Genomic DNA, 144,179 nt, shown 5'->3' with positions numbered 1-144,179 from the left:
TTTCTGCAATATCTTTTATTTTCTGCAATTTTATTTTTCAACAGACATCAGTTTTTGTTCGTTATATATTACAAATATCCACACTCGTATTTTAATTTTACAGAAATACTGTATAAGTGTAATAAAAAAGAAGAGGAAAGTTTGGTGCAATTGGCCACACAGGACGAATGGTCACAATCTCATTATTTCGTGTTCAATAAATATGAACTTAAAGAATGACTTATTGTAGCTTGTAGATAGAGTAGACAAACAATCTTTAACGGGACTTCAAATTGGAAGTTATTGCTTGCCGATGAATGAATATCATCATTTACATTATTTATCTTTTTTGTTATTCAGAAAACAATCTTACGAGTTACAAAATTAAGAAGGAAACATATAAGCCAAAACCTAATAAAATTGAAATAACAATATGCACGTTGATACATTAGTTGAATTAGTTTGTTTATTTAATATTGGTAATGTTGAGCTCAACAATCAGGGTGGGTTTCGTCACGAAAATTCTTCATCAAGCGGACAAGGATTTATGAAATAAAGCTTGTAAATTGCAGAAAAGTATAATGACGGAAATTGAATGTCTCAAAGTAGAATATTGAAATTTTTTTAATTGATTACCAATTATAAAATATTCCACATAGATTAATGATATGTTACATACTTGATGCGAGCACCATCCGTGACCACCACGCTAATTTAAGGCATGTTTAGTGTCGTTTGTTTTGTTTTATACATCTAGTTTGATATAAGTACATTAAAAATTATATTGACACTTTTAATTTACAATTTTTATAAAAATCAAAACTCTATTTATTTGTTTTCTCAATGATGTCTAATAAATGAAAAATTATAAAATTAAAAGTGTTAATAATAATTTTTAGTTATTAATCTCAAACTAATATATAAAACAAAACAAACTACGTCAAACATGTCTTAAACGAGTGTGGTGCTCACAGATAGTGCATAAGTAGTGCATCATTCCTCACTCCACACATCTATACATATATAAAAGACGAGTTTTGGCCATAGTTTAGAATATTTATGAATTTTTGGGTATAAAATTGAAATGTTCACAAGTTTTGGACTAATTTAAGTATTTGCTTAGTACGGCGGTTAGTTACCTCATGAATTAAGCAATAAACTAATTCATATTACCGTTCACTACACCAATATGATACATAGATGACGATATGGAACCTATGGAAATTTTCAAAATAATAAATGATTTTAATACGGCAGTTACCTTTCATTGCATGAGTTTTTTACGATTAGAATTCCATCGTAGCAATTTGATATAATAACTTTAATGCAATTGCAATCACTAATAATAATGGTCGGTTAAACTTTGCGCATTAAACTTGCGGTTACAAAAGGTCAATGAATTTCTAGCCCTTTCTACTTCCCACACATTCATCTCATTAATTTTCTATATTGCTTGCAACATTTTCTCTATAAGTATAGTTCAATCATCATACATTCTCAAACCATTCTGCTCTAATAAATAAAATATCGATAGAAAAACACTACGACTTTCTCAACTAAGTGATCGTTGTGTTAGCGTACTCCATCAAACTCGAGCCTCGCAGCGCATATCATAGTGGCGATGAAAATTTTTTGCGAAGATTTAATTTATGATTTAAGGCTACCTTGCTTGAATCGGTGAGATTTAAAAGGACGGTCGTTGGTACCCTAAAAGACCATCCAATTCTTATCTTGTGTCGGCGTGCCATTGTGGAATGCCAGTGGAAGCGTCATTCCATGATTTAGGTTGGGAGGTGGTGTTGCAATGGGCATATAGGGAAACCCTTAATGTTTCAACTTTGTTAAATATTTGTAATTGATTAGTAAAAGATTTGTGATTGATTAATTTTCATGCTAATGAAATTCTTCTGAATTCTGTTCTTATTTGATTTGATTTTCCAGAATAATCGCTTGGCCACATGTTATGTTCTATATACTGACTACTGAGGCTATTTATATTTAGCAACAATTGAATTTATGAATTAATTATTCTCCATTAGTAAATTCTGTTTGTTTAAAATTTAAAAAGGTAGTTGTATTTTATTTTCTGAAAAAGTTTGTTTTTAAAACTATACTTTAATTGTTAATTTTATTAAATTAATTTTGAGCCTATTTTGAACTTATTTAGTTGTTTTTAAAATAACAAAAAAAATTAGGGTGGATAATATATTATTCTGAAATCATTATGTAGTAATATAAGTTATTTTTTATCGCTATATTTGTGTTATGTTTTTATTTAAATAATGAAAGGCTATCAGTGGTTTCTTGATTTGTTCATTTATTTGTATTTGTAAATTGCTATGTTTTCACGCACGTAAGTATTAAAGTTAACAAATACGTTTGTACTTTTTTTTATTAAAATGTGAAAAGTACTAAAAATCAACCTATGTTGAAATTATATTTTACGTTTTAAGCGCCAACTTTTATATAATAATGTTCACTTTTTTTTAACAAAAAATTTTAATATTTTAAAACTCATAATATAGTGAACCGTATTTTATTTATTAAACATTAAAGTTGATCATTATATATGGTTTTGTCGTTGATCATTATTTGGTAGAGATCGAAAGTTTTCTCAATGATGTGTGTTTTGTGTACAGTTTTAGTTTCACAACATATATGATTATATACGTTTTTATTTGTATAATAATTACTCTATTGTTATCAATTATACATTTCTGAGTTTATAAATTGATACAATGATACTCCATATTTATTATTCTCATTTCATAAATGTGAGCTCAAAACTCAAATTAGTCGAACAGAAAGTTAACATGTCGTGCATCGCACGGGTGTGACACTAGTATATATAATATTAAAAAAAAAAGATGATATCCTAAATCAAATCTTAACAACTAACTAAGTAAATAAATTATGTAAATACTTTGAAATTGATAGCATTTCCGACCGTCCATATCTGAGATACCATAGGCCACCAAACCGACCCGCCTCAAAAATCCAATTTCTTATTTTCCCTTTCATTAATTTAGGTTGAATTCGTATTACCCCTTTTCTTTCCGACTCCATTTTCTCCCGCAACCATGAAGATGAGAAACAAAGGCAAGGTCCACCCCTTCACTTCCTCTCCCACCAACACAGAAGACAGCTTCCCTCTCCTCAAACTCCTCCCCGCCGCCATTCTCACTCTAGTATCCATTCTCTCTCTAGAAGAGCGAGAGGTCCTGGCCTACATGCTCACCAGATCCCTCCAATCAACCAACAACTCCAAGAAGCACCCTCACCCTCCCCTCTTCGACTGCGACTGCTTCCACTGCTACACCGCCTTCTGGTTCCGCTGGGACTCCTCCCCCAACCGCGAGCTCATCCACCAAGCCATCGAAGCCTTCGAGGACCACTTGAACTCCGGCGAATCTCTCCCCAAGACCAAGCGCAGGGACAAATTCGCCCGCCGCAACAAACCCCCAATTTCCTCTCCGCCGCCAAATCAACAAATTCCCATCTCCTCCGCCGCGCCACCACCGCCGCCGCTCGATGTTGATGAATTAGCCCCGGGAGTGAGTGGGGAGAAGGAGACGGAGATGGAGGACGACTGTGTGGCAGCGCCGGCGGCGAGGACGCACAAAGGTTTGGCTAGGAAAGTGTTGCCGGACGTCATGGGTATATTCAGCTCGCGTTTATGGAGTCTTTGGAGTCCGAATGTGTGAGTAAAAAATAAAATAAAATAAATTGAAATGGGAATTAGAATTTCAAGGGGGGAAAATATAGTTTTATCTTCTTTTTATTTTTATTTTCTGGTGGTAGGTTATATTCGAACTCGAATATGCAGCTCTTTTAAAATGTTTCGTGGCCCATCTCTCTCCTCTGAATTATTGCAATTTGTTTATTTTTCTTATATGTTTCCACTTTCGAATCTACTTTGTCTATTATGTATATCAGCCAGCCATTATAAATGGCATTTTCCGGTGATGAACAATTCCTCCTCTTTTTATTTATCTGCTAAAATAGAGTAATCGCATGATGATTGTTGGGTGCATTAACTTTGAAAGTGATGTGAGTTCATTATTGCTTTATAAAGTGTTAATTAATTTTTTTTTTGCTTAGTGAGTGGCTAACGATGATGAGTTGGTGAGATATTTTGTCACAGACTTATATCAATATCTAATGCATATAGTAGTTTTTTATTTGCGAATGCGATACTTTAGGATGAATGTGCCAATTGTGACCAAGACAAATTGAGTGCAGGAAAAAAAAAATAATGAATCGGATTCTTGTTGTATGTTGTAATAGTAGTAATACTAATATGTTCGATGGTGATGTGCTAAAGATGTTTAATGAATAATGCACTTGAAGTTGCTATATGGATTACATATATATGCACAATAGAGATACCGTGATGAAATTTCTGATAATATAATGTAGTACTAACAATTTAAGAGGAAAAACTAAAGTAGCTTTTATTATATACTATTAAAATGGATTAGTTTGAGTAGGTGTTGAATTATTGGTATTTTAGCTTGCCGATTGTCAAGTTTATGCGACTTTTTTCTATGCTTTGTTCGGATTCCTGTCTGCTTGGAATCACTTTGGCCAATCTTATTCCTTTTTCTTATAATTAAATAACGATCCTTAATAATAAATGATTCTATCAGTTATTTGAGTATATAAATATTTTTACTATCTGATTTAATTAAAAAGTACTCCACTAGTATTTTGAAGTCGAACTATCTATTTTTCGAGTTGGATGATAGTGGGTTGAAATTTCCTGGTAGTCTCTTGTTTTTAAAGCATATTTGTTAGGGTTCATAATTTATCTAATAATGAAATTTTATGAATAAAAATTTTCTATCTCTAGATGAGTTATCTATATTTTATTAAATATGCGCTAAAGAATATTAATACGAATTGTGATATTTATAAGTATAGGTTGTTTTTATTTGAGCATTTCATTTCATCGACTAAGATTTTTCTTAGGATCTACATTTGAGTAGAATTAATTTTTTTTAAAAAAACAATTCTTTTAGTAATCTTGTGAATTTAGTGTATGCGAATCTTATGAAGTAGTGTACTATGAAGTATGACTACCTTTTACATTCTTCATCTGATACAATTTATTCTACCTCGTCATTGCTTAACTTTTATCTGTATTTTCGGATTTGTTTTCTTGTTTAAATACTAAAACTATATGAACCAGAAGTTCTTAATATAACAATAACCATAAGTTTTATATGGTATTCGTTTTTCCTTTATTCGTTTTGATCATATAAAATTAGTTATAATTAAAACACTCCCTAACTATCAACATTTTTAAAAAAAACCAATCCAATTAAAATATACCAATAATTGATAAAATAATGTGATTTGTGGTTGTGGTGTGACCGTCTATTGGGCTGGACAAATTTTTATGGCTGTGAAAGTGTTTTTGTGGCTGTGGCGTGATTGTTGTCCACTACTGTGGACACTCTTAGTCTCTTATATCTTTTCAAAATAGTTTGCAAAATTATTATCAATGACACAGCTTAGAGCATCCCCAACGCAAGGGGCCGGGCCGCAAATCGCGAGTCCCGGCCCGGGCCATGCGTTAGACGGAGGAGAGTCACGGCCTGGGCCGGTCCTGGGGCCGCAGTTGCGTCCTGGGCCGCTTCCGGGGTCCGGCCCGGCTCAGGGTTATGCGCATCGGGACGGGCTGCAAACCCCCAAATTTTTCTTTTCATTTTTTTTTGCCTATTTATACCCATTTCTTCAACATTCTTCCACCAATTTCTCCATTTCTATCCTCTAAATTATTTCAATATTTTTTCTAGGACTTGTAATTTTTATTTTCTAGGTCTTAATAATTTTTTTTCTAGGATTTGTAATTTTCTTTTTTCGACTAAACAATGATTTGTAAAAAAAATTTCTAGGATTTGTAATTTTCTTTTTTCGACCGAACAATGAATTTTTCCGGTTTTAATTGTTCGGCGTTTTTTATTTCACGCGTAAAATAGCTTGAAGTTGTGAATAGTGCAATTTAATAGTTGTGGCCCGAGTTATGACCTGCAGGATTAGAGGAGTTGTGACATGAGACTCAAATTTAGGCGAGTGGAGGGGACTTAAACCTGGATTTGGGATGGGGTTGGGAATGCCTATTTACAACAATTAATTCAAAGAAAAGGGAATTCACATATTGACATAGCAATTAAAATCTCGAAAAGTGAAAGCCTCCAAAATAATGTGTTTCTGATTCAAATGAATGGGCAGCAGATAAAATGAAATGGTCCCATCACTTCTGCAACCAAATTTACATTATGGTTGCAACAATAATTTTATACACAGTGTAACTGTGCTTTTTAAGCCTTTAATTTGTTATGTTTGTACTTTCTGGGCGCCAATCATTATTAAGTATTTCATGCTTATCTATCCATCGATCCTTAGACTTATTTGCAATTAAATTTTTATATTTTACTTAGAACTACTCTAGACTGGGTGATGGGAGTAATAACTATAGTATAGTAAAAAGGGGACACTTTATCATAAAATATAATTAAACCGTCAGGGAAAAATTCATGTGTGAAGAGTGAAGACTGAATGCAGATGAATAGTGATCAATGAAAATACAAATTGGTCGTTACAATTAAATAAATTATCAAATATTAGTACTGTATATTCTTTTTATCTGCACAGATTATGATTGTTTGAATAATTTTTTGTGGTAGTTAAAGATTTTTGTCAAAACTATTAGTTTGAAATTTTTTATTTAAACTCGATTTTGGTCAACTCTTCATAATTGAAGATTAGGACTAATTCAGAAAAGTAAACCAACAACGATTTAGCTAGTTGTAATTAAGGGGGTATGATTTAATTAATAAACTAACATAAAAAGGGAATGTTTATGCATGCAAGAAACTGCAGGATTGATTAACCACTTTTTGAACATTACTCCATTAGGTGAAATGAAATTGTAATTCTAGCTCCAAAAATCAGCATCACAACAACAACAAAAAAGGAGCTCAAGAAACACGTAAATTTGTCGCAATATATTTAGCTATCACAAGAGAACGTTGAAGTAACTTAATACTATTTATTAGAGTTTATAAATGTAATACGATATTTACCTCATGTTATGGAGAAATGATTGAAATCTTGATTTGATGTAATATTAATTGCGTTATCAAATTAGTTTCTCTAATCTTAGTTAGTTCCAATTTTCTGTACACATGTTTTAATTGGGGTTTCACTCGATAGGTGGCCAATATTTGACATTAATTCTTAGGATAGCGTATGCCAATCAAAATAAGAAAAATGTATGAATCTACAGAATTGCATCTTCATATCAAACCATTTATATGTGTTGAGGAAATAAATAACAAACTCACATACGTCATACGTGTTTATTGGTTACAATCCCTGGTTTTTAATAATATTAAAGCACTAAACCCTATGTGTGTCTCCATTTGCTCTATAAATCTTGCTAACCAAATATAGTTTCTCAAATAAAGTTTATTTACTACTCCATTCTCCTCTATATAGGCTCCTTTAAAACTTCAGTACATCTTGCTATTCAGTATTCATTCAGGTAACATACAAAAGAAATAGGAAAAAAAAGTGGGCCAAAATGGTAAATTTAAGTTTCTCATCCATGCTTGTACATTTTTTTTTCCTTTTCTTTCTCTTTTGTTTAAGAAAAAGGAGATGGTAGAGAAAATTATGCTAGCTGGACTCAATTTATTGTCAATTAAAAAAGAAAGATAAAAGATGATTGGTTGGTGTTGAAATGTGGAATGAAGATTACTAGCTAAACAGAGATTATTAGCTAAACAAATGCTCTGTAGTTTTACTTCTCGAGGATGGCAACATAAATTGTTTACTTCAATTAATGATGTTGTTTTCTGTAAAGATTATGCTAATGGCACCGCCTGTCCCCTAAATCCATATGGTCACACTTTAGTGTAACGACTATAATGAATCATGGTTTGAAAAAAATATAATACTACTAATACTTGACAAATGCTTCAATTGATATACTATTAAATACCCCAAGTTTTCTTACGGAGTACTCCCTTCGTCCCTAAAAAGATGATCCTTCCTTAGACAGCACGGAAATTTATACACTTTTATTTTGTGTGTTAGGTAAAGAGAATAAAATAAGAGAGACGGAATAAAGTAGATATAAATGAGTTTCTATTTTGAGTAATAGGTCATCTTGGATGAGACAAATTAAAAAGGAAAGTGTGTCATCTTTGGTGGGACGGAAGAAGTAGTATAGTAGATTTCAAATTTGTATACTGATAGAAACCGCGAGTGTAATGTTATATGTACCTTGAAAAAAAAGTTATTATGAATTTTATGATTTATCAATCAAATTTTTAAAAACTTGGGATATATCAGAATTTGAACAAATTTTGTGATTTTATTGAACTACAATTAAAATACTAACGTATTGTGTTTTTAATCATAAACTATGACAAAAATTGTGTGCATCTAAAAGTAGGGGTTGTTATATAAATGGTTAATCGGTTATTGATTAACAAATAATTGATCTATATGGCTCGATTACTTTATATAAATTCACTCATGTAGCTTAATAGATAGGGCATTTACCTTTTAAATCAAAAGTCATGTGTTCAAATCCTATCATTTTATAGGTGTAGGATTTGGTGCATTTAGAATGAGCTTTTAGCATGTAGTAACAATATTAATATATGATTGTCAAGAATTATTCCATATTGATCGAAGAGATGAAGAATAGAGAGAGTATGGTGTAATAAAAATTGGGCAATCCTAATTTGAACATAGTTGATTCTCCGAGTCTATAGCTCATGTATGATTCAAAATGGCCCATTTTAAGAATGAAAAATAGTTTTCAAATTTTATTGAGGTTAATTTCAATCAATTAATAGGCTAACTGATTGGCTAATGGTGCGATTACTGTTATGATTTTTAGTTGAGGGGTGGGGCAGACCTAGTGGAGACAGTTGAGTCCCTTAATACCATTTATTGACCCACAAATTAATACGTATACATAGCTAATTTATTGGGCCTGATTTAAAACAATTCAATTTTTCAAATACAAAACTATAACCAGTTGCTATTTTGGGACCAAGAGATGACTCAGGAATCTAACTCATTACTACTTTATCTACCTTATCCAATAATCCAATAAACAGAAAACAAAACTTAATAGTACTATTTAATTCCACCCGTGACGGTAAGGACACAGACTATCGGATAAGCCTTATGCAACGAACATATTATGTTAGCAATGTTAAATGTAAATTATTATGAAACCGTTTCAATCTTTAGTTTTCACCGACCTTCTTCATTTTTAATTGCATGAAAGCATCTTTCCAAGATAAATTATAATGAAGGCGTTTACTTTGAGCCATAAATTATCTAGTATTAACAAGTCCAAGTATTTGAAACATTACATAATCAAAATTGAATTTGTTAAAATATTAAATTTATGATATTTCAACGTACTCAAACCCAAAATAAAAATTACTTCCTCCGTCTCACTTAAATGACACGTTTTTCATTTTAATTTGTTCGAAATAAGATGAGACAGTTCTTTTTTTAGAGACTTTCTCTCTTTAATTAATACACGCAATCACTTTTTAAATCTATTTAAGGTAACGTAAACAAAAGCAAAGTCAATTTGACATGACCCAAATGTATCCAGCTTCATTTCATAATCACCAGTAACGCTTGTTTTTGACACCTAATTACCTTAGGTGCTGTTCGTTTGGTTGAAGAGAGGTGAGAATGATTAATTATCACATAATTATCCCTCTGATGTTAAGTTTTGAAATTTAATCTCATAAACCAAACATAATATACAGATATAATCGTACAAGCTGAATAATCCATTAATAAATGGAATACCAAAGAAAGAAATCACACATTAGCATGGACAGGTGGTTATTTCAGACCACAAAATAGAACAGTTTGGACATGCAAGAAAATGTGAATGGTTGCAGTTTTTAAGAAGAATGAAGATAGAAATTAGAGGAGAAATTTCACAAAGAGAAAGCCCATATACAAATATTCGATTGTTGGAGGCCCATTAGTTCATAACTGCCTTAGGGCCCAGTCCACTACAAGTAACCACTTCATATCTGCCTTTAGCAGAAAATGAAGAGATTGAAAACCTCGTGTAAACTGTAAATACCGTAATCACCGCCGATTGATTTTAATACATATCGGGAGACTTGGGGTTATCTTATTGAATACTACTAGTATTATAATATTGTAAGAACAAAATTCGTCGTCGCATATGGAATACGTAATATTATCGACGAAAGTAAAATTTTTGGAAGATGATGGATTTTAGTCCATTCAACAAAGAAATTAAGATGGACATTTTACACACGCAACCGTATTTTGCATTTCTTGACATTAAATTATGATATGCTATTCATTAATATGCATACTTAAGTATTAACTTTGTTGATTTTCTGACATTTCGGTCAATTAGTGAATGATGACATGCAGCTAAAAGTCTTACTAATTAAAAAGTCTATGCATATAATTTATTAAAAGCATACCTTCCTTTCATCTATTCAGATATCTACTACTCTTATTATTAATGCATTACATTCGGACCAGAAAAGTGTGAACGTATAATTTATTAGCAAGTAGATATCGTGCAAGTTGTAACTATAAATTCGTTAAATAATTACAAGTACGGCTGTGGTTTTTCTAATGTACTCTAACTAATCCATCATCGAAGTGACTCTGCACATTATCATATCTATCAGATCATGATAACTTTACTACCACTACTTACTATATCCATCTCGTGATTTATTTCTCTTTCGACATGATATTTTACGTAATATGGGTTAAAATTAAAGATAATAAAGTACGAATAAAAAGAGTACTATATTTTTACTTTTATAAATATAACATCAAAATGAAACATTCCAAAAAAAATGTTATTAACATTGGTTATATATTTAAAATTCAATTTAAGACGGTGGAAAGTTTCTCCATTAATGACCTTTAGAGCATCAACAATGGCGGCCGTCCCGAGTGCGGACGTCGGATCTGTGTGCCGACAGCCGCGCAAGACTTCCGCCATTAGGCGAGTGCAACGCGGATGCGGACGTCGCTTGCGGACACCACAGATCCGCTGCTTTCCGACAACGTGATGCACTATTTTTTAGCACTAAATATACCTACAAGTATACAGAGTATCTATAGTATAGCTAAAGGTCAGTACCGGGATATCGAACACGGGGAAGAAGAACACAAAGTGTCTATCCTCTACTAAAACTCAATTACTATCTGGAGAATCGAGAGATTTTGAAAACCTTTGAAAACTGAAAACAATTGAAAGCAAATAACAACTAGATGTAAATAAAACACAGAAATAAAATATAGAGATAAGGAAAATTCCAGGGATGTGCGTTCACAGTTATGGTTATACATATTCCAAACTACAATACCCTAGCACAGTTAATAATTTGATAGAACGAGTCACCTAGCTTATGCTCATGCGATACAAACGTTGATTACAATATTAGGGTTGTCAATCCTAACACGTAACTCCAAAAAGCTCCTAAGACCCTTGAAAAGTCATCTCTCTCAATTAACAGTGTCGTTTTAAGAGAAGCTAACTGTAGCGTCTACTAAGTGGACCTAACTCGCTAGAACTCTCCCACAGTTATGAAGCAAGTTATATTAAATCATAAATAATTGTGTCACTCAATCATGTAGCATCACGAATACTTAGGGAAGAAACAAAGTAAAAACAAAACGGATATTAAATAGAAAACTGGAATTGTATAACCAAAGTCATTACTAACACATCCCTTGAATCCTATGAGTTTAGTTACACATAATGGAATAAGTTAAACACATACATTGAAGGGAAGACAATTTGAACAAAAAACTAAAGCAAATAGAACCCGTAGGTTGAATCCTTGTCGTTCTTGATGTTCTTGAAATCCTTCTTCAACTCCTTGCACAATGACGTACTCTAGCTTTTAATCTCTGAGATTTTATGTTGCAAAAAGAAGCTCTCTTTTGTTGAAGCTTGAGGTCCTATTTATAGGGGAATATCAATCCTCATTGTAGAAGGAAAAGATCATTAAAATATGTTAAATCTTGGAGCAGATCTAGGGCAATTCGGATTCGCCGCCTTTCTCCGGCGGGCCGCCGCGCCTTGGCCGGCTGTCGCCGCGTAGCAGTCCAGAGTCTCGGTACCTTCGGCGGCGGGCCGCTACACATCACTGACCGCCGGCGCCGGCGATCGCCGTACAATTTGTGGCGGTTGTCGGTCACCGTCCGAACTCCAGATTTCCAGACTTTGCGTTTTGACTCCCTTTTTCGGCTCAAATATGCACATTTCTCACAAAACACGTCAAAATACCAATCTGTATATAATATGTGATTATTGGACATGTAGAGTGACTTTGACATAAAAAACGGACCAAATAATGGTCCTAAAACAGTGCAAAATCCGAGCGTATCACAACGTCCGTCGGGACGTCCGCTATTGCGGTGTCCCCGACGGACGTCCCGATTTTATAATTATTTTAAAAAAAACTCTATATATACGGCTGGTTGAATTTTATTTCATTTCATTTCATAATTTCGCAAATTGTTTAATTTGGTGAATTTGTGAATTTTTGTTATTGTGGATGCCGGCGGGATGTCCTTGCCAGTGGGATGTCCTTATGACGTGGCAGTGCAGTGAGAGGTCCTTATGACGTGGCAGGAGGTGTTTTTGGGAAGTCCGTCGGGATATCCACCGGGACATCCGTCCCACTGTGGATGCTCTTAAGATTGGGGTATTTCTTTTTTGCTTCTAGACTAAAACTTACATTCCATAACCGTACTGGAATTTTTTTAAATTCCGACTTTAGGAGAGACGCATTAAGGTCATGCGTCTCCTTTTAATGAAACGCACGAGCGTCATGCGTTTTAGGGTAAGACGCATATAGCTCATGCGTGTTTGAAATTTTATTTTATTTTATTTAAAGACGCATGACAGTCATGCGTCTTAGGGTAAGACGCATAAGACAAATGCGTCTCTTGATCGAATTAAACAGACGCGAGCAGAGGCAGAGAAGCTCATTTTGCGCGAGAGAGAAAAAGAGAGAAAGGGGCAGACGATATTTTGGCGATTTCCCGTCATATTCCGATATATTTCGGTAAGTGTTCTTCAATCTTTCGATATTTATCTCTTATTTGGTGTTTATTGCATAATTTGTGTAGGTTTCTCCAATTTTGTAAATTAGGGTTTATAACAAATTGTTCAATTTTGACCGATGTTTTGTTGTTTTGTTAATTGTAATGGATTTTATTGGTGAAATTCATTCTATTGTATAGTTTTTGATATGTTTGAGATGCTTGGTGTTGTAATTTTGATTGTTATTGGAGAAGAGACTAGGGGTTGAAATGTTTGCAATGACAATTTAATTTTGGGTAATTTTTGCAATGACTATTTAATTTGATTATGATAATAATTTACAAGTTATATATACATTGAAGTGGAATGAAGCGTGAATTTCTAATTTAGGAGTTTAATGTAAATTAGGCCTTATAAATCATGAATTGTGATGAATTAAAGTTTCTAATATATAGTATATGATTGGATATCAATGGATTAGGAGTGAATCATTTGGTTTATAATATTTTGTTGTTTTGATGATGAATTTGAATATATATGTTATTTATATTTTAAATATGAGTCTGTAATTTTTGTTTTGTGAATATGTATTAGATTAGATGGCAACTTCAAGTTCTAGCGAACCGTTATTATATGGACCCGAAGATCCGTCAGTGTTATTTCTTCAGAAAAAACACATTTCAAATAAACTACTGAGTGATGGCACAACACATCTTTTCAAAGCTCGACGAACGGAAAGTAAGATTTGGGATGTGGATATTCATGACAATGTGATGCATTGGCTTGACAGATTTGGTTTCAAAGGCGTGATGGATTGTGAGAAGTCGATGAAGGTCGACAATGAGCTTATCACGGCTTTGATTGAGCGTTGGAGGCCGGAAACGTACACTTTCCATCTACCGATTGGAGAGGCGACGGTGACTTTAGAAGATATGCAAGCCATTTGGGGCTTGAGAGCGGACGGTCACGTTTTCACAGGCCGTGACTATCATGTCAGATATCCCGATTGGCCTAGCAAGTGCCGAGCTTTGCTGGGATGGCTACCAGATACAGGGTCAGAGACAAAGCAAGGCGGTTTGCTGATGACCGCTCTCATCAATCAAACGAGGATACCTTTGGGTGATGACCTACCTACATATGTATATATCCAAAGGGCACGTATCCATGCCCCAATCCTGTTAGGAGGACTCATTCTACCAGACACCACGGGGTGTAAGGTTCCTTATATGTGGCTGAATGCATTGGAGGATCCAGACGAAGTGCAAAATAGTAGTTGGGGTAGTGCGGCTTTGTCGTACCTGTATCATTATCTGTGTGGGGATTCCATAGATCAGAGGAAAGAGTTGGGTGGACCTATGGTGCTTCTGCAGCTATGGGCATGGGAAAGAATGCCAACATTGAGGTCGTCGTTCATAGGAGCGCTCGTGCACGAGCCATATACCCCAAGTGGCTCCAGGTATGTATTTAAACATTTATTTGGTTATGTATCTTGGGTCTTTGGCTTTTTACATCAATTTTATTTATAGGTGGAAAGGAACTACGCACATAAGAAATGCCCCTAGATTTTTGGTTGAGCATTACCGTGATCAAATATCTTTGATTAAACCTGGGCAGGTGAATGTCTTTTTTTTACTTAATTTATGAATTTATTATGAAATTAATTTGGCTTTTACATTGTTGGTTTTGCAGTTTCTGTGGACGTCATATGCAAATTGCATACTGCCTGACTACTGTAGGGATGTGACTGGATGCTCCCATTGTGACACTTATTTGGTATGTTGGGCATATGTCGAGGCGCACGAGGCTGGACGAGTGCGCAGACAATTTAATCAGTACCAGGAGATTCCTCAATTCGTAGATAGGATGCTGAAACAAGCCGATCATTTGGAAAAAAATGATCGGCATGGTAAGAAAGGAACTAATTGGGAAGAAACGCGCCAGTTCTTTATTGGAGAGTGGGACATGAGATATGAAAGGTTCGTGATACATGGCGTGGTATAACAGGATTCATCTAGGAATAAAATCCATATAAATCCATTAAATAAGGAAAGAATCTATTTAATCCATGATTTAATTCATAATTAAATCTCATATAATATAAAATCCATAAAAGATATATTCAAATATTATTTCCAAATAATCTTGAATTATTTCCAAAATTGAATCAAGGATTTGAAAATCCTAATCAAAATTTGGAAAGGGGAATCATGGAATGAGGCATAGGAAAACCCCTAATCTAGCTCTCCGCCGGACTCCCACTGCTGCGCTGCAGCGTGCCGTCGCCTCACGAGTCCGGGAATCTGCCGGCGGGCTCCCACTCGAGCTGACGGCGCTGCTGCGTAGCTGCTTCTCCACATCAGGCCCATCATCGCTGCTGCTGGACACCTTCGACGCTGCTACGTCGATGTCCCACCGCCGGGGTCGCTGTCGCTGCATCGCTGCGTACCGGTTAGCGCCGAACAAAACCGCCCAGCAACGTCACAGCCGCTGTTGCGGTGTCTTCAAATCCAGAGCCGATCTCCGAGCAGCGCAGCCAACGAACAAAATTCGTGAAGAAAATGTATTTGATTTGATTTAAGGCCAATCAAATCTTGAAGTCAACGCTATGATTAATTAACTTTTATAATCAATTCACATGATCAATTCTCACGTTAACAATATTACACATTGCCGAGACTTGCAAGCTCGGCCACGTGCAACCCCTGGCTCTAGCGCCGGCTGCACATGCTTGCTGAGTATGCTCTCGTCGTCTTAAAACATTCTTCGTAATTCGTTCATTCAAAACACAAACACGCAACGAAGAAAAATCATGCATTCAAGCAATTCACATAACATGAAATTAATCCACATAATAAGAGCCAAAAATTGGCTCTGATACCAATTGATGGGGTTTGGGGCCCCTTGCACAGCGGAAGACTTGTACAAACAAATAAATCAGATACGGATCTATTTGACCGATTATGCGATTAATCAATTCACATGTTAAACAGATAATTGCATGCTAGAACGCAAATAATTCATGCTTAGAAAATATAAATCCTAAACATGCTTTCTACGGTTTAGGATTACCGATTTGATTCTCCAAAGAATCGTCGATTGCTCACGCCTTCTCCACGTGATGATCTTCAATACTAGACCACGGATCTTCTGACTGGTTCCCGAACTGTATCTCGATATCAGGGTGGGCTGATCTTATCAAAATACTAGGACTCAAATAAAGAAGACAGAAAAATCTCACGGAGGAGAGCTGAGAGAATTTTCGAGCTCCTCTAAAAACAGAGGGGGACGAAAATTTCTCCTACTAATTAATTAATTTTGTCTCTCCTTTATTCTCCTATTTATATTAAGTTCTCATTGGGCCCAGTCAGGGATCTATGGAAAGTTTTGGATATGGGCTCCTCCAATTAGCTTTTTACTAATTAAATTGAACCCACAATTTAATACAAGCTTATATTGAAATATTACGAGCAGCCACTACAGAAGTAATATTGCACTCCCCATCCAAATCGAAAATTACAAGTAATCCGGGTTTCCATTATTTATATTATTTATTTCCCGCGCTTAAGATATAAATGTCCATTAATTAATTAATGTCTGCTATGGACTTAATTAATTAACATCTTATTAATTCCAAGAGTGGACTCAGCAAGAAACACTTATTTATTATTCATAGAGTAATAAAATGTTAGAGTTTGTATACTAGAAATCACGTTTCGAGTGATTGAATACTGTAAAACTCTTATTTTATTTTCCAATAAATAAAACAGATTATTTTTGTCATAATGTTGTTATGTTTTACATTTAATGGATGTTAATGCATGTTTAAATGTATAAGTTAACTTAACAAAGTCTAAGTCTTTGTTTTAGTAGACCGGTTGTGGGCGTCGTCCACTTTAAGGTAATACGGTCAGTTCTAAACAAAGAAAAAGATGAATTTCACAACCTAGATGGAATTTGACTATCCATCGAGAAAGGTTGCAATGTCAGTCCGCATATTTCTAAGCCTTACTGAAAGAAGATGACATTAGTGTGGTATAGCACTGAACGGATCTAACAGCAAGACTTGCCTTAGGCTATCTACTGAAAGGCGAGGTCTTGATAAATATTTGTTTCTTAATCAATGTAGGTTAGCATTGAGCATACGGTATTGATTATGCACTGCTTTGACTTATCAAATGGTGCGGATTTTTCGTAACCCAATTATCCTGATATATTGGGTAGTGGTGATCGATATCTAGCGGTGCTAGGATTGCTATTATATTGAATCGTGCGCGAGCTGAGTCTCGTTTGATAATGTCCTCCAGAGGAGCGCGAAACAAGGTTTTATTATTCGGAACCTAGCTAGTTAGAGTTTGATTACTCTATGAATAATAAATAAGCGTTTCATGCTAAGTCCACTCTTGGAATTAATAAGAAGTTAATTAATTAAGTCAATAGCAGACAATAATTAATTAATGGACATTTTAATCTTAAGCGCGGGAAATGAAAGTTAAACGGAAACCCGGATTACTTGTAATTTCGGATTTGGATGGGGAGAGTTCAATATTACTTCTGTAGTGGCTGCTCGTAATATTCCAATTATAACTTATATTAAATTGTGGGTTCAATTTAATTAGTAAAAAGTAAATTGGATGTTCCCATATCCAAAACCTTCCATAGATCCCTGTCTGGGCCCAAAAGGAACTTAATATAAATAGGAGAATAAAGGAGACAGAAATATATAATTTTATTTGTTAAAATTTTTGAAAATATCAGCTCTCACAAGCTGTAGGAATTTTCGAATTCCTCTCCTATTCCAAAAAGGATTTCTTCTGTCTTATTTATTTAAGTCCTAGTATTCTAGTAAGATCAGCCCACACTGATATTGGGATACAGTTCGGGAACCAGAGAGAAGATTTGTGGTCTAGTACTCAAAGCATCACGTGGAGAAGAAGCTAGCCATCTTCAATTCTTTGGAGAATTAATTAGGTATTTTTCTGCTCCGTTGAAAAGCATGTTTTAGGTTTCAATATTCTTAAAGCATGATTGATTTAAGTTATGAGCATGATGCATGTGATAATTGCGCGAATAGGTTTTGTCTAAATAATCTGCTAAATAGATCTGATTATTATGTGATTGATTTATTGTTTTAAATGCGCACCGCTTCCGCTGCCAGTTCCAACATAAAACTCCAACTGGCCAGTTTCCCGAATAATAAAACCTTGTTCAAGCTCCTCTTGAGGACATTATCAAACGAGACTCACCTCGCGCACGATTCAACATAATAGCAATCCTAGCATCGCTAGATATTAATCACCACTACCCAATATATCAGGATTATTGGGTTGCGAAAAACCCGCACCATTTGATAAGTCAAAGTAGTGCATAATCAATACTGTATGTTCAATGCTAACGTATGTAGATTAAGAAATAGTTTTTTATCAAGACCTAGTCTTTCAGTAGATAGCATAAAGACACGTCTTGCTGTTAGATCCATTCAGTGCTATACCACGCCAACGTCATCTTATTTCAGTAAGGCTTAGAAATAATCAGACTGACATTGCAACCTTTCACGATAGGTAGTCTAAGTCTATCTGGGTTGTGAAATTCTTCTTTTTCTTTTGCAAAACATTGCATATAACCGACCGTGTTACCTTAAAGTGGACGACGCCCACAACCAGTCTACTAAGCAAAAGACTTAGACTTTGTTTGCTTCTTATACATTTAAATGCTTATAAAACATCTTATAAATGCACAAGCAAACACAATGTAATGATATACTGATTCTATTCGTGCGAAACTGCTCGAATAATACTGAATCGGGTTAAAAGTGGATTATAGAGTTTAAGTATACAAGCAAGATTCTATTCAAGCGAAACCTCCTCCGAACATGCTTTTCAGTATACCAAACCTAACACATCAGTCGATTCATACTTCCAAAATTATCAGTTTGTGGCTCCTCAACGAGTTGAAGAAGATGATGCCGAAGGAGAAGAAGAAAATGAAGTGGAAGAAGAAAATGGTGAGAGAGAAGAGGAAAATGAGGAATCAGTGGTTCAGAACACTCATGTACAACCTCGACCAGTTGCGGAGGGTTCATCACGCACCGGGGTTGGGAAGTATGTGAGCAAAGTGATGAAGAGATTTTCAACTAGGAAGAATAAGGGGGTTGAACCGTCGAAATACACTCCATCGACGTATAAGTAGCTCATTGTGGAATGATGTAATGTTATGTATGTTTTGTTTACTTGAACTTGTTTTCATTATATATTGATGTTTTGGTACTTGATTAACAGGTTTATGGTGTCATACTTTAAGATAAATTCTTGCCAATTTTTTTAAAAAAATACACAACTTTCAACTGTCATCCGTTAAGTGTGACCAAAGAAAAATACGATTCTTTAGATCGAAAAAGTATGTGTGAAAAATAATATAAATCAAAAGATTTATACGAAACTATAAGTTTTTGTTAACTTTAAAAAATAATTTAAATTCTCATATTGAAGGCTCAAAGCTCAATTACTCAACCAATCCATCCCAAAATGAGAAAACCATTACATAAAAAAGGTCCAACAAGATAAAGGTAGCAACTTGCTTTTTTTCCAACCGCGGTACAAACACTGTCTTCACCAACAAGTCCTGTTACAGCAGAAAGAATATGATTTCCCATAACAAGATCCAACATGCGCTGGTAAATTAAATTAAGGAAAACTAAAATTTAGAATAAAAAATACTTGCGCAACAAGAAGTGGGAGGATCCTTCTGCAAATGTCAACAACTTCTACATAACACGATCGACTGTGCAATTTCTTCGGTCATGCCCCTCTACGCTGCAATTCCTACACTTGCGGGGAGCTCTCGGTTCATCTTCCTCGCGAACATCCATTTGATTAGGAATCCTCCTTCTTCTGCCTAGTCCGCGCTTTCGACGAAGCAACTGCTCGGGGGTGATACGCAATTTCCATCCGGGTTTATCCCAATAGTCTGCGTGTCTTGGTTCTTGAAATGGGCCACCAAAGTACTGTGTTTCCCATGTAGCTTTGTGGTTGTGTTTATCAATGAGTTCAAACATAGCGTTACCTCTATCTCTAGCAACAGTGCAAGCATGTGAACAAGGAACTCTCCACATCTGCCACTTCCCACAAGTGCAATTTGAAGCAAAAAACTTGACCTCTTGTCTGTTGTTTCCCTTTGGCTGTCCATTTTCCATTTGTGGACGACTTAGAATTTGGTAATGGCCTAGTTCTCGGTCAAGTACAGAACAATAATGTTTTTGCCCCTTGCATAATTTGCAGCAAGTTTATCCGTCTCCCACGGGGTTAACCGACCTTCGATGTGTTGTATTTCTGTTTTTCTATCTGCCCACCATTGCACTGTTCTCCAAAATGTCAGATCAACTAAAGTTCTAATCGGCAACTCTCTAACACCTTTCAACACTTTGTTGTAGCTCTCTGACATGTTTGTTGAGGTCACCCCCCCCCCCTCATCTTAGTTCATCATCGTAACAAAGAGACCAATTTTCTTTTTTGGCTTTATTGAGCTCTTGTATCGCAACAATACTTTCCTCTCGTAGTGCACGTCGCCTTCAGATGTATTTACGTACTTGAGTTGTGACACCCAATCCCCATCTCTTGCCTTTCACATTAGTGCCCTTACATTTGGTCAAGATATTTTTCCTCAAATGGATCAAACACCATTTGTGGTGACATATCGGCGACTTTTTCCATTCATCAGAATGCATAGTCTTAATGATTCTTTTATGCCTATCCGATATGATGCACACCTCCCTTTGGTATTTCACCACATGAATTCTTACATGATCCAAAAACCACTGCCAACTGTTTCTTCATCAACAACAACATATGCAATCGACAGAGTCTTCTTGTTAGCATCAACACCACAAGCAACAAGCAACTTGTGACATCCCTATCCTACAATATGTCATTAGTGTGATTTTTTAATATTTTTCTAAAATTGATAGATTGAATGGTATTATAAGTGATATTAAATAAATGATGAAGAATATAGCTAAAATATATATATATAGAGAGGGAAAGAAATGTGGATGGAGATGTGTAGATATATGGAATAAACAAAGAAAAGGAGTAAAATAATAAAAATAGTACGTGTGAGGTGTGTAGTGATTCTAATATTTTTGTTATAATATTTGCACTAGTAAATTTACTACTAATAAAGTGAAAGATAATTTGGTTTTGGAGTTGTGTCATGTATACTCTGATGTTAATCAACAAAAATATAAAATATAACTAAAATTCTAATAAGATAAGTTAGTACATTAAAAGATGCAAGGCACATGTAATTAGTAGAATAAGTGCATGAATTTGCTATGGGTACGTGTGATATGATTTAGACAAATTAGAAATATTAATTTGGTTGACAGTCTCTACTATAAAAGTTGTCCAAAAGAAGGATAAGTGAAGATGAAAATAGGTTGGTTACTTAGCTGACTTAAGATGACTTATAGATAATATCTTCAAAGTGGAATTCAAAGAGAATAGAATGGGGGAAACAGAAGGAAATTATGGAAGTAGAGTTCTGGATGTTGCGGACAGAATATCAGTTGAAGGAATCAAGACATTTGATAAAATTATCTATCTTAATCAGGTGTGTATAAATCACACTTTTAATTTTACATGTTTTATGTGCTTCTTTGCAAAGTATTTATATAAAGTGAGTAATTAGATTATATGATGTGATAATAATATGATATGTGTTTAGTGGTGATGATGGAGATATATGCTTGGTGCAATAAATATGTTAATAGTATATTATATTGGAATTATGTAGTGGAATATGATATGGATATGTGATTGGTGCAATAGATATGTTTTGCATATGGTATTGGAATTACATGAATCATTTGATTAAAAAGGATCTGTGATAGTCTTGTCCTGGATCTGAAATCACAGTGGACATATTGGACCTTTGGGTCAATCATATTGGGACCTTCGGGTCAATCACAGTAGGACCTTCGGGTCAAATCATATTGGCATATTGGAAATCCCGGGCAGATACCAAGCTTGAACTATCACAGAATAATAAACTGAACAGAGTGGCATATGCATATGTACATGAAATTGTTTCTAAAGAATATGTTTGATTGTTGGACTGTAGAATTAAATGTAAGGTTTATATACACTGAGTTGTGGCTCATATAAACCACTAATATTTTTCAGAAATAAGATATCAGTGAATATTTTTGGTTGACGTGAGTCATAGGAACTTCACATGTTATCAGGGTCGACGGCTGACGCATTTTGGCAACCTTCTCCTCCTCATCATTTTTGCATATAGATAAATATATTGTATAAAGAGTGGTGAGAGGGTTCCACTACTGTTTAGAATGTTTTTAAATATGTACTTGATATATGTTTGATTTTTGAGCTTATAAAATATATGTGTTTTTGTATTTGACGTGTGGATTATTTCTTTTAACATCTTGAATTTATTTAAGTAAGTTCATAAGTCATAAGGGTTGGGGTGTGACACAACTTACCTTTAAATCTTCCTCGAAGGTGAGTCCCGTCTATTGTTAAAACTGGTTGACACTCTTGGAAAGCATGTATAGCAGGCCCAAGTGCCCAGAAAACGTAATAGAAGACTTTATTATGTTCCTGGCTCAACAACTCATTGTGCTTCCACTCAACAATTTTGCCTGGATTCCTTGATTGCAGTTCAAGCATGTAGCTTGACAACTGTCTAAATGACTCCTCCCACCCACTAAATACAATCTCTATAGCCCTTCTCCGTGCATACCATGCCTTCTTATAACTGATTACCACATGAAATTTGTCATGAACAAAATTTCTTATGGCTGCGGCTTTGTACTCAGCATTTTTTAGCAATTGATGGTGAATACACAAAGCAATCATTGATGATGAAAAGTTAGCATGTCCTCTATCATTACGATGGCCTTCACAACTATGGCATTCCACCCACTTCCTAATTTCCCACATATCATCATGGGCCCGTTGTATCACGGAAATTTCCCACGAACATTCATTCGCTTTTTCAGCGTCGGTCTCGCTGATAATAGCTACCCCATCTTCTGTCCTCTCTGCTGGATATTTGCATACGGCATGCCACCTTCTTAATTTTCTCTCCACCACCCTAAATTGTCGATGTTGCCTCAAACTCCACAAAGTGATAGCACTCTTCACATGCAGCTTGCTATCAAATTTTGTTCCCGCAGTAATCCGATACGGATGTTCCTCATCCCAGTACATAGTGTTGTATTTATTACCAACATCAGGTACCCCAGAAGGACCACTCGGTAATCTGCGAAAATATTTCAACCCACTGTGAACGTATTCTGGAAGTGGTTGCTCACCTTGCACGACGGGTTTATATATTACTGGAAACATCAGCTTGAGAATCATCACTTAAAATAGTGTCAGATGATGATGACGACAATGGTGGATCAAGGTCTCTTCATACAACATCAACATCAACATTATCTTGAACATTCACTTGATTATTCATTCCAACATCAGTAGCATCAGCAACATCTGCTTGCTCATTCATACCACAATCAAAGCTCATATATTCAACCCTCGTAGATGATCCAACACCGTAATCAACAATTGGTGGGATTTCTAAATTTCATAAAGGTGAATACTCCAGAAATAATTCAATATGACGAGTAGAATTTTGAGCCTCATTGAACATAAACATCACACTTTCATCACTGTCAACCCCAGTACATATGTAACTCATATCGGTACCAAAGAGATAATGCCTCCATGATATTTCAATGGAATGTTGATTCATATCTATTCTTATCTTAGCACATATCATTGCACTAATTCAGAGAATGAAACACACGAATTCAACACGATGGAGCCTCTCGCACGAGGTGGATCATAACCAATACCCACTTGAGGAAGTTGAACTATTCTGCCACCCCAATACAAACTCACAAATACTGGCATCATTTCTGCATAAAACAATATACTCCCTCCGTCCCGGAGTATTAGACTCACTTCTTTTGGGCACATGATTTAAGGAATTGATATTTAAATAGTTAAAGTGGAGAGAGTAAAGTATGAGAGAGGAAAAAAGTAGGGAAGAGAAGAGAGAAAAAAGTAGGTGGAGAATAAAATAAGATAAATGCTTTTTGCTAAAAAAAGAAATGAGTCTAATATGTTGGGACATCCCAAAAAGGAAAGTTGGTCTAATACCTTGGGACGGAGGGAGTACAAAATAACAACAATTAGAGACCATTTTTTTCTATAAACCCTAATTTAGTAAATTTGACAACTTTGGCATTAGAAACCCTAATGTTATGCAATAGACAACGAATAAAACTTACCGAAAGATAAGAGGAAATGGCCGAAAATCGGCTAGAATCACCGGAAATCGCCCAACAAATCGCCTGCTCCTTTTCTTTCTTTCTCTCAAGCTGAACTGAGCTTCTGCCTTTGCCTTGCTTCTGTTTTAAGTTCGAAGAAGAGACGCATGACGCTTATGCGTCTTACCCTAAGACGCATGACTGTCATGCGTCTTTAAATAAAATAAAATAAAAATTAAAAGATGCATGAGCTCTATGCGTCTTACCCTAAGACGCATGATGCTCGTGTGTTTCATTAAAAGGAGACGCATGACCTTAATGCGTCTCTCCCAAAATCGGATTTTAAAAAATGTCCAGTATAGTTATGGAATGCAAGTTTTAGTCTAGAAGGAAAAAAGAAATACCCCTCTTAAGATGAGATAATATTACCTAATTTAGGCATACCATGATATCAATATGAGATGGTATGCCCCACCAATACACCAATACTTTTTTGACACGTGGAACGCAAAATTGACCCACATTTTGCATATATTTTCCAAATTTGATGTAAACAAATGTATATTGTTCTAATAGTATTATCATGTTCCATCTTGTTGTGTTTAAGTCTTTTTCTAATAAATTATTCAATTGGTATTTAATCTTACAGTAATTTTATAATTACGTTAATAAATTAAATAAGATGATTTTAATGTTTTATGAATTTAATATGCAATATTTTATTAATATAATAATCATGTCTCTCAATTGATATTAGTATCATTGTTTTCCTTTATTTTTTTCCCTCAACTTTTCTTGTCTTAATAATTATCATTTATTTTAATTATCATTAAAATTTAATTGAATCATATCCCAATTTCGTCGAATATTTAATTGTATGGAGATCGTCAAACTCATTTATGGGGTTCTTTAATTGAAAGATGGAATTAGGATATGATTCAATTAAATATTAATTAATTATTAATTTTCATTAAAAATACTAGTAATATATGATACTCCACATGTCCCATAAAAATACGTGCATTTTTCATTTTCATCCGTCCCATAAAATATGTGCATTCTATTTTTTAAAAATTATTATCAATTTAATAGTGTAGGTCTCACTATCCACTAACACTACTTTAACTACAATTCTTTTTCTCTTTCTTAATTTACCATATCATTCTCTTTCTCTCTCTTACTTTACCAATTTTGTTTTAATTCTCATGACATCTTAATTGCCCATATTTTTATAGGACGGGGGAATAGTGATTATTATAACAAGAAAAGTGAGGAGAGATAAAAAGAAAAATATGATACTGATATAATATCAAGACATGATTATGATTTTAATAAAACATTGTATATTAAATTTGTAAAACATGAAACATCATCTAATTTGATTCATGGACGTCATTATAAAATTATTGTAAGATCGAATACCAATTTTATAATTTATTAACTATTAAAATATTAGTATTAGAAAGAGACTTAAACATGTTAATATTAGAAATATTAGTAGCAGTTTACTAATTTAAATCTAATTTGAAAAGTTTCCATATGCATAATGTGGGTCAATTTTGAATTCCAGGTGGCAAAGAAGTATTGGTGGGGCATATTACTCATATAGCCACCATGATATACTTAGTGGCAAAGAAGTATTGGTGGGGCATATTACTCATATAGCCATCATGATATACTTAGACTAGAGAATATTTTCGATATAAGAGCTTGTTTGGTAGACTATTCATGTTACAAACTTGTTAGGATATTAATCATGATATACATGTTTTTATTATATAGCTATATTTTTAAGTGATATGTTTTGTAGTTCAGTTGAAATATACAACCATTTTTAATATATTTTTTTGGAAAAAAAGTAGATATCATGTTAATATATATACAAAAATTAAGAGTGTAAAAGATGGAGGACAACTAGTAATTTTATTAAACTATCTTAGTTCAATTTCTAAACTTCCCAAATTTGTGGGTTAATTTTCTAGTGTGAGCTTTAAGATGAACTTTCTAGATCATAATACATGAGCTATTCCCTTCCGTGCTGTCCCCTATTAGTTTGCAACGTTTAACTTGATATGCGCGGGTTTGAAAATATATAGTGAGGGGGGAGGAAGCTAGGGGAACGCATGTCATATTTTTATAGTATTAATTTTATTATAAAATATGAGTATAATAAATTAGTGAAATGTAGAGTTCATTACTAAAATAATAGTACTATCGATTAATTGGGGATGAAAAAAAAAATAATACTATCAATTAATGGGAAAGCATTCATTAAGACCAATGTAAGTATCAAATACGCGATTAACTAATGTTGAATAATAATTTGGTGTTGAATAAGAAGTTGTAACTTGCTCTACATAGCTATTAAATGTCTCTAAATGTTTTTAACAAAAAAAAAGCATAAAAATAACATTTAGAAAAATAAAAAGTACGTAATCTATAAATATATAAAGCCAGAGTACATGGCAAGGAAATTTTCCCGCCCACTTTCATAAAATATTGATAACTATATTATAAAATTATATTAGCATATAATATACATTATTAATATATGACTGATTTGATATAGAGAATAAAAGATGTCAATGTGTCAAATCACGCTCTTTTTGTCCATTGGATAAAGCAAGATCAAGTGGTCTCTCTCTCAGTTTTTTTTATTGACCAATGGGATTATGCCATTTGTTATAATCTCATTAGTCAATAAATATTTTATTTATTATTCAAATATCTTTTATATATTAAATTAAATATATATAAAAATTATACCAAAATTCATATTTTTTCATTCTCTACAAATTGAGATCACATTTGCTATAGTTCTATTAAAAAATATATCTATTTTTCTCTATGTATAATCTTTCTTCTATATTATAATTTCTCTTTTTTTCAAAGAATTTATTCACCATGGATGATGAGAATGAAATGTTCTCTAATTCCCAAAATTTAAATTATTCCAAGATTATTTGTATTTTATATTGCAACTTATGACTTTTATTTATTTATTTTAATTTATTTTGTCATTTCTTTATAATAATTCCCTGTCTATACATACATAAAAGCGAAATACCAAACAATCCATTTTCCCACTCAGTTTCATGAATTTTTTTTTGACTATATTATATAAGTCTTTTAGTATATATTATAGAAATTTATTATAAGATGTATGATATAATAGAAGCATGTGGAGGGTGTGATTGACATGAGTAATAAGATGTTACTCCATAAAATCAATGATCAATGAATAAATCAATGTAATAAATTACACAATCTCATTGGTTGATAAATATTTTTTTAAAATTTATATATCTTCTCTATATTATATTAAAAAATTATAAAAGTTATACTAAAATTCATAATATTTCATCCTCTATATAGAGACCACATTTGTTATAGTTTTGATAAAAAAAAATATCTTTTTTTTCTTCTCATATAATCCTTCTTATTTGGTAGTATAATTTTTTTGTCTTCTTTGTTGTTCGATATGAATAATTATGGAATATAATCAATACAATCTATATCTACATCTTTACTACCATAAAAGCAAGGATTTTTTAGTGGGAAACAACAAGAGTTTCCGCCAAAGTGGCTGAAGAGATTTATCTATTTTAATTTATTTATTTTAAAAATTACATGCTTCAAACCAAAGGTTAATAAATAACCTCCAAGAATTGTTTCTTTTACCTGCTGAATCCAGTAGCTAATGGCATGAACTCTGAAAAAAAAAGCAAAGTTGATTAGCCTCTATACTAACAATCAATCAAATCGTTCTTACATAAAGAAACTCTCTCATGTTGAGCTTTGGTGGGAATTCTCAAATTGGGATCCTCTCCAATGCAAGGTTTTTTGAGAGCCAAAACCATTTTTTGAGATAAAAAAAGTTGAAAATAAACTCCCATGTTTTTCTATATATAAACAACTTGCATAGACACAGATTCATACGCAATCATTTTTCTTCTCTTTCATCTTTTTTCTACCGATTATTTCCTTCTCTCTAAATCTTCTTTCTTTTTATTATTGAGCTAATGAACGATTATATTTTTGTAAATATTGCAAGTGAATTTATCAGCATAAGAGGTTAGCGTTAATTTTCTTCTCTCTAAACCATCTTTATTTCTATTGTTGATCTACTGTACTTTTTTGGGCATATATTGCAGGTGAATTCATCACCTAAAGAGGTTAGCGTCATCTTTCTTATCTCTAAATATCTTTTTGTTTATGGTTGATCTACTGATCGTATTTATGTTTGATTATTTTGCAGTGGAATTGATCGCCATGAGAAATGAAAAGCTCTGTAAACTGGTTTTGCAATCATGAATCTTCTACTATCTACTTTTGCTTCCGATTTATAAAACTAATCATTTTTATGCTTTTGCAGGTATTGTAGGTTAAATGATACGAATGACAGGAAAAGCAATATGAACTGGTTTGTTTACTTAAATCTCATATTATCTAAATTTCTTCTGTTTTATTTTGTGTTTTATTTTTTGTTTGATTATTCTATTATTAGTTAATTTATTTATTGTCTTGCTTTTACTTTTTTTTTCCTATCTATTACTCCATTTACATATTTCATCCTACCTACAGTATAAAAATGATATTATATCCTATACTAACAATTTATATTCTTCAGAGTTTTCCAGGTAGTTTGTTCTCACAGAAAGCTTCTTGGTATCATTACATGATCGTAAAGAAGAGCATCATATACACAGTTGTCTTTAAGCCAGCAGTCTGTAGAAGAAAATTATGATTTATTCAATGAGTAGCATAATCTGCTGCTAGCCTGCTATGAAATTCTATTTCAGAATTTGTATATACTATATCACAACTGAATGAACTAATCATATTATATCCACTTACCCGTGTTGAGATTTATATATTGAGTAGATTGAGAAGAAAATTAAGTGTTTTGTGCCATCAATTGCATTAATTACTGATTGACTTATTTTTCAACTTTTCATTGATAAAATAAATTATACTATATGGAATGGAATATTTATTTAGCTTTATTGAAAGATGATTTGATTTGAGAGCAGGAACATTAATTAGTGAATGATGTTTTTGCAAAGTGTAATTACTTATCAATCCCCAAATGCATTTAATGCTGATTGACAAGTTTTTGGGAAAAAAAATATTATTTTAGTAAATGACACAAGTTAGTCACATTTTCTATTGTCAAAATTTCTATTCATAAATTCGGATATATTTATTTTAATATTCATAAATTTAGTTTTATATAATGTTTATTAATTTGAATTAAGCATGTGTATTGAAAACTTACTTTGCATTTGCTGTTACTCATTAATAAATTTTATAGTCTCAAATTTAATATGTTTGCATGTATCGATCAATACAAATATAGATTTTGCATGATGCATGCAATCATATCATATTTATTTTCCCAAAAGTTACTCAATGATGTGATTGCATTAGTAATCATGAATTTGTTGCATAAGTACTCCAGAATAAAATATATATTTCTAAAATATTAGCATGCACTATATATCAATTTACCATAAATCATTCAGTACATGAAAATATAAGCATATACTCCTCGTTCTCAAAATAATATGTGTTTTTTATTCTGAAATCCCAGAATGATGAATCAAGAGCTGATGTAATCTATACATCTATCTATACATATACATATATAAAAGTCAAAGTTGTGAGAATTTTTATTTTCCTACTCAGTTTTAGGAATTTTTTTGAGTAAATTGTACTTATAAATCTTTTATTTAGCATGTATTATAGAAATTTAATTTAAGATGCATGACATGATAGGTTGTTATTGAACAATACACATACAAAATATGAAGATGTGTTATTGATGTGATTAACAAGATGCTACTCCATAGACCAATAGTCAATAAATAAATCAATAAATCAATATAACAAATGGCACAATCTCATTGGTTGGTAAATACTTTTTTAAATTTCCATTTATCTTTTATTTATTATATTAAACAATAATAAAAATTACACCAAAATTCATAATTTTTCATCCTCTATAAATAGAGACCGCATTTGCTATATTTTTTTTATTAAAAAAAATACTCCTCTATTCTCCCCATATAATCCTTCTTCTTTGGTTGTAGTTTTATTTGTTGTTCACAATTACTATTACTAATTTTCATACTATGTTTTGAGGACCAATAATGTATTTTTAATTTCGCATTTCAATTATTATGTTGTTTATTATTTATTTTATAATTTTTAGTTTATTATTTATGGTACTTTTTTTTTTATCAATTCAATGATAAATATTTCATGTAATAATAATATTATAAAAAAATAATAAAAATAAATATAAAATGGTGTGGTTGAATAGTCACTAATAAATCATAAAAAAGGTATAGTTGAGTTGGATGAACATTAAGCATATCATAAAATATTATAATCATTCTTTAGGATTCTCTTATACATATATGATGCAAAAATATAAATTGTCCATTATACGAAATAAAAGCTTGATTGATTGAATGATTTACAATCAATCAAAGATAATAAAAAAGTCCAAAAGTTACATTAATTATATAGCTTCTTTAAGAAGTTTTGCACAAAACCTAAATAAAAGGCAAATGTATACATTGAGCCAATCTTTATAGATTTTTTAACATGTGAGATAGAAATAAACCATTGGTTAATGAAAGGATTAAAACTAGGGATGTCAATGTAGCCCGCAACCCGTGGGCCGGCCCGAATAGCCCGCCAAATTTTCAGGGTTAGGGCTGAAAATTTCTAGCCCGATAAAATTACAGCCCGATTAGCCCGCACCCGATTAACCCGCAACCCGTTAGGGCCAGACCCGAAAACCCGATGGGCTGGCCCGAAAACCCGATAAAATTTCTATCGTTCTATTTGTTTGACTCTAATTCGACACTTCATTGGATATTTTATAATATAGATTACTAAAAAATAACTTTTATTTTTATATATTAAATATATAAATTATATGTTAAATTTTTATTAACATAATAATAGATATATAAATTAGAAACTTCAAATTCACAAAAAAATATATTTAAATTTCTAAAACATGCTTTAAAATTTCTTGATGTTTATGTTTTATTGTACATAAATCTCAAATATTAGTATTTGATCATGTTTATGTTTGAGTTTAAGCATATATATCAAATTTATCATAATTAAATATTTTACATTCTATAAATATAACTAATTTTCACTATTATTTATAGGATTGAACGCATGTTAATTTTATCGGTAGCAACCCGATTAGCCCGCTGGGCTAGCCCGAAACCCGAGCTTTTAGGGTTAGGGTTGAACTTTTGTAACCCGAAAAAATCACAGCCCGATTAGCCCGCACCCGATTGACCGCAACCCGAATAGGGTTGGCCCGAAACCCGGTGGGCTGGCCCGATTGACATCCCTAATTAAAACACATGGTTCAATACATTTTTGCATAATTTTCAATTCTACATACTTCATATTAATGGTTTAAAGAAATATAAATGCAGTTTTGAAAATACAATTCAAAAAAAAGCATACAATTCTTTTTGCAAATTGGCGGAAAGTCTTTTTGATTTCCTCCCAAAACTTTCTCCGAAAATAACTGTTGCTTTATATGTTCATAGATTATAGATTATAAATTATAGATCACAGATAGATATATTATAAATTATAGATTATAGATTAGCAAGAAACTTATAATTATTTTTTTAATTGTTTTTTCAAAATTGCATTTATATTTCTTAAACCATTAGTCAATAAAATTATTTTAAAGAAACTACATTTATATATATAGCTCATAAAAAAATATGAATGATGATGATAAATGGATGTCAACCAATGGAGTACATAAAGCTGCAAATCAATTTATAGAAAGTGATGCAAAGTATGTTATAGATGCAAAGTGTGATCAAATACACAAATAAAAAAAATAGAGATAGATTTGGCATCCAATAATTTAGATAAAGAGCTTCTCTGCATCTCGAATTGTGAAATCTGAATCAGGCAATTAGATGTAAGATCATCTCATTCTTGAGCCATGTGCTCTGAAAAGAGATTCAGAGATAGAGTGTGCATTCCATCGATAAAGCCACAATTTTCTTTTCTCACGCATTGTAAGTGGGGTTGAAAGAAAGGCTTGTATCTGATGTGTATTACCTGCCATGGAAAAAAATAGCTAATCCTCCAAGAAAGAGCCAAAATCTTTAAGCATTCTCCCAAACAACAAATTAAAAAAAAATGTAATTTCAAAGGCTCTTAAGAATAGAGAGGCCACGTAGCAATCGATCAGTTGTGTTAGCGAGACCATGCAACAATCGAGGGCGAGATGGAGCTAGAGATGGCAGTCGGAGAAGTATGTCGCAGTGAGATCGAGCGTGAGGCAGAGACAATTAATGGGGTCGACCGAAAGAGGCCAAGCCCGTGCTGTGTAAGGTGAAAGCGACAACCGCTTGCTCAACATCGCCACTTTTACCATATATTTTGGTGTATATGCTAAGTTTTTTATAATGGGCTAGGCTTAATATGTATTTGTTGCGATAATATATAGTTGTCCGCTAATCATTAATAGTTATAAATCTGTTTTCATATATTTAACTCTATAAAATTTGAGAGGTGTATAAATTGGTGCAATTTAAGCATAAAGTTTGATATAAATTGAATACAAAATGCAATATCTTGGTGAAAAAGGCCATTAAATCGTCTTACTTTCAACGATGTATTCCTACTATAATTAATGTGTTTCAAAGTAATGTACTCCATTCGTCTTAAGATAAGCGAATCATATTCTCTTTTTGGGCGGGATGTCCCACTATAAATGAGTCATTTTCCTCTTTAGTAAATCTATCTCTTATTTTATTCTCCACCTACTTTATATGGAATTAAAGAACTTTTTTCAGTTAAAAATACTTATATATACATGGAACCGCGCATCGGCGCGGGTGGAAAACTAGTTGATTATAAGTATAAACTAGTAAATCCCCAGCGCGTTGCGCTGCTGACGACATTCCGTGCCAAATCTTTTGTATACAACGTCCAAATATGTATTCATAATTTGGTACTAAATTAGTCGAAACAAAGGGAGTACAATATTTGAGAATACAATATTTATGAATAGATATTTTCTTATAATAAATCAATAAGAAAAACAAAATCCCTCTACAAATACAACATTCACTCTTTATAATAATGACAAATATTTATTTCTAAGAAAAGTAATATAAACCTTAAATTATTCACAATCTTCAGTACTCTAAAACAAAATATATATAGAAATACTAAAAATTAATCATACCAACAATGTCAATAGAAAAACACGCGATATTCATATGATTTTATACAATAATTTATATTTATACATACTGTACTTCATATTAATACTACCAGTTATAATATTAAAAATACAAAATCATATTATTATATAATTTGCAAACATAAACTACAATTTTTTCTATGTTAATTGATAAAGAATATTTTAAAAAGAGATTATTATATAATTTAAAAATATAAAAAGATATTGCAGAATGTTGCAAAATCTTGAACAACATGTCAATCAACAATAAAAGAATCCACCTCAAAAATAGTGATTTAAATAATCTATGCAAAATCTTGACAATATCAACTTTCTAAGCAAAGATAATTATTACAAATTTAACCAATACATATAAACTAATGGATGCATATACACATCTAAACATTCTATCATAAATTTTAAATTAAGCAAAATCTTGAAAAACACGTCAATTAACAATAAATGAAACCACCTCAAAAACAGTGATTTAGATTATCTATGAATTAATACTGCATTAAATAATCAAAATTACTGTATTATAAATCTTGACGAAGCAGTATAATCAATCAAAAGAGTACTGTAATAAATTATAAAAAATACTACTATATGCTAACCGTATGCATTAGTAAACCCTATGGATATAGATATATCACGATTACCTAATGAACACCATGATATGATTACAACTATGAATAGTAGGTACTACACCCTACACCCATGCAACACTAAACCCTAGAGTTTTGAATGTATTAACAAACAAAAAATATAATTCGCACATGTCAATGTTCTCTGCATACATACAAACTTAAATAACACGTCGATCAACGATAAATGGAACACCTCAACAACTAATTTATCAATTATTAAAATTAAATAAATGAACTTACAAAAACAAACAACACACATGTAAGCATATATCTGTAAAAATATTCAGTGGTACACCATAAAATATAACAAAAATTCGACATAAGTTAGTATTCACAAATAAATTGATGACTAATTTCATTACATAAATAAGCTCAAAAAACCATACAGTATTGTGGGAATTAAACTTTAATACATACAAATACATCTAACTAATTAACATTAAACGCTATGAAAACATCGACACGAAAATCTAATAACTACAACCAAAATAAATTTTTATAACATATGAATTATAAGTATTAGTTAATGTAGTATTTTATGCATAAAATTACATACAAAAAAATAATGTATAAAACTGTAAACAACATTATCTAATTAGGTGCTAGACCCTAGCCCTATGGATTACTAAACCCTTAGGGGAAGGATTTAACTTCGATCAATTAGTGAACACTATCATAAGGTTATAACTCATACCAATAAGGTACAACATAAAAAATTACAAAAATCCAACATAACTTATCATTCACAAATAACTTGATGACTAATTTCATTACATAAATAAGCTCAAAAAACCATACAGCTTTGTGGGAATTTAAATTTAATACATACAAATACCTCTAAATGATCAACATTAAACACTATAAAAACATCGATGCAAAAACCTAATAACTACAATCAAAATAAAGTTTGATAACATTTGAATTATAAGTATTAGTTAATGTAGTATTTTATGCATAAAATTACATACAAAAAAATAATGTATAAAACTGTAAACAAAATTCGCTAATTAGGTGATAGACCCTAGCCCTATGGATTACTAAACCCTTAGGGGAAGGATTTAACTCCGATCAATTAGTGAACACTATCCTAAGATAGTAACTCATACCAATAAGTAGATGCTACACACTACCATCCAAGACTACTAAACCTCAGAGTTTTGTGTGTATTAACAAACACAAATATGCATAACAAAGTCAATGTTACTCGAATATTATTATTTGAACGTCCACTGATTATTCAACATTCCACATATTATACAAATGTTTTATTACACAAAGACACAGATACTAATCACTTAATAATAAATAAAATAATATGCATGACAAAAACAATGTTATTTTATTATCTGAACTTCAAATAATAATTATTTAACATTCCAAAAGCTGTACAACTGTTACTCACTATTCCACTATCTATCTGCCCTATATATACAGGGTAACAAATTTACACAGTTAATCAACTATCAGAGCCATCTTCCCAACTCAAACTACGTTTTCGGAATGTTCAACCATCTCCATCTTCAACCATCTCCACCTTCACTCTTCAAACTGTCTCTCCATAAAAATCGTTCTCAGCTCTTCATACAAAAACCAGACTGAAAAATAGCGAACAACTGCCTAAAACTCGAAGACGATTACTGCAGAAGAAGTGAAGATATTGTTAAAACAATAAAATAAAATTTTAAAAAAAACAAAGAAAAACGAAGAGGAAACAATAATAAAATACAAACAATGGAACAACAAAGATCTCAACTTTATAATCTGCAAAATAAAATATCATCAGCGTAAAATGAACTAATCAAAATACTAAAACACAAACGATGAAACAACAAAGATTTCACCTTTACAATCTGCAAAATAAGAAACCATCAGAAATTAATGAACTAATGAAAAAAAATAAAAACGAAACAATACTAAAACAGAAACAAATATATTGCAGAATGTTGTTAAATTGTAAACTATGTTACTAAGTCGGTACTACAACCTAACCCTATGGATTACTAAACCCTTTGGAGATGGATTTAACTTCGATCACATAGCGAACGCTATTTTATTGAGTTGGTACTATACCCTAACCTCATGTACTACTAAACCCTTGGATTGTTGGATTTACACTTGCTCCCCGGCGCGATGCGCAACTGACGATATTTTTAGTAATTAAATAAGTACATAATCATGTATTATTGATACATGTGAACTTTAGATTCGAATCATTATATGCTCCATCCATCTAATGAAATATTGTCCAAATATTCAATACCAGGACGATGCACTATTTTATTAATTGAATAAGTATATATTTAAGTATTGTTAATAATGTTACATTTTGATATCACTATATATTATTAAGATTAATTTTTTATCCACAAAAATAAACAATTAATGATTTAAATGAATAGAGAAAAAGAGCTCGATATTTTAATTGGAATGAGAAACATGGTTAAGTGTATTAGTTGAATAAAGAACGTTTTCAGAAAAGATAAAAGTATCATCTTATTTGGGGCAAACTAAAAAGAAAAATGTGTCATCTTAAGTATGTGATAAAATTTACTAAAACTAATACTCCTACATGGCCATAATTAAAATTTTAAAACTAATACACCTACGTGGCCATAATTAAAACTTTAAAACTAATACCTTTAATTACTAAGACTAATATTCCTACATGACTATAATTAACATTTACTAAGACTAATACCTTCAATTTACTAAAACTAATACTTCTACACGGCCACAAATTAAATTTAAAATCATCATTTATTAATTCAAGTGGGGTTTAGTTAATCCTTAATTATTTTTGGCCCAAAACATGTTAGTCTAGCCCAAATACACTTTTAGGGTTGCATTATTCACTATATAAGTCCAACAACACTATTCAATTCCTCCCAACGACACTTTTCAATTCCTCCAAGTTGTGCCTTTATTTCTTAGTTATTACTACCTCTTTCACGCCACAAATTTTACTCCAGATTTCTTGAATTTGTTTTGTTTACTAAGAATATGGAATGCATATGATGTGGAATGTTACTCAATGTTATAAAAAATAAACGAATATGGAATGCATATTATAAAAAGTAAATTGTCCATTGTACAAAACAAAAGTTTGATTGATTAACTGATTACAATCAATCAAAGACAATAAAAAAGTCCAAAAGTTACATCTATTATATAGCTCTTTAAAAAGATTTGAATAAAACCTAAATAAAATGCAAATGTATACATTGAGCCAAATTGATTAAATTTATATTACATTAGTATGTGGAACGATTTTTAATTTACATGACCATACCTGATATAAAGTACATAGCATTACACATAGCTTACAAATTTTTACTTGTTTTCTTAATTAATTTTTGACAAAATTTAATAAACTATTTAAACGATTAAAATCTAAGAAATAGTTTGATTAATACCATCATTATTATCTAATTAATGTATTTTTTTGGAGTATTTGATAATGCCATCAATATTAATTACCTAATAATCTTATGTTTAACCGATTAATGTACACTAAACAATAATAAAATTATTAATGAAGGAGTGAGATGGTAGGTCAGACCAACAACATATATAACAGTATGGGTCTCATCCCAAGAATCCAATCTCCCTTACCTTTATCCCAAAAAAAAGTCCAAAAGTTACATCAATTATACAGCTTCTTTAAGAAGCTTTGCATAAAACCTAAATAAAATGCAAATCTATACATTGAACCAAATTGATTAATTGGTAACAAATTATGCATTGAGAATAGAGAAAACTTTTTGGAATATGCAAATGTATACAATGTGAATTGGGAATAGGAAAATATGCATTAAGAATATTACTTGCTAATCATATAAGCATTACTACATATATTTTGGAAACACTCTTATCTCTATTTTATTCTCTCTTACTTTACTCTCTTCACTTCACATACAAAATAAAATTATATAAAATTATCAATTTTAATTATTCAATAATAAATATTTCATGTATTATTATTATTATTATTATTATTATTATTATTATTATTATTATTATAAAAATTAATAAAAATAAATATATATAATGGTGAGAAATAAAATGCAAACATGCATTGAGCCAATCCATCATTTGTCATTATAGCCTCTGCAACGTGAATTGGGAATAGGAAAATGCATTGAGAATAGAGAAAACTTTTTGGAATATGCATTATTGATATACGTGTGATTACTATTAGGAATATGACATTAATTGAGTAGACAACACTAAAAATGGAAACACTCTTATCTCTATTTTATTTTTTCTCTCTTATTTTACTCTCTTAACTTCACACACAAAATAAAATTACATAAAAATATCAATTTTTATTATGCAATAATAAATATTTCACGTAATATTATTATTATAAAAATTTAATCAAAATAAATATATAATGGTGAGAAATAAAATGCAAATGAATTCATTGAGCCAATCCATCATTGGCCATTATAGCCTCTGCAATGTGAATTGGAAATAGGAAAATACATTGAGAATAGAGAAAACTTTTTGGAATAGATTTGTTGTTTGGAATATGCATCATTGATATATGTGTTATTTGCATTAATTTTGTAGACTTTTTTATACTCATCATTAATATTTGTTGACATACAAGGAAAAAATATTTAGATAATTCTGAAATATAATAATATTAAATTTTTAACATTTGTTTGAAAACCATTCTTGTCTTCCTAACCACAGTCGGCCATTTTTACTCTATAATTTATATTTTCTTGATTCAATTCAGCCTTTTTTAACTTTCAAATTTTGATCATTTAATCCCTCTACAACATTAGATTAAATTTCAGATTTTAATTTTTTTTTGCTCTAAAGTGAACACATTTCCCCCCTCCTTTTTTTCTTCAAGAAATCCCTCTATTTTAGATTCCTATTCTCAATATCATTAATTTATCACTGTCCAACAAACTAATTCTTTTTAATAATTTAGTAAAAAGAATAACTTTTTAAATTAAATATCTGCTGCAAATTTTTTAAAAAAAAATAGATTTAATATAAATATTTGTAATCAAACTCAAAATCTAAATCTTTTATAAAATTTTCATATCATTTCGTGCATTCTTATGTTTATAAAATACTATGGTTAAATATAAAAATAATTTATGTTATTCAAATCTAATTCAGTTCAAAGTTTAAATACATTATAAACGTAATTTATATATGTTCATCTTTATTTTTTTTTTAATAATTTACTATATGATTCGTCGTAAGATGCACAATGCTTTATCATATAAAAGTTGTTTAGTGTGAGTTTGTGCTGCACTTTTATAAAAAAAGGAGAGTAATAAATTTTTATTGCATCAAATAGATTAAATTTTATAAAGAAAGGAGAGTTATAAATTAGTTCATTGCATCAAATAGATTAAATGATTTGCGACGAAAATAAGAAATAAAGTTGAGGAGGAAAAGAAAAAAAAGGAGAAAAGACATATTACCGAAATGAGGGATAAACTAATTAAACAAAAAAATGTGTATTTTAAATTAAATAAATGAAAGTTTTGATTATTTAAATATTAAAAATATATATATCTAATGGAAACTTGAATATAAATGAATTTGTTATTTTTGAATTTATTTTATGAACCGCCACTGATCTAGGTCCTAATTATTTTTTGTGTAGTACATTTTGACTTAATTTTTAAATTCATAAAAATATTCACTATCCTTGATTTTAGGATTAAGAAATGTTTGTTGTTGGAATGAATATTTATAGGGCAACTTCTAGTTGAGTTTTGGCTCTTAAAATTCAAATTTTATATTTTTAGCTCTGAAAAATGATAAAAGTTTTCTCACATTGTTTGGGAGGGAAAATCTGCTCTTTTTTTAGGAGGGAAATTCCTCCCATTATTTTGGGGGGAAAAATTTGCTCTTTTTTTAGAGAGAAAACCTGCTCTTTTTTTAGGAGGGAAATACTTGTTATATTAGAAGTCACGCTCATTTTTTTGGGGAAAAAACCTTGTTATGTATAATTTGTTGTCTCTATATTTAAAAGTTGATATTTAGCAATAGTTATGAGGAATAGGTGAATGAAAATGCATGATGGTACTTCTATTTGTCTTTTTTGTCACATCAACTTTTACTCTTTTCTTACACATGTCAACTTTATGTCTTTTTTTTTTTAGTAATGATAAACAACCAAATTTTGTACAACCAAAATAAAGTTATATTAATAATTTGATGTATTAATTATATATTAAAATTATAAATATAGTAAGTGGATAAGTTAAAAAGACTTATTAGCCTTTAACCTCATTTTTTATATTTATATTTAAATTTTCTTTCTATTATTTTTAAAATTTGAATTAAAGTAGGCACTAGTTACATATATAATTCTCAAAAAATAAAAGAATTATAAAAAATCATAAATATATAACCACAATATTATGCACTTTGCATGTACTATATATGTATCTAATATTTTAATTAAATTCATAAATAAACCTATTTTTTTGTCAAATAAACAAGAATTTGGTTGTACAAAATTTGGTCACATAGATTTATTGTTTTTTTTTTACATATGTCAACTTTTTGTCATTTTATCATACACTTCAACTCTCTTTACGTAGTAATCAACTATTATTGCCATACTCTTAAACAAAATAAATACTCCACGTGATAACATAACATGATACATATATGATTAATTAATTAGCCTATCACAAGTCTAAAAACAAATACGTATATTAGTATTTAATTAGCCCATCCCACTAACTATATTCTACTACTAATTTAAACCTAAATTTCTCTCTCTGCAACGCTGCTATCTTCTTTCCCTTCTCTGTTTTTTTTCGTTTTCTTCTATGGCTTTGCATCTCAAAATTTTCTTCCTAAGTTCTTCAACCATCAACAACTCTCCAGATATGTCCTTGCTTCTATTTGGAGGTGAATTCTACCCCAATGATGAGTTTTGCATCATTATTGGAGATGCCCTCCGTTTCAATGAACAATAAATTAGACAGAAGAAATTGTAGTGAGATAAAAAAAAAAGTCCCTCTAAGAATATAGAGAGAAATAAGAACCTGGGATTGAAAAATGTTTGTTATTTTCCCTATAAATTGTATTTATATGGCAAATTGTATTAGAAAGTAAAAGATAATAGTATCATCCTAAGATTGTGCAATCAACCAAAGAACCAGGGCAATACTACTTTTTATAAACAATTAAATGTGAAAATTTTATTATATATATATATATATATATATTTAAAATTAAACACATTTATTTTGTGAGACTATTTTCTTTTTTATTGATATATACATAAATTAAATTTTGTTTGTATTGCACACAACAAATTAACTATGTAAATTATTATTTTAGCATTGCATTATGTAAAGGTAGTTAATAATAATAAGACGGTCTAGTGGAATTTCTACATTAGAAAAAAAAGTATAAAATTCAGTATGAAATTAAATAAACTAAAATATATTAAAATACTTTATAAGGGGATTCAAATTAAGGATTACAGTCTTATTTTTATACAGTTAAAATGAGATTATGTTAATAAATCAAGAAGACAAAATTTGGTGGACATAATTATGCAGTCTTTTATAGTTAATTAATTTTAAAAAGGAACATTATGTAAAAAATCAATGAAAATAACTTAAATATACATAAATATTTAATGAATTAACTTATGTATCATATTTACATGTATAAAAGAAGATTAAATTGATACTTTAGATTCTAAAAAATTATTATGTGGTGAAGTATAAGATGAGTAAATATGTACAACTAAAGCATAACAATGAAAGGAGCTTACCATCAAATCTCAATCTCAATGGCAGTAACTTACGATTTAAATTCAATGGTAGTAACTTACGATTTTTTTAAATGATGTGAAAAATATTGATGAATCAAATACATAGAAAATTATGGACCCTGCCATATATATATGAGTGAATTAGTGAATATATGGTAACGTATATTATATGTGGATGTGTAAAATTTTCATAAAATATATTATAGTGGGGCAATCATGTATGCTTTAGCTAGAGGTGGGTCCCTTTTGTATTTCTTGTTGTTTTTTCTTATCAATGATATGCTCATCACCCTTATTTATAGGAGTAATGATAAACAACCAAATTTTGTACAACCAAAACAAGATCATATTAGTAATTTTGATGTGTTAATTAAATATTAAAATACTAAATATAGTTGATTAACAAATTAAAAACACTTTATTAGTTTTTGGCCTCATTTTCAATTTTTTATTTTTATATTTGAATTATTTCTCTATTATTTTTCAAATTTGAATTAAAATATGCATTAATTATATTTTATGATTTAAAATTTTTTTAAAAATTATACACAAATACCATAATATTATGAACGTTCCCTATACTATATGTATGTCTATACTTTTTAATTAAATGCATAAATAAATTATATTTTTTCTTAAATAAATCAATTTTTGGTTGTACAAAATTTGGTTGCATAGCTTTATTGTATTTATAGGGATGTTTGAGACTTTCAACTACAACAATAAAGAAATTTGGAACTTTACATTCTAGGAACTCTTCAAATAATTAATGTATCCTAGGAACTCCACTATAATCAATAGTGGGGGACGATTTATTTCTTCAGTTTCCAACAAATACTTTTACAGAAAGATGAAAGGATGAAGGGGGGAGAAAAGGAAGAGAAATAGAAAGTAATAATGACAATTGAATTTACAGCTCTGTGGGGTCCTCAACTATTCATTTACTTGTACTTTAACCTGTTTTTGGACATTTTATATACTCCTACAACTATAAATACATGTTTGGAGATGGCAGAAGTATTTGAGAATTGTAGATAGTACAATGAATTAATGATATAATAAGTTTGAATTTTTTTTATACGTTGTATAATGCTAATTTTCTTGCATTTAATTATACTATAATATGATTTTTACGTAACAAATTATTTTACACATCTCCATAATGTTACAATTTTATGTGTATCCATGTTAATATATGGAGTAAAATGTTACTCAAAATTAATCTAGTTAATTTATTTAAACATAAAATATAAAATCATGATTTTAAAGTAGAGTCGTAGAGAGAGGAAAACTATAAGATGGTAAAGAGAGATTATATTAATAGATCATTTGTATATGTAGGTTGTCTATTTATGTTCTCCCATTTTTAAAAATATATAAAGAAAATTCAGAACCTGCAAATTGATTTGATTTCTTTGAATAATTGATAACTACTATTAATTATTAATTGGTAAAAAGACATAAAAGCAATTTTTTGGAAGTAATTTTTGTAACCATTGGTTAACAGATTAGTTGGATGTGAAGTATTAAAATTTTGGGAAATAAAGAACATGTCATTCTCATCATGCATGGTGCATAAATTTTTTAAAAAATGAGAAATAATAAAATTGAAGAAATATTACATGTAGAGAGCTATAGATATTTTTTTTTTTGAATAGAACTATAGCAAATATGATCTCAAATTGTAGAGGATAAAAAAATATGAATTTCGGTATAAATTTTTTTTATTTATTTCATTTAATATATAAAGATATTTGAATAATAAATAAAATATTTATTGGCCTATGAAATTATAATAGATGGCATAATCTCACTGCTCAGTAAAATAAATGGAGAGAGAGAACACTTAATCTTATTTATATCCGATGGTTAAAAAAGTGTGATCTGAAGTATTAAAATTTTGAAAAATAAAGAACATGTCATTCTCATAATCCATGGTGAATATGAGTGAAATGAAAAAAAGAACATGCATTCTCATCACCCAACCTTCTCAATTCTGAAAATGAAATGTATATCTTCTATTAATCTATTATATTTGATACACGTTAATGTATATGTAATTCAGTACCTTCAAAACTAATTAATACTATATGGTTAGACGACTACATGGAGTATAAACAGAGACAAATAGATAAAAAAAAAAAGTTTAAAAAATAGATACAAACATTCTAGAAACTAATTAAGTTTTAAAAAATTTATTAATTGAGTACATTGTTAGACGGCTATATAAGTAGAATCAAAATGTTTTCAATTAAATTTCAGTGAATTACTAATTCCAGCTCTTAATACTTATTATATTTCTAAAAAAATTTAATACATAGTATAATATATTAATTCAAACTAACGTATTATGGTTTAGATTTTAAGAATTCCATAATTTTTATTTTAATTATTTACTTATCAAAAGATTATTTTTAAAATTTTTAAAATTTTGAAGATTTAATAAACCTATATAGTTAACACTCAACAAAGAAAAAAAAAATCTATTATTTTCACTTGGGTTTATAATTAGTCACATCAAATATCCGAACATTAATCATAATATTCATGTTGTTAAATAAATATAGATATAATTATGTAAATAGAGTAGAAGGAAAGGAAAAATAATTAAAATTTGTTGCTATATGCTATTATCAACAAAACTTGCGATATATAAGAATATTAACTTGCGATATATAAGAATATTTGATCTGATATGATTTGATTTTTCTAATTGATTTTGTCATTGTCTTGTGCGAGATAATAAGTCCTAATTGGATCAAATTAAGTATTGATTTTGTTATTGGTTGAGTTCAGTCCTAAGTATTATTTGATAAATTTTTTATTTTATTATTAGTAAATCTTGAAATTGTAAATACATTTTTGTTTATATAACTTTTTTTCTCTCTATTCTTGATTATTTGCATTTCCTGTAATGAGTCGTGTCCCTCGATGTTTATACATCTGGATTCAAGTTTCTGTATTTGGAAGCTCGTCTATTGATGTTTATGCATCTTACTTTGTGGTTACTGGTCTATTACTTCAGTTTTGATAATGATATATGACTATGTTTCAGAACTGTGATTGAATTAGTTGAGTCACATCATTTTACTAAGTGTTTAATGCTATTGTCTTTTTTATTTTTCACAAAGCATAGAAGGTATTGTACTTACATTCCCATTTTGCCTCTTCAGCTTGATGTGTGTATTTATTATATCTCTTTTTTGCACCTAACCTGATTGTTGTGATTGATTTAACATATATGTCAGTTTTTAATTATCAGGATTAAAGTAATATACTGTTGGGTAATTTGATGAAGCCTTTCCACCAAAAAAAATATATTTTTCTTACTTCCGATGCTTTCTCTGTGATGCAGAAACTACACCATTGGAATAGAGAAGAAGTTGAAGTTCATGTCATAGATCAAGTTTCATTCAAGAAATGGTAATCTTCATAGATTAAAAAATCATGAATAAAACCTAAATAAAATGCAAATGTATACATTAAGTGTAATGAGACGTCACTTAATAAAGGACCTCTTAACTTAAACTAACATATTAATTAAATGCATTAATTCTAACTTAAACTATAAATAACGTAAGGAGTTTGTGACGTGCCGAAAAGTAAAAGTGCAAGTAACATGGGATGCAGGGAGTATTATATTAGTATGTGGAACGATTTTTAATTTACATGACCATACTTGATATAAAGTACATAGCATTACACATAGTTTACAAATTTTTACTTGTTTTCTTAATTAATTTTTGACAAAATTTAATAAACTATTTAAACGATTAAAATCTAAAAAATAGTTTGATTAATACCATCATTATGATCTAATTAATGTATATTTTTTGGAGTATTTGATAATGCCATCAGTATTAATTACCTAATAATCTTATGTTTAATCGATTAATGTACACTGAACAATAATAAAATTATTAATGAAGGAGTGAGTCAGGCCAACAACATATATAACAGTATGGGTCTCATCCCAAGAATCCAATCTCCCTTACTTTTATCCCAAAAAAAGTCCAAAAGTTACATTAATTATACAACTTCTTTAAGAAGCTTTGCATAAAACCTAAATAAAATGCTAATCTATACATTGTACCAAATTGATTAATTGGTGACAAATTATGCATTAAGAATAGAGAAAACTTTTTGGAATATGCAAATGTATACAATGTGAATTGGGAATAGGAAAATATGCATTAAGAATATTACTTGCTAATCATATAAGCATTACTACATATATTTTGGAAACACTCTTATCTCTATTTTATTCTCTCTTACTTTACTCTCTTCACTTCACATACAAAATAAAATTATATAAAATTATCAATTTTAATTATGCAATAATAAATATTTCATGTAACATTATTATTATTATTATTATTATTATTATTATTATTATTATTATTAAAAATAAATATATATAATGGTGAGAAATAAAATGCAAACATGCATTGAGCCAATCCATCATTTGTCATTATAGCCTTTGCAATATGAATTGGGAATAGGAAAATGCATTGAGAATAGAGAAAACTTTTTGAAATATGCATTATTGATATACGTGTGATTTGCTATTAGGAATATGGCATTAATTGAGTAGACAACACTAAAAATGGAAACACTCTTATCTCTATTTTATTCTTTCTCTTTTATTTTATTTTCTTAACTTCACACACAAAATAAAATTACATAAAAATATCAATTTTTATTATGCAATAATAAATATTTCACGTAATATTATTATCATACAAACTTAATCAAAATAAATATATAATGGTGAGAAATAAAATGCAAATGAATACATTGAGCCAATCCATCATTGGCCATATATATGTGAGTGAATTAGTGAATATATGGTAATGCATATTATATGTGGGTGTGTAAAATTTTCATAAAATATATTATAGTGGGCAATCATGTATGCTTTAGCTAGAGGTGGGTCCCTTTTGTATTTCCATTTAGCAAAATAATGTTGGTGGGACACATCACATCATATCATATTTCTATGGTGGTATCAATACGATAGCTATGAATTAATGCTACTTGTTTCAAGTTTAAATCCTATAAAATGAGCTCATTAGGTTGGACAGAAAATGTATATATTAGTAGTACCTATTAATATTATACTGCATTAATTATTAATTGCTGATTTTTTTTTAAAAAATTTATTTACTTTACAAAAGTATAGAATTTTAAATTACGTAACCTGTTAAATGCATTAATTATTAATGGCTGAATTTGACTTTAAAGAACTGCATCTGAATTACTTTTAATATTGCAGTCTACTCAAATTAAAAAAAATGGGAAGCAACTTGCACTCTTTGCACAATCCTCAATGTATAAATGAAGGTTTTCAATCTTTTCAGTCTTTTCATCTTTTACAAAGTAAAATGAAACAAAATAAATTTGCATGGTGGAAATCATTTGATGAATTAGAATTTTGGGATATTTAAATCCCTAAAAAATCTCCTACCTTTTATAAGCAGTACAACTGTAAATTTTGGTGGAAATATTTTTGGAATAAGAAAGATATAAAATAAAATCTATCAAAAATATATTAAGTAGGAAGAGAAAATAATATATCAAAAGCATAATTAAATTGTGGAGTAATAAGAAATAGTACTAAATTTCCAACCCCTCTGACCCCCTCTGATTCTTTTAATCTCACCTCCACATCCTTGTTCTACTTTCTCTCTCTCGAGATATATATGAGCATACATATATAATATTAGCATTTATATAAAGTGTCCAGTTGGTCATCAATATTGTCCACCAATGAAGTACATTGGAACTTGCAATTACAAATTATGACAATATATATATATATATATATTGGCTTCAACTAAAAATGGGTATCATTGCTCTTAATTAATGAAGTTTAAAATCTATTGCTTCACAATAATCATATGGCTACTAAACTTAATCTCAACTCTTTGTGCCACCTATTTCTAATTGTATCTCTCATTCTCTCTCTTCCTTGCAATATACCTTACGAAACCAATGGTGAAGAAATAGAGGATTCTATTTTATGTCTTAAAGTATATTAAAATAGAAAATATATTATATTAAGACAAAAGAAAGAAATGGCATTGATTTATTGATCAATAAAAATATATAATCATTTACATAGAGTATTGTTCAATAAAAGAAAAAAATGACATTGTAGATGTTGTTTATTTTAGATAAGTTGATTTATTGATCTGTAAAAAAATGTACTCCATTTAATACTATTTGAAATTATTTGATTAGAATATATATTTAATGGACTTATGAGAATTAATACAAATAAATAGAGAAATAAAACTCAAAACCCATTTTACAGTTGAAAACTAAGATATTTAATCCTTTATAATTATATAGTACTATATTATATTACAAACTCATATTTTATGGACAATGAAATGCATTCCATTCTATTTTCTGTGCAATTATTGTTCCACAATGTGTATACATTTATTGCCTATTAATCGAAACAATTCCATTCTATTTTCTGTGCAATTATTGTTCCACAATGTATATACATTTATTGCCTATTAATCGAAACAATGGAAGAGAAAAACCTCTTCATCATTTTTTCTCTTCCCTTCCTTGTCTTTGGACTAATCATCTTACACAAAATATATATAAAAAAAAAAGAAGAAGTGCATCTGACACTCAAACGTACAAAATGATAAAAAAAAATATTACTACTAAAAACAAAAAGAAGTGCATCTGACACTCAAATGTACAAAATTATAAAAAATATATTACTACTCCCTAGGAAATTACTCTCTCTCCTCTGCTCCTTTTACCCCTCTCTATCTCTCACTCCTTTCATCTCTATATCCCTCCTTTTTCAGCTATTCAGTTTCACTTCCTCTGTATAAATGGTTGGACAGCTCCGGCAAGCCATGGCCTATGCTGATTTCGTTAGTGCCTTCATCTGTTCTTGGTTTTATGCTTTTTCTCTGCTGGATGTGTACTTCTCTTATCATTCTCTAATTTACTCTTATTTTGATATTCAATGCTTGTTAATATCTGCAAAAACCCAGAAAATGTTGTGAGATATTAGATTTAATAGGACAAATAATGGTGAGTATTAATAGAAGTTAATGCTATTGTGGTTTAAAGAGTTAACCTATGTAAAAAAAGAAAAATGTTAAATAATATTCACATACCTTAAATATCTGCAAAATATAAATGGTTAAGATAAGCAACAAAACATTAAAATAAAAAATATATAAAGATGAAGATGAAGATGAAGAAAGATATGAAAGTAAACGTAGAGAGAGAGAAGAACCTGTAACTTATGTAAAAAAAGAAAAATGTTAGATAAAATTCACATACCTTAAATATCTGCAAAATATAAATGGTCAAGATAAGCAATAAAATATTGAAATAAAAAAAATATAAAGATGAAGAAAGATATGAAAGTAAATCGTAGAGAGAGAGAAGAACCTGTAATTTATGAATGTGTGTTGTTGCAACTGATATTTATAGAACAACTTTCTAAATAATCTTGGGTTTTAAATTTCAAATTTCAAATTTTTTTTGCTCTAGAATGAACAGATTTCCCCCCTTTTTTAGCTCCAAAAAACCCCTTCATTTTGGAGGGGGGAAAACCCACATTATTTTTGGGAGGGAAAACCCACGTTTTCTTTTGGAGGCAAAACCTACTTTTTGTTTGGGTGGGAAAACCTTGTTATGCTATGTGTTTCGTATGCATACAAAATGTATTTGTATATATATAAATGATATGATATTTAGTCAGCTTTACAATTAAAAATAATGCTATTATCTGATGGTTTTAATGTATAAAGGTGGTGGGGTCATTTTAACTATTGGTCAAAGCTTGAAAGTGTGAGTTGGCAGATGGCATTTGCAAAATTCCCTCCAAATCGCAAATTTGAAAAAGGGGGGAATTCTCTTTGATTTCCCCCCAGAATGAACTGAACTTTTATTGATAGTATAGATTCAAAGGTCCAAATGAGGAACACGTGCAGCTGTTTATGGCATCCTTGATTTGACTATAGTTTTTGGTCATTATATGCAACCAAGTTTGACCCTCGCCACCGTCTCCTTCTACCAACCATTTATTTAATTAATTCATTAATTTATTACTTTATTCGTCCATAAAAAATAGAGTAATTGGTGTATGACACAAATTTTAATGTAGAATTGTTGTATACAGTGTTGCGTATTACTGGCCGTATTTTTTACCCTTTTTTTTGCCACATGGAAGCTTATTATTCGTCTACATGTACAAATGATTGGCTAGGAATGGTGGTATGGTGTTATTTTAAGAGGTGATGGCACCCTAACACTCCCCAGGTTAAAATGACAACATCTCTTAAAGTGACACCGTGACACCACATATCCAGCAATGTTATAAACGCTACACAACAATATTATCAACGCTACACAACAATCTATAGATTACTGTATATCATGTTGGATATTGCTGGCCGAGAAAAAATTGTTGTATACAGTGTTGTATATTGTCGGCCGAGATTTTTACACTTGAGCATTTTTTTTGGTTGCCACATGACAGCTTATTGTTCATTCACGTGTACAAATGATTGGCTAGGAATGGTGGTATGATGTTATTTTAAGAGATGTTGTCATTTTAACGTACCCCTATAATAACTAAAAGAACAAAAGTCCCAATAAATTTCATCCAAATTTTTATTATATGAAACAATTGAGAAATATATAAAAATATGATTTAATCAGCTACTTTTAATTAAAGTATAAAATTGAGTTAATTGAACAAAAATTTTGACTTAAAAAGTAGTAAGTGTCTTTTTATTAAATAATTTAAATCACTAAAAGTTATATTATCGCATTGATTTTGAAAAATTACATAAGTCATAGTATTAAAAAAAAATTCTTCATCCACAGGCCACTGCAAATTTATCAAATAAATAGTAATAATATAAAAAATCATGTCTATCTCGTTATCATCAGCATGCACTATTACCGTATTATTAATAAAGCAAAATCTGTATTAAAAATATGAACTTGATACTGAAACTAAATAAAATCATCTTTCTCAATTTCTTTTTTAAGCCATAATAACCTGTATCGAGAATATGAACTTGATACGGTAACAAAAAAAATCATCTCCTCAATTTTATTTATAAGCCAAATTTCATTTAAATTTTAAGCAATATGATGGTCTACATTTATTTCATTATACTCTTATACGACAAGGGTGTTTGTGTTTACAATATGTATGTCTCATTCTATCATTGTATATACTTCACGTATATCTATATTGTGTTGGAATATGGAGTAAGAGATAGGTGGAATAATTAATATAGTTTGGTGGAAATATTTTGATTATAATGAGGATGATGAGATTTGGTGATTTTGGCAAATTAAAAAATGCTTTAGTTTTCAACTTTTGAACTTATGTATATAGAATTGGGGAGTGTTAGGGTGCCACCACCTCTTAAAATACCACAATTCCTAGCCAATACTTTGTACATGTGGACACGTGGATGAATAATAAGCTGCCATGTGGCAAAAAAAAAAAAAAAACCTAAAAAACACGGCCAGCAATATATTATACACTATACAACAATTTTTCTCGGCAACAATATCCAACACGCTATACAACAATCTATAGATTGCTGTGTAGCGTTTATAATATTGCTGTATATGTGGTGTCACGGTGTTACTTTAAGAGGTGTTGTCATTACACAAACCTATAGATACTTCTCACATACTCCTATTATTTTAAAAATCTGAATATTTTATTAAGATAATATCGATATCTAGATAATTATATTAAACGTATCCATATATCTATAAAGGGATGTAATCAATTGCTAACTAATTACCAATTCCAAATTGAGACCAATTTTCAACCATTAGATTAGAAGATCTTGTGGTTAATATGATGCCAAGTGTAATATATTTTAAATTTAAATAATTATTAATTAAATTAAAAGGGTATTAATGTCAAATCCTATATGTAGTAATTATAACTAACTACTTTCTCTCTCCTCAAAATCATCTCAAATCTTTAAATTTACGTAACTCTCTCAATTTAAATTATTTTTTCGCAAAAAATATATCAAATTAAAGATAATTTAATAAGGATTCCAACGAGATCTCAATTGCATATGTTCCGACGATGTTCGGGTGATGAAATTTGATAAATTATATTTCAATTTTCGTACATGTTGATAAGCAGCTATTTTCAACAAATGCAACAAAAAATCTCAATATATTGTAGGCAAAATCTCAATATTATGCATGTCCAATCTCAATAAAAATGTGTTGATATTCCAATGTCATATTGTTGATATTTGTAATACACAATGTTGATATAAAAAAACACTCACGAAAATTATCATATGATAACATAATGACGATATTACCCTTTTGTTGATATTTTGTCTACTATTTATTGAGATTTTGTGAGCTTTAATCTCATCCACTCATTTTAAAATCTAAGGGTGGAGATTTAGTCTTGATTTTGGATTAGGGTGCTAAAAGCATTAGAATAGGACCCTATCTATAAATATATAAAAGGGGAGTTTTGGAGATATTTACAAAACTGCCACTATGAATATTATACTAAAATAAAATGAAATAAAAACTTTATAATCATAAATAATAAATTATAACCGCTGCGTAGTTGGTTTAGTGGAGTAGTGGAGTACATGGAATTTTTCCATTATTACATTCCGACTCTCTTCTCTCTTTCTCTTTCACGCTCCGGCCACGGTACATCTCTGGCTTTCTTCCCTTTTTCTGATTCCGTATTCTAATTTTAGAATTTCAGGTTTTTTTAGTTGAATTGAAAGCTGATTCGCTGAAATAAAATAGCTTAACTGGCTGTAGTTGTTTCCAATCAGATTTTGGGTGACACTCCTGCTTTATTTCTCAAATTTGTTATCTATTGAAGCATTTCTATATTTTATGGAATTTCTTTTTTCTTGCTATGATTTTTCTATGATCTGACTGAACCTATAATTTGATAACAAAAATAGAAATGTTTCAGAATTGGGTGGATTTTCCACTGATATTACTCAAAATTTATGGTATAAGTGTCAGAAATTCGTTTTAATATAGAATGCTACACTCCCAAGTCTTTTTTTTTTTTTTTTTTTTTGTTAAACACCTTCACGGTGGAGGGTTAAGTAGGACCCTCATCCCATATATATCATGCAAACAAGGCGGTACAATCAGTCGATCCCAAAAGTGAACCGACTCAAAACAACGAGAGGTGTTACAATCAATCACCCCTTATACGTAACAAAACACAAAACCAAAAACAAAAACTATCTGCCAAAACTAAAACTAGGCATGCCAATCTTGTCAAGGTGAGCAAGAGCTTTCACACGCGCCGGTGATGAGTCTGCCGTATATCTAAATCTCTCCCAACTATTTTCTCCAATGGATGCCAAAGCATCCGCTGCTTTGTTTCCTTCTCTCCGGATATGAGAAATTTTCCAAGTGAAATTCCGGAGTGCCACTCTAAGTCTTGTCATTATGTGCCTTGTTTTTGCAGGACCAAGCTGTCCCCCCCAGGTAAGAACACAACAGTTCTGCGTCTGTTTCAATCCATAGGTTTCGACAGTGGCATTTTGCCATTTCGATTCCCTCTAGGAGAGCCCTCATCTCAGCTTCCCATGCAGATTCAACCTTCAGCGGTGCACTGAACGCCTCAACTATTTCTCCAAGGTTATTGCGAATCAGACCGCCACCCCCGGCTCTGTTTCTGTCTCCATCAAAAGCTCCGTCTGTGTTCAGCTTTAGCCAACCCTGCTCAGGGGGTCTCCATTGAACCTTTTCAACCCTTCTTTTCTTGCTGTAATGAAGATTAGAACCCATGCCTTCCATTCTTGGTTCACATCCACTCCACTGCCTCGCCCCTAGCAGACCTGCCAGAACCAAGTTCCTTAGATGCCTTATGATTCGGTGACAGACATTGTCTACCTTGAAAGTTTCCTCCGCATGGACAACACCATTTCTCTCTGTCCAGATATACCATAATATCAAACAGGGAATTAACACACACACATGCTGCTTGTCTCTCTTTCCCAAATGTGTCTGCCACCATCTCAGCCTGACTTCTATATTGTTACCTGGCCAAACAAAGTCTGGCGCTTGGGGGAACCACTGCGCAAAGTAGTTCCATATTTCTCTTGCTGCTGCTCCATTTGTGAACAGATGCAGCCTTGATTCAATGTCAGGATTTGTGCAGCATCTACACTTAGAGGCCAAGGAGATCCCCCTCCATTGAATCTTCACATCCACTGGAATACGGTTGGCTAAAAGCCTCCAAAGGAAAACAGATATCGTGGGATAAATACCTTTGTTCCAGATTATGTTATAAACTTCCATGTTTTCTCCTCTATGTCGCACCATCTCCCAGGCTGAGGCCACCGTGAAATTACCGTGAGGGGTCAGACTCCAACGAGCTTTATCCTCCCCATTTGTGTCAAACGGAACATCCATAATTTCCTCCATCACCACCTCTGGAACTCCCCATTCATTTAACATGTTGCTGAGAGCTTCTCTATCCCACTCTGAACCTCTCCATAGGTCCTTCACCCTTGCAAAATCTGGTCTCCCCTGTCTCATACAAAAGTTCGCAACCGGTTGGTCCATTAGCCATGTATCCTCCCAGAAGTTTATCTCTCCTTTCCCCATCATCCAGCTGATTAAGTTATTGCATTCTATACCTGCTTTAAATATTCTTCTCCAGGTAGGGCTGAACCTATTGGAATTGAAAATAAGGAGTGAGGAAGAGATTGACCAATACTTCCTGTGCATGTATTCAGCCCACAACGACTTTTTCTCTCTGAATCTCCACCAGAGTTTGAGACTATAGGCTGCAACAGTGTCTGTCATACGCCGCAGCCCCAGTCCTCCTTCCTCCTTAGGTCTGCATACATCCAGCCACTTTATCCAATGTGTCTTGGAAGTAGAGTTACATGATCCCCAAAAGAATCTGGCAAGGACTTGTTCCATCATCTTTAGAGCCCCTTTTGTGGGTTCAAGCACCTGAAAAATATGTATAGGTATGGTTTCAAGGATACTTTTGATCAAAGTTAGTCTTCCCCCGAAGGAGAGGTGTCTATGACACCAACTGTGAACTTTTTCAGAGATTTTGTCTCTAATGAACAAGAATAAATTAGATTTCTTTCAACCACGGTAAATGGGAACCCCTAGATAAGTGCATGGAAAAGTCCCTTGTTGAAACCCTCCCGCCGTGATAACACCTGCTGCCCACTCTTCATGTTTATTATCTAAGTAAAAGCAGCTTTTCTCCACATTTATCAGCTGCCCAGAAACTTCCATGTAATGCGTAAGACATTTCTTAAGCTTCCTTATGGTCGCTCTTCTTGCTTGGGTAAATATAAGAATGTCATCTGCGTACGCAAGGTGTGACACTCCCATCGTATGTCGTGCAGTACAGAATCTCATTTCTTTTTTTCCTAGGATTAAACGATCCAGAAGCCTTGAGAGGTAATCAGCTGCCAGAATAAAAAGGGATGGGGAGAGGGGGTCTCCTTGTCTTAGCCCGCGAGAAGATTTAAAAAAACCAGTCGGAGATCCATTAATGAGAATAGAAAACCAACACGGATTTACACACCTCTCAATCATCCCAAGCCACCTCTCCGAGAAGCCCATCTTCTTCAAAACTTTTAGCAAGAAAGGCCATTGAACTCGGTCATAAGCCTTCGCCATATCTAATTTAATAGCCAAATTTGGAGAAGGGTTGCATTTCCAGATTTCATAAAAGATTTCCTTCGCTAGTAGCACATTATCGCTGAGCAATCTTCCCTTGATGAAACCGCTTTGATTTGGAGCAGTTATCATCGGCAACAGAGGAGCCATTCTTGAAGCAATCAGCTTGGAGATAATTTTATTTGAGACGTTGCACAAACTTATCGGTCTGTACTCACCCCATGTTGTAGGATTTTTCTTCTTAGGAATCAAAATAATCATTGTTGCTGCGGTTCCCCTTGGCATTTGCGATCCCTGAAAGAAGTCAGACACAGCTTCAAGAACATCCAAGCGAACAATATTCCAGCATGTTTGGTAAAAAAGAGCAGAGAAACCATCAGGGCCTGAGGCACTTTCTGCATTAATGCTGAAAACCACATTTTTAACTTCTTGTTCCGTTGGCATTCCTTCAAGATCCTCCATGTTAATCTCACTGGGGAGTGAAGTCAGGATATCCAAGTCTGGCTCCTGCAAAATCTCCCCATCAGAGGATAATAGTTTTTGAAAAAAGTTAACAGCCGAGCTTCTGATTTCCCCATCCTCAGAAATGGTTTGGCCACCATCTTCAATAGAGTGGATCTTAGTTTTGGCCCTCTTGTGTTTTACCCATCCTTGAAAAAATTTGGAGTTTCTCTCCCCGTCAACCGACCACTTTATAGCTGCCTTCTGCTTCCAATAGTCCTCCTCCATCTTTAGCTTTAGGACGAACTCTGCTGCTGTTTTATTCATCTCAGCTCTAGATGCAGGAGAAGGATTTTGTTCAAAAAGCTTGAGAGCATCTTGTGCATCTTCCTCAGCTTGCTTCAACTTCACAAAGATGTTGCCGAAGACAGTTTTATTCCAAACTTTCAGACATTTCTTAAGCCTGCCCAGCTTTATTTGAAGATTTAACATTCCTCTTTCCCCTGTAGAGGCTGACCAATTCTTGTCCACCTCTTGCAGAAAGGTATGATGCCTCACCCACATACTTTGGAACCTAAAAGAAGGCCTAATAGGTGGTCCTGTAGCCTGACATTGTATTAGGAGGGGACTATGATCCGACATCACCCTAGGAAGATTTGTGACTCTGGAAGCCGCAAACAGTTCCAGCCAGCCTTCACCAATTAAGGCTCTATCAAGTCTTTCCAGCACCTCTCCTCTAGCCCAAGTAAACTTCGCACCATCTGCTCCGATATCAAGAAGATGGCACTCATTAATAGTATCAGCAAAATCAATCATTTCCCTTGTTCTATTTAAGTTGGAACCCTGTCTCTCCTCCTCCGATATAAAAATATTAAAGTCTCCCCCAACAAGCCAAGGGAGCCCCTCCATTTTAGCAGCAATCTCTCGGAGTTTGTTCCATAGCGGATGCCTCCCAACTCTAGAACATTTACCATAAACAACTGAGATATGAAAAGGGGCAGGGTGCATCAAAGAAGAAAACCGGGCATGTAGAACTTGCACCGAGCTGTCCCACTCATCCACTTCTATCCCCTGTTCCGCAAACAACCAAATCTGTTCATTCACGTTTACACCCTTGTATTGTAGCCCAAACTTTCTGCCAAAAAACTCAGGCCTTGGTTTAATCATTGGCTCAATAATTGCCAAAATAGAGACCCTATGAATTTTGACCAAATGTTTAATGATGTTTTGGGTGCTTTCATTTGCCACACCCCGGGCATTCCATATCATAATCATGATTAACACATCTGAAGGTCTTCTGAGAGATCAAACCTCCCTTTCTTTTGTACACTATCATCCTCTAGCTCTCTGTGAATATCTACATTGGCTTCCCTTTTCTCCGCAATGATTATCTGTTTATCTTTTTCCCCTCCCTCATGTTCCTCCTCTGGTTCCCAATCATTTTCATCTTCATATTGCTCTGTGTCAAAATCCCCATTTGGAAGCGTTTTGAAGTATTTTGGGTTAGAGAGAGCCCCACAACAAAGCTCATCCTCCATAGCCACAACCTTCCTCACCGGAGAGCTAGATCCCCCATACACCTTCTCCACATACCCCACAGACCCCTCAACATCCTCCCTACGGGAAGAGCTTCCCCCCCCCTCTTCCACGATCAAAGGAATATGAACGCCCAAAGCCTCTGCCTCTATTCCTCCCATAACGCCCCCTTTTGCTCCAGGACGTTTGAAAACTGCTCTCATCCACCTCTAAAGCATCGAACGAGCCAGTTACCGACACCTGCCGGTTGTTAGAGTTCCCCACCCCTGCTGGTAGGACTCCCACGTCCAGAGAGCCTTCCCCCAGCTGCTTTCCCATCTCTTTTTGCTGCTCAACTTCCCTCACGCCCATTTCGACTTGCTTGATACCCTCATTTCCAATTTCTAGCCCTGCTAGTTGTCCCTTGGGAGGAAATTTAGTGTAATCTTTTTTATTCGGCTTATCTCTATTACCATTTGCATAACAAGTATCCGTGGAATGTCCCACATGTCTACATTCCTGGCAGTATTTCAGAATTTTATCCCATTTGACCCTTTGTTCCTTGTATGTCAATCACAGTCTCTTCCATCTGCGACTTAGAAATGTCAATTTCAATGCAAAGCCTAGCAAATGATAACATCCTTTTGGATATAGTATCATGATCAACCTGAATTGGAGTCCCCAAGAGCCCTCCAATAGCAAATAACGCTGATTTCTCAAAAAGATGGATCGGGAGACCGACAAGATTGCACCATACTGCAGCAATAGGTGACTCAAAGAAAGGATCAAAGTCTGGTGTCCACTTGAACACTCTCATCGGGTGACGCTCTATAAACCATACTGGCCTTCCATTCGGCCCACTCAGAATTTTTGCATAATCTGAGAGCACCTCAAACTGGATTAATACATGTTTCGCGTTTATATAGCTCCATGAATATGCTCCCCAAAACTTTAACCCTTGGAGTGCTTTTTGAATCTGTTGAGATGAAGGAATTGAGTGGGAAAACTTTCCTACTACGGCATGCCCAAGCTTCTCTGCAAGGTAAGTGTTATCCGAGCCTGAAAAATAAATGGCCGGGAGCCCCGAGCGTTCCCCTACAACACCAATCCGTTTAATTTTATCTGGTTCAAACATCACCGGATCCTTCTCTCCTGCCTTGAGCATATCCGCCAAGGATTGTTTCTGCCCCACTCCATTACTTCCTTGGACATGAAAATGCTGCTGCCTCACAAAGAAGGTACCAGATTCAGCAACAAAGGGCCTACCACTCCCTGCATCAGCACCCCTTTCCAGATTACCCTCCATTTTTCCTGCCCTCCCCTGCTTCCCCTCCCCTTGGGTTGATGTTTTTGATTTTCCCCTCGTGTTAATCTCTTTACTCAGCGGAGGGAAATCCTCCTCTAGGAATTTCCCACCTAAGGGAAACTTCTGGGGGCTAGAAACATTCATTCCAGGTCCCATTAATCCTTCCATACCCTTCCAAGCATTGGCACCCAACACTTCAACCTCCTTCCCGCTCCCTTTCTTTAAGAAATCCATATTTTGAAGCGGTTGAGCTTCACAAAGATCTAAGGCAATATCTGTTTCGGACATGACCAGTCTTGTTTCATTCATCACCAAAACTGTCCCATTATATATCCCCAAGGGCGCTTGCTTTTCCTCCTTTCCCACATCAGCTTCCCCTTCCTTCTCCAAAGGACCCGATGGCTTCAAAGGCATCCCCTCAAAATCGCCCTCTCTCTGGGGCAAAATATCGAACACCTTATCTGCTGAGTGAACTGAGGAATGGGTCTCACACACAGCCCCACCAACTTCTTCAGCACTTTCCACCACCATACCATCATTAGTCTTATCCTCTTCCTCCCAATTTCTGAAAAAGAAAACAACAAATCAGCCCCCCTGTTTCCACCTCCCTTTTTTCCCTTGTTTTTGGTATCATATTCTTCACTACCCAATTTTCCCACCTGTCTTAAAGCTCTCCCACGCAACCCATTCTTCCTCATCTCAGCCATTCTCATCAAAGGAGATTTCGGCCTTGATTTTTCCGGCCGACCACGCGCTCGCCGCAACATCTTCTTTGGTGCAAAATCCAAAACCGGCGACCCAGAATCGCCGGCCTCCAAAACAGATAAAATCACCTCCTCTAGCCTCACCGGGGGAGGATCCCCACCCACTGGCACCCCCTCAACCAAATCCGTCATACCCGCAGAAAAAACTTTATACAACTAAGCACTAGACCACCGTCAGCTTCCACCGGAAACCAAACGCCCACCGTCGCCTCCCGTCGGAATCAAAGGCGGCATCGAGCAAACGAAGACCTAAGGGAACCCGATCACTGTGTGCAAATCGCACGCACACTATGTGTCAATCGCACACACTGAGCGTGAAAGGAGGAGCATTTTTCCATCATGTAATTTTACACTCCCAAGTCTTATCCAAATGCAAAATTAATTTCTCCAAATGGAGTTGTTATTCTAGCATTAACAAATTGGAAAATGGATTTAAATTCTTACAGTTCTCAAATGGATAGGTGTTTTTATTTTCTGCAGGTTAAAACTTTCTGACTATTTTGGATATGGATCCTCTGCTGTGCTAAATAGCACAGCAGGAGCTGCGGTTAGACACACCAATTAAAAATAATCAAATAAAAAATTATAAAATAAATTAAATATTTATATATTATTTTAATATTTTATTAGAAACTGCATGGGCTGTTGTGCTAAAGGCTGTTGTGCTATTTAGCACAACAGAGGATCCCAGCTCGACTATTTTAGGAAGAAATGAGTTATTCAATTATTGTATATAAAAAAAACAGGCAGTAGGTTTTTCAAAACCAGAGTAGGTTTATAGGCAAAACTTTATTGTTTTTATTTGCAAATCGTTGGCATATTGTTGATTTTATCATTTTTATTTGCAAATTGCGAGAGATTACATGCTTCGGATCTAACACTATGTTCTGAGAAAAGGAGTAGAGGATAATGTAATTTTGTGATGTATAGTAATTTATATGCATCTATTAGGGTAAAATATATAAGACCTAAACCTTTATATCGATTTTGTTTGATATGCAGATAAAGCATCTGATACATTTTCTATTATATGTTGCTGAAGTAGAGTAGATCTTAGCTACCCACACATTATTTGATTATATAGTTTTTATTGGTATAATGAATTGTTATTGTATTTATTTTTGTGTTTAGAAATTGATGTAACGATTTTGTTTCTCATGTCTTAAATATGAATTCACAATTTTAAATAAGTTCAAACAGAAAATTACTGGGGCCGTGCATAGCACGGGGGAGATACTAGTTACTACATGACGCTAAAGAATTCTACTATATAACAATAACATCTTAAAATTAAAAAGTAACTAGAAATTTCCATTAGCTAATATCTAGATATTTCTTTTTATTGAAATATAATTTTATTATTCCAACAGTGTGATGGTTTACTAATATTCATAAATTTATAAGTTGTGTACTGGAACCTCAAAAAACAGTAATTGTGATATATAGCGCCATGCTATCCTACCCTGGTATGTAAAACTATTTTCATCATTACTGAAGAAAAGTCTATCCAACTATATAACCATGGGACCAAACATTAATACCCCATAACAGTGCAATGGGTCAAGCTATAGAAATTCCCTGGTAAAAATAGAATTTATTTTTCCCATTTGTACTCTATTAATTAATTAACGCCCACTTAAAAAAACGTAATCACTCATTTGAATGGCTTATAAAATCCACACTATGTATCATTCCACAACGTAACCACTGATTTTTCAATAATCCTTTCATATAAAAAAGTAACTAGCTAAAAGATTTTGACTGCCGTCCCACCTCAATATGCATCTACGGCAGACAGTATTAAACATGTTTTAGTACTTGTACTATTATTAATCCACAGCCATGTCAAGCTAGCTAGTAAATTGTAAATATAACCACAAAATCAGATAATAGTCCTCACTTGCACAAAATCTGTGATTTCCATTTTGTCATGGATAATTTTGCAGGCATACCCTCTTCTTCCTCGTCATCTCTCTCACAAAACTCCCATCTCTCGATATTCAACATGATGCTCGTGACTTCCCAACCACACCATCATCATAATCAAGGTTTCCAAAGTCTTGATCATCATGACCAGAACAGTGGATACTTAGGTAAAGATGAAGAAAATCAAAATATAAACGGTGCCATGTCGATCGGTGAGGGAGGCAGTCTGGCGGTGGAGAAAAAGGGGGAGAAGAAGAGCAGAAGACCTAGATTTGCCTTTCAAACGAGAAGCCAAGTTGATATACTAGATGATGGATATAGATGGAGGAAATATGGTCAGAAGGCAGTCAAGAACAATAGATTTCCCAGGTTCTTAATTCATTTCTAATTTCTATCTAATTTTTTCTAATTTTTCATTTCCATTTTTAGTAGAGTCTGCGGATAGTTATCAGTGAATAATAATTATATATGCTTATAACTAGGAGTATTAATTACTTTGTTCTTATTGTTCAATTATTTTTAAGATGCGGTTCAAGTTTCAGTAAATTAAAGAAGTAGTAGGTAATTAACTGAAGCAACTATGTACATTATTAAGTTATAAATACATGTACTTGGTTTCATTTATTATTATCACGGTCAGCTCCATTAAAATCGTGAATATAGAAGCTGAAGGTTAGTTCATAGCTTGTTACTAGTCCTACTACTTAAATAAAACTCTGGATTTTATTGATAATAACTAGGTTTAGCCTTATATTTCGTCATCTCTAATTCCGTAGTCATTTATTTGTCAAAGTTATGGAGTACTAACATTTTGATAACTTTTAGAGTATTGGGGCTTGTATTATTTATACTAAAGTTAAATGATATTTCTTTTTATAGTACTAATATAATATATTAAGATCAAAATTTATCTCAAAGTAGTTTCTGCATTTGAAATATTGATATTTTATTTTTTGTGTGTGCAGAAGCTACTATAGATGCACGCATCAAGATTGCAACGTGAAGAAACAAGTGCAAAGGGTTTCCAAAGATGAAGGTGTTGTGGTGACAACATATGAAGGCGTCCATTCTCATCCAATCCAAAAATCAACCGACAATTTTGACCACATTCTTAGTCAAATGCAGATTTACACTTCTTTATAATCATAATTACATATTAGGAGTGTTAGTATATGTCAAGACTTAGATCGATCTATATGTGAATTTACTCGGATTATACTATTATTTGTTTTCAATCTCTACATCTTGTGTCTTACCTGTGGAAAACATTTCGTTGTACTCATAAAAGAATCGAGTTTTCTATTACTCGATTTACTGATTTTTTTTCTATTTTTCGACTCACTGAATTTATGGTATTGAGTTTTTACTGGTTGGTTAATTTTCAATCAAAGTATGAATTATCATGATTTTAAAATGTTGCAATAGTTTTACTAACGTGCCTGGCGTCGCCCAAGCGCAGCTGGATTGGTGTAAGAAGTAGTAATTTTTTTGTTGAAAATTCTCCAGGGTATCTTATGGGCTCTGCTGGGCCCATTTCCTAAAAGTATAAAAAGACGATCTAATCCAAAAAAAAATAGAGACTTATATTCATTTTGGATCGTTCTTTAAAAAAAAATTTAGAATCTTTCTATTTTTTGGACATGTACTCTACCGTCCACAAACTTTACTTTCACTATTTTTTTCCTCTCTTCTCTTGTTTACTCATTTTTCTTCGTCCTTCGTACTTTATCAATTATGTATTAAAACATTTGCTGTTTTAAATGTTTTTATTTTTGAATTTGGAGGGAGTATAATATAATGTGTATCCACTAACCGTGATCAACACCGTAAACCTCTGTCAAGTATACTTTCTTTGGATCACCAATTGGTAATTATGATTTCAAATAAAAAATGAAACTGTTATGTGTTTCAACATTAAAAAGCATGCATTAGATGTACATCGATTTATTTAATCATAAAATTAATGGAGAGTCCATAGAATAAGGTTTCAGCCGTTCTAATACTGAATAGGGTTTCGTTAACGAAGCTGCTCAATTTCACAATCCCAATCACCAGAAGCTCCAGGAGCATCACTTATTTTTCTGGATTCCGTTTTTCGTCCAAAATTTATAAATGTTCCGGTTTTTAATTTAATTTTCTGTAAAAATCGCAACTGCTTTTATGCCGAGTTCCGATGGCGCTTTCTCTCGGCAAGCTCTCGCTCATCGTTGGTGCAGGTCAATTGCTTCTTTCACCTCTCATTCTATCATGTCTCTTCTGATTTCTTATATATTTGTGTTTGACTGATAGTTTTTGGACTTTTTGATCAATTGCCACTGCTCTAGTTGTTGATTGATGTTTAGCGTTTGCTATATTCTGGATACTTTCCTGTTCCAACTTCGAGTTGGTTGATTTTGGAATATATTGTGACAAATAATGGTTGAATGAGCTGGTAGTTGTAATGGTTCCCCCTCCCCCCACTCTACCTTCACCACCTACTCGTTGCTGCTTTTATATTATTGTATATAGCTCGACATAATTTGTTGGCAGAACAGAACCGATACATACCTTTAAGTCATGTATTTGCTTAATTCTAGCTGTGAAATGTATTTTTGGAATTGGTTATGATTATTCATCACAAAATGTTTTACTGAGGAGACTCAACAACATTTGCAGGCCTTGTGGGATCGGTTCTCGCCAAAGAGGGCCGGATGCCTAATGTTTCTGATTTTTTCTCTGGTGCATTTAAGGTACTATTACTTTGGAAGTTTATATGGAATTCGACTGAGTGCGGATTATAAGACCTACTGAAACTTTCGGTTCTCTTGTTTTTATTGCTCTTGCATTAACTGGCAGATCGTTTTCAAGCAACTTAAACAAGATGGTCCTGCTGCTTCCCGAACCAAACCGCGAAATGATTCTTTGATGCAACAGGTTTGGAATTAATTTGGTCTTTGGTCTATTTAACTGTTCTTGTTCTTATCTCATGAGTCACATCTTCTTATAGTTAGACTACTATGTTTGTTCTTTGTTCACTTATCCTGGTCGGGCTTGGCTAATGAGTGTAAAAGAATATTGATATTAGAGAATTGCTGATCACTTCGATGGCGGAGAAAGGATCAAGTATCTATAGCATAGCCTAGAAAATTATGCAGCCCTTTCTCTATGATACAGAGTTACTAAGTTGAATAGATTCAAAATGGAGAGAAAAGAGAATGTTGTATTGTAGTTGCTATGGTATCATTTTATTACCTCAGGTCTTCTTTTGGTACATAGTTGACACTTGTCACTATGTTTTGTTCACTTTGACTTGCCATCTTTGTGGTCATATTACATCATTATTCCATGAATGCTTATGATAAAAGCTGTTGGCAGATGAACTGATTTGAGTTTTGACTCTCTCAGGTTAACAGCCTTCGAGAAGAGCTACAATTCTTGGCATCAAATAGATCTGTTACAATTGTTACTGGAGAACGATCAGGTCACAGTACATGCTAAAATGATAGCAAATCTATCCCATTTTGTTGTGAAATCTTCATGATTTATGTTATTTTGTACTCAATGGGTGCTGTATTTGAACGGTGTGATGTATCTCCTAGGGGTGAAATCCTCATATCTTTGTACTTTATATGTCACCAAGCACATCCTATTTACTGCCTTTGCTCTTCCTGCTGACATCTTTTTGAGTTATATGATATCACCTTTTTCTTTATGTAGCAGTTTGTTTGCATGCAGTAGAATCATCTTGGTAAAGCACAGTGCACTCTTCTACATAAAAGCTCATTGATTCCTTTATGAGATTCTTTCATGTGTGCATCTTTCATGAAATTGCCAATGCTCTAATTTTGCTGACTATATCTTCTCGTACTTTCTACAGCGTCTGGGAAATATGGAATAGTAATTATTGCTGTAGTTGTTGGATATGGCTACATTTGGTGGAAGGTAATTTCATATATATTCTTCTCTAATGTAACACTGATTTTAAAGGACTGTCTTTCATATATTTCTTGAACTTTTGCCTCTTTTTTTGTCAGCTTGCTTCTAGGTTAAATTTTTGTTTGTGCAATTGAAAAAATTCTGTACTCATAGGTACAACATAAGACCAGATCCCTTATTAAACTCACTGGCCATTGCACAGCAATATATTTTTATACAACTAAATGCAATTAAGCAAGCCAGCTTGTCATTATCTCGTAACAGAGAGAATCAATGTATCTTGATTCAGTTTTATTAGTTGCTAATTCAATTCTTTACACATGGTGGAACATCTGCCATGGCAATTTATTCTGTATTTGCAATAACTAGGTTTAAATATTGCTTTATCTTATAATCCTTGACAAGTTGCTTTCTTGGTAAACGTAGTAGTGTCATTCTTTTGATAGCATAACTTGAGATGTAATTTCCATTTAGAACATTTATTCACTTATGTGTATCTTGTGCAATGGAGTGCTTGTATATAAATATTTACATCTCTTAAAAACTGTTTACTCTGTTAGGATGGGAAATATGCATGGTTATACACAGACTGTTGTTTTTTTACTGACTATGCACTTTGTAACGTCATGTTGCATATGGAAACCTTAATGTACTTCATGGGGATTTCACCACCTCTACTTTCTTGGGTGATTGGCGCCACTTATAAATATTTATCCACTTTCAGGGTTGGAAGATTTCTGATATGATGTTTGCAACTAGGCGTGGCTTGAATGATGCATGTTCTTCTGTAGCTAAACAACTTGAGACTGTTTACTCTTCAGTTTCGGTAAGCTTTTAATCATCAGTTCTGTTTATAGTTGTGATAGCATGTCTGGAGTTACCTGTTCCAATGCTGACTGTTATTCTTTTCTTTCAAGAAGATCAATTCCATCATCTAAAGCTTTTATATATTCTAGTCATCTATAATATGTTAATTTCATAATGTTTCTTCACTATTTATTTGTTCTTGCAACATAATACTTAGTTTCTTTGGTTTTTGATGACCTGGATGTAGCAAGTACATATTTTTTACCTCTATAACTGAATAATTCATACTCCTTGTTAAAGTTCTTAGCAATTATTCACAAGCACGTGTATACTGATGATTACATATGTATTTGTTAACCTGTGCATAAATACTGAAGCTTTATGTACCTTATTTTTGTATTGCTCGGAAAGTATTGCATTTGAGTGATGGCGTTTGTGCTAATATTACGTTCCCTGCTGATAATTTGTTGCATATGATCCTTTGTCCTAGAGTGTCTTATCGGCTTTCTAAATTCTACTATCTTGTAGTCTTTCTATGTGCTTTACAAGGATATAAAAGTTAAGCAATTTATTGCCTGGAATGCATTGCAAATGCAATGGATCTGGAAAGTGCTATGTCATTGATGTGTAGTATCATTTCCGTGCCTGGATGAACTTTTCTTTAACTTTGCAGGTCACTAAAAAACATCTGTCCTCAAGAATTGACCGAGTAGATTGTAAAATTGATGAGGTTGGCGACCATACAACAGCAACGAAAGATGAGGTTAGGAAAAACGAGCAACTTTTTGGTGGCTTTGGTTTATTACTTGTTTCTCCTGAACCCTGTAAAGTTACCGACTGCAATTTGCACAGGTGTCTGAACTGCGAGGCAATGTGAAATCGATTGATTCAAAATTCCAAACTGTTCATCATGTAGTGCGGTCACTGGTAACTAATATCTACCCACTCATTACATCAATGTGTCTCTCTTTGAGTATTATTCTAATTTAGTGATGGTTATCTATGCTTGTTTGGTTGGTCAGAAACTAAAGGTTAAACCTTTCTTTTCACAGGAAACTAAGATTAGCAGGATAGAAGTGAGACAGGTACAGTTAACTATGACCTCCAGCATTCCGTCTCCTAGTTTTAGATAGGTATTGTTCTTGTTTGTAATGATAGTTAATTTTTTAACATCTATGCAGAATCAACTGAACTCTGGAGTGGAAAATTTGGTTGGCTATGCATGGAATCTTGAAAACAGCAAAAGCATGGAGCAAATTGAGGCAAGAATATTATATCCATCTTTTCTATCTACATATATTAATGTGTGTAATGTGTACTGTGCAGGGAGCATCTAGTTCCTCCAGGCCTGCCCTTGAACTGCCAAACGTATCTCCGTCAAGGGTAAATTATCAGTCATACTCATATGTAGTGTCAGTAGATACAATACTTAAGTGTGTACCAAGTTATGTAGCTTACTTCTTTGCCCTTCTCAGAGCGTTTCTTTGCCCATCAAGGCTTTAGGCCAGCCACCATCACCATCTACTGCTAATGGATCTCTTAAGAAACAGGCTGCATTTCTGCCTACTGCTTCAGGCCTCAAGGTGATGAATTTTCCTTTTTAACCTCTATACTTTTGTAGCCTTGCCATGCATCCTCTCATGTTGTCTTTTGCAGGAGCTATATGGAACATCAGATGATGTTGGAGTGTCGGACGTGAGTAGTGTTCCTCTGGGATCAAATGGGATTCGTGCTTCTGAGGATACAAATATAGACAACACATCTAGTGGTTTGTTCGGAAGATTTTCAGGGTTTTCATTGCTGTCAAGAAGCCGCAGTGCGGTGCCATCTGCCAAGTAGGGTATGTTGTAGATTGCAATAACAGAAACCATTTAGGATATGGAGTAGTAAAATAGTAGTAGTAGATTCGAGGAGGATTATCTCCTAGCATTCTCCTCCTATATACGGCAATGCAATGCCTATTATGTATTGATCACCCGAATTTTGTAGTGTATATCACAGAATTAGCTCTTTAAATACTTGGTCAAGTTCTGCTAAGTGATGGAACTATTTTTTAGAAACTAATGGGGGAAAGGTAAATAAATAAATAAATAAAAAACTCGAATTTTAATCATCTTTTACTGCTTTAATCCGCTGCCCTTACAAAATTATCTGCAATTGTTTGTTTCATTTGTTTGGTTTGAGTTGTAATATAATACAGTAAGTAGCCTGTTGAGAAAGGCGATTCAGATACTCATGTGAGGATATATATAAAGTTGAAAATTATTCTCTAGTACACAATATATTTATTGAAGGGAGTTATGAGTTTTAGTACACGTGAACGGTGTATATGAAGAAAATTGATGAAATAAGAACAAGTTCCTGTATAAAAAGTATGAGTCATCTCGAAAATATACTTTTCTGACGTATTGATTTTCAATAGTAAATACTAAGTGCTACATTAAATCTCAATGCTTGTTTTCCTAAACGATTAAATTTGTTAATAAAATAAAAAAATGTTACTAAATGTAGTACTATTAGTATATCAACACTTTAATATTGTAAAATATTACTCCCTCCATACTAAGTAAGAAGTGTATACTATTGAGGATATTGTATGAATTTTTAATAATAAAAAGTTAAATACAGTAGTGCCAGTGAAGAAAGTGTTTCATAATAGGCTAAATGAGGGTAATTGAATTTTTTTCTGTTTGTAAACAATGAGTATTATAAAGAGAAAGGTTAAAAAAAAATTACACGTTCTGTGGGATAATAATGGGTAAAAAGGGAAAGGTTTTAGTATTAAGCAGAAGTAACAAGAAATAGATCAAGGGCTTATAAAATGTCACTATTATGGACGCCAGAGAAAATAATTAGGAAATACTTATTTTCAACTTTCTGTACATTCCCATTTCATGAAAGTAATTTAGCTTGTCGATTAGTACAGATATAAATAGCAATACAAAAGGGAAAAATAGATCAAATATAGAGTTAGGCTGATGGAGATGAAAATATTTATTATATAATTATGACATAAAAATCAATCACAATCTTCAATTTTGGTTAAATTTAACAAATAGTACATCAAAAATCAAGAGGATTCTTTTGTTTTTTATGCTACTTATATTGAATTACTAAACAAATTACTGTTGTATATTTTACGTAAAAAAACTTCAAACTTTTTACTTGTGGTTTATCAATTATTTGACAGCAATATACGTACTAGTACTATTGAGTTAGGTGCGTTTTAACAGTATATATTTATCAAAAAACTAGCCAACATTATTAATTAGGGAGTGGATGTTAATACTTGCATGTGTTTATTGTTACATGAAGGTACAAACGTACTATTTGTCTTTGTCCATTTGAGGTTGAAAGAATAGTTTGGTTTTGATATTTTGTGTTAGCTACTGGCGCTAGTACGTTGCCGGTGGAAACAACTTGATGTAATTAGCTACGCCACCAGAAACTAATTAATAAAATTAGAGTGAACTACATAAATGGTACCTAACCTTTCACTTTTGCACGTAAATGGTATCTGATCTTTATTTTATATCGTTTTTGGTACTTATAAATCACATTTTTGGTACCTGGTGCAATTTTCTTCCCAAAATGCCCTTTAAACAAATATATTTTCCCATTTATGTCATAGAGGGTATTTTGGGCATACATAAAATTTGTACCAAAAGTGATATTATAATATCTTCTCTCATTCTCCTAATTTTTTATACTATTATTATTAATCAATATTAATATTATTATTTTGATGTTATAAATTAATAATTAATTCATTTTTAATATCATTCAAATATACTTAAATATAATTATAGTTATAATTATATTTAATTATTATTGTTATAATACTAAAAATTGATAGTAATTAATAAATAATTGTAGTATAATTATATAAATTATGAATTACATAATATTATGTAATAATTATAATTATTATTTTACATTAAATTAGTAACTAATCAATATAGATTATTATTGTTATAATACTAAAAATCGATAGTAATTAATAAATAATTGTAGTATAATTATATAAATTATGAATCACATAATATTATGTAATAATTATTATTATTATTTTACATTAAATTATTAACTAATCAATATAGCCTTAATAAAAATTTAACATTGTGAATTGTATTCATAATGATATAAAAAGTTGAATATTTTTAGTTATGTGTTTCAACCTTAAAATGAGTATAAAATAATTTAATATAAAATATTCAATTGATTTAGTTACTTTATATAATTAATTTAATTAGGTATTTTTGTTTTTTATTTATATTATGAATGCAATTAGATGTATGTATATAACACTAAAACGAAAGAAGAAAAAAGAAGGAAGAAGAAACATAAACTAAGGAGAAAAAAGATAAAAGAAAGGAAGATAAAATACTAAAAAGAAAGAAGAAAATGAAGAAAAAAGAGAGAAGAAGAAAAAGAGAAAGAAGAAAGGAAGAAAAAATAATCACATATTTGGTACTCCCTCCGTCCTATAAAAGTTGAGACAAAACTTTTAGGCACGGAGATTAAGAATTTATATTAAATAAATAGGAGAGATGAAAAAAGTAGGAAAAATAAGAGAGAGTAAAGTAAATGATGGAATAAAATAAGAGTGATTAGATGTTTTGTCTTTAGTTAAAAAAGGAAATGACTCAACTTTGTTGGGACGGACTAAAAAGGAATACGACTCAACTTTTATGGGACGGAGAGAGTACTATTTAATGGAAATTTCCAAAAATATCCTCCATGAAAAAAAATCACATATTTGGTACCTAGGGTTATTTTTGTCACTGGATACCAAAAACGATATAAAATAAAGATCAGGTACCATTTTTGTGCGAAAGTGAAAGATCAGGTATCATTTACGTAGTTCAGTCATAAAATTATAAATGAATCGATAATCCACGCTTCTGAAATTAAATTATAAAAAGATGATTCTGTACCTGACCCATTTTTTCATAGCCCTTGATTGTAAAAAATAAAAAATAAAAAGATGTAAACAAAAAAAGATTTGTAATATAATCATTACTATAAGTTAATTAGTAGGTAGGATGACACCATCACATGGTGTAAGATTCAAACTTGTAGCAAATTTATTTGAAAATCCATGGAATTATGTGGACCATAATTTACAGGCCATCACACGTTACTTCACAAATTTGTGTTCCTATTTCTGGAATTGAATTCAAAGATAACAATTTTCCACTTTTGAGAGTCGGTTATTTAACAAACCCATTTTTCGAATTTCAGTCACTCCAATAATTTAATTTCAATCATGACACTACATTATCAATTATTAACATTACTTACAAAAAATTTGTGTATGAATGATAATATTGATGCCAATATGATGAATATAAATAGGCCAACTTAAAAGAATTGGAAATAATTCGGGCATGTCCTAAACGAGTTATTGATTGGAAAACGATATAAAAAAGCTTTTTGATTGTATTGTTGGGAGAATAACTCATCTAGGACATACTCATGGCTTCATGCACATGAATAATGGAGTACAAAAAAAATTCAAGACGCCTGCAATTTATTTACACTTATGGGCACGACGTGCACAATGATTAGCCGAGAATGGCGCATTGCGTTAGTGAAGTGCGTCATTCTCATTTGTGCTTGGTTGCTTGTAAGCACTTTGTGCTTCTTCTCCTGCAACACGGTCAGTAGTGCTGCGTTGCTAATGCTCTTAGTTCCATACATTGATGCAAATATAGTTTAAATTATATTAAAATGATTATGTATACATTAGGCCCTATTACTATAATTGGCATCAAATAACTTCTTAATCTCTTTTTTAGTAAGAAGACCTAAATTGTTGTGAAATGCTCCTTTGGGAAGGCAATATCATGTCATAGTATTGGTAGGAAATATGGCAGCAAATGCTAGATGAAATTAGACAAGAGAGTAGAATAAGTTAGATAGACAAAATCCAATCATCAATTGATTTGTAGTACTACCACTTAGATTTTTTCACATTACATTAAAGAGAAAGGTTACACTCTGTTCCATTATTTGCCACTCATTTTATGTATGGTTTATCTCTCTCCTTTTTAACCAACTAACATGTTCATGGCATATAAACTCATTTTCTTAATCTAAAAATTTAGTAATTTAATCACTTCTTACAAGGCTACTACCCAAAAAAGGAATGTGTGTATTAGTCAAACTGGTAATTGATGCTCTAATATGCTAAGTTTGTCAGGAGAGCACACATCTCTAAAAGTAAAACACACTCTCATACAAATACAACCATTTCTGCATCTTTCCTTCTGGCATCTTTCTTGCTTTGTGGATATGTGCAAGACTTTTACTTTTAAATTTGGTCTTTCTTCATTTATATGTTGATGTAGTAGGGAAATTAAAATTTGGTTCTTGGTGATGAATCTGAATACAAGATTTTATTCTTCTCCAATAATTATGTCACATATTGAAGACTATTTTATTTTGTACTCATAATGCCTCTATCTCCAATCTACACCTGGCTCATTTATATTGATAGCTCTTTCCAACCCAACCCCACAGCCCACAGCCCTACTCTGCAGCTATAATAACTACTGCTATTCTTCTCAACTCTCTCTCCTACAAACACTATTGTGCAATGCTTTGTTCATTGTGTCATCTCTATTAATGGAGTCGCTGTCAGAGAATGAATGGATGGATGGAAAGACTTAGTCAACCTATACCATTTGCACTTGTCCGTAAGTCTTTGTTTATTATTTCTTCCCTTCCTTAAGTATTTCACTTTCTTGGCTTCCTATTTCAAGTCTTTGTTTGATTTCTGAGGTACAACAATCCCCACTCTCTCGCTTTGTCCCTTTACACTTTACGCACTCATTTCCTAGTTGTAAACCCTCATCAAGAATCCTTGAATCAACTAGTATAGATCATTCTTGCAGCAAATTACCATATGTGCTATAATTGAGTAAGTAGTACTATTGTTCGAGAGTAGAAAATAATTGTGGCTTTCTTTACAGAAAATGGTGTTGAGTTCTTTAGTTTTCTGCTTTTATAAAACAAGTTGTGAGCTGGGGTTCACTGTTCATGTGTGGCTTTCATAACTTGGCCAAGCAAGTTTTTTGTTTCTATTATCAGTTTATCACTCTCTCTCCAGATTCCTTGAGCTATAGTTGTTTGGTTGTGGTATGTGAGATATGTTACCATTTTAAAGATTCTGCTCTAAGAAAACAAACAGTTATGCCTTTTATGGATGCACAATTACAATTTAGTTAGGAATTCAAACATGCTAACCTTGTTTCTCTATTGTTTGAAATACTAGTACTACAATTATTTAGTTGGTGACCATTGTTATTGTTATGTTGATATTCATTTCACTATTCTCTATGGTATGGTAGTTATGTAACTTGCATTAGTATATGTAGCAGGAGAATAGAATGTTGGTTGAGGGGAGCAAAGGTGGTTTGAAGTAAGTGAATGTTTGTAACAGAGTGGTTTGAGTGGATTCGTGTCTTTTGTTTTGTGTTTTTGCTTGGGGGAGAAAAAAGGAGAAGTAGAGTGATTAAAGAAGAGTTTGAGATCAAGTTTGTTAGGAATGGAGTCACCCTCAAAAAGGGCCAAGGCCCCTGCAATTGTTGCTCATTGCTTGGTGGACGGATGCAGCGCTGATTTAAGCGCGTGCAGAGACTATCACAGGCGGCATAAGGTCTGTGAAGCTCACTCGAAGACCCCAAAGGTGACGATTGGGGGTCGAGAGCAGCGCTTTTGCCAGCAGTGCAGCAGGTAAATCAACCATTCATTCATGCATATAATATTTGTGATTAGTGTAGATATGTTAATTGGAGGGATATGATATGATATGGTTGACATGCTGTTGTTGAATAGGTTCCACTCCCTGGTGGAGTTTGACGAGGGAAAACGCAGCTGCAGGAAGCGGCTTGATGGGCACAACAGGAGGCGGAGGAAGGCCCAAACACGCAGCTCTACTCGAATGGAGGAAAGGCTCGTGTCATTCAGCAGCGAGCCACAGATAGTATCTGGTATGATGGGATACCCTTGGTCTGGGGTGGTAGTGAACGACGGGAATGAAATAGGAGGCGTGTTGCAGCAGCAGCAGGTCAGCTACTTGGACACAGCAGCAGGTCATCAACTGGGAAGCAGCAGCTTTGTATCACCAAATGTGATGATGGAGTGTGATGGTGCTCTCTCTCTTCTGTCATCACCCCCTCCCGCCATCGACTATCATCAAACCACCTTGCATTTTCCTCACCACAATGTTGGATCATCCCATCAAACTCTCTCTTTCATGTGGGACTAGCTGCAGCTCTGCTCTGCCTCCTTCATCATCAATGCTTCTCTCTCTGTCAATTATCATGTGTGTTCATTAACTTTTAAGCTTCAACCTCTCTACAATAGAGATTAGAGAATGAGAATAACTGTAACTGAACTGGATTAATGATAATATGACTCTGCACTCATTCTTGCCTGCAACTAAATCACTCATTTTTGTACACAATTTTTTTGCCTACATTACTTTTGTTTATAATTAGTGGTAATCATATATTTGCTGGATTCTGTTTCCCAATATATGGCTGGCATATCCCACTCCTTTGAAAGGAAGTACTAGTAAATAAAATTTTTCCTAAATGTGTATACCCAGATTGGTTTTAGATCTACACATAATTAGTATCATTACATTACGGAATTACCAATGTGTTCACTACTATATATCCTCATGTCATGTGCAAAGATATCATCTTTTTGCGAGGCGTAGTTTTTGGGCCCATGGACCTAAGGTGATTGACCCAATTTCAAAGCCCATATGTATACTGATATGTTAACTTTCGAAACCATGTCGCGTAGCATATCATTTTCAAGGCTTCAATAGTGGTATTAATTTCTACAGCTGTTTCATGTAATCCATTGAAATAGTTCATATTTGACATGCTTAAACGTGGTTTATAGCTGGACATGCAATACATCACTATATGTGTCTTTAATATTTGCTGCACGAATATTTAAAAATTAATTTGGTTACATGATTGAACAGTAGTCGATAAGGGTATTTTTGTCTGTTTACCTAAAAGAGTGGTTTTGATTTTGTCGCAAAAAAAACCTCCCCACTTATCTCTAAACGGAAATTTATAATTCGCCTATTTAAGAAATTCTTTAAATGTCAATCCAGTTTGTTCAAATTGAAAAAACAAAAAGAATACTAAAAAATAAAGGTTTCAGCTTTGGAGCGTGGGCATAATACTTTAGACAAGAGGGTTAATCCTGGTCTATTTCAAAACCCCACTCATCCCTTTTATTAAATCTCGAATTGTCACTTCTCCGGGCAATCGAAATGACGAAAATACCCATGAACGTGTTGTTGAAATCTCAGGTAGCTCTCCCACCAGCTCACTTGAGCAACATTCTCACGTTTTACCGATGTTTCATGTTTTTTAAAGGGACCATCTTTTGTCTCTCTTTAAACACCACCTAATCTATATTCGCCTTCATAATACACATATTTTTTCCTCTATTATTTTAATTGCACGTTTTCCTGGATTACTAAACTCAAACATGTGATACAACATAACCTATTTATTCTATTGTAACATACGACATAATAAGAAATTGTACACACGTTTAGATATTTATATATATGGTCCCGGAATTCGGAAGAATTATAATATGTTGGTAATGCATTTATTATTTTTAATAATTTAGATGGTTTAGTTTTATATTTTGATAACTCTTGAGTCTTTTTTGTATTGCCCTTAGATTTTAAAAGAGAACCATATTGCATTTTAGCCTTTTTGTGAATTACATCATGCATCTTAATTATAAGTAGGTAATTGAGGATTAATTCGAGCTCATTTGTTCCTAGAAATTTAATTTTTGAATATTGAATCACACTCTTTATACGTTTAGTTGCATTCCCATTTTCAAAAGTTGATTATGCAATGAACCATGCTTAATATTTAATGTATAAATAAAAACACTAAGAAAAGTGAAATAGCATAGAATCAAATGTGTTTTTTCTTTGTTGGGGGAAATTACAAGACCTACTTTCTATATATAGTTGGGCTGAACCAAACAATAGAAAATGCTGCCTATGAATTCAGGAAAACCCATTAACCATACATCTATGTTACTTAGTTACAAACGTACCAGCCGAGCCCTTAGTGGAGGCATATTCAACATTTCTCAAGCACTATCTTATCTACAAATTCGCAGCCCAAATTTAAATATGACGAAGAAGCAATTTTGATGGAGACTTATGCACTATGCGTGCAACTGTGCAAGCAATCCAAGCAATTTTGATCCACTCTTAATTTAGTACTACTACTATTACATTTTGCCTTGTATTGAGAATTGGTTGATTATATATAAAAACCAAGCTTTATTTCTTAAATGCATATATACGATGTGGGTTCACAGGCTACAACTTGGTGACAACACAAGTTGAATTTGTACGACATATATACTTTAGGCAAAAATTGACAAAAGATGTATCCTAATTTTGCAATTGATCAGGCCGACAATAAGAATTTCTTTGTACACTCAACATTTTCTATCACAATCCCTCTAGATATACAAAATGACGTAAATATATGTATCAATTAGCATTACATATACTGATATAAATATTAACATTTAAAGAATGGATTAATGAAGCGTTGCTCTCAGTACGTAATTAATTATAGTAGGAGTATTTTAATTCACGGGACTATTTACTTTCTACCTCAACAGATAAAACGCTTTAATTAATAGAATAAAAATATTCCAAGAAAAAAGAAAGAAAAGTAGTGGGTGTAGGAGGGAAAGTGAAATTAAGGAAAAGGTAATTAAATGAAAGGGAGAGAGTGAGTGACATATAGTTGAGGAAATTAAAGAGAGTGGCTTCAGCTCTATAATTGAGTATATGGGTGGGCCAAGCTATTGCTATTGGATGTGATTTACTTTAAACTCATCTTCCCTAATATGGAATACTATTCACGTGTCAAAGAGGGCTGACAATGAAAATGTCTGCCCATTTAAGGTTATAAATCAGACATAATATTGTACCCCACATCATTCACCCATCACTCACCAGTCACCACCACTACTATATTTTTAATTTTATCTAACATTTATATAATACTTAATCTCTTATACGGAGTATAATAAAAATTAATAGTAGTACTAAATATTGAACAATGATACAGATAGAGAAAATCAATGAAACTCTTAATTCAAACTCAAATGTCACAACTTGTATATGGTTCAAAATGTTGACAAGTGGGTCAGATGGATTAAAGGCATGATCAAAGCACACAAAACACACATCGAACGACCAATATTCAACAACCGGGTCTATGAGATGGGAGAGAGTGAGTGAATTTTGAGTGGAGGCGTCTTCCGATAGGAATGAATGAGACGAGAGAAGAAAATTCAAGGCTCGAGCAGTGTTGCACCTCCACCCTCCGGTGACTTTAGCGGTGATTCATGACACGGACACATGTGTCATGTATAATATGTTGTTGTAAGCCTATAGCAAACACATATACTATTAACCTACAAAAATCCAAGGTACGTTGAGGAATGATCGAAAAACTAGAAAAAACTTATATTAGTATATTTTTAGGAGTTTTAATTATGTAATCGTTTTTTTTATAATTTTAATTATGTACTGTATGTTTTATTAAAATATGTAATATTATACTCTTTTATAATTTTAAAAATGAATGAATTTCTTATTTTTAATTAAAAAATATATTTAATTTAAATTAATAGTATATTGATAAATATAAAAATAAAAAATGAAACTCATGAATTGGCCGTTGTCGTGGCCCGTGGGGATTAAAAATGTGCACTAAAGTAAAAGTTAATAAGATAATTGACCATCAGTGGCGTAGCCAGCATATAACAAGGGGTACAATTGTACCCCCAAAATATTTGTCCTTGAAATTAAATATAGATACAATAACGTAATAGCTTCAGTGATCTTGTGGTTAAAAGTGGCGTTTATGCAGTTAGAGACCAGTGTTTGAACACTGGTTGTGAACTATTAGTATTTTATGTTTTACATTAGAGCATCTATAAGCATGGTAGTAATTTTTTTTTGAAATTAATGTAATTATATTTTGAACCTCCAATTTTAAAATTCTGGATCCGCCACCGTTGACCATGGTCAAGGGATTTATGATGGTGGATGACTTCAATAACTCTTCTTGCCTCAAAGCTTGAGCCATACAATTACAATTTTGACACTAATAAATAAGGAAATAAGTGAAGAGGGGGAAAAAAGAATTTACATAATTTTTAATATTAGTACGATGACTGAACGTTGGCCTTATTTTTAATATTGGTATGATGACTGAACGTTGGGCAAGGCCATGAAGGCACGAGGCATGAAGCCATGAAGTACTCCCTCCGTCCCGGCTAAGATGACACATTCCTTAGCCGGCACGGGATTTTAGGAGTTATTGGTTAAAGTGTTTAATTGGAGAGAGAAAATGTGAGTGTAAGTATTAAAGTAGATAGATAAAGAAATATGAATATTTTAATAGGAGTGAAAAAAGGTGGTTGAGTGTATTAATTGGAGAAATAAAGTTTCCAAAAAATGAAATGTGTCATCTTAGTTGGGACAAATTAAAAAGGAAAACGTGTCATCTTAAGCGGGACTATGAAGCATGAACAACTTCAAATTACTCTTCGCCATCGTTTTCTATCTTAAAAGTACAACAAATTTCAGAATACTATCTAAATATTCTTGCCTAACATTATTAATGCCAACTCCATTTCCACGCCAACTAACAAATGTACATCTTCTTAATACATTTGCAGATGTAATAAATATACATTTTAATGTTACTTAATTTCACAAGTATACTATTCTTCGAAATATTCGAACCACTACTTTTAAAAGGTGCGAAATAATATTAATACCAAATTACCAATAGTGAATGTATGATGATGAAATCGAAAATTGTGAGTTTAAGTCTTCTACATACACTATATATGTGGATTCCAGGTAACACTTCTATAATCTATATAGCGAGAATTTGTTCAGTTATATGATTATCTTCATTTTATATTTAAAAGAAGCTACGTGATTACGAAATATTCTTTCGATATTATACTCTCTGCTAATTATCTCAATAACAAGAGTGATTTGTATTTTTCTTTGGAATGTGCATATAAAAGTAACTCGCATTCCTCTTAAATCAGTCGGTACTATAAGTGGCCTATTTTTAAGTAGAGAACAAATTTTACACATAAAAATTTAAAACAGACTCTATGGAGTATTTTACACGTAATAAAACATAATTTTCTAAATCTGTATACCAAAATAATACGAATATATATATAACATGATTATCTTAAGTAGGCCTTGGCTTGGGTGATGAAAAAAGTATTTTGAAGGTATATATAAACAGGTGTGTGATCAAATACTAACTATAAATATTTGATGAGTTTTTATACTAGAAGATATGTATAACAAAGCCGGTGTTAAATACGATATGTATAGTTTGAATTTGTCATTTGTACTACCACTACTTACATTTGTAGATCTAGAAATAACTTAGAAAGCTTACATGGTGAAGATAGCCGCGCCGTAGCTGGAGAGACATAAAAATAGACAAGTTCGTCCACTTTGAGTAACAACTGAGCGCTTTCGTTAACCTTAGCCACCAACCAACAGAAAGCTTTGCATTTTCTAATGATGCCGTCGTAGGTAATATTAAGGGAGTTTTGTCTCTTAAAGTGAAAATTCATTATATTTTATTGAAACTAAGTTGGTGGCTAACTATCATTCCATCCGCCACACAATAGGAGTCTTATTTGATTTAAGCACGAGTTTTAACAAATATAAAGAAAAGTGAATTGAATAAGTTAGTAGAATGTGGTTCTTAGAGCATCCCAACGCAGATGGGCCGGGCCGCAACTCGCGAGTCCCAGCCCGGGGGTAGCGTTTGCGTCCCTGGGCCGCACCAGCGGTCCGTCCCAGCCCGGCGTTAGCGGTGCCCGTGCCGCAACCCGTGCATCCCGGCCCGACGTTAATTGTGTGCGGGCCGGGCCGCAAGTCCCCTCGATTTTTCTTTTTCTTTTTTTCTAAAAAATTTTGTTTGCCTATTTATATACTTGTTTTGCTCCATTCTAATCTTCTTCCACACAAACTCAATTTCAATCCTCTTGTATTCCAACATTTCTAGGATTTGTAATTTTCTTTTTCTCAATTAAACAATGAATTTTTTCGGTTTTAATTGTTCAACGTATTCTATTTTACGAGTAAAATAGGTTGGAGTTGTGAATAGTGCAAAATAATAGTTGTGGCCCGAGTTGGGGCCTGCGGGGTTAAAGGAGTTGTGGCCTGGGACTCAAATTTAGGTGAATGATGACGTGGAGGGGACTTGAGGCCTGGATTTGGGATGAGGTTGGGGATGCCCTTAAGTTTTAGAGCATCCTCATCCATGCTCTTGCCAAAGAACATGGATATGGGCCCGGACCCACTTTTATTAAATTTTTATTCCCTGCTCTTCCCCAAGAGCACAACACCCACATCCATGTTCTTCTGCAAGGACATGCTCAAGGGTCTCACCATTCCATTATTTAATTTTAATACTTCAATTACTAAAAACATTTCTACAATATAAAAATACATTAAAAATAATCGAACTACTATTACAAATTTAAAAAATATAAAAATTACATAATTAAAAATCCTAAAAAATAAAAATTACATAATTAAAATCCTAAAAAATAAAAATTACATAATTAAAATTCAAAAAATGAAAAATACATAATTAAAATCCTACAAATTAAAAATTACATAATTAAAGGTTAAAAAATACCTCCATGGAAGACTAGTTCTTCGGCCCTATCCCCAATGTTTGTCGGAGACCTCTTATCATTACCCGATGATCTTCAAGTTGCTCGGGAGACATGTAAGACGTCTCAGCCATATAGAATTGAGCCAAGAGGGACTAGAAATATTAGACGTCGGAGAGTTAAAAATAGATGTACTCCAGAAATGGAAAAAGATTTAGAATACAAATTAGAATTGAGATAATTGATTTAGAAATGAAAAAAAATTTAGAATCCATAAATTCTCTAAATCTAGAATAAAAAATTAAGAAAGGTAAATGTTTAAATGATATCCTCTCCGTCCATAAAATATAGTCTTATTTATGGTCCATAAAAAATAGTTTTATTTATGGACGATGCGAATTTTAATAAAAAATTAATAAAGTAAGAGAGAATGAGAAAAAGTAGGCAAATTGACTAGGAAAGATTCGAACCCACGTCTATATCATCAATAGAGAGCTTCCTACCACTGCGCCACTTGCTAGAATTTGTTTTGGAGGTATGTATCCATTTGTACTCATTGGGATCTGCCACTATATCTCATTACCAGAGACTAATTTATGTCACACATAATCCGAGTTGATCATAAACACCATCACTTGGTTGTCACTTTCAATTTCAATACTCCGTATCTTGTTGTCTCAAGCAAGTTGCAAACCATTATATATGACCCAAAACTCAATCACAAGAACGGCATCACGGCCCCATCCCATGTGGCTCGTCGTGGGTTGGGCGTGACTCCCATTCCCCACTCTCCTCCAGTGGGCATCTTTGATATCCGTTTTTTTTTTTTAGAAAATTTTTTAAAAATCCAAATTTTTTTTAGGATTTTAATTATGTAATTTTATAATTTTAGGATTTAAATTGCGTAATTTTAGTTTTTTAGGAGTTCGTAATGTCATTTTCGGGTTTTTCATTGAAGTTTTATTATTAATGAAATATTTTTATTAATAGTAGTTTTTTAAATTGATTAATAGAATAAATGAGACTTATGAATAGTGATAGAAGGAATGGATTGTTGTAGGTGTTGTGCCTTAGTTAAGAGCATGAAATAAAATATAGATAAAAGTTGGGATGAGACCCATGAATAGTGTGAGCAAGTTCTTGGGGACGAGCAATATTGATTTACCCTTTTTCCATTTTAAATAAGTGGACTCTACCATGCAACTAAATCATTACACTCACATTCTATTACTCCATAGAATCAATGTATAAAAGTAGGGTCTATATTCCACTAACTCATTTCACCATTTTTCTTCACACAGTCAACAATTTCTTAACACCTATGCCGAGTCAAAATGGACTATAAATGGTGGACGGAGGGAATATAATATTAAAGACGCTAATTTATACTCCCTTCGTATTTCCTTTTTTGTCCGTCTCATAGAAATAGTCTATATCCATTTATGGAAACCCTTTTCTCCTTTTTTTCTTTATCATTTATGGGCCCCACAATCCACTATACAATTTCAGCTACTTTTTCTACTTTTCTCTTATTTTACCAATTATACATTAAAACTAGTGCCGATCACAAATGACCTATTTCTATTGAACGGAGGAAGTATTTCTAACTATACAACCAACACTTTAAAAAGCGTTCCACTCTTGGTGTTCCAACTAAAATTAAGGGACGCATATGAAACTGTCCTAAAATAAAAGATCAAGATAATTTGTTTACGATTTAACAACGCTTTCGTTTTCATCCTGAATTCTGGTTAGTTTTCAAAATTTTCAATACAAGTAATTGCGTCTCTATTTTTGTGTTCTTAAAAGATAGTAATTTTTTGTAGTTATAAGACATAATGTGTCCTGCGATAAAGATTGCGATTGTTTTTTACGATTCGGCCCATATTTTTTGCCTAATTAATTAAATCAACGTCCTACATCAACAAAATTTAATTTGTAGTAAATATAACTCCCTCCCTCCATTTGGCTTTAGGAGCCCTGATCGAGTTTGACACAAGTTTTAAGAATTAGAAAAAAAAGTGGGTGGAAAATAATGGAATGTGTACCCATTTTTATATACATTTTATAATTGAGTGAACTACAAAAATGGTCCTCGGACTATGAGTTTATCTCGCCCATAGTCCCTGGACTTTAAAAATATCGCCAGACATCTCTGGACTAAGGATTTATCTCGAAAATGATCATTTTTCACTGTTTTCGGTCGAAAATGCCCTTTTGGGGGGTTTTGAGGGGTTTGAGCAATTTGGCCTTTTTACAAAAAACATTTTAAATCTTATATTATTTCAGTTATGTATTAAATCTGATATTATTTCAAAATTATCATTCTTCTTCCCTTTTGTCATCCTTCACTTTGTTTCTTTATTTCAATATTAGATTTAATTTTATAAAATTAAATTTAAAATTTTGATTTTTAAATATCAATAATTTTTTAAAATTAAAACTATTAATTCATGGACACTATAAATTTTGATTAAAACTATTAATTTTTGTCATTTAATATAATATTTAGCTGAATTGAAAAAGTACAGAAAAATAATATTAATCATGATGGAAAAATAAGAGCTATTCTATTTAGCATTCGTTCGGTTGTTATAATTGCTAGTGGTTGAATATTATGAAGTTGACCAAAAATTTGATCCTACTAAAAATTTTATATAGGAGTATTTTTGTTGAAATTTTCTATTAAATTTTGATTGTTTTCAAATTAATAAACGAAAATTATATTAGTCTTACATTAGATGCATATTTATTTCAGAATAAATCGTGTTATATGATCTATTTATGATTAGCTATTAATATTGATTAAAACTAAGGCGTCGTCAAAACTTATTGATTAAATATTAGACACTATCAAATATTGATTATGAATATTAGTTTTTGTTATTTAAGAATTTTTATAATTAAAAAAATTTATTGATATTTAAAAATTAAAATTTAAAATTTAATTTTATAAAATTAAATCTAATATTAAAATAAAGAAACAAAGTGAAGGATGACAAAAGTGAAGAAGAATAATAATTTTGAAATAATATCAGATTTAGTACGTAATTGAAACAATATCAGATTTAAAATGTTAAAAGTGTAAAAAGACCAATTGCCCAAACCCCCCAAAAGAGTATTTTCGACCGAAAACAATGAAAAATGACTATTTTTGAGATAAATCCTTAGTCCAGGGATGTCTGGTGATATTTTTAAAGTTCATGGACTATGGACAAGATTAACCTATAGTCCATTGACATTTTTGTAGTTCACTCTTTATACTAAAATTGGAGTGAAATGAAATAGTGAACTTAAGGCATATTTACTACTCTATTTATAACAAGAATGAATCAGCACTCCTAATTATGAACGGACTAACTTAAAATGGCGAATCGGAGCTCTTAATAACGAAAAAGGAAATAGTTTTTCAGCTCAATTAGTTAAGTTTATACTTTAATTAAGCGTTTTATGTGTGAGATTGAGATAAAACAATTAAATAATAGGTACCAGATAAATTGTGGAATTGATATGAGATAATTGGAAATAATTTAAAATCGAAAATTTTAAATTTATGACGGTAACGATCTTTTTATACGTGTTTTATTTATTTAATTGATGGATTATCATTATATCATCTTAAAATATTTGTTGGTATTTGAGTTTTAATTCGTATGCCACACCACATTTCTTATACTGTGAAATTTATATCATCGAAGATACGAAAATATGACTCTTATTGTGAGACAAATAGAAATGACAAAAATAAAATTTTTATTGTAGGACGAAGGAAGGGAGTAATGTGTAAAATACGAATTAATTTATTCTTAACTACTAAAACAGATGTTATCACTTACTATAAGTTACTATAGTATGTACAAAACATTGATTAATTTTCTTCCTAAATATTAAAATATACATATAACATCGAAGTTGGGTAATTAGCGGGTTCTATTAATGCCATTGTGAGCAAAATTATAAGTCCAATAGATATGTTCGAAATGTTCATATATATATATATATATTTTTTATCTATTTCAATCTGGTTACAATTTTTTTGGGATTTAAAATAATTCAATTTGAATTCAATTTCTTTGGGATTTATTTTTGCGTTTTTTATGTTTGTTGTGTGCTAGCTAGTTGTTTTTATTTTTATTTTTGTCATTGTCAGCTTATTTATTATACTATTAAAATATTTTTAATATTGTAATTTTGCTAGTATTATTTTTATAATTACTAGCATTATCTCTTGCCTAGAAATTTATTTTCATGCATTAAAAAAGACTTTAGCCGAACTCCAAAAGCAAACCTAGATGGTGAAGGAAGAGTGAACTACAAAAATGGTCCCTGGACTATGGGTTTATCTCGCCCATAGTCCCTGGACTTTAAAAATATCGCCAGTAGTCTATGGACTAAGGGTTTATCTCGAAATTAGTCCTTTTGGCTTTTTTTTGGTACGAAAATACCCTTTGATATTATTTTGGGGGGTTTGGGCAATTTGGTCTTTTTACACTTTTAACATTTTAAATCTGATATTATTTTAGTTATATACTAACTCTGATATTATTTCAAAATTATCATTCTTCTTCCATTTTGTTATCCTTCACTGAATTTATTTTTTTATTTCAATATTAGATTTAATTTTATAAAATTAAATTTAATATTTAGATTTTTAAATATCAATAAATTTTTTTAATGAAAACTATTAATTCATGGACACTATAAATATTGATTAAAACTATTAATTTTTGTTATTTAATATAATATTCAATTGAATTGAAGAAGTACAGAAAAATAATAGTATTAATCATGATGGAAAAATAAGAGTTATTCTATTTACCCTCCGTTCGGTTGTTATAATTGCTTGTGATTAAATATTATGAAGTTGACTAAAAATTTGATCTTACTTAAAATTTTATATAGGAGTATTTTTGTTGAAATTTTCTAGTAAATTTTGATTGTTTTCAAATTAATAAACGAAAATTATATTAGTCTTACATTAGATGCATATTTATTTCAGAATAAATTGTGTTATATAATTTATTTATGATTAAAGCTAATTAAATATTGATTAAAACTAAGACGTTGTCATACCTTATTGATTACATAGTACTATACACTATCAAATATTGATTATAACTATTAATTTTTGCTATTTAATAATTTTTATAATTAAAAAAATTTATTGATATTTAAAAATTAAAATTTAAAATTTTGTAAAATTAAATCTAATATTGAAATAAAGAAACAAAGTGAAGGATGACAAAAGGGAAAAAGGATGATAAATTTGAAATAATATCAAAGTTAGTACATAACTAAAATAATACTCCCTCCGTCCCAAGGAAGATGACCCCTTTCTTGGGCGGCACAGGATTTTATGCAGTTATATTTTGTGTGTTAAGAGGAGAGAGTAAAGTAAGAGAGAGGGAATAAAGTAGAGATAGAGGTGTTTCTTTTTTAAGTAATGGGTCATCTTAGTTGGGACAAACCAAAAAGGAAAGTGGGTCATCTTCAATGGGACGGAGGGAGTATCAGATTTAAAATGTTAAAAGTGTAAAAAGGCCAAATTGCCCAAACCCCCCAAAATAATATCAAAGGGTATTTTTGTACCAAAAAAAGCCAAAAGGACCAATTTCGAGATAAACCCTTAGTCCAGGGACTACTGGCGATATTTTTAAAGTCCATGAACTATGAGCGAGATAAACCCATAGTCCAGGGACCATTTTTGTAGTTCATTCGTGAAGGAAAAAGACTGCGACACCTTAGCCTAGGCCTGTCAAAATGGATATCGGATATCCAATATCCGATATCCAAATCCGAAAAAACCGGATAATTGGATACATGATACTCAATTTTTCGGGTTTCGGATCGAGATCGGGTAGTGAGATTTTTGGATTATCGGACATCGGATAACCCGATATCCGAGTTATCCGATTTTTTAATTTAGTAAATTAAATGTAATTTTGAAAGTCACATTAAGTGTAAGGGTACACAAAATATTAAAATCTGTGAACTCCCCCCTCTCCTGCCCCTGTTCTCACCTTGGCGCCTCCCTTCGCTTCCATCCACGTTTAGTGTTAAGAAGTGTTTTTCTGTTGCTTTTTGTTGGATTGTTTAATGTTCGAAGATAATCTTTGATTCTATACGTATTTAGGATCTTGGTGTATATATAAATTCATTATAAGAAATTAATGATATAACGAAAACAAGATTAAGAAGCCTTTAATTGTAGTTTGTTACAGAATTTGCAGACCTGTTCTATCATAGCTTGAACTCATTGTTGTCAACACCCAATTTTTCCAGATTTAAGACTAAATAACAGAACGTGAATCAAAATTGTTGTATTCCAAAATAATACTATAAAACAATTTCAAATATTTTGTGAATTGAACGCATTTGTACTCATAATTAATTCATTATCCAGTTTGCTTCATTCACTACTAGTAGCTAAAATTTGCATGATAATATGCACAGCTTCACAAATGTACTAATAAACTACAAGTTTGTAGTTAATTTTCTAAAAAAAAAATTCAAAACCGGGACTGGATACCCGAAATCAGTTTCAAATTGGGTATCGGGTATCATTTTTTGGAAAATTCGGAATCGGATACTTGAAATTTTCGAATCGAGTATCTGCGGGTACGCGACTTGATAGGCGTACCTTAGCCAACTAAATAAGTAAACATTAGGGACCACAATTCAAGCGCTGAGCTTTAATCCAATTAATTAACGTTAAAATGCTAATTAAGAACCTTGCTATTTTCAACTCTTTCTTTATACAATGCTTCTTAAATAGTGAGGACAATTAATTACATTTACTTCTATAGCGGTGATGTGATGTTTTGGTACACAACTACACACTATAAGGTAAAGCGTAATATACTACTAATATGTGCAAGGATAGTGATTTAGAGATATACTGTCTCTATGCTATAATACTTCTATATCATTTTGCTATAATCATATTTTATATTGTAACTAATTTGCTCTATTGTTGTTTTTAGAAAGACAAATCTTAAATTATAAAATTTAATTAACACATGCTTGCATTAATGTATTCATAATTTTAGTTAGACTATTTAAAATCTTAATTAGAGTATTATTAAATGTACGTTGGATAATTTTATGGGAAATGCTCATAAAAATTTTAAAATATAAAATTGAAAATGATTGTTCTTATAAATAAAAATAATTGTTTTTATAAATAATAATTATAATTTTTGTGAGTAAAAGGTATTAATATTATTTTAATAATAAAAGTTATTCTATTCATTAATAAAAAAATTTGTCGTAATAAATAAAATATATTGTTATTTTCAAGAAAAAAATTATTTTATGAATAAAAATTATTATTGTAAATAATAAACTTAATTATTTTTAAAGCATCAATAGTCATTTTTCATCATCAAACCATTTGATTTATGAGAAGCTTATTACCATTGAACTAAACTTCATCGGAAAGATGATGATTCAAACCCTTTGATTTATCGGATAGATGAGGAGCTTATTACCAATTGAACTAAACTTCATCATCGAATAAAAAATTTTATTTTTCAAATAAAAGTTATATTTATTATGAAAAGTCATAACTTTTTTAAAATATAAAATTTATTGCTCTATTATATAGAATTGTTATTCTTTTGAATAAAATTTATTACTTTAATTTTTTTAAATATAAGTTATTATTCACGAGAATAAAAGTTGGTACTAAATTTTTGTTTATGCAAAACTAAAGTACATTTTAAAACACAAAAGTTATTATTGTTTTGGATAATAATATTTGTTTCAACGAATAAAATTTACTGTACTATTTTTTATTGCGAACAAAAAAAGTTGTTTATTGTACAAGAGTTAGTATAATTGTGAAAAAAATAATCATTTGATGAATAAAGTCTATTGTACTATAGTTGTCAATAAAAGAATTATTGTAATAAAAAAAAATCTTTAAATTGAAAGTTATAACTCTAAGAAATAAAAATTATTACTCCAATAAATTAAATTTTTTATGCTTATGAATAAATTCTATTATTCTTGTAAATAAAATTATTATTTTTTGCGAGTAAAATACTGTTATTTGTATATAAAATTTAGTAATATTATTTTCTAACAAAAGTTACTATAAGTTTAATAGATAAAAGTTAGTATTATTTTAATTAAAAAATAATTTTGTTTTATTGGATGGTTTTATTTTTTTGAATAAAAGTTGTGAATGAAAGTTAACTTTTTTGCGAAAGAAGAAAAAGTTATTCCACAATTCTAGAGAATTCAAGTCTGTGTGAATAAAAATTACTACTATTTTTGTGATTTGAAAATTTTGTTTTTATGCATAAAAGTTGTACTAATAATTAAAAGGCATTGCTTTTGGGAATGAATTTTTTTTGTGATTTTTGTGAAAAACGTTTACGTTCTTATAGATAAAAATTATGATCATAATGGATTATATAAAAGTTATTGTTCTTATAGACAAATAAAATGTGATAACTAATACCGATTAAATAGCTTAATATAAATTTAAAATGCCCTAATTAATCAATTAGTACAACCTAGTAACAGTTTTTATAGTAATATTGGAGAGAAAAATCAATTTTTTTTGTAAATTGTTAAATAAAATCAAATCGGAAGTGAAAAAAATCGAGCACACTAAAAACTATTTTTTTTATTAAATTATTTTCACTAAAATTTATAAAGACTAATTTGATTAGAAACTCATGCATGTTAATATATAAAAACAACAAATTTATACTAATATTTTATATTTAAATATATACCCATAAATAAATGAAATAAAAGTAGAGAAACAAAATGAAGATTGTCCATCATAAATATACGAGCCCCATGTTAACAAATACTCCTTAATTAGACCTAATTAATATAGTAGTGGAGTACAATTTAATGTAAAGGATATTAAAGTAAATATACAAAATATTAATTTAACTAAAATTAAAAATACAATTACTATAAAGTCTCCATTATGGCATTGCCATTATGTCTCTAAATCATTTCTCTTTTTGTAATTTCAAAAAAAGCAATGTTCCATTGGACGCGCCGGAAACAAAGAATCGATGACAAAATCCCCCTTCAAATATACTTGAACAAAATATATCTATTTCCTTATTCTACTATCTTTTATCATCAATCTTTTCTCTCTTAACATTTCTTAAAATTTGAATAGCACCCAAAGTGAAATATTTAATCTCAAACCGAGAGTTGAATAGATAATGCTCCATTCATTGTAGAGAGCCACCAAGTTTGAATAATTTCTTGGACTCGATCGACCTGCCACTTTGAAGGTATAGCAATAGGTATCATGACAGCTTAAGTTCTGATTCGTGCAAATAGTTAAGTGATACGTAGTACTCCAAAATAATACTCCTACTAATTTAATTTGCCTATTCAAGGCGAACATGTCCTCGAAAATTTTCGATTTAAGTTGTTAAGGGTGCAGAGTGACTGAGTATTAAATTAGTTCACTTGTTTAATTTATGGTTTCTCGCCTAAACTTATTTTAAGTTTAATTAGTTCAGCTATTTAATTTATGGTATGCAAATAGCATGATTGACACTAATTTTTGTAATTTCTGAAAAAGCAATGTTCCATTGGACCGCCCGAGACAAAGGATCGATGATAAAATCCCCCTTCAAATATACTCGAACAAAACATATCTATTTCCTTATTCTACTAACTTTTTCCATCATTTTTTCTTTCTCTTTAACATTTTTTTAAATTTGTACTGAATCGAAGTGATATCCGAGAGTTGCATAGATAATGCTCCATTCATTGTAGAAAGCCACCAAGTTTAAATAATTTCTTGGACTCGATCGACCTGCCACTTTGAATGTGACAAAGGACTTTTCACCCACATCGTTTAGTTTGAACCATGATTTCGATTAATATATTAGGAATATTCTTGAAATTCGATGACATATATAAATTTGATTGAAACTGATCGCTAACATAAATGAGTTCAATTTGAGCTAGCATTGATTGTTCACATCCAACCTCCTTTATAGGTAGAAATTCAGAAATGTGTAAACCAAACTGAATAAGTCCAAGCAAGCAAGCAAGAAAACAAGTTATGCTAATTTATATGTTTGTTTATTTAAGAAAAACATAGGTTGTGAGCATACGTGGAGAAAATATCATTACTCAAACTAAACACAAAATATTCATATCAATAAAAAATTCATCGACAAAGGAGATATTTTCAATTTGTAAACCTGAATTACTCTAAATATCAAACCATCATTGCAAACATTGAAACTGAAACACGACTGAACTCACTTTGCCAACTGCATGAATTGGAATTACTCCATTAAAAACGAGACTAGACATTGAACCCAATATCGCCTAAATATGTAGTCGAATTAGAAGGTCAATTCCAAATATCAAATTTGTGAAAGGATACAAAAAAATATTCCCATCTAGAAAAAGAGGGAGTACTTATAAGTATAAGACTAATATGGGTCGTGAATAACGTTTGCTTGTATCCATAGGTCGACACGTTTCACTTATTAATACTCATTGTCCTATTAAAAAAAAAGGCCCTAGTGATGTTGCTTGCTTTTCATGATTTCATCACCCCCGGCCATTTCCTACCGTTGGATTAAAACCTAAATACATGAGCAATTTCACCATGCACCTTATGTATTGGACCACAATCACAATATATGAATTGTATGTATGAAAAATAGAAAAATATAATAAAGAGAAATTGGTGGATTATAAGAGAAAGGAGGAGGGAGAGAAAGGAAAATAAAGAGAAATGGGGAGAGGGAGAGTTGAGCTGAAGAGGATAGAGAACAAGATCAACAGGCAGGTGACTTTTGCAAAGCGGAGAAATGGACTTTTGAAGAAAGCGTATGAGCTTTCGGTTCTATGTGACGCTGAGGTTGCTCTCATTATCTTCTCCAATAGAGGAAAGCTGTACGAGTTTTGCAGTAGCTCTAGGTATATTAAAACTAACTCAACCAAACATTTCTCTGATTTCATGTTTCGCCCCTTTTCTTCTTCATTACTTTCGCCCGAGGGGGCTTCTTTGCCGTTTCTGTGAATGTTTTTGAGGTCTATACCCCTCTCTGCGTCCTCGTTTTGTTAGATCTGCAACAGGAAACCATCAAAAGAAGATCATTTCTATATTCGTCTTCACTTTTCTGCACCTTTCTCTCTCTTTTCCAATTTTCACATTTTTGTGTTTTTCACTCCGATCTCACTACATCTCATTTCATTCATTCAAATCAATCCTTTCTCCTCTCTCCCTTTAAATCTGCTTTCCTCTCCTTTTTTAGTATTCGAGTGGGGAGACTTGATTCTTCTTTCATCTATCTTTAACTTAGATTCAAATTTTCACTCCTTTAAATTCATGACTCATCATAAATGCCTCATAAGAGCGAGCATAATTTGTCGTGAATTTTTCGGATTTCCCCCCTAGGGTTTGTGTGTGTGTATGTTGAATCTTTCTCTTTCTCTTGCTCTTGTTTTAATTTCTCTTTTCTTCATGATGGAGAAAATCTCCAATGATCTTCTAACAGAATAAAATATAAATCTCTCTCTCATATTGTTCGAATACTTTGCCAAAATGAAGTAGATTACACACACGATTAAGCTGAGAGCTTTTCGTTCCGATCTAATGGTAAGAGATCATCAATTCTCTGAGTAATGCTTCTCTGATTTTCCCCCTTTTGTTTGTGAATTTTCCTCCAGCTAGGGTTTTTTTTGGAAATTGAAGATGGGAATTTAAACCCTTCCAAAGTATAGAATTAATGCATCTTCTCTCTCTCCTCTTCCCCTCTCAGATCTTATTATGCATTATTTTATTTTAAAGCAAAGTCCAAACAGAAAAAAATTAGAGTACAAAGAAGCCATCTTTTTGGTTTTGGAGTCTTGTTTGGATCAATGCAGTCTTATATCCAGTTATATGGAGGTTCTATCTCATGATTATGTATTATATAACGCTTTATTTAATTTTCTGGATGTGTCACTTTTCACTCGGCTAATTTCGCAGAGTTGTATTCCTGACAAACCAAAGGGTTGCTCCATATTTTCCTATGGACATTGGATTATACTCCAAACTCAGATATCTCAAATATTTTTAGGGCAATTTAAGGCTCTCCCTCTTATGTACTTGTTTGTTATGATGAAATTCATGGATTACTGAGAGAATAAAGATTGTTTTAGCAAGAATATAGCATGTCAAAGAAATCTAATTAGACTATTGACATTTATTAATTGTGAGTGTAGTAGCATGCTCAAGACACTGGAAAGGTATCAGAAGTGCAACTACGGAGCTCCAGACACAAGTGTATCCACAAGAGAGGCACTGGTATTACCTTTGTTTCAATTAACTAGCATTCTAATCCAAAATAGCTAGGACTTTTTATAAAGTAACTCATATCATAATGTAGTAAATCTTGATTGGACATGAATTGTTTAAAATCAAGAAAAGCCTCACAAAGTTAGTCTATTTGGACACCAAAAAGCCTAAAACCTTAAGCAACTGGACTAGTATTAAGAGATGGCTCTGCCTGCTCTTCCAATAGCAGCGTCTCCATTTCCAGAGGCTCATGCCCTTTCATAATAAAAACAATGACTAGGTGAAAAACTTGTCAAGAAAATCGAATGGGAGGAATTTTCTATGAAAGAGAGATATTTTCATGATAAATGTTTGATAAATTTAGTCCAAAAAACCTTTAGATTTGTCTTAAATGAGGTAATAATTAGATCGTTTCCATTACTGAGGTTCTGTTAGGTTTTTTATCCTATCTGGACTTAGTTCAATTTCCATATTATATCCATATTTTTAGGGTGTATTTTTTTAATCATTATTCCATATCAGGATGCCTTGTAATCATTATGTTTTTCTTATTTTCTCTTCTGATGATCTGATCGAACAAGCATTTAATGGATAGAATGTGATATAGTATTATCTTTTTAATATACATGCATCATCCACTTAGAATCATTTTCTAAACTAGATGAATTGCGCTTTGTCTAACTTTAAACACTAAAGATCTTATTTTATATCGAAATACATAAGTAATTAGACCTATCTATTAAATTAAATTATAATTGATCAATGCGACAGGTAGAAATTAGATTGTTAAATCTTAAGTCCAATGATTATTTAATTGGTTTTAGATCGTATAAATAAAGGATATAGTTAGTTTAGCAAAATTTGTACACATTTGAGTAGCTAAATAGTTGTGGGATAGAACGTACAATAAAAATATGATTTTGAAGAATTTTATATGTTCCACATAGAAGAATTTGTTATGCAAAAGAGTTTTGATCATGAATAAACTTATCTTCTAAACCTTTTAAATTATCAAATATAGTTGTATAAGTTGGAATTGCTAGAACAACAAATTAAAGCAACACTCGATTTCCTGGGAAAGAAGTCCTATTAACGCCACCACAGTCCACATAGGCTTGCACCCTTTTGTTCCATAGAGAAAGTTGGAAACCCTAAATACATGGAGATGGAGTGCACCTTAACCACCTTCAGACCAATAATTCTTAGGCCCTTTTAAAAACTAATTTGTGATCATATCATTTAGTGATATTATATATGGCAAAGAAATATGATTGTTTGAGATATTTTATTTGGTATAATGATGATAGGAACTGAGCAGCCAGCAGGAATATTTGAAGCTTAAAGCACGCTACGAAGCCCTACAGCGTACTCAAAGGTTTGGAATATATAGATAATATTGCATTAACAGAAGCAGGAAGAGTAATTAGTTTCTATGATCGATCAGGAACCTTCTTGGTGAGGAACTTGGGCCTTTGAACAGCAAGGAGCTGGAATCACTTGAAAGGCAACTTGATATGTCACTGAAGCAGATCAGATCAACACGGGTAAAATAAATGCATATGTACTTGTCTTAATTGGAGAAGATGGCAATGTTATATTGACTGTGTGCATTGGGTGTTGCAGACTCAAGCAATGCTGGACACTCTCCAAGATCTTCAGAACAAGGTTTCTAAACTCGTCGAACTTCAATCATGTTTGAAAAAATCACACTGTTTGTATCTTATTTTGGTTGTTTGCATGGTTAGGAGCATGCCCTCAATGAAGCTAACAAGAGTTTGAAACAACGGGTATGCATCTGTTTTTGAATCAAGGGCTTAAAATTTTGTTTTTATAACCGCCACCTTTGGCATTAAACATCCACTCTTTTCAATTTTTTTTAAGCAAAAGTAGCTTGATTTTAACTTGAACATGCAGCATTTATATGTTCAACAATTTGCAAGAGAGCATATAGAAGATCTTTTAGGATATATTTTTGGAACTGGAATTCTGGATAAATTTTTGTGAGGGTTTTTTTGTAGTTGATGGAGGGAAACCAGATGACCTTGACTTGGAACCAAAATGCTCAAGATGTTGGGTATGGAAGACAACCCCAACACCAACCTCAAGCTGATGGATTTTTCCATCCTTTGGAATGTGAACCCACTCTACAAATTGGGTAAGATCTCAACCAATTTATAATCATACATGTTCATAAATCTCTCTACTCTGCATGAATATCACAGGATATGTGTGTGTGTAAGTGTGTGTAAGTGTGTGTGTGTGTGTGAGAGAAAGAGGCGAAATTCCATATAATGTTTATTTTTTTGGAATAATATCTTAGTTTGGAGTATATTTGCCTTAATAAAATAGTAGCATGATTGCTGTGTGGAAATGCTATCTAATTCATTGCTTCCATAAATGTGTGGACTATTTTTACATGTTGCACTCTGACAAAAGTTCCAGATGAAAACTATTGCTCGATCATATACACCAGACAACATTGAATATTAGGACTGATTACAAAATTCCATTATCTTGGTGAAATCTGAGAGAAGAACTTATTGAATATATTCAGGTACCATACCGATCCAATAACAGGTGCAGCAGCAGGGCCTAGTGTGAATAACTACATGTCGGGGTGGCTACCATGATAAGTGTTTCGACCAAACTTCCAACTCTGGTGTGAAGTTTGATCTCTCTCATAAAACTCAGGGAAAATTTCAATCTTTTCATTTCTGTGTGTTCTTTTCATAAAAGCAAACATGTTTAACTTCATGGAATTTCATAAGACATTGGTTTTATTATCTTCCAACATGTTGGAGAATTGGAACTACTATTGTAAGTCACTTTGTGGAATTTGATTCTTACTTGCTATGCAGAATGTGTAAAGAGAATCTTTCATGTTTCTGTTCAGTTTGCATTGAATATGTTACTTTTTAAGTTTCTTGTCATAGATTTCAATCGCATATGGGTGGAAGAGTTATGAACTTTTTGACGTTATAGCCAATTTCCTCCAAAGTAGGTTTTTCCCAAATTAAATCTTATGTGACATGTTGAAATGTGTACGTGGACATACCAAACGTTTAAATGAGCGCCAACAATTAGAGAACTGATGCCCCTTCAGTACAATTTTTTAAATTTCGGAAAATTATTTGAATATCTACTCTTTAACGAAATAATTTCTCCTACGTCTCACTTTGTAATAAATAAAGTTGCAATATAAGGGTTACCCTAACACAGTTGGTATGAGTTCTTTTCAGAAGTGTCCTAAAACAAAAACCGTGAGGACTCTACCTACATATGCTACAACGGATAACATAATATTAATGTAAATTGGATGTGCATCGATGAACTCTCACACTCATTACTAAAAGAATTAATTTTTTAGTAAGCAATTATGAGTATATTTTCATAACATATAATTAAACTTGCACGCGTAAAAATAACTGCATTTTGTACGGTACAAAATTAGCTACACCACTCTCAAGCACACACTTATTGTGACCAGAGACGAAGCCAGAAAATTTTCGTTGGGAGGCCCATATCTTAAATATTTTTCGATGTTAGTTTCACCTAAGGATGCTACAATATAGGTGAAAGAGAGTTGTAAGAACTAAGAAATATAGTTTGAATGTGACAAAAATATTTGAGAATGCATCATAATAAATGCTAAATAATTAATGTACAGTAATATTTTTCAGAAATAAAATGATAGGAGTAGTTTTTAGTTAAATTTAATATTATGATATTATTACATATTTAATCTCATCAAAATCTAAAAATATTTATTTGAAAAATAATAATCAACATTTTCATTTTTTATTCGATAAGTCAATATGTAGAGTATTTTATTCATCACATAATATAAATCTATAACATAGATTTTTGTAAATAATAGTACTATTTTGCAAAAAAATAAAATTGCAAAACTAAAAAAAAAAACAAGTTTTACTATACAAATAAAAATATAGGATAAATTATTTCATTACATAATATAAATCCATTTCGTACACAAAATAATAGTACTAGTATTAAAAAGGAATATTTTGTAAAGAATTAAAAATTTTGAAATTGATAAACAAAAATATTGAATGAAACAGAAAAACAAATAATAATAGGCATATTATTAAATGGAAACGGGAAAGTGAGAGCCCTGATCAAACTCGCGACCTCAACTACAGAAGCCTGCATGCTCAACCAACTAAGCTAGCACAGAATTATACATTGAATGTCGGTAGTAATGGTATAACAATGTGAAATGTTGAGGGGCCCAGGGGCCCCTCCAGGCCCCAATATGCCTTCGCGCTGATTGTGACATGCTTTTATTTTTATGACACACGTAGTAGCGAGTGACCTGCGAAATGTCACGATTTGATTTAATGTCATCTATAAATCTCGCAAAACCTTGAAATATTATGTCATTACTGGTTTCTGTGGACAAATCAATGGATCATGTTAATATTTGATAGATCAAACGCAGTCAATTTCCATCTCCTACTATATATAGGAATAGGATGATTTCCCGTTTAACATTATACTACTAGTATTTATCTTGATTTTTTTCATAACATGTGACTTGTTAGAGAAACAATTTTTTCAATATATTTATTTTTTGCCGAGATTACCCAACATATTCTCTATTATCGACTGTGAAAACTAGCAACAACCAGAATTAGCATATAAGTTTATTGTTTGTTATACTTTAATAATAACATAATGAAACAAAAATAACATCTAGGTTTCGTGGTGTAGTTGGTTATCACGTCAGTCTAACACACTGAAGGTCTCCGGTTCGAGTCCGGGCGAAGCCATTTAATTTAATTTTTCCATTTAAATTTTATGAGCGTAATACATAAAAAATGAAACGTCGACAGCAGGGTTCGAACCTGCGCGGGCGAAGCCCAACAGATTTCAAGTCTGTCTCCTTAACCACTCGGACATATCGACCTTTTGTATGTAAATTGGAAAATATTCAAATGGAGCTTATTGAACGATGATCATCTTAATTAATAGGCTAAAATAATGTGTTTCTTATTCTTATTCTACCTATGCATGGGTCTCATTCGCTCGATATGCGAAAAGAATAAAAAGATAGGACAAAGTGAAGTATGGTTAAAATTTTCAACAAATACTATCATCATTCTAATGTAATATGCTTCCGTAGAGTGAGGGGAAAAGGGGTAGATGGAGTGCAATTAAGACGAGGCCAGGCCGTGAGGGCGACAAGGGGCATGAGGCCATCCGCAACGCTGTCTCTTATCCGTCTCTTAACCGTCTCATCTCTTCACTATTGATGGGCCCCACTGTACTTTTCAGCTCATCTCTTAACTAAGAGACAACACCTGCATCCCTCCATCTCTTAACCATCTCTTAACTATTCATTCAATTTCATTTTTTACTTTTAATTCCAACAAATTCAATTAATAAAAACACACTTCATTAAAATAAAATAAATATTACAATTTAAAATCCTAAAAAATAAAAAAATACATAATTTAAAATCCTAAAAAATAAAAAAAATACATAATTAAAATACTCTAAATGAAACTATAAAAACTACTCCACCGGCGAATCATCATCCCCCGAAGTCGGCGGTGCACCTATACAAAGTTGAGCTCTCATATACTCAATTCCGGCCATATGGGCTGAAACTTGGCCAGGAGTCATTTTTGAAAGGTCCGCCATCGTGGCGACCAGGTACATGGACATTAGGGTGTACGAGCCCGTGCCCGTGCCGGAGCCCGAGCACTCGCCCGCCTAGCTTGGTCCGCTGCGGCCCATCCCTCTCGCTCTCGCTCTCCCCCTCGCTCTAGCCGCCTTGGTCCCTTGCGGCCGACGTTGTGCACCGGAAGAAGACCCCCCTGCATCATCGGTTGGCGTGCCCTCACGTGAGGTGTTGCCTTCGCCGCCATCACTAGACGAGTAGTGGCCACGCGACGTGCGCTTCGTGCATTTCGAGCCCGACTCGACACCGCCAGCCCACCTTTCAAGGTGGTGGACTTGCGACCAAACATCGACAAGCTTGAAATCTTTGCCGACGTCGTCTTTGAAGACCCGCAACGCCGCTCTCAGAATGTCGGCTCCACTGGCTCCGCTCTGATAATTCGCCTCTTCTCCCCTGTATATCGCGCCAAATTTTTTGACATCTCTGTCGCAGCGGTCCCAATGACTGCGGAGCATCTTCACGTTGCGGGGAAAAGTATTCTTCGGCCTTCGTGCGTTGTAAACTTCGGTGACTTTTAGCCAAAAACACTTGTGGGTTTGTTGATTCCCGACGACAGGATCGTACGAGACGCTGATCCAAGCGTCGTACAGAGCCAACGTCTCGGCTTGGCTGTATGGATGACGACTGCCGTCTCCCACAGCCTCTGCATCCGCTTCCTCCTCTTCCTCCTCGGCATTGACGCCGAGCCTGAGGCTGATCCTGTCAGAGCCGGAGCCTCCACCAATTGGCCAGTCGGGCAAACTGCGTGCAGGCGCCAAAAAATTCTCCGGAATTTGGGATAATCCCGGCGATTGCCCGTACCTCTGGGGGGAGGGACGATAGTATGCATCCACATCAAAATGTGGTGTTTGGTACGCCGGCGGGGTGGTCGAGCCTTGGGTGCCCGGCGACGAACCGGGAGTACCCAAAACAGTTGTACATGCTCGCCCAATCGTCGAACGAGTTCAAGTCGAACCCGCCGGAACGCCGCCTGCTGGAGGAGCCGCCGCCGCCGCCGCTGGAGTTTCCATCGCCGGACATTTTTTCAACAATTTGAGAGTAGTGTTTGTGTGTAAAATGGAAGAGGAATGAGAGTAGTGTTTGTGTGTAAAGTGAATGGAGTATGGAGTATATTTATAGAATAATAAAAAAAAAAAATTAAAAATTCGACCGGTTTGTTCCCAATAGTCATTTGACCGTTTGAAAAAAAAATTATTTTTTTTTAATTAAATTCGAATTTTTCGAATTTATAAAAAAAAATTTATTACATCATAATTACGACGCCCACTCGCGGGCCGGCGAGTGGGCGTCACGCAATGCTCCAGCGCGCGCCACGTGGGCGCGCGTCGTCTCGCCAGCTCGAGGCCGGCCTCGCCGGGTCGCGTCGCGCGACGAGATGTCTCGTCTCGTCGAGACGAGACGAGCCTCGCAACGCTGTCTCGATGCTAGCTCGGTCTCGTCTCGACGAGACGAGCCAGCATCGAGTCAGCGTTGCGGATGCTCTGACTCAGCAGCCATTGCTTGTCAATTTTCTTCAACTTATTATGTCAGACATTGAAATGATTGAGCAGTGACAACTGACAAGGAGATGAAGATATATAGTGAAGGCCGATGATATCATGTTGTGATGGTAGAGGGTGAGAAAGTTGTAGATGATTGTAAAAGTTGTAGATGATTGTAATGATTGGAGCTGCAATTGCTATAGCGAATCTTTAGATTTTAGCTGATGCTGGTGTAGGGATCAGATCACTCGGGATTCGCTAATTACTGGGACCTCTTTATTGATTGATCTCTGAGATGGCTAATCTCAGAAATTACAAGTCAAGTACAAACGGTGATACAAGATTACAAGTAATCTAACCCACTGAGATATCTAACAATTACAGGTATCAAACCCTAATTGAGGCCCTAACACTTTCAAGATTTCAACCAATCTTGAATCCAAGTCCTTGCCCAATTAGTACCTGCACACTCAGGGAGATATATCAGTAAGCCAACACAAGACTCAAGGAGTCTAGATCAAATCAGAAGAGAGACAAGAAATCAGAGATATGAGGATATGGCTCAGGTCACAATGTGACTATGCTCTGGGCCAAGGACCTCCTCAACCACACTGATTCATCCAAAGGAGCGTAGTGAAACCGTCTGAATCAGAGATCTACCAAGACCTCACTGATTGCTACCAACGTTGCCGTCTCAACACGCACACCCCCCTCTACACCAAGAGAACCTCTCTAATACTCACGAACTCACAGATCCTCACAAGAACCCAATGAAATCGCCTCCAACTTAGCAGATCCAACAAACAAGTTAGATCTAGCGTTGGACTTCGCAAGGCCACCGAAGAGGTAACCTCTGCTAGTGATTTCACCAGTTGAAAACACTCTGAAAGACTCAGAGAACCACTCGAAGAGAAGATCTCGGACGAAGAAAAGAAACCCTAGAAAATCGCCAGAGAGAGAGAGAGAGAGAGAGTTGAAGAGAGAGAGAGTGTGTAGTCTCGAATGAAAAAGAGAGAGTCCAAGAGACTCAACAGATATTACTTCACAAAACAAACACACTCAAAATCCAACGGCTAGGAGGGGCGATCCGCGTGGAGTTGCAACGTGGCAGCAATCCAGCCACTCTCGAGAGTAAGGCATCGACCAACCGGGCCTCAAGTCTTTGGGCCCAGAATTAATAAGTCATTGGGCTGAACACATCCAAGCCCAAGACACCATTATTCAGATATGGTCCATTAAGTCTCACATGCTCCACCTTGGACCTTATCAGATAGATAGAGGAGAGCTTGGTCCTTCACATTGCTTCATCACAGCCTACAAGGTTCATTCCTGACACCAAAGAGTTAGAAACAACTCATTAGTCAAGGAACAAACCAGGTTGCCTCACAAGACACCAGATGGCAAGCCAATTAGTCTTAGAGGACTTTAAGTTGCCTTGTGATCTCACATAAGCCAAGGCTTAATTGGATCATCAAGGTCTTTCCCCCGGGACATGCATATGCACATGCTAACCACAATCAAAATGCAGCCTTTTAATGCAAGAAAGCAATTTCTCCACAGGTAAGCACTTAGTGCCCATGTCTGCAGGGTTTTTATCAGTATGCACTTTATGCAACAAAACCTCACATTTTTCAACAACATCTCTAATGAAATGGAACCTAACATCTATATGTTTAGTTCTATCATGAAAAACAGGATTTTTGCACAATTGAATAGCAGACCGACTATCAGAATAAACCGCAGGAGTATTATGCAAGAATTTGAGTTCAGAGAGAACTCCCTTTAACCAAATAGCCTCCTTCATAGCCTCTGTGATGGCTATATATTCTGACTCAGTAGTGGAGAGGGCAACTATGTGCTGCAATTGTGATTTCCAACTAATACAAGACCTACACACAGTAAACACATAAGAAGTAGTGGACTTTCTCTTGTCCTTGTCATTAGCATAGTTAGAATCAACAAAACCACATAGCTCAACACCATCATCACACTTAGAAAAACACAGACCATACTTGGAAGTATGTTTCAAATACCTAAGCAACTATTTAAGAGCCTCCCAATGCACAGGTCCTGGATTAGACATGTATCTACTTAAGCAAGAAACAGCATAGGCAATATCAGGCCTAGTACTAACCATGAGATACATAACAGAGCCTATAGCATTAGAATAAGGGACCTTCTTCATAGCTTTCACATCAGACTCAGACTTAGGACACAAGTCCTTACTTAGCAAGAAATGAGCAGCTAGAGGAACAGAAGCAGTTTTAGCACCAAGCATATTAAATTTTTCAAGAATTTTTTGCACATAAGGCTCCTGATGAAGAATTAGAGATGAGGACTTCCTATCCCTTAGGATATTGATCCCCAAAATCTTTTTGGCATCACCAAGGTCTTTCATGTCAAAATTATCACAGAGAGCAGATTGCACATGTTTAACAGACTTCATGCAAGGACCCATAATAAGCATATCATCCACATACAGCAGCAAGAACACAAACACTTTATCAAGATCTTTCACATACAAACAAGCATCAAATGAGCTCCTAACAAAGCCTAACTTCTGCATGCAAGTATTGAACTTAATATTCCACTGCCTTGGAGATTGTTTAAGACCATACAAAGCTTTCTTAAGTAAACACACATGATTGGGAAAGTTTGGATCCACAAAACCCTCTGGTTGTTTCATGTAAATGGGTTTATCCAAGTCACCATGAAGAAAAGCAGTTTTGACATCCATTTGCTTTAATTCCCAATTAAAATGAGCACATAAGGCAAGCATCACTCTCACAGTAGTAAACTTAACCACAGGAGCAAAAATTTCTGTATAGTCTACCCCCTCTTGCTGTGTAAAACCCTTTGCAACCAACCTAGCCTTGTAACTCAACCCTTCAATCTCATCTTTCAACTAAATAGCCACCTGCAGTCAACCACAGAGGCACCAGGGGGCAGAGGCACAAGAATCCAGGTTTTATTAACATACAAGGAGTGGATTTCTTCTGTCATAGCTTTGAACCACATGTCCCAAAACTTGGACTTTTGAGCCTGCCTATAAGATTGGGGCTCATTTCCATCAGACTCAAAAACATTAAAAGCAAGATTAACCAAGTTAACAAGGCTAAATACCTAACAGGGGGATTAGGATTCCTTCTGACTCTATCTCTAGACAGGAGGTAATCCTTCAAATCTGGACCAGGGTTAGGAACATGTTCAGGCTCAACAACTTGGTCATCATGAAGAATCACATTTTGGGGTTCAGGCTCAAGCTGAGGCTCAAGCTCAGGTTCTGGTTCAGGGTCAGGGGCTATAGGATTTGTATTCCAGAAGTGCTCCACCTCACTTGGAGCATCATTAGATGGCTCCACCTCAGTGAGAGTGTCAGTGGACTCCACCTCATTAAGAGGCTCATTGTCAGCACTTATAGGAGAGGTATCAGGGTCAGGCTTAAGACAGGGGAACTCATCCTCATTAAAGACCACATCCCTACTTATTATGACCCTAAAACCTGGTTCACTTCTATTCCAAATCCTATAACCCTTAACTCCTTCTGGATATCCAAGAAATACCCCTTTCTTGGATCTGGGATCCAGCTTATCAGTTTTAGAGTGAATGAAAGCACTGCATCCAAAAACTTTTAAATGGGATAAAGAGATTTTCCTCCCAGTGAATATAGACTCAGGACATTTACCCTTTAAAGGGACTGAGGGGGACCTATTTACCAGGTATGCTGAAGTCAGAAGGGCTTCACCCCAAAATTTTTTAGAAAGACCACTTTTAGACAAAAGACACCTAACTTTTTCCAAAAGGGTTCTGTTCATCCTTTCAGCAACTCCATTTTGCTGAGGGGTATAAGGAGTGGTCTTGTGTCTTTTAATTCCAAACTTGGAGCACAAAGCATCCATTTGGGAATTACAAAACTCAAGACCATTATCTGTCCTAATGACTTTAATGGTTTTTCCAGTTTGATTTTCAACAAGATTTTTCCAAGTCAAAATTTTTTCAAAGACTTCAGACTTATTTTTCATTAAAAAACACCAAACTTTCCTGAAGAAATCATCAATTATGGACAGAAAATACACAGACCCTGAATGAGAAGAAACAGAGGCTGGTCCCCACACATCCATGTGGAGATACTCAAGAACACTCTGACTGACATTGTCAGTCATAGGAGTGGGGAAGGTAACTCTGTGTTGTTTGCCCAACACACAAGTGTCACAAAAGGGGAGACTATTTTGAAAATCATTTTCAGATAACAACTCATTTTTCTTCAAAATATTAAGACCCTTTTCACTCATATGACCAAGTCTATTATGCCACAACATGGCCTTATCAACCCTAACCACATTAGCAAGATTACTCACACAGGCCACAGATTGAGCAGAACACACATAGAGATTACACTTCTTCTCAGCTTTAAACAAACACATGGCACCCTTACAGATTTTCATAACACCCTGCCCCCACTTACCCTCAAAACCTTCTTGTTCTAAACATGTACAGGAGAGCTGGTTGTAACACAAATCAGGCACATATCTCACATTCTTCAAATTAAGCACATAGCCATTACTGAATTTGAAACACACTGTACCAATGCCAAGAATCTGACACTTTTTGTCATTTGCCATAGAAACAAAGGTATTTTCCACAGGTTTGAAATTAGAAAACACATTTTTGAAAGGAGAGATATGATAGGTGCATCCAGAATCAATTAGCCAGTCATTAATGGAAAAAGAACAGCCAAGAGTAGAGTTAACAGAAAGAATATCATGAGTCATGAAGCAAACACCTTCAGAATCACTATCCTTAGCCAGGTTAGCCATGGAATCCAGTTGATTATTATTATTTTTCTGCTTTTTAGGATTGGGGCACTCCTTTTTATAGTGACCAACCTCACCACAGTTAAAACATTTTCTATTAGCCTTAGGATTCCTGCTCTTAGACCTGGACCTACTCTTGCCCTTCTTTTTACCATTCCCATTAGAGTTACTGTCCTCATTACCCCCTCTATTTTTAGATCTGCCCCTAACATTTAAAGCCTTTGACTGAACAGTTTTAAAAGCTTGATTTTCCTTAAGCTCAATTTCTTTGGATTTTAAAGAACTAATGATTAAATCAAGGGGGGCAGAATCCCTACCATACTTAATGGCAGCTTTAACATCATTATAAGAATCAGGGATAGCATTCATTAGGGCAATGCTAGTATACTCATCAATGGTTTTGTCACCAGAACTTTTAATGTCTTGAACAAGCTTTTGAAAAATGTCAATATTATCCTCAATGTCCTTTGAAAGATCAAGTTTAAACTTAAAGAGTTTTTCCAGCAAATACATTCTTGATGACATTGAGGTTTCAGTATACAGAGTATCTAGCTTTTCCCACAGCTCAGAGGCAGACTCAATGGTACCAACCTTTCTGATCACAGAGTCAGAAAGGTTGAGTATAATAATAGACCTAGCTAATTCATTCATTTCTGCAGCCTTATCTGCAGACTCAGTGTCAGGGACTAATCCCTCAACAGATTTGAAAACTTTATGCTGGATTAAAACACACTTCATTTTCTGTTTCCAAATCACAAAATCATTTTTCCCATTAAAGGGGACAATGCCAACTGGTTGGGACATTTTGAGAAAGATTCTAACACACACAAAAGTACCAGTAACCCAGAGAGCACAACAAGCAACCCTGCTTTCACAGAGAGTGGTCTTAAACACACAACAGTCAAGTAGACCACTTAGAACAGATATGCAGGGGTTTCTCATGCAAGAAACACAGAAGCACTTATACAGCAAAGGCGCACACGCACAGGAGTCACCTCAAAATGATCTCAGACTCAAGATTCAAGTCCAGAAGGAGTTCCTCCCTATCTGTCACATGTACCCCGGCAAGAGGATTTCCCAGTTCACAATCACCCAATGTATGGGGGCGCAGGGGGTCACTCAAGGCGGTTAAGGCACAGGGTGGATAGGTAATTCACTCAAGGACACAGATTCAAGCTCTGGGATACACACTTTGAGATTAAAGAGACACTCAAAGAAAATAGCAACGGAAGCAAGAAAGCTGTAAAGAGCAACTAGAACATGCAAAACAAGTAGGAGAACAGAGAGCCTAAGCCACGGCCAGTGGCAACTACCAGCAACAACTGTCCACCCCTAAAACTAGAAAGCTATAAAAGGTTTTAGAGATTCAGCCAATTTACCTGAGCGGAAACCCTTCGTTAAGGAGAATCTGACTTACCTCAGAGCCTGTACCGGAGGCTGAGCCTTACTCTGACGAGCCCACCTCCTTATTTTGCGACCCGGCGCGCCCAAGTGATCCCCCCGTGGCTCTGATACCACTGTAGGGATCAGATCACTCGGGATTCGCTAATTACCGGGACCTCTTTATTGATTGATCTCTGAGATGGCTAATCTCAGAAATTACAAGCCAAGTACAAACGGTGATACAAGATTACAAGTAATCTAACCCACTGAGATATCTAACAATTACAGGTATCAAACCCTAATTGAGGCCCTAACACTTTCAAGATTTCAACCAATCTTGAATCCAAGTCCTTGCACAATTAGTACCTGCACACTCAGGGAGATATATCAGTAAGCCAACACAAGACTCAAGGAGTCTAGATCAAATCAGAAAAGAGACAAGAAATCAGAGATATGAGGATATGGCTCAGGTCACAATGTGACTATGCTCTGGGCCAAGGACCTCCTCAACCACACTGATTCATCCAAAGGAGCGTAGTGAAACCGTCTGAATCAGAGATCTACCAAGACCTCACTGATTGCTACCAACGTTGCCGTCTCAACACGCACAACCCCCTCTACACCAAGAGAACCTCTCTAATACTCACGAACTCACAGATCCTCACAAGAACCCAATGAAATCGCCTCCAACTTAGCAGATCCAACAAACAAGTTAGATCTAGCGTTGGACTTCGCAAGGCCACCGAAGAGGTAACCTCTGCTAGTGATTTCACCGGTTGAAAACACTCTGAAAGACTCAGAGAACCACTCGAAGAGAAGATCTCGGACGAAGAAAGGAAACCCTAGAAAATCGTCAGAGAGAGAGAGAGAGTTGAAGAGAGAGAGAGAGTGTAGTCTCGAATGGAAAAGAGAGAGTCCAAGAGACTCAACAGATATTACTTCACAAAACAAACACACTCAAAATCCAACGGCTAGGAGGGGCGATCCGCGTGGAGTTGCAACGTGGCAGCAATCTAGCCACTCTCGAGAGTAAGGCATCGACCAACCGGGCCTCAAGTCTTTGGGCCCAGAATTAATAAGTCATTGGGCTGAACACATCCAAGCCCAAGACACCATTATTCAGATATGGTCCATTAAGTCTCACAGCTGGTTTTCTTGAATCCTTGCTGTAAAACTAGCATAGGGTTCTTGGTCTTTTCTTGCCATGCCAACACGGTGCTAGAATTGCACCATGACTCAACAGGTATTTAGGTGGGAGTTGCTAGTCTGAGATTTATGAAGCTGCTCTTTTTCTATTAAGTAATACTCTAGATGAATGGGTACCTATCCAAACAATAAATTTATAATTGATGAAGTACTAGAATTTTGTATTTAATTAGATTAATTTTATATTATTGTAGTATGTTCATAGTTCATACTAATATTTTTTATTTTTATTTAATATATGCATATTTTAACAAGTAAATCATATTATAGTAGGAGTATTATTAATTTTATACAAATTTTTAATAAAGTATAATAGGCTCGGTGTATAGTTTGGATAAAATCTACAGAAGTAAGTATATTTAAATAACAGTAGTATTATTTTTGTGATGACTAGGACTCGAGTGCATAAATACGTGATAAAAAAAAAAGAAAAAAAAGGATTAGTGTCTATCTATTTATAATATTTATTTTTATAATAATAGTTAAAAAAATCAAAATCGAATTAGTAATTAATATTTAATAGCGGCACAAAAATAGCCAATAATGGGGTGCCACATAGACATAAAGTAGGTGTAATATGGCGGTGCGAAATCAACTAAATAAATAGCACTAAACTGCTTAATTTCAGAAATAAACAGAGAGATCGGTTGGCAACTATCTGGGCGGAGCTATATCTTCCGTCGTCTCCGGCTATTCTTTCTTCGTCGTATATATGGTAATTATCCCGTTTCTCATCATCGGTTTACAATTTCATATTTTTCATCCCCGTTTGTGCTATATTAATGGATGACGGTGTAATTGTTTCATAGCGCTTCTCGATCAATCTAGATCTTATACGGACTGCTTTAGAGTTTTTGGAAATCGATTGATGTAATTAGATCTTTGCTCTGCTATTAATTTACTATTTAATAGTGGATCATTTCATTTTGGAAATAATTCCAATGAACAATGCCTGGTAAATAATTAGATTATGTTTGGACTGATGTATATCTGTAATAAAACGCAGACAACATCAAGGAGGCTTGCCGACAGGAAGGTGGAGAAATTTGAGAAGAATATCAACAAACGTGGAGCTGTGGCTGATTCGAGTGCCAAGAAGGGAAACAACTTAGCTGTTGGCCCTGTTTTGATTGGGTTTTTCATCTTTGTCGTCATTGGATCATGTAAGCTTTCACATTTTGTCAATCTGCTTAATTATAAAGATAAGAAATACTACGTAGTAGTAGATCCCAGATCCCAATCACCATAAGAAAGAGTTTATCTCGACATTCCTGCTATTTCTTGCCAACTTAGTGATTTTGGAAGGATGTGTATATCATCTATTATTCCATGAAAAAAATTGACTCGGTAGACGATAACTGTAGGCATACCAAAACCTAGCTTTTATTTTCACCAACTTTTCTCCTCATATTTCTGCACTCTAGTATAGTAATCGTCCTCTGTTTATTTTTTCTCTTTTTCAGCTCTATTCCAGATAATCAGGACGGCAACCAGTGGAGGAGGCATGCTTTAACTTTCATATGGCTCAACTTATAGCTTTAAGTTTCTTTAATCCTTCATGTGTTTGTTCATTTCATCACTTGCCACGCCCATATAATTACTAGTACTAGAATCGTATGAATGACATCCTTTTGAATCTTGACAATGGATGTGTAACTTTGAAAATTCAAATTCTGATGAAATGGCAACCAAATTTGGCAAGTCGAAATTGAACTAAAACGAAAATAAGTATTCTTTTGGGTTTTTAGTAAGTGTGGGGTTTGATATAGAAAACTAAAAGGTAAATATATTAAACTTGAAACCACATAACTTTTGGACGGGTGAAATTATGGTGAACAATAGAAATGCAGAAAATGAACAAGATGACAAACAAAAATCATTCGATCAAAAGAAGCAATAATGTTTGGGGAAAAACAGTACGCAAATTGATCCATAAGAATACTAATTATTATTTGATTTGCAGCAGAAATTCCACAAATCAATGTCTTAAACTGAGTCTGGAAACTAAGCGATTGCAGTCAAGCAAGGGTGAAAAGCAGTACCGCTAGCAACCCCATGCCTCTTCCTGGCATTCGGCAGCACACAACCGGGCACCTTGAGCCATTCCCGGCTGGATAGATCATAAGTAAGGAGTCGATTCATTTGTCTTGACCTGAAGGATAGCATAAGTAAGCCTTTGTTACCCAGACAAGTCATGCTGACGTTCTTTCCATAGAAATCTAAACACCATATGTTTGGCATTCTGTCAACCTCCTTCCACAGCAGAGTCATCTTCTGCAACTCCCATATGCACACGCATGTCGCCGCGTTATTTGTTACCAGCCCCACCAGCATGATCCTGCCCTCACTCTCGGCCAGTGTGTGATCACTCAGCTGCGGAGGCAGCGGGATTACATACTGTTTCCACATCCCGTTTTCCATCTCATATGACAACAGCCCATCTGGGTCTGACCGCATGAAATACAGCGTCCCATCAACTGATAGCGCATGAGACTTGAAGTTGAGTGCTAGTGGAAGCTTGATACTTGAGGGCATGATTCCTGGACGAATCCACGAGTTCTTTGCAGAATCAAACACTTCGTATTCCCCCTCACAACTAACCCAAAGTATCTTATACCCTGAGCAACCATTCATCGTCATCCCTACAGCTACATGTGACCACACCTTCGCCGACCTGGCTGGCAATTCCTTATACGACCCTGTGAGAGGGTTATAAACATATAAGCTTATGCGCTCGATATCAAGGAAGCAGATCAGACCTCCTGCTGATGCCACTGGCAACACAATTAGTTTTGTTTGCAAAGCAGGCACTGTTGGATGATGCCATTTCTTCAATGACGAATCATACAATGCTCCCGTATTGACATCCTCGTGTGTGGATCCTGTGGCAATGTAGAACCACGACTTTGCATGCTTTACTTGAGCACATTGCTTGGAGAAACTTTGAGAGGTTAGCAATGAATTCCACTTTTGGCAAACTGAACGGAAGAAGAAAAATGTCGGTATGGGAACTCTTGCAATTACAGCTTCAAAGAGGTCCTCTGGAAAATCTTTCCAGATATGATCTTCCATGATTTCATTTGAGCATGCAGCGGCAGTTGCTTTTCCACGACTACGCTCCTTTCTAGCTTTCTTTGAGGATAGTGGTTTGCTCGGTACCAACATTTTTAGATTTTCAGATTTACCAGCAGTCATTATTATGTTGCAACAACGGTCTTCCAAAGAGCTACTATGTCCAGATTCAAGAAACACCTTCTGAAAAATAACAAACATATATTCAGATACTAAAGTTGATAAATCGCAAGAGGCAAGTTCAAAAAATTTCAGTACCAAAAAGGAATATCAAACAGGGGCAAGAAAACCACAGGCTATGAATAAGAGAAGTAAAATCATCTAGAAAATTGAGTCAAATAATTTTAACTCCCATACCACCCATAGGGTCGTGGGTTCTAAATCTAAACAAACAAGAATTAGTAGTATCAGATTCCTACACTGTCAGAATATGATCCATCTTAGCAAAAAATATTTGAACAACAAAAGAAAACAAATCAATCAAGTTGTGAACTAAATGGAAGAATTAGTAGACGACGGGACATAATCAATCCATGTGAGAGGAACATAAAATAAGATGAAATTGAAAAAAATGAAATCTTCGTTACGACACATTGCAAAGAAGGTAATTAACAAGATAACATGATATGTAACACAAAAGATCCAAGTTTGTAGTACTGATTGCTAGCTATAACCATACAAGTGCATGAAACTTGAGCCAGAGATTAGTAATTGCAAAAGTACATTGTGCACCCAATGTCAACGTTCTAGCTTTTATAAGCTACAATTGAAAGAATAAATCAAGCTGTCCTAACCTATTAATCTTTGTTGACAAGCAAATGCCACTGATTTAATGAGCACATTTCCAACCAGCCACACTGGATGAGCTTAAATCATTGTGGTAAACCAAACAAATACTTAACTAATTGCTCTGGAGATAGAGAGAGGATCTGATATTCGACATCTGCACTACAGGTAATTTATTTAAAGTATTCAGAAAAAGAAAAGATAAATTTGACCAAAAACAAGTATGCATCCTCAGTTTCAAGAAAATTTCCAGTAACAACTGAATGATCAAATAGAAAAGACTATCTAGAATAATGCAATGTCTGGAAAAATAGAGTGCAATGATTGCATCAAAAGCTTCAAATTATTTCAAAGAAGAATGCTTGGAACTAGAAGAACAAAAGAATTCTGCCAAAGTATTCAAACAGATCACAATGCATACCATCATTTAACAAGCATTTGATCTTTGGTTTGAAAAGACGAGATAAGATGCCACTTTCATGAGGTCAATGGTCTGAGTATGTTGTCATGTCTAAATGTTTGGTGGAAATTATCTTTTCAGAAGAATCATAAGCAAAATACCAAATATGGTTACTAAGCTTCACGTGGTAAACTAGCTTGAAAAGTCAGTATGCAGTGACCAGGGAGCAATTATATATTTATATTATCTCATTTAAAAGGGCATAAATATATAACTAAACAAACAAGGGTGAATAACATCCAATTATCTTGGGGTGGTAGCAAAAAAAGGAGAAATGAAGTACTTGAATGCACAAAAGTTCTAACTGCTGCCTTTTTCAACAAGGTGTATCATAAAATAGACCAGTAGGAAAACACTAAATATTATGTCAAACTTTCTATTAACTACTACCAAAAAGTGCAAATAAACTGACTTTATGCTAACAAACACGTATGCCCTAAAAACTAAGGATGGCGTTAGAAAAGGCCAACATACAGTTTGTAAGAGCTTTTAACATAACGTTGTCCCATATTGCAATCTCTACCCAAGCAGATTCCATGCTATTCTCCTTTCTATGATTGGATAAGGTGGCATCAATTTTCATAAATGCATTACAAGAGGAATAAAAGATTTTATGCAAAGGATTCAGAGAATAAAAAACCAAAAAAGTTAGTTCATTTCAATTCAATTTGAGACCAAAAAAGATGCTTGTGGTGAAATGAAAAGGTTAGTTCTTACTAAGTTTCATCCACTCTTCGTATACAAACACACACATACACACACCAAAGATAGAAATACGAAATAAATAGAAGCGAAAAAAGAGTAAGATCATAATATTCATAACCATGCATTGATTTTAATGCGTAGAAGCTCCTACCTTAAATGACCAATTTTTAAATATGGACAGACAGCTTAAAATGTCCATAAATGTCTCAAACTTCTGATTGACATCTTATAGATAATAAACTGGGATTACATCCATTCTGATTAGACAAAAAGAAAGTAAGGGGGTGGCAAAAGTGAGTGTTGAGCTGAGACCAAAAAAGATGATCGTGGTGAAATGAAAAGGTTAGTTCTTATAAAGTTTCATAAATCCTTTATACACACAGCAGAGATAGAAATATGAAATAAGTAGAAGCGAAAAAAGAGTAAGATTATATAATATTCATAACCATGCATTGTTTTTTCATGCATACAAGCTCCTACCTTAAATGACCAATTTTTAAATATGGACAGACATTTTAAAATGTCCATAAGAGTCTCAAACTTCTGATTGGCATCTTATAATATAAAGGGATCACACCCATTTTGATTAGACAAACAGAAAGTAGAGAGGTGGGAAAAGTGAGTGTTGAGCTGTAGCTGAATCCAAATAATCGGATATGCCTCATGCATCAAGTTCTTTGCCCAATTCTAGTGATGAGCATTCCCGGTCATATTCGTCAATCTACATAATGATGACAATATCCATTATTCTTTTACGCAATCATCAAATATTAGACTTCACCTTATTTGGCATATTGCATCCAAATTCCGAAACATAAATGTCTGAAAAATATCAAAAAACATGAGTGACTCCGTACTGAGATTTCAATTTTAATCTTGCATCAATACCATGACAAATAAAGTGCAGCGAAAGGGAGAAATCAACAAGAAAAGTATGAAAAAATTATATACCACTTGGACAAGAAAGAATGCAACTGAATAACACCTAAATACGAAATGTATTTAACCACGACGCAGACCTATATTTTATACACACTGGTCAAACAAATCCATAAATATCTTTGTTATAGCAAAAAATGCTAACACAAACAACTACCAAGGGACATCATGAATTCTACAAACAATAAAGCCAAAAATGTAAAACCCAGAATTCCATTGGAGTTAAAAAATTAACATAAAAAACTTTGTGGAAATGGAAACAAAATTCTTCTGGAAGTCTGAAACGCCCAGTGACCTGAATTAGGATAGCATAAAAGGATACCAAAAACAAAAGAAATTCTTCTTTGAATCAAAAGCAACTTCATCCAATGCGAATCAAATCAAGTATTGTTACCTTGGATTTCACGACGGAGACTTGCAACACTCAGAACTTTACAGCATACATATACGATAGTTGAACGAATGAATCAGAACCTAGATACAGAATATAAAGGGGATGAACACGTCAAAAGAAAATTAGAATAAACGCCTAAAAATTCCTTTTCCATTCAAGCAAACTAAACGTTTACAAAAGAAAAAAAAGAAAAAAATCCTAACCTAAAAACAGAAACAGAAATGAAAACAACTTCATCAACTCATTCGGAGCAACGAAAATCAAATTGATGCACAATAAAGGGAGAAATAATTGAGAGACCTGAGGGTTTGGTGGTGCGATGAAGTAATTGGAAGGGGAATGAGAACCGTATAAGTTGTCGTAAAATGGCCACCCCTTCCATCATTCACTCCATAACTATACACTCTCTCTTTCTCTCTCTCTATCTGATGGTTGAATTTGTATATATATGCAGCTGCAGTGCCAGTGCGTATTGCGATGGAGGGGATTTGTGTTGTTGCTATTTATTAATTGTTTTTATTAGCCTATGCCGTATTTACACGTCACCGCCCACACTTTACTCTTTCTTTCTTTTTTATTAATTTGCTTATAAATTTCTAAACTTACGATAAATTCTTATTTTGCATAACAATTTTAAAAGTTGTCTATAAATTACAAAATTATATTGATGCATGGAAAAAATATGGTAAATAATAAATAAGGTAAACTTTCGCGGAGAAATTTGTCGTCTTCTTTATTGAATTATTGTCTTATATTGCTTGATTGATTCCGGAGCTCTTAGATTATATAAATGTTTGAATTGTGGGTCTTGTGGAATGAATGGAACTTCCTAGATGTATAAAAGTCGAGCCACATGGCCTTATTTATAGTTGGGAAAGATCGGGCTTCAAAAGATAAGAAATTTTAGGAAATGTTGTTTTTCGAGCAATTCAAGCGGACATGTGTGAAGTCAACGGTCCACTAGGTGGGGCATGTTCCATCGGTGCAATCTCGGAGGACCATTAGGTTAGATTTCTGATTACACATCTCTGGAATCTTAGTGTGATTTCAATTGACCGCTAGGTAGGCGTTATGCTACCCAACGAATCGTTGGCTCTCTTCTGCTCACAGTTCAAATTCCAACTTTTGTACTCGACGAATTATCAAACAACCAGTTGATAGGAATATAGACAAAAGTATGCAAAAATCAAGAAATATTCAATTAATTCAAGTCGCGATTCTAACCGCCAAAACTTGTAAAATCTGTGTGTGGGTCATAATCATATCTATACTATCAATAAAAGCTCGGTTTTTTTGGGGGGGAAATCAAAGGGAATTCCCCCCTGTTTTCAAATTTGTGATTTGGGGGGAATTTTAGTAATGCCAACCGCCCATACACACTCCCATGTATTAATCAATAGTTAAATTGACAGTACACACTTTTTGCATTAAATCCTATGGTCAAAAGCATTTTACTGATTTTTAAATCTAATTATATCACATGAAAGGCTAATTTTTTTACACTTTGAAATCGAGTTTTCCCTAAAAAAAAGGGTGGGTTTTCCCCCCCAAAAAAAGAGAGGGTTTTCCCCCCAATGAAAAGGGCGGTTTTCCCACCTTCATAATAGAAACTTCTCTATAAATACCAGTTGTCATTGCAAACAATACTCTTGCTGCAGGTTCTTATTTCTCTCTCTATTCCTTTATTGTTGCTTTTATATGTCTTTTATTCTTCTTATTTTCTTTTAATCCGAATAACGCTGTTTGTTTAACTATTTCTTATGTTGCAGATAGTAAAGGTAATATCTGTGTGTTTTCACGTTTTTGTTTTAGTGTTTTCTTATTTTGTTTTAATGCTTCCTTAAATGCTGATGATTTTTTGTTTTGCAGATTATAGAGGTGCAATCTTTGTTGTTTCATTGTTTTTGTTTTAGTATTGTTTCGTTTTTATTTTTTTCATTAGTTCATTAATTTCTGATGGTTTCTTATTTTGCAGATAGTAAAGGTGAAATCTTTGTTGTTTCATCGTTTGTGTTTTAGTATTTTGATTAGTTCATTTTACGCTGATGATATTTTATTTTGCAGATTATAAAGTTGAGATCTTTGTTGTTCCATTTTTGTATTTTATTATTGTCTCCTCTTCATTTTTTTTAAAAATTATATTTTATTGTTTTAACAATATCTTCACTTCTTCTGCAGTAATCGTCTTCAAGTTTTAGGCAGTTGTTCACTATTTTTCAGTCTGGTTTTTGTATGAAGAGCTGAGAACGATTTTGATAGAGAGACAGTTTGAAGAGTGAAGGTGGAGATGGTTGAAGATGGAGATGGTTGAACATTTCGAAAACGTAGTTTGAGTTTGGAAGATGTCTTTGACAGTTGATTAACTGTGTAAAGTTGTTACCCTGTGTATATAGGGCAAATAGATAGTGGAATAGTGAGTAACAGTTGTACAATTTTTGGAATGTTAAATAATTATTTGAAGTTCAGATAATAAAATAACATTGTTTTTGTCATGCATATTATTTTATTTTATTATTGAGTGATTAGTATCTGTGTCTTTGTGTAATAAAGTATTTGTATAATATGTGGAATGTTGAATAATCAGTGGATGTTCAAATAATAATATTCGAGTAACATAGAAATTCTTATGCATATTTGTGTTTGTTAATACACACAAAACTCTGGGGTTTAGTAGTCTTTGATTGTAGTGTGTAGCATCTACTCATTGGTATGAGTTATAATCTTAGGATAGTGTTCACTAATTGATCGGAGTTAAATCCTTCCCCTAAGGGTTTAGTAATCCATAGGGCTAGGGTCTATCACCTAATTAGCGAATTTTGTTTACAATTTTATACATTATTTTTTTGTATGTAATTTTATGCATAAAATACTACATTAACTAATACTTATAATTCAAATGTTATCAAACTTTATTTTGATTGTAGTTATTATGTTTTTGCGTCGATGTTTTTATAGTGTTTAATGTTGATCATTTAGAGGTATTTGTATGTATTAAATTTAAATTCCCACAAAACTGTATGGTTTTTTGAGCTTATTTATGTAATGAAATTAGTCATCAAGTTATTTATGAATGATAAGTTATGTTGGATTTTTGTAATTTTTTATGTTGTACCTTATTGGTATGAGTTATAACCTTATGATAGTGTTCACTAATTGATCGAAGTTAAATCCTTCCCCTAAGGGTTTAGTAATCCATAGGGCTAGGGTCTAGCACATAATTAGCTAATGTTGTGCACATTTTTATACATTATTTTTTTGTATTTAATTTTATGCATAAAATATACATTAACTAATATTTATAATTCATATGTTATAAAAATTTATTTTGGTTGTAGTTATTAGGTTTTCGTGTCGATGTTTTCATAGCGTTTAATGTTAATTAGTTAGATGTATTTGTATGCATTAAAGTTTAATTCCCACAATACTGTATGGTTTTTTGAGCTTATTTATGTAATGAAATTAGTCATCAATTTATTTCTGAATACTGACTTATGTCGAATTTTTGTTATATTTTATGGTGTACCACTGAATATTTTTACAGATATATGTTTACATGTGTGTTGTATGTTTTTGTAAGTTCATTTATTTAATTTTAATAATTGTTAAATTAGTTGTTGAGGTGTTCCATTTATCGTTGATCGACGTGTTATTCAAGTTTGTAGGTATGCAGAGAACATTGACATGTGCGAATTATATTTTTTGTTTGTTAATATATTCAAAACTCTAGGGTTTAGTGTTGCATGGGTGTAGGGTGTAGTACCTACTTTTCATAGTTGTAATCATATCATGGTGTATATCTATATCCATAAGGTTTACTAATGCATACGGTTAGCATATAGTAGTATTTTTTATAATTTATTACAGTACTTCTTTGATTGATTATACTGCTTCGTCAAGATTTATAATACAATAATTTTGATTATTTAATGCAGTATTAATTCAAGGTGGTTTCATTTGTTGTTGATTGACGTGTTTTTCAAGATTTTGCTTAATTTAAAATTTATGATAGAATGTTAGATGTGTATATGCATTCATTAGTTTATATGTATTGGTTAAATTTGTAATAATTATCTTTGCTCAGAAAGTTGATATTGCCAAGATTTTGCATAGATTATCTAAATCACTGTTTTTGAGGTGGATTCATTGATTGTTGATTGACATGTTGTTCAAGATTTGCTTAATTTAAAATTTATTATAGAATGTTTATATGTGTGTATGTATACATTAGTTTATATATGTATATGTTAAATTTGTAATAATTATCTTTGCGCAGAAAAGTTGATATTGCCAATTAATACAAAACTGATATTATTTGCAGTAATGGGTATTGCATTTATTGCTGATTGACATAAATTAAATTTTTTAATTGTGAGTATTGGATAAATTGTGTTATTTAGATTATGAGTATTAATTTTTGTTGTTTGTTTTAATAGATTCAGAAGTCATGTTTTTAAGTAGATAGTGTTAGTATGTTGTTGAACTGTTGATAGTTTATTTGTATGTATCTATTGAGTTGGTTGTTGATAGTGTGTTTGTATATATTTATTGATTTAGTTGTTGATAGTGTATGCAAAATTTTGATTTAGTTGTTGATAGTGTATTCTTCCTTTTTGCATTGATTTAGTTGTTGATAGTGGATTTTTATATATTTTAGGTTCTATTTTTAAACAAATTGTGTTATTATTTTTTTATTGTTATATGTATCTATTGAGTGAGGAGTTTATACTGTATTCTTCCTTTTTCTATTGAGTTAGTTGTGTTGTTTGAATAATTTCTTACTAATGTAACATTTCATGATATCATGTTGATGTTAGACATTTAATTCCAGTATTTATTGTAGTATAAATTCCATGATATATTGATTGCATAATATATTGAACATTATGGTCTATTATATATATTTTGAATTTTGGTAGTTTCGATGTAAAAATTGAAATTGTCAATTGGTAGTTGTCTAATAATGATTCGAATATTTGTCATTAATATTTGTTGATTCGTTTTATATTTTGTTATGTTTTCAATGTGGTGCAGTTGTTTTATTTTATATATGTATATTTTTGTATGCATTGATTGTTATGAAAAAAAGGTTTATTCTTGCCTACCAAATATCAATTGTTGGTTGATTCTTGAAATAATTGATTTTAGATATGAAAAAAGCTGATTTTCTGAAATGGTGAGATGCAGATGGATTGGATGTGAATGTCAATAGTGTTATTTGTTGATGTGATGGTTCCGTCATCTTCTTTATTGTTTTGTAAATATTGTTTTTGTTATCTATTTATAATTAATGTTGTAGGAGTATTGCAAAATGACATAGGAATTTGTAATCTATTATGTGTTATTGGTGGTAAAATATCTTAAATATTTGTGAAGATTTTTTGTCTATAAAATAAGTATATGGTTTATTGGTTAATAGAATACATAATTATTTTTTAAGATATTTGTATAGTTTTCTTGATCATTTTGAACAGTAGTTGTTATTATTATTTTTGTTGTTCGTTTTAGATTATCAATATGTGATTGTTGGTATACTTTAGCACATCCTGATTCATCAAATATTCTCACAAAGAAGTGATTGCTTGCGATCAAATGAAAAGTCAAGAAATCTGCATAGTTTAACTTGTGATCGTTGTGGAATTGTTTCCATCCTTCATCCAAGCACATTATTCCATTTGGATGTAATCATATCTTACTTGAATTCTAATGTAGTAAAAAAATATTTATAATAATAATCTTTAATGAATAACTAACTTTTGTGGAGAAAATTATAAATTAAATTTTCACATTCATAATGATGGCATTTCATATGCTGAGGAATATTTTCAGCTTTTTCAGTTTGAATTATGGTGAGGAATCTTGTCAGGTTTGTTCATGGTTTTTCAAAAGCCTAAATAATGAGATGACTCACATTCTTTGGAATACATAAATTAAATGAAAAATTGTTAAATTTTTTGAGAAGGTTGCTTATTTAATGAGCCATGCGTTTGTGGTGAGGACACCAAAAAATACAATTTCTTTAGTGTTGTCTCTCTTTTATTATTGTAATAAATATTGAACCGACTCACAGTAACAATATTTTTTATTTTCTTCAAAGTTTTTATGGTTCAATGTCATGGAGATGATACGCACGTATTGTTAGGTATCAGAAGGATGAAATTTCAGATGAGAAGCATTCACTTTTCGGAATGTGCGGCATTGGAAATTTTAGGTATTTTTAAAATTAATTTAGTCTTCATTTTAGTTTTGGAAGTGGAGTTGGAGGCGGTGTCTTAGCCTTATTATGTAGGTGGTGTGTATTTTTTAAAAAATTTTGTATGTTTCATGAGGATGATGAAAAGTGGATTGATTTTGTAGGTAGAAGTTGGTAGACAAGCTCACATAATATTGCGGTGTTGTTTAATGTAATAGTGCGTGGGAGTACATCTCGCATTATTAAGATTTTTACTCCCTATTAAAACGCGTGCCGAAATGTGTTGGGAATCCTATTTGCAGGCGGGGGGAGTATTAATCTAGCGTCATGTTGATGTAAATCCAAACATGGATTTACAAAATCTTGCCTCCCATTGATGTAAATCCAAACATCGAATTATAACACCGTATTTTTTTTATACTCTTGGTATCTTTGTATTTATATAGATTGGAATTGGAATTATTGTATCATGTATTAGCACAGATGATGTAAGAAAATATATTTTGAACTTTGTTATTATTTGTTTGAAAGAGTATGTCAATCGGTGACAGAGTCATGATTGATTTTAAAATAATATATATGTATGTACAATAGTTTGTAAGCTATGATTTAAATTGTTATAAATTACAGTCACTAAAATCTGATGTCTAATGTTTATAATATATTTTGTTTTAGTTTTGTCATTATTTCTCTTTGTTCCGGAAATTTTTGTTGTACAAAATAATTAGAAAAATAGGTTATGCAACAAGTTAATTATAAATCTATAATATATTCTTTTTTGTTGTTGTTGTTGCATTGCTGGATGTTTCAATTGTTTTAGTTACTTCATACGTTGTTAGTGTAAAATCTGTAACAAGTTAGTTGATATGCTATGTTTTGTAGGGGTGATAATTCATCTAGGGATGGAATTTTATTAACAAAAATGAAATATACGTACATTGTTAACTAATTTCGTAAGGAAGTATGTTTAACAGTGATTAAAAAGAAAATATCCTTTGTGGAAATTAATTTTCATCCGAATAGGCGCATATCATTTTTTCAGAGAAATGCATTATAAATGTAACTCACTATGTAAGGCAATAAACTATCAATTCCAATTTTGTTGTCAAGCAAAAAATTTTCTCAATTCATTGATACATAATGTTATGAAATGGAGTATATAGTTTGTATATGAAATATTTTTTGTATATGAAATGGAATATATAGTTTGTACAGTAAACTTTTTATAATATTATTTTTGCATATTTGGCAGTATTGAATATTTTATGGAAAGTTGGTCTTCATTCGCATAAATATTACTATTGTTTTAGATGAAATTTTGTTTTGCTATCAATTCCAATGTTGTTGTCAAGCAAAAATTTCTCTCAATTCATTGATACATAATGTTATGAAATGGAGTATATAGTTTGTATATGAAATATTTTTTGTATATGAAATGGAATATATAGTTTGTAAAGTAAACTTTTTATAATATTATTTTTGCATATTTGGAAGTATTGAACACTTTATGGAAAGTTTGTCTTCATTCGCATAAATATTACTACTGTTTTAGATGAAATTTTGTTTGCTGTTATATTCTAAATAACAAATGTTACGTTTTATATGTTTATAGAAAATTTTGAATTTATGTAAACATATGTTGTTAAAGATAAAGTAATATAGGGAAAATAATTAGTTAAATAATTGAAACTCTTACCGTGTTATCTCATTATAGTGTTCATCTTCATATTCATATGTTGTTTTCATTTTATTTTTTTCTTGTGATATTTGATTTGATTTTGTAATAATTTGCTTGGTTGTGGTGTTTTAGTAATGAACTTTTCAGCATTGTATGTTGGTCCACTTTCAATCCAACTATACGATGGATAATCAAATCTCGGAGTGTTTGGTTATGTAGAGTAAGACATTGTTTGCTGAACAAATAATATTTTGGTAGCAACTTGGTTCATCATTTGGTTGTTGTTTTCAAGAGTTTTTTTGTTTTGTCATTGGTGTTATAACAAATTTAAATAGTAAAATTTTTAGATTTATAGATTTAATAATTGACTATATTGCTTTTGTAGTACTTTTTTTATACATAAACATTTATGTAATTAGACATTGATTAACAAATTTATATTAATAGTAAAGTATTTATAAAAAGTTATAACAAATTTCATGATATTCTATATTGATGTTATACATTTATACTCAAGTATTTATTGTAATAACACATTTTATGATATATTGAATATATGTTATATTGAATCGGATGATGTACTTATGAGATATATTTTGTATTTTAGCATTTTGAATATGAAAGCAGAATTGTCAGTCGGTGGTAATGTAATGATTAGTTTGATTAGAAGTGTTTGTCATTAATGTTTTGTCGATTCGTCTTACGTCGGCCATAGTAACTTTGAATTATATACTATATTTTACCGGAGTTATTATTTTAGTAGCTTTCATAGTGTAAATACAACAACGTATTTATTTTTAATTATACAAATATAGTAATTAACAAAAGAGAGTAATATCGTAATAGTGAAATAAGGTATGTTGTTTCATAATACTACTTATTAAAAAAAATGAAAAAACAATAATGTTTTGGTAGTAGTGAATATAAAAGGATAGATCTACTTGGAATATAAATTTAACAATTACATACACACATATATCTAAATATTTTTATATCATAAATTCTAGAGTAATAAAATCTAAACAAGTACTACTATGAATCAGTTCATACAAATAGTACGATATGAGCAAGTAAAATACAATATTAATCTATACATGTAAATTATTACATACATACATGAATCTCAACATTCTATCATAAATTTTTAATTAATCAAAATTTAATTTAATATATGTTAATATTTGTAATGAATATCATGTTTTCTGTAATAGTGTCATAAGCATAATACAAAACAGATATTAATTCATATGTATGTGCAAGTTAATCTTTTTGTAGTATTATGAGATAAAAGTTATATATTTTCATGAGTTAAGAATTTACACAATTTTTTCAGCTATTATTTATTGAAGATATACATAGTATTTGATACTGTCACTATAATAGTAATAAAGCGTAAATATAATTCAAAATTGATGTTAATTGATGAGTACATATTTGATATACATATTAATAAATATAATGTATTCGAAAATTGCATCATAAATATAATTCAAAAATTGATGTTAATTGATGAGTACATATTTAATATACATATTCATAAATATAATGTAATCGATAATTGCATCATAAATATAATTCAAAATAGATGTGAATTAACAAAGTCCATATTTAATATTGTCACTGCGGATAGAGTATTTAAAACATAATCAATTAAAAATACATATTGTTTGTTCCACAGATTATAGTTTCTAAGATTCACTTACCTGATCAGCAATTCTTCAAAACACTCCATTTGTCATTTGTCATCACTGCAAAGATATATTGCAAGATTGTATTATTTATTTATCTAGCAATGTAATATCGTGTATTGAAGTGAATTAATGCATTAATTATGTACTATACTACTCCCTCTGTCCCGCTTAAGATGACACGTTTTCCTTTTTAGTTTGTCCCAACTAAGATGACACATTTCCTTTTTTAGAAATTTTCTCTCTCCAATTAATACACTCAACCACTTTTTCTCACTCCTATTAAAATATTCATCTTTCTTTATCTCTCTACTTTAATACTTACACCCGCCTTTTCTCTATCCAATTAAACACTTTAACCAATAATTCCTAAAACCCCGTGCCGGCTAAGCAATGTGTAGTTTTATTACGTTACCTCATTGTGGTTTTGGCGTTTTATACATTGCGTAACACCATCATATATATCCACGTGGAAAGAATTGGGTGAAATCAGATGAAAAGTCACTACATCTCCGGCTTTTCTGTTTAAAATTTCTGCCATTCATCATCGAAGCACTTTAATCCGTCGGCAAGTAGTTTGACTTCTACTGTCCAGATTTTTTGCCTGTTTTCAAGTTGGCATGTTGGGCCTAACTCACCTTGAAATTCTGCTTGAAGTATGTCTTGAACGACCTGTTGTATTAATTAATATGAATTTTATAGTTTTGTGAATTTAGATGATACAAGGAACGTATTCCACAAAAACAAACTAAATTTAATAAATGAGTTTCAATACGTACCATTTGTGATTGTTGATCGGATGAAATCACTGTGCCAAACTTTGTAATCTTTTTTCGTGGGTTTCTTTCTGTAACACCCCATCTTTTCGGTACCTTTTCACGTTGAGTTTTATTTTGAGAAAGAGCGAGTGATAGACCTTGATTAAAATACTGTCTTTGTTTTGATTAGTTGGGAATGGAAATAGTGGATGCTTGTTTTGGTCATTGATTAATTGTGTGGTGAAAATAATCGATGAGTTTGATGTGAGAGTCATCGGTGTAAAATTGTGCGTCCGTCTATATACTTGGAATAACACCAAAATACTAAAATAATGAAACACCACAATTTAATTAATATACTAAAATCTTATATATTTTGGGCCTTATCACTTTTGTTTATTATTATTATTCTCTCATATTCTCTCCTATGTCATTTATCCTAATTCAATTGGGATACTTTTAATATAGTCATTTATTCAAAATCCCTATTTAATTCCTACAGTCAAATACCCAGTCAAAAATAAATCCTTCTTCTAATTCTATTCTACACGTTTTCCTCTTCACCAAAACCTCCACTCCCTAAAATCTCTCCAACAAACAAAATCAAATCTCTACATTATATATCTCTCCCCACAACTGCATTTTTATCAACGCCATTTCACAATCTCAGTGCAGTTTTTCCTCTCTTCCGTAAAGGTAATTTCGTTTCAGTTCAATTCTGTGTATACCATCCCTGGATTATTAAATCCATAGCACAATTTTCTTGTCACAGTTTAGAGAAAAATCGAGCAGTTGCGAATCCAATTCCTCCCTGCAAATCCAAATTTTTCTCCATTGCTATCAAGGTATACACTTTCTTCCCCAATTCAATAATATACTTTCATGCATTCACTTTAGTTCACCGCCAAATTTGGGTTTAAGTAGGAAATTGCTGAAATTTGTCGAATGATGCAATGTTGCTAAAGTTCCGATCTGGAATCTGTCTGTAGAAGTATTTGGCCCTATGAAGTATTTATATAAACTTAAACCTTTTGAAGGAAAATTTAGAATCTTATAAAAAGAAAAAAAATAGAGAATTAAAGGGGAAAGGGGAAAACGTAACTGGACTAAGAAGAGATGGAGACATCGTGACTTCCAGTTGTGAATGGAGCTCGGCGGCGACGGAGAGGCCGTGATAGCGGCGGCAGCGCTGATCGGCGACGGTATGCTGAGGCGGTAGTGTTTTGACAGTAGCTGCCGAACCGAGCTTGCGGCGGTGAGTTTTACCGTCGGTGAGGAGAGACCGAGAGGGAGAAAGATGTCAGCTTTGTGCTTCTAGTTTGGGGAATTTGTAGTTCCTAATTTGAGACACCAAATTTTGAGAGATAATTTGTGAAGTTTAGAAGAGTAATGGAGAGTGAGAGAGAGTGAGTTTTACAGAGGCATTTTGAGAATGATGAAAGAGAGAAACAGATAGTGACGGCTGGGAGTATGCATCTACATTTATTTAATTTTTGTTTACTTTTTTTTTTTGTTTTCTTTTTTGTACACATTCGTGAATTGGGTTGGGAGCATATATTTTAAATTCTTTTAAGTAGTAGTTTTAAAGTGGGGATTGATATATGTGTATTTTGGGTTGGAAAATATATATATACATGTATGGTGTAGTGACTGGGAGTACAATTATTTTTCTTCTCTTTTGTGAGTATCATGATTTAGACCACTTCTTTTAGTTGGGCTATCTTAATTATTTGATTTGGGCCGATTCAGTATTGGTTAAGTTTGGGTCTAATTAAATAGTGTTGGGCAGTTTCCTTGGCGATTAGCTAAATCGGAAAAAAATATGATTACTTTATATTATTTCGACGAAAAGTTAGAGGATGTTTTGAACACACACACAAGTAGGATGCATGCATTGATTTAAGTTAAATTTATCTTGCAAAATCTAATTTTGCATATTATGTTTTTCCGAAAAGGGTGAAATTGTGCACGTTGTTGAGGTTGAGACAGGAAGTTTGTGGAGGAGCTAAGCTTATGAGGTGGGCTTTCGTTTTAAATAAGGACTATGTCCAAAATACTATTTTTATGTGAAAGGAGGTGAAAATTGTTTGTCTTGCCATGTTTTGTGTTTGAATGAACCTATCTGAAGTGGCTATGCCATGTATGTTTAATCGAATTCGGGTCCCAGTAGGGCCGCAAACCCTGCTCGGACTAGTGTACACCCAGTAGATCGTGTGCTATCTCTTTGGAGTTGGCCGGTCTAGTGACTTGGTTCGTGGCCACGTTCCTTGTCATGTATGTTCAGATATGGTGATGGTGAATGTGGATGGAAAACGGTTGCAACCAAACTTGTGAAATATATTTTAGTGACTTGGGTTCTTTCTAAAACCCCCAAGATCACTCGTTATGGCTTGACAAACTGATTTGGCATGTGTCCACTGAGTGCATCAAGTACTCAGCCCTGCATATTTGTTTTTTTCTTAATGTGCAGATTGAGCGACGACGGGCGTGGAGGATGTTGAGCAGAATTCATGGATTATTTATAACTTGTTTAGTATCGTTGGATATGTCGTGTCTTCATACTTGGCATTTTCCGTGTCTTGAACGCTTGCGTAATGTGTCTTTTCTTTAAAATTCTTTTAGCATTGAGAGTCTAACTCTTTTCAAAATTGTTTACTTTCTAGTCTTTATTTCTTTAGAAGTTGGTACTTTGTTGAAATGATACTATGTTGTTTTCTAAGTTATTTCAATTATTTAAAACATTTTGGTCAAAAGTGTGTGTTTCCCCCTTTCTTCCCCGCTTCTTTAATTCTCCCCTAGTCGCGATCAACCGTGTTTTCTATCCTTAGAAAATGCGGGCGTGACACTTTCATTTAGTTGCATAGCCATTTTTTTAGCAAATTGAATCTTTGATCTTTACAGAGAGAAATATGGAAGATGGATATGGTTTTAAATATGAGAGAAAATTTACAGGAGTAATTGTGGTTGACTGGTAGAAATGTTGTTGCCTTTATTGAATGGTAGGTGAGTAGGGTTTTAATATTTTGTACTCAGGATATGTATTCATTTTTTATTTATAATTGAAGAATTAAATAATTTTATATTTTAAGTAGATGAATACGTAACTAATTAATAATATGATTAGATGAATGTGTAACTATGTTGAGTATAATTTTGCATTTAATACTTTGATTTTTTTTTTTTATGTTTCGGCGAATTTATTTGTTAATTCGCATGTTGTTTTATATTTTTTCCCAATAATATTTTAGGGTTTATTGGAAAGATTAGTTCTATTATTCAACATAAAAATAGTTGTAGGTTGTGTATGCAAATTATGCAATAATATGATTCAGTATTTTTTATATTATTACTGGTGTTATTAATATAATTTATAGTATGGATAAATAAAAATTAGAATAGCTAGAAGTTACATTGTTTATAAAATTATATGAATGTTGGATGTGTTATTATTGCTAATAATGTTTATATTACATATTTTATTGTAATTTATTGTGAGTTGTTTTTGTATTGCTAATGTTTATTATATATTGTGATATCAAAGTAATATTGGTTAATATTGGTTAATTATTCATATATATTTGTTAATTACATATTTTATCATGATTTATCAAAGTAATATTGTAAAGTTAGTAGTACTATTTAACTTTACAAAAATGATTAGTACTACTATTTGAATATAATCTCTTTTAGTTAATGCAGAGGGATTTTTGTTTTTTCTTATAAATATATAAGAAAATATGTATCCATAAATATTGTATCATTAGAAATTGTACTGTTTTTGTTTCTTACAAGTATTCTGAAGTAATTTCAAAGAATTAATATTGTATTTAAATATAAATATCGTCACTTTCGGGGGTTCCTTAGGGACCGATTCAGATATAAATATCGTCACTTTCGTGTGCTCATTGGACTGCAGCCCTTTCGGGGGTTCCTTATGGACTGATTCAGATATTTAAAATTTCATTCCATATTTTATATATATATATGTATTCTCCATTGACAAATCAGTAGTAAATTACAATTATAAATAAATGAATACGTAATAAATTATTCATATCTGGGGGATATTTTCCTTATTTTTCGTAGTTAGACATGTGATTACAAAAAGAATAAATTTATTAGCACTATAAATCAGATTTGATAATGAATGTGTTTTCGAAAGATTATATTTTTATTGACATTGTAGATGTTGCACCGAAGAAGTATGAAGATACATTTTTTATTTTGTGAGTTTTGATGTATAGTGTGTGTGAGGTAAAAACACACACGTCTAAATCAAAACCAGCCCATAGATGTGTGTGTTTCAGTTAATTGGGGATTTGCTTTTTTTTTGTCAGCTGCCTAATGCTATGGATTTTTTGCTAGATGTGTGTGTTCTCTAATTGAGATTTGGTTTTAGGTAATATTAAGAAGACTGAGTAAAAATGAATGTGTGGGCTGGTTTGCTTTAGATTTTGTGAGTTTCGACTTAAAGGAAAGCAACCCACACATAGATAAAATATATAATTTAAACTGATGATATTATATTAATAAATTATTTTTATTACTATGGATATAGTTATGGTATTGATATATTAATTTTATATTATTATATAGGAGTATGAAATTAGTGATAGTAGTTTATATTACTACTATATACTTTTACGTAGATAAAATATAGTATGACTTATTAATTTTAAATTTATATAAAAAAAAATTGAAAATTCTGGTCATATTTATACTCTGTAGGTCATATTTAGATTTATATTTAAAGTGTGTATTTATTTCAGGTTTTTAATTAAAAATTGTGCAAAATTTTTAAAGAATGACGTTATGCTCTAGCTGATTAATTTTCTTTAGTTTTTCTCTCTTTAAAGGAACTACCATTTTCATTTTGGAGGCAACATCTACCTGAAATGGAATATTTAGTTTATGAGTACATGCAAGAGTTAGATTGTGAGTATAGGTTTAATGTGAGTATATGTTTACATTGTTTGTATCTATATGTTTAAATTTTATTTTAAATATCATGGGTTCTACTGTGGTATAAAATCAATTAGAAGTTAATAGTATATTGCGGTGTAGGAACACCACTTAAGTAGAAGTTTGTATTTCCCAATGAATAAATATATTGTATATTAGTCGAACTTATCAATGCGTAGAAAACTCAGCTCGGAAATTAAGAAAATCTAGAAATCTATCAAGTTGGTAACTAACAAATTGTGCGAAACCATCAATATTTCAGGTATGTATGTAAAATTAACACGGTATGTGAGAAAAAAAAAATTTGTTGTTTTGTTATTTTATTTAGCGATGTAGATTATTGAGATTTTCGGGATATGGTGAAATATAAATTGTAAATATTCTATGTGTGTCTGAATATAAGTACGGAGATCATTTTGTTTATGAGTACATGCAAGAGTTAGTATTAATACTAAAAGTGATAAATTTTGTAAGAGTTAGTATTTACTTTATTTTTTCGCACTACTATGTATTTAGTTTAACATGATGCATAATATTTAGTTTAACATGATGCATAATACTAACTTGGATTATTGTATAGGAGTATTATAGTGTTACACGTGTTTTAATTTGTTATTTTATGTATCTTCTAGGGTTTATCATTAATTAATTAATATTACTATAAATTTAGTTGAATTATAATATACATACAGTAAGATTTACATTTTTAATTTTAATTATTGATATAAATAGGGTTGTAGGTTTAATTATTGATATAAATAGGGTTCTAGGTTTATAGATATACTAATAATTAAGCATATAGTCTTGGTAAATGTATTTTTCAGAGATAAACATCCACTCAACTTGATTAATTTATTGATTGTTGTTTTCAAGGTCGTGTATGTTTTGTTATTTTATTAATTATAGATAAATATATAGATGTGTTATTTTAACTTTTGAGCGTTGTGGAATTTGTATGATGTACACGATATCAACTTCTTCGGTATCTGTTTTTACCTGAATATTGAGATGCGTGCATGTATTTATTAATTTATATGTATAGGTTAAAGTTGTGATTAGCTTGCTGATGGTGCATTATTTTTGTGTAAATTATAAATTGATAATGATTATTTTACTGTGTAACAAGAATCTAATGAAATTTGATATTGCCAATTGGTACAAAACAGAAATAATTTGCAGTGATTTGTTGTGCATTTATTGCCAATTGATATAAATTAAAAGTTAGATTGTGAGTATAGGTTTATATTGTTTGTATCTATATGTGTAAATTGTAATCTCTATATTTTGTTTTCAATTTAGAATAAATTGTTTTAGAGTATTATTTATTGACTTTAATATTTGTATACGGTTAAATTGTTCGATTTTGTAAGTTTACTCATTTAATTAAGATAATTACGGAGTGAATTGTGAATGGCATATTTGTATGTTTTGGAGGTTGTATTTTTAGTAAATTTTGTTATTGCGTTTTTATCAATGTTTTATTGTATATTGATAATCCATTAAAGTTTTGATTAAATTCAAATTTACCATAGAATATTGAGTTGTGTGTATGTATGTGTTAATTTATATGTACATGTTAATTGAGTGATTTGGTTGTTTATGACGTATTATCTGTTTTGAAATGATTTACAATTTTTTAAAACAGAAATCATTTGCAGTGATTTGTTGTGCATTTATCGCTGATTGACATAAATTAAAAGTTAGATTGTGAGTATAGGTTTACATTGTTTGTATCTATATGTTTAAATAGTACTACCATTTTTGGTAGTGGACCTCATATTCCACTAACTCATTCCTACTCACATTTTATTATAAAACTAATACTTTAAAAGTAGGACCCCCATCCCACCAACTTTTTCAACTCACTTTCCATTACATTTCTTAAAACCCGTGTCGGGTCAAAGTGTAGCAAATTTTGGGGGACGGAGGTAATAATATGTATTTTTCGTGTTTAATTTAGAATAAATTGTTTAATTTATTTAAAATTGTTTAATGTAGAATAAATTGTTTAAATATATAATTTGTATAGTAAACGATTCTTACATTCATTTTTTCATATTTGGTTGTTAATGCCGTATTATTTGTGTGGAAATTGCAAATTGGTAATGATAATTCTACTGTGTGATAGATATATCTCTGCAGAAATTGGCAATCGATACAAAACATAAATCATTTTCAGTGATTTGTTGTGCATTTATTGTTGATTTACATAAATTAAAAGTTAAACTGTGAGTATAGTATAGGTTTAAATTGTACTAATTTGTATTTCAGGGTTGATTGTAGAGTGAATTTTGAATAAAATTTATTTTTAATAAATTATGATATTGCTTTTTTATTGTTGTTTCATTGTTGCTTGATAATTTATTAAAGTTTTCATTAAATTTAAATTTATGATAGAACGTTGAGATGTTTATATTTATGTATTTAAATGCTGATGACGTACTATTTTGTGTTTAGGTGCTGATGACCTACTATTTTTGTGAAAATCTATTTGATAATTCTCCTCATTAATTGATAGTGAAAGTATGATAATTCTATTCTCTGTAATTTGTAATTTTGCAGAAATTGTCTATTGGCCATTGATAGAAATCAGGAGCATTTATTTCTGATTCACATATCTTTAAAAGTTATATTGTGAGTATAGGTTTACATTGTTTGTTTTTATAGTTTTTTTTGGAAGTATTGTTATTGGTATTAGTCATTTTTAAGTAAATATATATAAGTTTTTTTTCCATAAGAAATAAATATTTGTAATTGTATGTTTGATTGAGGTTCAAACCATGCCACTTCGATTGAGGTTTAACAATAGTACTATTCTGCAGACATATTATAGGAGTAGTATTTTTGGTTATCCAATTATCCAATTACCCAATCCATTTCAAGTTTTTATTTTGCACGAAGTATGCTCAAACTATGTCACTTCCAAGAAAAATCATTTGATATATATTTATTTTAGCTATATATGCCAGGTATTGTTAAAAAAACTAACGTTGTTATTTCATGTTTTAGTTTTTAATTACTCATGGAGTATATGTTTGTTTAAGTTGAAAGCCAAAATAAATTTTGTTCTACATTTGGAGATGTTGTATATAAATTTTTGTTTGGTTGCAATAAATTTATTGTTTGATTCAGAGCAGGTTTTGTTTTGTCAAATGTAGTGTAGTTATTCTTTTGTTTTATTGATATATTGCAATCATTATTTTTCCGTTTTCAAGTAATAATAAACTTTATGGAGTACGTATTTATTGTACATTGATTATATCTTCAGTTTAATTGTTGGATTTTCTATGTTTCTCATGATTGTATAATATTTTATTATTGCTAAGTGTGTTTCAATTTAGATGTTATGTTGTGATTATTATTGTTTGACAGGTGTTTTAAGTTTTAATCAATTTTATATTTATTATGGATTACTGAGATGTTTGTATGTATAGTACATATTAATGTACAAATATATAAGTTAATTTTTTATTCAGTTGGGGATTGTTTGCAAATTATATAATAATATGATTTTGTATTTTTAACATTATAACTGGTAGTATTAATATGAAGTACAGTATGTATAAATATAAATTATTGTACAAAATCATATGAATATCGCGTGTTTTTCTATTGACATTGTTGGTATGATTTATTTTTAGTATTTCTGTATATATTTTGTTTTAGAGTACTGAAGATTGTGAATAATTTAAGGTTTATATTAATTTTCTTAGAAATAAATATTTGTCATTATTATAAAGAGTGAATGTTGTATTTGTAGAGGGATTTTGTTTTTCTTATTGAATTATAAGAAAATATCTATTCATAAATATTGTATTCTCAAATATTGTACTCCCTTTGTTTCGAATAATTTAGTACCAAATTATGAATACATATTTGGACGTTGTATACAAAAGATTTGGCACGGAATGTCGTCATGGGGATTTACTAGTTCAACATAATAACAAATCTATAGATATATAAAGCCACAGTTTTTGTGGGCCCATTTTTACCGCCAAACTTCATGAAATGTAAGTAGACCATATTGTATACACTATGGAACATATATGTAGCATTCATTGTGCATGTAGAGGATTCTCCACTGCCATTCTACATAAAAAATGTGTTCTAGGCTCAAAAGCTAGCTTTCTCCCACTAAATATAGCCACTAAAAAAACTTTCTGACACAAGCTGCTACAAATTATATTGGCCCAGTAGTTAAAACGCTGAATTTATTGCTTCAACTATTAATCAAATGGTATTACGGTAAACATATTTATTCCATGGAGTAATAAATAAATATTTGTGTAATAAAGTAATCTAAAAATTCTAATTTAGATTACTTTAACATTTGAGAATGTTATGAGACGAGATAAACTATAAATTACTCCATTAAATAAAATAACATTGTCGATTAAATAATAAGCATAAACAACGTGAAAGTGTTACTAATGTAAAAAATGCTTTTTGACGATGCAAATAAATTAATCAATTTGCTAAAAAAAATTGAGTTTATTTTCAGTTTATAGGCAACCTTTACTATTTACAATATTTTATCTTTGAATACCATGGCATAGTTTAGGATATTGTATTTGTTTAAAATATGAAGGAAACATTGTTAAAAAAATTATATACCGTTAATCAACAATTTTTAAGTTGGCTATTTTAGAAAATCTTTTTATATGAGGTATTAATCAACAATTTTTAAGCTGGCTATTTTCGGCACAAAGATTGATGAAATTTTTTTAGTCATTGTTTTGAGGGTATATTACTACTCTAAAACTTGAAACAAAGTAGTCCATAGATTGGAGGTTGGAGTGACTTAAGTCAATGATATACTCCAAAAAGGTGCGCAAATGCAGGTCAGCTTTTGAAAAGGCCCTATGCTTCTGAAATTTGTATAGTACATACTTATATATACATGGTTATATACTATGTACCAATGATTTATGGTGAAACTTGGATAATACCACGTGAGTTAGTATATAGAAGTATAGAACATTGAGTAAATCAATGCAGAATTTTAAAATATTAGGAAATGGAAATAAACCAGTAGTTAATGAGTTAATACATGTTAAAATACGTGTTGCAATCAAATTATGCAAATTTTGTCATTTTGAAAGTTGGATAAATTTGAAATAGTGATGAGATTTGAACTCAAATGTGAGAAATGGAGCCAAAATCACTCTGCAATCCTCTATAAATACCAATTCTCACATCTTTGTCGATGGGAGAGAGAATTTCTTAACTTCCTATTCCGCCAATCAATAAATAATAAGAAGTTGGATGTACTATGTTTAATGTTCTACAGTATAATGTTTTTTGTATTTAATTTAGAAATTAAGATTTATTTTGTCAGATTTACTTACTTAATTCCATATTTCGCAGGGTCACATATTGAGCATTTGAGACTGCATTTGAAGTGAAGATAGAGATATGTTATTCTTATTTAAAAGATTTATATGAATGATGCAGCATTTAGTATCGCATGTAGGCGGAATTTCTGGTGTGGGGCGAAAGTAGAGGCATTGATAGAGTCAAAGTCAAGATTTGCAATAATTTAACAACATTTATTTCGGCCTAATAATTTCTTTTTAATTTTAAGAAAACACTTTGAGGGCTCTATTATTGATTTCATTTGATTAAAATAGTTGTCGTTACAGCTAATTAGATTATTGCTACTTAAAATTTTTATTACGCGATCATTACAGCTAATTAAAATTTTGATTGTGCATATGTAATACCCGCTCTTTTATTAACCTTTTCTTAACGTTTAATGTCGAACCAGAGAAACGTTTGTTTCTTCTAATTACTTTCATATCAGAAATATTAGCCAATGACTTTGCTTGTTTGCTAAATTGAAGAGTGTCGATCGGACTATAACATATTTCGTATATATGTATTAAATACAATAAATGTCAAGAAAGAATATGAGGTTACTTTGCTGATCTAGAAAATTCGAATACATATCAAGCTACTCTCTAGTTACAAAATAAATTACACACAAGTTGATGAGAAAGAATTTAAGAATGCAAATATACAAATGTTGGGCCTCTCTTCTCGAACTCAAGATTCTTTCGGCCCAATGACTTGAAGGGCAGCCCGATGGCCCACGCAGCCAGCCCGACTGCCTTGTCTCGATCCAAGACCACATCACCAAGATTCAAAACCCTTTCCCTTATCTGCCATCAAACCTGCAATGAACAAACAAAACTAATAAATATTGTAAGGTACCTTTTTCAACATCAAACCAAGCAAGGGACAAAGACATCCTTACTTTATCAAAGGAGGTCAAAATGATCCCAAAATGGCAGGTACACACCTACACTTCCATTGCACCAACCGAGAGCTGCAATGAGAAAACAACAGTTATTAAAGACTTAGGAGTAAAAGGCTGCAAACCTGTGTGCTAAGCAATAAATGAAAGGAGGGACATACTAAGATAAAACAAATATGGTTTACTTTTCAATGCTGCCAAATTGGAGACTTGCCTTTCTTGGAGTGGCAACTCACCCTTAACCAACTCCTTGTCAAGTAGCTAACCCAAAACGTCTCCCTCTAGCTGCACCAAATCTGCCTGAATCAAGCAACCACCTACACCCCTACATGTCCAAACAAGTGATATTATGAAGGGAGTAATTGTGCTTCAAGAAAGAGACGAATGTATTAATTAAAAGCTTAGTGAAGATCTTAAAAAGGAGGATTTGGCTGCAAGAAGAGAACAAAGTAATACAACAGCCATTTAAAGCCTCACGAGTACACACACTTCGCCTATATAAACCACTCTATACTGCCCTCTGACTCCCTCCCCATACACCACAAATATTCAGCAAAGTTAGAGAAAAATTTGAGAGCTTGGAGTATCAACACCAGTGGCAGCAAGAGCAACTCCCACTCCCCATAGGTAACACATTTTTCCTCCTCTCATCACAAACACTTGATGCTAAAGCAAGCTCATCTTTTTCCCCAACATTTCAACAAGGAATCAGGGAGTAAGTGAGAGAGTCCAAGTTTTAGAAGCCGAAAATCAAGCAACTGCTTCAAGAGGTAATACACCTCCACCGCTCTCCCAAATAACATCTCATATCATCATGTAATTTAAGTAGAAAGACATAGAGTAATTTTCAGTAGCTCTACTCCAACCCAATGTAGCTAATCTATCTTAGAATCCAATTTTAAGGATGAAAGAATCCTAAGCACCAAGGCACATGAACAACAAGAGCATAGTTCTATAGCCACACCAAGTTTAAACACCTCCAAGATAACTCAAGAAAGCTTAAACAAGAGAAATAAAAAAAAGAAAGAAAGATAGACTTAGCTTAAGGAGCGAAACGTCCGGCGGCGGGGCGCCGACGGGGAGGCAGAACTCGGCGACATCGGCTCGCTGAGGTGACTGTCGCTGCAGAAGAGGATGACAGCGGCGCTGCCTCGGCAGCGTCAATTGTGAAATGCGACAATGGCAGTGCTGCACCGCTGTGTAGCACGGAGAGAGAGAGAGGCGATGCCTCCTCCTCACTTCCGGCGGGACTCCGGAAACTCTGCGAGGCGTCTGCAGGCCACGGCTGAGAGAGGCAGAAGGAGGCGATGCCTCCTCTGTGCTGCTGGACTCGCCGAGGATGAGAGCGCTCGACGGAGGGCGTGAGACGGAGGCAGCAGACGTGAGTCTCCGGCGAGTGTCGTGGCTGCCTCGCGAAGGAGGCAGCGGCGAATGGAGACGAGCGGCGGTGGGTCTATTCGTCGAGCAGTCGGAGACGAGGTAGGAGGCGCTGTGCGCTGCCGGCGACGCAGAGGAGGCGCCGACCGGAGCAGCATCGGGTGCGAGGTGAAGACGCCGCTGTGCCCTTCTCGCTTTGGAGAAATTCAAATTGGAAAAAAAGAAGAGGTCACTCCAGCGTGGATTCGCCGGAGGAGGGTGACAGAAGAGAGAGGCGTGAGGAAGGGAGGTGCCGCTGCTTCTCTATTCTTCCGTCTAGGGATTTCATTTTGGAAGCGTGAGGAAGAGAGGTGCCGCTGCTTCTCTATTCTTCCGTCTAGGGATTTCATTTTGGAAGGTGAAATTTGGGGATTATCAAGTGTGGTAAAGGAGTATATTTGAGAATAGAATTTGGGCCAATCTTTTTAGATAAGTTTGGGCCAAACTAATTAAAATGGTTGGGCTACTTTTAGTTTTAAGTTGGGCTAAGGAATAAGTTAAGTTGACTAGTCACCAACTTAAATCTTGGGCTCGTTTGAAATGATGGTCGCTAATTAATTTCGAGACGATGAAAATAAACCTCGGATTTATTTTAATGCTTGAATAAATTACATGGAAAATAATACTCCCAGAGGTAATGAATTATTTCCTAAACCTCTACCATAAATTAAATCTCCCGATCTAATTAATGTTTAAGGTTCCTAGAACTTTTTAGAAAAATAAGAGAAAGAATAAATGAGCACGCACTTAGGATGCATTCACGTTTAAGCTTAATTGATTTCTTAAAGTCTAATTAAGTATTATTTTATTTCCTAAAGGGACGTATTCGCACGTCGTTTAAGACCAAGTCAAAGATTTTTCCCGAAAAGACTTAAGCTATCGAGGTGGGCATTTCTTCCAAAATGTGAACTTGCCTTTTAGCATGATTATGTGAAAATTGTGCTATTTATGTTTTGTCATGCCACTTTATGTTTTATGGATTACCTATCTGCTTGGCTATGCCAATTATGTTTAATCGAATTCGGGTCCCAGTAGGGAAGTAAAGCCTACTCGGACTAGTGTACACATATGGGGATCGTGAGCTAGCTTTTAAGTTGGCCGGTCCAGTGACCGTCGTGGAATGTGGCCACATTCCCGGTTCACATACGTTTCAGATATGGTATATATGTTATGTGATTGCGCAATCAACTTTACGAACAAAAGAAATTTTAGTGACTCGGACCCTTTAAGTTAAAACCCCGTGTTCACTCAACTGGCTGACAAAACTTTTTACGAAAATTATGTTTCGGCAATGTGCCCACTGAGTATACCAAATACTCAACCCTGCATGTTTCTTTTCTAATGTGCAGGTTGAACGTGTACGGGGAGGCGAAGGTGTTGTTGGGAAATGATCATTAATAAGTAGTTAGGTAGCCCAAAGTACTATGTCTTCATACATACTATTTTGTCTTGGACTCTTCCGCTACAGTAGAACTATGTTCTAGGAATGTATGAATTCAGTCTTGACACTCTGGCTTTCTTTTGACTATGTACCCATTTGCCTTCGAAACTATTTCCTTGAGTTGAATTGTTTCTGTTATGCTTAATTCATGAGTGATGAGTTTATATTAGTCGCGAATTAGCTACGTTCACTAGCACTAGGGAGTTGTGGTTGTGACAGCATACATGATGAAAAACTGAATTTTGTTTGTTTAAAAAATTGTAAGTTTTGACGAAATTTAAGCTCATATAAAATAGAAAGGATCTTACCATCAGCAAGTAGGCATGGACGACAATGGCGCCATGCGGGTTCGGCGGATGGCAGTGGTGGCGTCGGTAGATACGGACAGAGCCGATGAAAAGGGAAAACTACGACGGCGGCTGAACCGAGGAGAAGGAGAGAGATCCGGATCGAATGAGAGAGGGAGACAAACGCTGGAGATAAGAAGGAGGTGCCGGAGTTGCATGCCGACACTTGGCGGTGCAGGAGAAAAGGGAGAGCCTCTCTCTCCTTATTTAAGGCTAGGTTAAAATAAATATAAAAATGACTTGTACATATATATTTGGACTAATGTTTTCTTATGGGTTTGATATAATAAAAAGTGAAGATAGTTCTTATTTAGATTACATTTCAATAATTGGAGTAACATAATTACATTGATTATAAAATGTAAATTTAATTTAATACTACTCATTAGTCATTATGAATACTAATCTGACATATATAATCATTTAATACTAATTGGACCTATGAAAAATATAATTGAAATACGGCAAGTTTTAGTTATTATTAAACACATTTTAAAAGTAAATATTTTGAAATAAAGATAAATTAGTTGACATTTTATTAAATTTTATTTTATTTAACGAAATAAGTACTGCCTGATCATTTTAGCCTTTTCATATCTTTAGAATAATGAATATATGGAAAAAAAATTATCACTTTTAGTCTGAAGGAAAGAGATGCATTATGGTTTGATAGTATATAATTTTCTGTTTATTTAATGTATAAATTATCACGTTTAGCCTTAATTATTTGCATTCATATATTTAAGATGATTTTGGTCCTTAAAATTATTAATTTTTTAAAAAATCGGCTACTCCATTTCTTATAAACTATAAAAGTGGTGTGAAAAGCATAAACTTTGGCGGAGATTATTTTTTTCCACCCCGATCCACTTTTAAAATATTCCGGCAAAATACGATCTACGTGGACAGTTTGCGTCTTCTGCACACCAAAAATTTAACATCTTACAATGTTATTTCCTTCCTAGATTTTTCGATAAATTTAAAAATTTGACTAACAAATCGCACTTTAAATCGGCTAATATATGATTTTGTTTCTTAAATGTTTTAATTTTAACCATGTGATTTTACACATCATATGCCACGTGAAGAGAAGTAACAACAACTACAATTAAAAATGTAACATAATCCATCTGGATCCACCTTCTGGCCCGTCATGAGAAAAAAAAAATAACGCCTAAATTTGTGATTTCTATTATCAATTTTATAGTTTATGGGAAATTTTACGTAATCCATCTGGGACGGAAGGAGAATATTTTTGGAAAGAGTGGGTGTATGTATAAATGAAGAAAGAAAGAGTGGGTGTATGAAGGGATAGAGATAGAAAAAAGTGGTAGAGTATATTAACTGGAGAGAAAAAATTACCAAAAATAGAAATGTGTCATCTTGGCTCGCACAGAGGGAGTATTCTTAAACCTTTTTTTTTTGTTTAATTCAATAATACTGCTATATATATACGCATGAGGCATAAGATATTGTGCCGTGTAGGATAATAATTAAAAATAAATATCATATATACAGAAGAAATACTTTAGATGAAATGTCATAGTATTATTTAATTGCGTTAAAAATATTTTACTAAGTATGTTATGATTCAATGAAATGCATTATTTAAAATTTTTTATTTTGATGACAAAATTTTGATATTCACATGTGGCACGTAAAATTGTTGAACTATTTATTTGTTTAAATTATATGATGTTTTCCTCTTTATGTGTATCTTATTCAAATTGTATGAACAATTTGTTTATTCAAACTATATGAAGTTTTCCTCTTTGATCCTTAGCTGCATCCTTTATGTGTATAACTTATTATGATTAACATATGTTCTTTAATTCTTAGTCGCACATCTCCACTTTGTTATTTGTTTATTTGATTTTATTCCACTTAAATAAAAAATTAAAACCGTATACAAGTTGATAGAAGTACATTTCTCTTTATTTTATATTTTAATCTACTTACCTTAACATTTATCTCTATTATTTGAAAATGTTATATCCCGTGCATAGCACGGGTGACAATACTAGTATAGATAAACCGAGTGGCATAATCTTGCATTGCTTCAATCTTCCTTGAAATCCTTCTCTTGCTTGCTTAATCAACTCACAAAGCTCTCAGTAATGGTAAAATATGGTGTAGGATCTGTGATGGATGATATCGGATATGTAGACATGGAGCCCTATATATGAGATTATTTATAGTTGAAAAGAGATCAAACTTTGTAAGACAAAAAATTTGGCGAAATATTTTTTTTCCTACAAGCTAGCGGACCATTGGGTTGGTCAGAAGTCAGAACCAACTCAGCAGGTTGTTGGGAATGCTTTGAACTTCTTGACTCGTTCCAACAAACTTTTGGATTTTTCCTGCTTTTGGTCGAAGATTCCAACGAACCACTAGGTTCGCTCGTATGAATTTAGCAGATCACTTAGTATGCAAAACTCTCGATTCTGACATCAAATTTGATGCTTTCCATTCTCGACCTATTTTAAGTAATTTTTACTATTACTCCTTCTGTTTCCTAAAAATAGGAACTAATTTGAAAATGGCATGGATTTTAAATATATTATCGTATTAATTTTAGATTGAATTGATATGGAATAAATATATTATGTGAGGTTTCATAATTTGGATAATATGTACTCCAGTATTAAGGTTTTTTTAGAACGATAAGTATCAATCTATTATACGCATCTGTCGCACACACTCAACAGTTCATGATATAAACCAATATCATAGTTGAAATTTGCATTCCCTTCTTTTACGGCTTCCATTATTTCGCTCCTAAAATTATGGTACGTATGTTAGTGGGGAAATTTTCAAAACTTATTCATAAACATGTTATTTATCAAATCGTTGCTAGTAGAACCAAAAATTGTTGTACCGCCGGTTATAAATAATGGAGTAGGTTTGTGTTAAAATGATAACCCCTTTTAACAGGGACGGAGCCAGAAATTCTACATAGCTGGGGCAAAAATATGCATAAAGATATTTTAATACATTGAGAAGGGGCAAAAATAAGGATATTTTAAAAAAATTAAAATTAACTTATTAAAAGTAGTATACATAAATTATTTCTAGGTGGGGCATTTGCCCCTTGTGAACTCCAAATAGATCCGTCACTGCCTCTTAAAGTGACACTGCGACACCACGTATCCAGCAATATTATAAACACTTCACAGCAATAGTATAAACGATACACAACAATCTATAAACCAATCTATAGATTGTTGTCTAGCGTATTGGATATTGCTGACTGAGAAAAAAATTGTTGTCTAGTGTATTGGATATTGTTGTATAGTGTATTAGATATTGTTGGCCGAGAAAATTTACCCTTGAGCATTTTTTATGATTGCCACATGGCAGCTGATTATTCGTCCACGTGTACAAATGATTGGCTAGGAATGGTGGTATGGTGTTACCTTTAAGAGGTGTTGTCATTTTAACGCACCCCTAATAGAGTACTCATACATATACATGAGATAGTTATGTGAACATAAAACTATATACTTCATCCATCCCTAAAGAATATACACTTTGAATTCAACATGAGTTTTAATGTAAAATTAGTAAATTCAAGTAAGAAAGAGAAAAAAAAGTAATTAAAGTATTGTTAGTGGCAAATGGGTCAATCTCATTAAAGAGAGAGTTTCCAAAATTAGAAAGTACATATTTTTATTTGACGGACTAAAAAAGAAATAGTTCATATTCTTATCGCTTATATATTAACTAGTATCACCCCGTGCTATACACTGCCCATTCTATTTACATCAAATTATAAAATAGTACATTTGTTTAAAATACAAAACAATATTATTATTATTATAGGAGTCTAAAAGTTATAAATGTATTTAAAAATGAATGTATAGTTAATGAGTAAATGGTAGTTAATTAACTCATAAATTTTGGAAAATATGTGGTGAAAGAAAAGCATGTTTTAATTTGTAAAATATTAGAAGTGACACGACAAAGATTTACTCAATAATAAACCTAAACTCATAACAATTTAGGAAAATGGAAAAGAATTCTTTTTTTTTAATATATAATAATTAGGGAAAGTGGAAGTGAAAAGATTTTTGAAAATTTTTGAAAATAATAAGAGTGCCATCATGCATCTATATCTACCCCTATCTAGGGGAGTGATCAATTGCTAACTCATCCCTTAGTTGCTAACTACATCTAATTTAAGATCATAAGATTTTAGAAATCTTGTGGTCTACCATTTGCCAAGTGTAATTTCATTTTTCATTTTTTAATATTAAAAAGATAATAGCAATTATCAAATTTAGGGTTTAGAAATATAATGTCAATACAGTGTATGAAATACATCAACACGAAGACATAATAATGTCAAAACAATTTCATATTGACATTTTACAAGCATAATATTGACATATTATGTAAGGTGTATTGACATAAATCTGTTCGTCAAAAATACGAAAATTCAAAAAAAAAATTCAATTTTTTTTTTAATTTTGACGTCGGAACATATGCATATAGTATATCGTTGGAATCCTTATAAAATTACCTTTAATTTGATATATGTTATATGAATTTAAAGTTTTGGGATTTCTTTTAAAAGTTAGTTATAACTAACTTGACATTAATACCCCTATTGATTTTTATTAGAATTAATCCTATAGCCTTATTGACGTTTTTTTTTTATCGTATTGACATTTCGTGGTTGATAATCTAGGCCTTTAATTTGAATATCTAATGACTATTATTGAATTGTAGTTAGCAATTAAGCATTTAGTTAGCAATATAACACTCCCCCCTATATCTATATAATATAACTCGTTTGATTTCAACTCTAACTGAATTTTGATTGAATCACAAGTTCAAGTTACAGCAACATTTTAGAGAAGATGTACGGTTAGGATTGGAGATGTAGTATACAGTATAGAGTTGGAGGTTTGGATGTACTGATATTAATGAAAATAGTTGATTAAATCTACATGTTAAATCCTCATCAATGTTGATTATACGAAATTTAAATAAATTACATCTAAATTTCTTTTCTTGAGCTTTTAACAAAATATCCA

The 144,179-nt window shown here is 32.4% G+C and overlaps 7 protein-coding genes, 3 long non-coding RNA genes, 2 other non-coding genes and 1 pseudogene across 28 annotated transcripts; 9 read left to right on the top strand and 4 right to left on the bottom strand.

Annotated features, from left to right (window-relative positions):
- The first annotated feature begins 2,962 nt into the window (after positions 1 to 2,962).
- On the top strand, positions 2,963 to 3,971 carry LOC125203410 (uncharacterized). The gene has a single exon (XM_048101744.2). It carries the CDS (start codon positions 3,060 to 3,062, stop codon positions 3,681 to 3,683), a length of 624 nt encoding a protein of 207 aa, XP_047957701.1. The 5' UTR covers positions 2,963 to 3,059; the 3' UTR covers positions 3,684 to 3,971.
- An 18,568-nt stretch (positions 3,972 to 22,539) lies between these two features.
- LOC148923333 (uncharacterized) lies at positions 22,540 to 24,021 on the bottom strand (annotated as a pseudogene).
- A 4,424-nt stretch (positions 24,022 to 28,445) lies between these two features.
- LOC148923332 (uncharacterized) lies at positions 28,446 to 29,046 on the top strand. The gene is made up of 3 exons (XR_016132378.1): positions 28,446 to 28,555; positions 28,639 to 28,803; positions 29,011 to 29,046. It is a non-coding gene; the product is annotated as an uncharacterized LOC148923332 (long non-coding RNA).
- Positions 29,047 to 61,621: 32,575 nt separating this feature from the next.
- Positions 61,622 to 63,018, top strand: LOC125206353 (putative WRKY transcription factor 75). The gene is made up of 2 exons (XM_089060967.1): positions 61,622 to 62,058; positions 62,655 to 63,018. Exons 1-2 carry the CDS (start codon positions 61,694 to 61,696, stop codon positions 62,830 to 62,832), a joined length of 543 nt encoding a protein of 180 aa, XP_088917093.1. The 5' UTR covers positions 61,622 to 61,693; the 3' UTR covers positions 62,833 to 63,018.
- Positions 63,019 to 63,647: 629 nt separating this feature from the next.
- On the top strand, positions 63,648 to 68,427 carry LOC125203218 (uncharacterized). The gene is made up of 13 exons (XM_048101528.2): positions 63,648 to 63,905; positions 64,345 to 64,418; positions 64,525 to 64,602; positions 65,074 to 65,149; positions 65,546 to 65,610; positions 66,329 to 66,430; positions 67,085 to 67,174; positions 67,264 to 67,338; positions 67,464 to 67,496; positions 67,593 to 67,673; positions 67,738 to 67,794; positions 67,887 to 67,994; positions 68,068 to 68,427. Exons 1-13 carry the CDS (start codon positions 63,863 to 63,865, stop codon positions 68,248 to 68,250), a joined length of 1,065 nt encoding a protein of 354 aa, XP_047957485.2. The 5' UTR covers positions 63,648 to 63,862; the 3' UTR covers positions 68,251 to 68,427.
- Positions 68,428 to 72,628: 4,201 nt separating this feature from the next.
- Positions 72,629 to 74,864, top strand: LOC125204738 (squamosa promoter-binding-like protein 11). Of its 7 annotated transcripts, none has more exons than XM_048103451.2 (3): positions 72,629 to 73,112; positions 73,797 to 74,151; positions 74,254 to 74,864. In XM_048103451.2, the coding sequence occupies exons 2-3, from the start codon at positions 73,964 to 73,966 to the stop codon at positions 74,684 to 74,686; spliced, it is 621 nt and encodes a 206-aa protein (XP_047959408.1). In that variant the 5' UTR covers positions 72,629 to 73,112; positions 73,797 to 73,963; the 3' UTR covers positions 74,687 to 74,864. The 7 variants fall into 7 exon arrangements, with proteins under 7 accessions (XP_047959408.1, XP_047959410.1, XP_047959409.1 ...); XM_048103453.2 differs by having other exon boundaries at positions 73,794 to 74,151; XM_048103452.2 differs by having other exon boundaries at positions 73,785 to 74,151.
- A 16,985-nt stretch (positions 74,865 to 91,849) lies between these two features.
- Positions 91,850 to 96,352, top strand: LOC125207630 (agamous-like MADS-box protein AGL9 homolog). Of its 4 annotated transcripts, none has more exons than XM_048107051.2 (8): positions 91,853 to 92,097; positions 93,391 to 93,469; positions 94,768 to 94,835; positions 94,905 to 95,004; positions 95,084 to 95,125; positions 95,206 to 95,247; positions 95,479 to 95,615; positions 96,015 to 96,352. In XM_048107051.2, exons 1-8 carry the CDS (start codon positions 91,913 to 91,915, stop codon positions 96,088 to 96,090), a joined length of 729 nt encoding a protein of 242 aa, XP_047963008.1. In that variant the 5' UTR covers positions 91,853 to 91,912; the 3' UTR covers positions 96,091 to 96,352. The 4 variants fall into 4 exon arrangements, with proteins under 4 accessions (XP_047963010.1, XP_047963008.1, XP_047963009.1 ...); XM_048107050.2 differs by having other exon boundaries at positions 91,857 to 92,097; positions 93,388 to 93,469; XM_048107053.2 differs by lacking the exon at positions 95,206 to 95,247 and having other exon boundaries at positions 91,850 to 92,097.
- A 1,824-nt stretch (positions 96,353 to 98,176) lies between these two features.
- Positions 98,177 to 98,250, top strand: TRNAV-AAC (transfer RNA valine (anticodon AAC)). Its single transcript has one exon. It is a non-coding gene; the product is annotated as a tRNA-Val (tRNA).
- A 54-nt stretch (positions 98,251 to 98,304) lies between these two features.
- On the bottom strand, positions 98,305 to 98,386 carry TRNAS-UGA (transfer RNA serine (anticodon UGA)). The gene has a single exon. It is a non-coding gene; the product is annotated as a tRNA-Ser (tRNA).
- Positions 98,387 to 108,635: 10,249 nt separating this feature from the next.
- On the top strand, positions 108,636 to 109,749 carry LOC125205722 (uncharacterized). The gene is made up of 3 exons (XM_089061166.1): positions 108,636 to 108,763; positions 109,055 to 109,211; positions 109,512 to 109,749. The coding sequence occupies exons 1-3, from the start codon at positions 108,761 to 108,763 to the stop codon at positions 109,559 to 109,561; spliced, it is 210 nt and encodes a 69-aa protein (XP_088917292.1). The 5' UTR covers positions 108,636 to 108,760; the 3' UTR covers positions 109,562 to 109,749.
- A 162-nt stretch (positions 109,750 to 109,911) lies between these two features.
- Positions 109,912 to 114,886, bottom strand: LOC125205721 (F-box only protein 6-like). 7 transcript variants are annotated; one of them, XM_089061164.1, is made up of 5 exons: positions 114,705 to 114,885; positions 114,405 to 114,484; positions 112,841 to 112,917; positions 111,915 to 112,068; positions 109,912 to 111,303 (listed from the first exon to the last, which is right to left on the bottom strand). In XM_089061164.1, exon 5 carries the CDS (start codon positions 111,241 to 111,243, stop codon positions 110,053 to 110,055), a length of 1,191 nt encoding a protein of 396 aa, XP_088917290.1. In that variant the 5' UTR covers positions 111,244 to 111,303; positions 111,915 to 112,068; positions 112,841 to 112,917; positions 114,405 to 114,484; positions 114,705 to 114,885; the 3' UTR covers positions 109,912 to 110,052. The 7 variants fall into 7 exon arrangements, with proteins under 7 accessions (XP_088917290.1, XP_088917289.1, XP_047960758.1 ...); XM_089061163.1 differs by lacking the exons at positions 111,915 to 112,068; positions 112,841 to 112,917 and adding an exon at positions 113,223 to 113,792 and having other exon boundaries at positions 114,705 to 114,886; XM_048104801.2 differs by lacking the exon at positions 112,841 to 112,917.
- A 10,302-nt stretch (positions 114,887 to 125,188) lies between these two features.
- LOC148923331 (uncharacterized) lies at positions 125,189 to 127,599 on the top strand. Its single transcript, XR_016132666.1, has 4 exons — positions 125,189 to 125,414; positions 125,491 to 125,563; positions 126,674 to 126,736; positions 127,189 to 127,599. It is a non-coding gene; the product is annotated as an uncharacterized LOC148923331 (long non-coding RNA).
- A 7,934-nt stretch (positions 127,600 to 135,533) lies between these two features.
- On the bottom strand, positions 135,534 to 137,697 carry LOC148923330 (uncharacterized). 2 transcript variants are annotated; one of them, XR_016132594.1, is made up of 3 exons: positions 136,122 to 137,697; positions 135,937 to 136,008; positions 135,534 to 135,853 (listed from the first exon to the last, which is right to left on the bottom strand). It is a non-coding gene; the product is annotated as an uncharacterized LOC148923330 (long non-coding RNA). The 2 variants fall into 2 exon arrangements; XR_016132593.1 differs by having other exon boundaries at positions 136,151 to 137,697.
- Positions 137,698 to 144,179: the final 6,482 nt, after the last annotated feature.

The sequence above is a fragment of the Salvia hispanica genome, chromosome 6 (genome assembly GCF_029641045.1).
Source record: "Salvia hispanica isolate PSC_SH4W2 chromosome 6, Shi_PSC_v1, whole genome shotgun sequence".
Lineage (NCBI taxonomy): Eukaryota > Viridiplantae > Streptophyta > Magnoliopsida > Lamiales > Lamiaceae > Salvia > Salvia hispanica.
The sequence above is the reverse complement of the archived record's forward strand: the minus strand, read 5'-3'. Positions and strand labels throughout refer to the sequence as shown.

Bases quoted from the DNA above. Each gene is read 5' to 3' on its own strand.
- LOC125203410 (XM_048101744.2), top strand. From the start codon at position 3,060: ATGAAGATGAGAAACAAAGGCAAGGTCCACCCCTTCACTTCCTCTCCC.
- LOC125206353 (XM_089060967.1), top strand. From the start codon at position 61,694: ATGGATAATTTTGCAGGCATACCCTCTTCTTCCTCGTCATCTCTCTCA. The intron at 62,059-62,654 runs GTTCTTAATTCA...TTGTGTGTGCAG, and splicing joins AAGAACAATAGATTTCCCAG to AAGCTACTATAGATGCACGC.
- LOC125203218 (XM_048101528.2), top strand. From the start codon at position 63,863: ATGGCGCTTTCTCTCGGCAAGCTCTCGCTCATCGTTGGTGCAG. The intron at 63,906-64,344 runs GTCAATTGCTTC...CAACATTTGCAG, and splicing joins CTCGCTCATCGTTGGTGCAG to GCCTTGTGGGATCGGTTCTC. The intron at 67,995-68,067 runs GTGATGAATTTT...TGTCTTTTGCAG, and splicing joins CTACTGCTTCAGGCCTCAAG to GAGCTATATGGAACATCAGA.
- LOC125204738 (XM_048103451.2), top strand. From the start codon at position 73,964: ATGGAGTCACCCTCAAAAAGGGCCAAGGCCCCTGCAATTGTTGCTCAT. The intron at 74,152-74,253 runs GTAAATCAACCA...GTTGTTGAATAG, and splicing joins TTTTGCCAGCAGTGCAGCAG to GTTCCACTCCCTGGTGGAGT.
- LOC125207630 (XM_048107050.2), top strand. From the start codon at position 91,913: ATGGGGAGAGGGAGAGTTGAGCTGAAGAGGATAGAGAACAAGATCAAC. The intron at 95,005-95,083 runs GTAAAATAAATG...TGGGTGTTGCAG, and splicing joins AGCAGATCAGATCAACACGG to ACTCAAGCAATGCTGGACAC. The intron at 95,248-95,478 runs GTATGCATCTGT...GTTTTTTTGTAG, and splicing joins ACAAGAGTTTGAAACAACGG to TTGATGGAGGGAAACCAGAT.
- LOC125205722 (XM_089061166.1), top strand. The intron at 109,212-109,511 runs GTAAGCTTTCAC...TCTCTTTTTCAG, and splicing joins CTTTGTCGTCATTGGATCAT to CTCTATTCCAGATAATCAGG.
- LOC125205721 (XM_089061163.1), bottom strand. From the start codon at position 113,270: ATGGACATTTTAAGCTGTCTGTCCATATTTAAAAATTGGTCATTTAAG. The intron at 111,304-113,222 runs GTAGGAGCTTCT...GTTATTTTTCAG, and splicing joins TTAAAAATTGGTCATTTAAG to AAGGTGTTTCTTGAATCTGG.